This window comes from Anabrus simplex, chromosome 1 (genome assembly GCF_040414725.1).
Source record: "Anabrus simplex isolate iqAnaSimp1 chromosome 1, ASM4041472v1, whole genome shotgun sequence".
NCBI lineage: Eukaryota > Metazoa > Arthropoda > Insecta > Orthoptera > Tettigoniidae > Anabrus > Anabrus simplex.
Genome location: NC_090265.1, coordinates 319,380,768 through 319,524,946, shown reverse-complemented (window position 1 = coordinate 319,524,946; position 144,179 = coordinate 319,380,768). Strand labels below are relative to the sequence as shown.

General features: G+C 38.6%; 1 protein-coding gene across 3 annotated transcripts; it reads right to left on the bottom strand.

Moving 5' to 3' along the window:
* Nucleotides 1–38,634: 38,634 nt before the first annotated feature.
* On the bottom strand, nt 38,635–143,265 carry LOC136856747 (fatty acyl-CoA reductase 1). Of its 3 annotated transcripts, none has more exons than XM_067134834.2 (9): nt 143,178–143,265; nt 136,145–136,369; nt 120,246–120,494; nt 80,119–80,264; nt 77,900–78,009; nt 72,507–72,699; nt 65,648–65,887; nt 60,145–60,402; nt 38,635–38,784 (listed from the first exon to the last, which is right to left on the bottom strand). In XM_067134834.2, exons 2-9 carry the CDS (start codon nt 136,358–136,360, stop codon nt 38,703–38,705), a joined length of 1,494 nt encoding a protein of 497 aa, XP_066990935.2. In that variant the 5' UTR covers nt 136,361–136,369; nt 143,178–143,265; the 3' UTR covers nt 38,635–38,702. The 3 variants fall into 3 exon arrangements, with proteins under 3 accessions (XP_066990935.2, XP_068081053.1, XP_066990936.2); XM_068224952.1 differs by lacking the exon at nt 143,178–143,265 and adding an exon at nt 143,047–143,149; XM_067134835.2 differs by lacking the exon at nt 143,178–143,265 and adding an exon at nt 141,347–141,480.
* Between the last annotated feature and the right edge of the window lie 914 nt (nt 143,266–144,179).

Genomic DNA, 144,179 nt, shown 5'->3' with positions numbered 1-144,179 from the left:
GGACATTACGCTCTTTGAAAAACTAAATAACATTAGCATTAATATGTATGGCGTAGACAAAAAGTCTGTAGTACGACCTCTGCATTATACAAGTGATAAGAAAGGCACACATGTTAACTTTATACAGAAAATAGTGAGAATAGTCACTTTTGTTGGATTAAAATTTTGAGTAGACATGTTGGTAGTTATCAAAACATGATGGAAAAATGTGGCTATGTGATGGATGTTTGCAGTATTTTAACAGTGAAGATCAGTTAACAAACCATTCTAAAAATGACTGCAACCATGTATGTACAGATATACCCACCACAGACAATAATGTCTTGAAATTTACAAATTATAACAAGCAGCTGTGGGTGCCTTTTGTCATCTACGCAGACTTTGAAGCCATCCTCAAACCATTTAACACACGCGCGCCTAATCCAGACATCTCTTTCACTAATACTGCACACATGTATGTCCCGTATAGCTTCGCGCATTATATCAAGTGTAGTTATGATAGTTCGCTTAACAAGTTAGAGCTGTATAGAGGGCCTGATGCTGATGAAGTATTTTTAGAAAGACTTGAAAGTGATGTAGTGCGTCTTAGCCGTATTCTAAATACTAACATTGTTATGAAACCACTGACTGAAATTCAGTTACAAGAACAAAATGTAGTATCTCTGATGGTGAATTTTCAGAAAATGACTCTAAAGTTTACGATCTTGACGACTTAACTGGCTTGTGCAGATGTCCAGCACATAATATCTGCAATCTTAAGTACATAGTTCCTAAATTCATTCCTGTAATTTTGCATAACTTATCTGGTTACTACCCACATTTTATTATTACAGAATTTGGAGCTTCAGATGGAAAATAGATCTAATTCTTCAGAACAAAGAGCGGTATATTACATTTACAAAATGCGTAAAAGTAGATGAAAAGCATACTATAAAACTGAGATTTCTTGACTCGTTTCGCTTTTTTATTTATTTATTTATTCACGAAGCACAAGATACAGCTACACTGAGCAAATTTCACTTGCACTGTCAACAGACTATTTAACAAACGTAAACTTTCATAATAAAATATAACAAACATAAGAAAATATAACAAGATCAGGTACACATCCTACTAATAGCTGTCCAAATCGAAAACCATGAGAATGTCCATGTTCATAGCCAAGTCGTCGTGGGTCAAGATGGCGGTATAATCCCTTCACATCAACTTATCTAAGATACTATTTACACACCTCTCGAATACACTTTTATTTTATGGCCAGTAGCCTTGATAAACGTTCATGTAATTTGCAACCAGAATAATTTACAGAAATTCGATTGGTTTTTCCTGAAGAAAATCAGTTTAATTTAATTCGGCCTAAAAGTGTGTTCTATTATGAATATATAGACTGCTTAGAACGTCTCGTAGAACTCTCCTTACCATTAAAACAATCATTTTACGGCTCGCTGAATTCAGCTGAAATTAGTAACGAAGGCTATTTACATGTACAACGTATCTGGGAGCAGTTCCACATTCAAACGCTAGGCGAATACTCTGATGTATATTTAAAAACAGGCGCACTTTTGTTAGCCGATGCTTTTGAAAATCTTCGCTGTATTTGCAAGAAAACCTACAGCCTTGACCCTTGCCAGTATTTTACAGCGTTTGGGTTAAGTTGCGATACCATGTTAAAATACACGCAAGTGAATTGGGAACTGCTAACAAATATCGATATGGTGCAGTTCATAAAATCATCTATTCGAGGTGGCTTAAGTCAGTGTAGTGGGCGGTATTCTAAGGCAAATAATAAGCACATGCCGAGTTTTGGCTCTAGTCAACTATCTCAGTATATTGTTCATCTTGATGCTAACAATCAGTATGTGTGGGCAATGAGCCAGCATCTACCATTAAATAGCTTCCGCTGGCTACCGCAGTGCGAGATTCACGATTTACAGCTGCACACCCTAGACGATGAAGCTAATGCAGGGTATATCCTTGAAGTCGGCTGCATTATACTCAAGAGTTACACACTTGTCATAATGACTTACCGTTCTGCCCTGAAAATATGAAGTCTCCGTACATCACATCAACAACAAACGTGCTAATCGAAAATTTGCATGACATATTTAAGTATTACATGTGATAAAATTCATTTTTGAGTCCGTATTGAAAATATTTGTATTAAATAACACTGTATGTTTTATTATTCATCCACCTATTCAATACAATACAATTTTTAAAATTAGGACATTGTCCTTATCATAATTGTTAACATGAAATTAATATATTAGATGGTACATGTTTCGCCTATCAATAGTAGGCATCATCAGCCACATTTTTCACCTTAGGATAGATCAGGTACTTGATTGGAAATAATTTATGAATGCTGTTAAAAACTATGTCGTTTAAAATGTATTGGAGATTGTTAAACAACTATTACAATATAAAATGTAGTATGCTGTTACTTGACAATATTTGTGATAATATTGGAGTCGAAAAACATAACAATTATTTGAGGATTATGACATATTAAAAGATATTACAATAAAGATAAAAATCATAAAACACATTCCATTTAGTTGTCAGATGGCGTATTGTTAAAAACTTATGGAAAGTTGAGCAATGGTAATGGTCGTTGGTTCTTGAAGTTAATAAATATTGATTTTCATTTATTTGCTTATAAATGTTGAAGAATTTTCATATGGCCTGGTTCCTTTTGAGATAATATTAGTTGGAAATGTTGGTGCCGTAGGTTATATCGAAGTCTTTCTAGACGTCATTAGACCAACTTCTTTGATGTGGTAAGAGTTTGTGATGGGTGTGGCTCTTTGCTGTTGGGCGTGTTGAGGTGAGCGTATTAGTTTGAAGGGAACGTTGTTGTCATTCGGTGGTTAGCCAAAGGTATGATGAATTCTGTAATTAAAGAGTTAATTTGACTCCTGGAATCGCGAGGATCGGTTCCTACGACTCCGCGATCGCACTCAATCTCGCATGCGAGGAATCGGTTCCCGATGACTTCACCAGTGTATGTTAGGCGGACTCACTCGAGTTAGTCTTCCGTATATAAGTGGGGCAAATTCGAACGTGCAATATTTACTATTTATTTTGTATACAGTGAAATGTCTTATTCGTTGTCACGAATGAATTATGACATATAATAATGAAATAACCATTTATCCTGGTAGTCTTGAAATCACATTACACATTTCGCCACTGGGTGTAGCAATCGACATTGTTATTTATGCTTAGACTGTATTTTTCTAATGTGGTTTTCAAACATTGCTAGTATAAACGTATAAAGTCTGTGGAATTAAATCACATTTTAATAAGTACACAACATGTTTCGTAGCATACCTGTCTTCCGTTACATTTAATTTGCAATGAACATTTCGTGCTACTGTCCGACTCATTGGCTGGATGGTCAGCGTTGAGGTCTTCGGTTCAGAGGGTACCGAGATCGATTCCCGGCCGGGTGGGGATTTTAATCCCCTCTGATTAGTTATTTTGGCACGAGGACTGGGTGTTTGTGTTTGTCCCAACATTTTCCTCTTCATATTTAGACAACACACTATACTACCAAACAACCAAGCAACCCCGAAACACGCAACATAAGGGTTGGCGTCAGGAAGGGCATCCGGTTGTAAAACCGGGCCAAATCAACACGTGCTATTCAGTTCGCGCCCACGACCCCACAGATGTGGGAAAACGAAGGAGGAGAAGAAGAAATTTTATACTACTGCTAAATATTATTATGACAAACTGTCAGAATTACTATTTTTGTTTTGCTTGCTTGTTGTTTTTAGGGGCCTAACATCGAAGGTCATCGGCCCAATATTTTTATTTTTTCATCACAGCTTAACATTAGTTAAGGTTGTCTCTTTAGTACAATTGTATTTTTTTAAATAGTAGTGTTATTATGTCATAATCCCCATACAAGTTTTGATTTGTTTACAATCCATGCAATTCGATTAGTTTCAAACAGAGAATCATATTTTCTGATCAAATTACAGTCGCATTAGAGTATATAACTCCAGGATGCTACAATGAGAGCAGGCATAGCTTGTAAAGTGACCTGGTTATACCAAAACGAACTCACAGTTTTTACAGAACACATTCGTGCTGCACGTGTTTATGCATCTGCATCATAGATGGTGCTACTAGTTCCTCGCAATCGATTCCGGAATGGGGTACCCGATTCCCCAGGCATATGGAATCGACTCTTCGCGAATCCAGTCGCAACCCATCACTATAACTGGCAGTCGCCGAGCTCTTACTACGGGTGTTGTATTTGTGAAGTCTTGGTGGAGGGGGCTGAACTTGAGAAGGCGTGGCTGAGGGCCCATTCGCTGCGCGTGAGGAGGAGTTGTCGGCAGTGGGAGGAGGGGAGGGTAGTGGTGTGTGTGTTGGATTGGTGGGCGTGTTTACCGATTTGGTACTAAATATTTTGCAAAAATTATTCAGAAAGAATGGTTTTTGTAATAGAATTGGAATCTGTTCATAAAGAGGAATTTTATTATCTATTACGTCATTTAAGTTCGTGTCTTTGTTAAACTGTTGATCTAAGAAGATATATAAGTTTTCGTATTCTGTCACGAGCTTACCTTTTTCAATTCTTTTTAAAATTTGTAAATCCTGATCTATTGTAGTAAATTTGTGACCTGTTTCTTTCATGTTGTTACTCATCGCCGAGAACTTATTATGTATTTGGGCGTTATAATGTTCTGCATATCTAGTTGAAAAGCAGCGGCCAGTTTGGCCAACATAAGAAAAAATACATACTGGGCATTTGAGTCTATATATACCCGAGCTTGAATATTTATTATTGGTTGAATTGACAGAGTTAAGATTAAAAAATAAATTTCAATTTGTATTCTGCGTTGTGTAAGCGATTTTTACCTCATGTTTTCTTAAAGGATCGGTGATTTGATGGATTTTTGGGCTGGTAAATGTGCATTTGTTGAGTTTTACTGGAGAAAGGTTTGTGGTTAATTTTAGTCTGACTTTATTAATGATTTTGTTGATCATATCTAGATTGAACCCGTTGAATCTGGCTATTTCTTTTATGAAATCTAATTAATTTTTTAGATTATTCGGTGAAAGAGGGATTTTTAATGCTCTGTGTACTAAACTGTAATAAGTGGCTTGTTTTGGGGAATTTGGGTGCAAAGATTCGTTTTTTATAGTTATTGGAGTAAATGAAGGCTTGCGGTAAATTTGCAAATCAAAGTTGTTCATAACTCGCGTGATTTTGATGTCTACAAAATTGATTGAATTGTTGTTTTCGTTTTCGATTGTGAACTTTATATTATCGTCTAAAGTATTTAGAAACGTTAGGATGTTATCACTATTGTTAAGTTGTTTATCAATAATTGCTAATGTGTCGTCGACATAACTGGCGAATGCCAGTTACTCTAAAACTCTCAACGTAAGCTAACATCTCAGCGGTCGAAGGGGCAAGTGTCAACACTCTTCATTTAACTACCACTATTCAGCCCCTTAATTCCAATTCTTGTTATTAATTAAATTTTCAAATTAACTATTTAATTACAGAATTCATCATAACTTTGGCTAACCACCGAATGACAACAACGTTCCCTTCCAACTAATACGCTCATCTCAACACGTCCAACAGCAAAGAGTCATACCCATCACAAACTCTTACCAAAATCAAAGAAGATGGTCTAATGTCTCCTACAGAGACATCAATATAGCCTACGGCACCAACATTTCCAACTAATATTATCTCAAAAGGAACCAGGCCATATGAAAATTCTTCAACATTTATAAGCAAATAAATGAAAATCAATATTTATTAACTTCAAGAACCAACGACCATTACCATTGCTCAACTCTCCATAAGTTTTTAACAATACGCCATCTGACAACTAAATGGAATGTGTTTTCTGATTTTTTTTCTTTATTGTAATATCTTTTAATATGTCATAATCCTCAAATAATTGTTATGTTTTTCGACTCCAATATTATCACAAATATTGTCAAGTAACAGCATACTACATTTTATATTGTAATAGTTGTTTAACAATCTCCAATACATTTTAAACGACATAGTTTTTGACAGCATTCATAAATTATTTCCAATCAGGTACGTGATCTATCCTAAGGTGAAAAATGTGGCTGATGATGCCTACTATTGATAGGCAAAACATGTACCATTTAATATATTAATTTCATGTTAACAATTTTGATAAGGACAATGTCCTAATTTTAAAAATTGTATTGTATTGAATAGGTGGATGAATAATAAAACATACAAGTTTTATTTAATACAAATTTATGTATATCATTCATTATCGGAATTTAAAACTGTGTTTGCAGCATGGTTTGAAGTTAACAAAAATTCATCGCGTAGTGGAATTCCCTCAGTCACCGTGGCTAAAACCATATATCGATCTCAACAACGATTTAAGAACAAATGCAGTTAACAAGTTTCAAAATTATTTCTATAAGCTCATGAATAACAGTGTGTTTGGTAAGACAATGGATAATGTTGACAAGCCCGTTGATGTAAAAGTGATTACAAACTGGGAAAATATTCAGCAAAAATTTGGTGCTAACAATTTAATTAGTAAACCTAATTTCCAAAGCTGTACTATTATATACGGAAATTTAGTCATTATAGAGATGAATCGTGTTAAGGTTAAGTACGACAAATCTACCTACGTTGGCTTTGCTTTACTTGAATTAGCTAAAACACTGATGTATGAATTCCATTATGATTATATGATGAAAAAGTACGCTGATAATGTAAAATTACTCTACACGGATACCGATTCATTTACTTACCAAATCAAAACTGATGACTATTACAATGATATAAAGCCAGACTTAGGTAGGTTTGATACTAGTAACTATCCTCAAAATAATGTTTATAATCTGCCACTAGTCAACAAAAACGTTTTAGGTAAAATGAAAGACGAATGTGCTGGAAATATCGCAGATTCATTGCAGGTATTAAATCTAAATCATATTCCATAATGCCCTTAAGTGAACCACAAATAAAGAGATTGAAATGTATTAAAAAGAATGTAGTTCGGAATGAGTTAAGTTTACAAAATTATGAAAATTGTATACTTAATAATCCACCTATTTTACATAAGCAAATGGCTGTTATTAGAAGTAAGAAGCATCAGTTGTACACTCATTAATTAATAAAGTAGCGCTTAAGACTGTAAAAGGTTTGTCTCATTCCAAATTCTACCATCACTCTAGCCTGGGGGTATAGTAGCATTGATAGATACTACTTCACATAAGGCAGTTAATCCTGGTGTGTGTGTGTGTGTGTGTGTGTGTGTGTGTGTGAATAATCTTTGTAAATATTACGCTAGAGCTATGTACTTTGTAATAAACGCTAATTTTAAGCGTTCTTACTTTACAGATGACAGTATATATCTTAGTATTTAATTCACAATTTTGTAAATATTCTGTATATATATTGTATAAAAGGTCCGTAAAGATAGGAAGCTAGTGCTACCATACTTTGTAGTAAACGCATTTTATTGCTGTATTACAGTTGTTATATATGATAAACTAAAACATTATTGATTTATTTCTTTGTTCCAATAAGCCTATCCCTTTAACCACAACTCCTATTACCTCAATTTAATTTCTACTTTCATCAACGAACATATGTACAGCTATGCAGAAATAATTTTTTCACTGTGCTACAGGTAAGTATTATTCCATGCAGAAGTTTTAAAAGATTAGCCTAGCATCAAATCCGTGCCTGTTAGATTACGCTAGCACTCTTACCAATAATCGGGTTGGCAGTTAGGTCAAGCTATCACTCTTGGGCATCACACTTAAGTCTGAAGAGTCCTTATAAGGTTAAGTCTAGTATCGAATCCAGAACCTGTAAGGTAAAGCTTGGAGTCGATTCGGGCCTGTTAGGTTAAGCTTGTACTCAGGAGGAGGAGGAGAAGGTAGTCCTACGCTCCTAAGTCTATGAGGAGAAGGAAGAGGACGAGGAATAGGAGGAATCACTTCGCAGTCGCTTAGCTTCGAGCCCCAAAGATGCTTCCCAATGTTATGAGGTTAAGCTTGGAGACGAATCCGTACCTGTTAACTTAAGTTTGCACTTAGGAGGAGGAGGAGTATATAGTCATACGCTACTAAGTCTATGAGGAGGAGGAGCCGTTTTGCCCTTTTGCCGTTTTTCCAGGCAAATGACGAGGAGGAGGTAGTCCTACGCTGCTAAGTCTATGAGGAGGAGGATCCCTTTTGCCCTTTTATCAGGCAAATGAGGAGGAGGAGGTAGTCATATGCTGCTAAGTCTATGAGGGGGAGGAACCCTTTTGCCCTTTTGTCAGGAAAATGAGGAGGAGGAAGAGGAGGAAGAGAAGGAGGTAGCCATACGCTACTAAGTCTATGAGGAGGAGGAAGATCCATTTTGCCCTTTTACCAGGCAAATGAGGAGGAGGAGGTAGTCATATGCTGCTAAGTCCATGAGGAGGCAAATGACGAGGAGGAGGTAGTCCTACGCTACTAAGTCTATGAGGAGGAGGATCCCTTTTGCCCTTTTACCAGGCCAATGAGGAGGAGGAGGTAGTCCTACGCTACTGAGTCTATGAGGAGGAGGAGGATCCCTTTTGCCCTTTTACCAGGCAAATGAGGAGGCAGTCATACGCTGCTAAGTCCATGAGGAGGAAGAGGATCCCTTTTGCCCTTTTGCCAGGCAAATGAGGAGGAGGAAGAGTCGGAATAGGAGGAGGTAGTCATACGCTTTTGCCCTTTTGCCAGGCAAATGAGGAGGAAGAGGAGGAGGTAGTCATACGCTACTAAGTCTATGAGGAGGAGGAGGATCCCTTTTGCCCTTTTACCAGGCAAATGAGGAGGAGGTAGTCATACGCTGCTAAGTCCATGAGGAGGCAAATGACGGGAAGGAGGTAGTCCTACGCTACTAAGTCTATGAGGAGGAGGAAGAGGTATTGTATTTGTTTGGAACGACGCTGACGCAATTTATCTGTAGAATATGGGTATAAATATGAATATCCTGTGTTTTGGGGGATAAAATTGCAACTATAGTCCTGAGACGCGTAGATACATTTAGAGACCAATAAATAGAATAGCAAGCCTTTTGCTCTTTTGCCAGGCAAATGAAGAGGAGGTAGTTATACGCTGCTAAGTCCATGAGGAGGAGGTAGTCATACGCTACTAAGTCTATGAGGAGGAGGAGCCCTTTTGCACTTTTGCCAGGCAAATGAGGAGGAGAAGGAGGTAGTCATACGCTACTAAATCCGTGAGGTGGAGGAGGAGGAGGAGGAGAAGGAGGAGGAGGAGGAGGAATGACTCTACAGTCGCTTAGCTTCGTATCTCAAAGATTCTTCCCAATATTACGCCCCCTATGAATAAAGCATATGTATTACATCGTTCACCATCTTCGTAGTCCCGTGCCGCTATCTTGTGCTAAGCTCAGCTCCAAGCCCCCTGAGGCTGCCTTCCAACGTTACACCCCTATGAATAAAGCATATGTATTACGCCTTATACCATATCCCTAGTCCTATGTGCAGCCGTCATCTTGTACCAAGCTCAGCTCCAAAAGCCCCTAAACCATGTCTCATCTCGCCTAGTTAGGTTAAGCCTGTTATCGAATCTCAAACTTGAGTCTGTAAAGCCCTTGTAAAGTTAAGCCTGGCGTTAAATGCGTGCCCGTTAGGTTAAGCTATTACTCTTGACTATAATCACGTTAGCAGTTGGGTACAGCTTGCACTTTTTGGCATAGAATTTGGGACTTAGGCCTTTAAGCCTAGGAATGAATCCGGGGTCTGTGAGGTTAAGCCTGAACACGTAGCCAGTGTAAGGTCATGCAAGGTTAAGAGTACGCTCTTAGTCAAATAAGGTTACGAGCACGCTCTTAGCTAACAGCCCGCAACGCGCTGTGACGTCAATCACCGAATCAGGCCTCGACCAGGGGCTACCGGATTTTGGATGTGGCCGAACTGTAAAAAAAACACAATTCATGACCTATAGAAGGTCGGTGAATATAACTAACACAAGAGCTAGCAATCAGTAAAGATTTCGAACTGGAATTGCGTCGTCCGAGGTTTTCCTACTCCTACAGAGTCGTCCAGGGAAGGTGTTTGGGTACGAGCGCGTGCATGGTCCAATTAGCCCTCAATTAGGGATTTATTTGATACTCTGTATTGGTTTGGAACGACGCTGACGCAATTTCTCTGTAGAATATGAGTATAAATATTAATATCCTGTGTTTTGGGGGATAAAATTGCAACTATAGTCCTGAGATACGTAGATACATTTAGAGACCAACAAATAGAATAGCAATCGTTGTAGTATCATTATGTCGGACTCAGATACAACTTTACGACGGTGTCCCACATGAGGGTTAGGGTGGGGCTGGGGGAGAATTTATGTTTAGAAGGTCAAATTGTTTCCTGGTCTTGAAAGTATTCTAAATGTATGACTAATAGTTATTCATTCACTTAGTGCCCCTGAATCCGAAAATGACCTAGTTAAGTTTCCGTGTTTTGATCTCATCAGTAAGTACTGTACATGGCAATCTACGTAAGATGCATCCGTTCCCATCTTGACATTTTTCGATAAACTCTGGTACCCGTAGTAAACTTCTAGTAGTTTATGACAGCTCTTGGGTCAGGCTCAGTAGCTTAGACGGTAGAAGCTTTGGCCTTCTGAGCTTAACTTGGCGGGTTTGATTGCGCCTCAGCCCGGTGGTATCCGGATGTGCTCAAACAAGCTAGCCACTTGCCAGAAGATTTACTGGCAATAAAAGGAACTCCTGTGGGACACGATTCTGGCACCTTGGCGTCTCCGTAAAAGTAGTTAGAGGGGCGTAAAATCAACAATAGTATTGAAATATTCTGCTCTTGCGATATTGATCCTAGCCAAATGTTTTTGTTGATGAATGTAAGTACTGACCTGCATTCCTTTCGATATCTTTGCAGAACAATGATGAGTGTTTTGATCTCCTGGTTTCACGATTGTGGGTTAGAACCCGACAGCGGTTGTGGAAGATAGTGCAGCGTGTGCCAAGTTGTAATATACAGCTAAAGAGAAGCGGACAATGACGTGAGCCCACATGTGCGATTTTAAGATATACGTTTTCTATTTCTGTACAACATTTATCTTCATTTTCTAAAAGAGCAATGGACTGACCAATATCACTGCTAGTTCTGAATTTACTTTCGCTGAATTTAAGTCTTTGGGAAGTGTATTAAGTGTCAATGCGTTCCTGTTATTGGAGAAATCGTCTTGGCACTCGAAATATAGGTCAAAACTTACATTCAGAAGACGAAATAATAGAAACTGAGAAATTCTCACATTTTCTACCCCATATAACTTCATCCCTGAGAGTTGTAGGGCAACCGTTGTGGTACCATTATGTAGGACTCAGAGACAGCTTTCTAACAGTACCCCACATGGAGTGGAGGAAAAGTTTATAATTAGACAGTTAAATCGTTGATTTGTCTTGTAACCTGTCAAAATGTTTATTGCAGAACAGCTCCGCTCATATGAGCGATTCGCTCTGTGCAGTAGCTTGAAACATACTGAACCATTAGAAATCAGTGGTTCGCGTCGCATCCCCCCCCCCGCGGACTGAGGACGTCAGCGCGAATCATGTAGTAGAAGGACTGACTGATATATATGCAATTTACATGTGGATAAAGGAATCTGCTTATTCTTGAGGAGTAATTGCCACGGACCCGAGAACAAAATTTCATGACGCTCACTTTTCGAACATGAGTTGTAAGTCGCTGTCACGCATACCGTAAGTAAAATAATAAATGGTATTCGAACTGTTATCTATAATTATAAAAGGAAGTGTTTGTCTGTGTGTGCGCGATGCCCAGCAAAATCTACAGCACGTAGAGATCTGAAATTTTGAACATAGGTAGATGGAAAGGGGACCGAATGCACCTCGAAGCCGGAATTTTCATATTCGCTTTCGTTGGTGAGTTATGAACGAAAAACCATCGGAAAACATGCATAGGGATATGGTAATCCAACGTGCTGTCATCAAGATTAAATGCATAGAGTCGCTGTGGCTAGGCAACGTATATAAGATAGGTAGAGAACACAATATTCAAGGAGCCATTTTACGTCCAGGGCGTAGGAAACCGTTTTTGGTGTGAGGGCATATGGCTCTGTTGATGGTGATTCGTCCGTCGGATCGGGACGTAAAGTCTCGAGCTATTCGAGAGGAGTGGGCTATGTGCCGGCGCCGGTCGCAAAAATTCGCTACAAAGATGCATCTCACTTCATATCCAAACCCCGTAGAGAAAGGGGACAAGGGTTGAACACTTATACATTTAGAGGAAACATATATGACACAAGATAGACGATAATAATAAGGTAAGGGTTATTCTGCCCGAAGGCAGGTCCGAACCTCCGTAGAGGTGTTCCTGAGCAGGAGTTTACGTGCGGTAGGGTGGCCAGTTCATTTCCGCTCCTCCATTCCCTTACCCCCCACCAACAGCGCGTGGCAACCCATCCAACTCCTGACCACGCCCAATGTTGCTTAACTTCGGAGATCTCACGGGATCCGGTGTTTCAACACGGCTACGGCCGTTGGCTAGACGATAATAATAAACAAGGAATAATACATAAATCAGTCAGGATGCCATTGTAAGTCCGTGGAATAGGAAGCCATTTTCCTTCAATCTATGATGTCTGTCTGTCTATCTGTTTGTGTTCATGTGTGCGATGCCCAGCCAAATCCATGGCAAACAAAGATCTAAAATATTTGTCAAAGGTGGGCATAGGTTTTCACCTAAGACGAATGGCTGTGTCTGAGAGCAATTCTTGCACCAATACATGAAGCTTTCAACGTCATCAACAAGCAACACTCACAAGAATTATCTGTTTTCCTATAAATTGAAAAGTCTATCGACACGACATGTCATACAGATGAGGCTGTCAACTACAGGACAGAGATTTTGAACAATTTGGAGTCAGCTGCGGTACCCTCGAACATCTTGGGGTGGACGATTGTGGCACTGATTATCCTTCTCAGGAATATGAGTCCTTCCCTCAGGAATGAACACGGCTCTGAAACTGATGACGAATATTATTGAAGCCACCATCATAACTGAGCATGCCGCAGGCGAAGTAGTATTCCTCGGACTGTAAGTCCATTGAGTAGGAAGCCATTTTCGGACCGCGACACGAGGAGCCATCAGCCCGTAATATTAGGAAGCGTTTGTGCGTATGTATGCGAAGCCCAGTCAAATCTATGACACACAGAGATCTGAAATTTCGACATAGGACAATCGCTTAAAGTTGTAGGACTCCATCTTCGAAAACGGTACTTTTGCCATTGTCAACTGTACGTGGATTGTTCAAGAGTTCGAAAGGCAAACACAATACAGTATACATCTTACCTCCAAATGGGAGGACATTAATATATTTTATTCCGAAGCTCTAAGGAAACAATATATTTTGTATTATATAACATGGTGAAAAATGAAATGTCGTATGGCTTTTAGTGCCGGGATATCCCAGGACGGGTTCGGCTCGCCAGGTGCAGGTCTTTCTATTTGACTCCCGTAGGCGACCTGCGCGTCGTGATGAGGATGAAATGATGATGAAGACAACATATATACGCAGCCCCCATGCCATTGGAATTAACCCATTAAGATTAAAATCCCCGACCCGGCCGGGAATCGAACCCGGGACCCTCTAAACCGAAGGCCATTACGCTGACCGCTCAGCCAACGAGTCGGACATATAACATGGTCTTTAACATGGTTTTAATATTATTTGTACCATCCATCAACCCGGTATCTTAAGCACTGAAAGTGACAATACAATAAAAATAAAATAATGTATTTCATGCATTTTACGTCAAAAAGATGTGAGTTAATAAATATAATGCTTTAATGTGCTTTTAAATAAAGAGTTTAGAAACATCTAACGGTTGAATTACTAAACGCGGGCAAAGCCGCGGGCACATTCCAGTTATATATAAAGGTAGGTATGAGAATAGAAATAGACAAGAATTAATGATGCACTTCCAGGAACGATATAAACATAAAACTTTGTGGCAGAGGAACGGATACCCCCAAAATCCCTAGAAAATTTCAAAACTTCCCTAGGTCTGGGCCGGAGGCCTCAAAATTTGGAATAAGGAGCGAAACAGTCTGGCCCCGCGGTGTAGGGGGCAACGCGTCCGCCTGTCACCCGGCGGCCCAGGGTTCGATTCACGGCCGGATCAGGGTTGTAATGATTAATATCCCTGGCCTGGGGGACTGGGTGTTTGTAACGTCCTTAATCTTCTTTCTCTCACACACAATATTCCACACTGCCGCCATTCCAATTACACGCAGATTCATATAATATGGTGCCAGTAGGGGCAAAACATCCACATGGGTCGACGCCCCGAACAAATAGCATTCTTTTAAAAGGAGCGAAACAGATATATGTTCAAACTTAAAAAAAAATTCCACCCAGAAGGAAACATTTCGTTTTTTCTCAAAGCGATGACATATAATTTTTGTGACCGTAAAAGTTCCCTTAATGTCCAAATTAGGTTGTACTATTAAATTCTGAGTACAGTAAATGTTGAAGGAAGTTTTAGAGATGTCCGCTTCTCTGGTGTAGTGGTTAGGATGATTAACTGCCAGTTGGCCCTGCGCGTAGAGGCGCGCGGCTGTGAGCTTGCATCCGGGAGACCGTGGGTTCGAGCCCCACTGTCGGCAGCCCTGAAGATGGTTTTCCGTGGTTTCCCATTTTCACACCGGGCAAATGCTGGGGCTGTATCTTAATTAAGGCCACGGCCGCTTCCTTCCAACTCCTAGGCCTTTCCTATCCCATCGTCGTCATAAGACCTATCTGTGTCGGTGCGACGTAAAGCAACTAGCAAAAAAAAAAAATTAACTGCCATCCCTGGAGGTCCGGCCCTGCAACGAAAGTGGTACGAGGGCTGGAACGTGGTTCACTCATCCTCGGGAGGTTAAGTGAGTAAAGGCGGTTCGATTCCCAGCTCAGCCGTTCTCGAAGTGGTTTTCTGTGGTTTCCCACTTCTCCTTCAGGAAAATTCCTGGGTGGTAAAGCCCCTGTTCAGCATAGCAGATTAGGCTACCTGGGCGAGATACCGGTCATCCCCCACAGTTGTATCTCCCCGACCCCAAGTCTCACGCTCCAGGACACTGCCCTTGAGGCGGTAGAGGTGGGATCCCTCGCTGAGTCCGAGGGAAAAATCAACCCTGGAGGGTAAAAATATTAAGAAAGAAAGAAAGAAAGAAAGAAAGAAAGAAAGAAAGAAAGAAAGAAGGAAAAGTGTTAGAGATGCTAAGAAATAATAATAATAATAATAATAATAATAATAATAATAATAATAATAATAATAATAATAATAGGACCTATCTGTACAGGGGAAATCTCTACAATAAGGAAATCTCATGACATTTTTAATTAAGGTATAGCCCCAGTATTTGCCTGGGGTTAAAATGGGAAACAACGGGAAACCATCGTTAGGGCTGCCGACAGTGGGGCTTGAGCCCACTGTCTCGTGAATGCAAGCTTACAGCAGAGCAACCCTAATCGCACGGCCAAATCGTTCGGTAAATATCTTACATGATGTACGATACTCAAATGCTGTGTAGAGATACGCTAAACAGTCATCCACAAGTACACCGAGCAGCAGCAGTAGCTGCTTATCGATGCAGCCATCCTGAAGTGAAGAACGTCAACGTTAATGGGGTTATAATACCCCATGCCATCGTTTCGATCATCGGTGAAGGGGCCTGCTTCTTCAGATTGCTTTCTTATCTGGTGAACGATACTCAAGTGCTGTGTAGAGTGAAACGCAAAACAAGTCGTAATCCACGCTGACAAAAAGCCCGCCAACACCACAACAGCCAAGGAAGTAGGACCGCGTTCATTGGAATCGCAGAAAGATGCCTGCCTCATGTTCACATCTTTCTTTGGATGAAGAAAATATTTCTACCAATATGATTGATCAAGTCCGCCTCTGTGGTGTAGTGGTTAGCGTGATTAGCTGCCACCCCCGGAGGCCCGGGTTCGATTCCCGGCTCTGCCACGAAATTTGAAAAGTGGTACGAGGGCTGGAACGGGGTCCACTCAGCCTCGGGAGGTCAACTGAGTAGAGGTGGGTTCGATTCCCACCTCAGCCATCCTGGAAGTGGTTTTCCGTGGTTTCCCACTTCTCCTCCAGGCGAATGCCGGGATGGTACCTAACTTAAGGCCACGGCCGCTTCCTTCCTTCTTCCTTGTCTGTCCCATCCAATCTTCCCATCCCTCCACAAGGCCCCTGTTCAGCATAGCAGGTGAGGCCGCCTGGGCGAGGTACTGGTCATACTCCCCAGTTGTATCCCCCGACCAAGAGTCTGAAGCTCCAGGACACTGCCCTTGAGGCGGTAGAGGTGGGATCCCTCGCTAAGTCCGAGGGAAAAACCGAACCTGGAGGGTAAACAGATGATGATGATGATGATGATGATGATGATGATGATTGATCAATATTCGTGTGCTCTGAAATTCTAGATTCTACTCGAGATCCACTTCTATATGATATCGTCAAGTTCAGATTGTAGAAGGCGGTTTTATGCCAAATTTCAAAGTGAAAACTCAAGTTTATTATTTACATGGAATATTGCTGGAAGATTCAGAAGAGAAAGCTCAGTTTTTACATATTTATTTTGGCGATGAAGATGAAAAAGAAGCGTGTCTGAGGTTTTCTAATTAATTGTTTACTTATTTATTAGCTGAGGCACCTGAGCTAAAGCTCACTGTGGTGCAGTTCATTATAATACAGGGTGTTTATAAAGCAAATTAATACACTCCCGTAATATAAGTTTGTTACATCAAATTAGTTAATAATAATTATGGTTACATGAATAGAGCTATGAACTACATAACACACATAAGTTACGTTAGTATCTTCTTCGCCGAGCTCGATATCTGCAGTCGCTTAAGTGCGGCCAGTATCCAGTAATCGGGAGATAGTGGGTTCGAGCCCTGAAGATGGTTTTCCGTGGTTTCCCATTTTCACACCAGACAGTTGCCGGAGTTGTATACCTACCTTAATTAACACGGCCGCTTCCTTCCAATTCCTAGGCCTTCCCTATCCCATCGTCGCCGTAAGGCATGTCTGTGTCGGTGCGACGTAAAGCAAATAGCAAAAACTTTTAAAAATAGCGGCAGAGTAACAAGACTGTGTGCGAGGTCTCTTGAATTTCGGTAATCCGCGAGCAAAACCCGCTTTCCAGTTCTTCTTCAAAGGGCTAAATAGTAGCGGGACAAACTGGTGCTTGCGTGTGACGAATGAAACAGTTGTGGAATTCATTAGTATATGTGTGATTTGTGTTATTGTGTCTTGTTGGTGAAGGCATGGGAAATCAAAAACAGAACAAAAACAAGATGGAGAACTCACCAACACCATTGCCAAACCGAAACCAGAGCTGCGTAGCGGGGAAAAGAGTAACGAAGATTCAAGGAAAAATTACTGATCCTCAGGAGGCTGATTCATCTGACCCAACCAAAGAGGTAATTCAAGTTATGAGTAGCTCTAAGATGGCCTGTTGGAACGTCTAGTTGAAAACGTGATTGCTAGGTTAACTGACTATCGACTTTAACAATAAAATCTTTACTGATCTAAAGGCAGAACTTTTTAAAAAAAAATTAATTTATTGGCTTTAGGTGCCAGACCAAACAGCCAGCTAGATATACATTAGATAACAAAGCATATACATTAAATATACACTTAGAATACATATACACCTATGAATCTTCCATAGTATTATAATGGTATTACTTTCCGAGCCCGTACAGAATGCGCACACACACATACGAAGAGAAAACAAACAAACAAAAGAACAAATTGGGACACTGCAACTGTAGTATGTTTACGTAGTTTTTCTGAAATAGTATCACAACAAACTTTATAATCTTAAATCGGTGTCTTTTAAGAATAAGGCGATTGCATTATACGCTTCTGGTTGTTGGGATGATAAAATGCACTGGATGTTGAGTGGTAGTTGGAAGTTCAATGAAAGTAAAGTTGTTATAAATGTTTCCTGCTGTACATTATAAAGATGGCACGAGAAGAAGATGTGGTTGAGGTCAGCGATTGCTTGGCGGTCACAGGAACAGTAGGGCGAGTTTAGGACTCCTATCCGATAGAGATGATTTGCAAAACTGCCGTGGTTGAACCTCATGCGAATAAGAGAAGTGATGTATCGGCGACAAGCATTCCATTTGGAGAACCAAGGTGAGTGAGGAGGGTATGGTTGGACTGCAGCGTATTGTTTTCCCCGTTGCCCTTTTGTAATATACCATTCTTCTTCAATTTGCGTCCAGGAACGCTGCTTGATACGTGGCACGTAGTCTCGAATAGACACTGGTGAATCTAACCGTTCGCCCAAATGCGTTGCTGCTCTAGCGAGCCGGTCAACATACTCGTTGTGTTTGATACCTTTATGACTAGGTATCCAAAGAAAGTGTACAGCAATATTGAGGCGAGTAAGTTGTCGAATTCTCTGAATGATCTGAATTTGATGAACCGTTAGTTTGTATGTAGCAGGTGACTGTAAAGTCTTCAAGACACTGAGAGAGTCAGTAATTATAAGAACTGCAGAAGGTTTAACTCTTAAACTGTATGCTAGAGCTTCGGAAATAGCGACAGCTTTTGCTGTAAAAATAGACCAGTTATTTGGTAAAGTGAATAAACGAGATTCTTCAGTTGCGGGACAGTAAAAAGCGCATCCCACTGCAGGTGGTGAGGGTATTTTTGAGCCATCAGTGAAGATTTGAAGAGCATTGGGCCACTGTCTTTGAGTATATTCCACAAAGTAAGACTGAACTGTGGTTAGAGGAAGTAAGTCTGTTGTAAAAAGATGTATTGGAACAGAAAACAATAAGTAGGAGTACGGAATCTCAAAAGCAAGGCAAGACTTGTGGGGTGTTGACGATGGAAGTATGGGGCGTAGAAACTGAAGACTGTTCAGAAGGCATATATTTTTCATCCATTTTCGGTGTCCGTGTTCTCTCATAACTGTTTCTAAATCATCCAGACTGCTGCAGATTGGTGGTTCATTGTTGTACATCCTGGATAATACAAATTTGTCTGCTAAATATTGTCGACGTACAGCAAGAGGAGGTTCGACGCACTCTAGTAACAACGCATTTGTTGGGGTCGAAGCCATTGCTCCAATGCAGGTTCTGACACAGCTATATTGTATTCTGTCCAGCTTGCGCAAAGCGATTTTGCTTCCGTTATGATAAAACATACTCCCATAATCCATTTTGGATCGGATCAAACTGCGATATAGGAGAAGGAGAACACAGGGATCAGCCCCTCACCATGTTCGGGTGAGAGCACGAAGAATATTCATAGATCTTTCCAGTTTTGGTGTAAGCTCAGATATATGTGGCGACCATGTCAGTCGAGTGTCATATGTTAGACCTAAAAACCTTGCCTGAGGTTTGACTCTGATGTTGTATGGACCCAAGTTTAAGGTTAAGGGTAGGACTCTCAGGTATTTTCGCGTAAATATCACTACTTGAGACTTGGAAGGCGATAGGGATAAATTATTTTCAAGGAGCCAATGGTCTAATTGATATACAGCTAAAGCCATGTGTGCTTCTACAGTCTGGAGAGAGCTTGCACTAGTATATACACACACATCGTCAGCATATTGTAATATTTTAATCCTGGGTGAAAATATGGTCTCTAGATCACTGGTGTAAATGGTGTAGAGCAGGGGACTAAGCACAGCACCTTGAGGCAGACCTTGTGAGACTTTCCGTGGGCCAAGTAGTTTGTCATAATAACGCACATATATCCATCTGGTGTGTAGAAGATTGTAAATGCCCTTGATGAGCGGATGAGGAAGGACGAGGTCCATCAATTTAGATAATAATCTTGAGATATCAACATTGTCATATGCAGCAGAAATATCCAGAAAAAGGGCAAGCATATAACTGTTCGAAGCAAATGTCTTATATATGTCCGTAGTGAGCAGTGCATGACTATCATAGGTACTTCTTCCTTTTCGAAAACCATTCTGAGTTCGTGGTAGAAGATTGTGAAATTCTAGCCACCATTCGAGTCGAAGTTTAATCATACGCTCGAGGGTTTTCAGTATACATGAAGACAAGGCGATAGGACGGCAAGCGTTCGGATCCTCTGGTTCCTTTCCGAATTTGAAGATGGGTATCACAATCTGTTAGCCAGGATAATGGAAATTCTCCTTGAGACCATATTTCGTTTATGATCCTAAGCAGCCACTGTAGAGCATGGATTGATAAATGGGCCAGCATCGGGTAACAAATATTATCAAAACCTGGTGCAGTACTGGAGGACTGTTTTATTGCATTTTGCAGCTCAGCCAATGTGAAGGGAGAGCATAAAAAATGAGTACTCGGGTTCGTGTTGAACTGAAGGGGTTGAGAATCAACAAACGGTGGAGCTATTTTGTCAAAGAATCCCTCTATACAGGCTGGTGAGATCGTATGGAATCGTGGACTATGATCTTTGTGGCGGAAGGCTTTGATTTTGTTCCAGACGTCGGAGATGTTGGCATTCCTATCTAATGATGCACAGAATTCCTTCCAGCTGTGTCTTTTCCTTTCTTTAAAAAATCTCCTTACTTGAGCTGTAGTGTGCAGACATTGCTGGTACCTCTCAAAAGTGGGTTGTTCCCGGTATTGCCGAAGCGCTGTCCGTCGTCGTGCAACAGCTCGAGAGCAGTCTGGGGTCCACCAGACAGCTGGTTTTCCCGTGTGTATAGATCCAACTTTCTTCAGGGGAATCGAATCGGATGCAGCTTTCTCCATAACGGAGATATAGAGGTTGTAGCTGACACCACTAGGATTTTGCAGTGGAAGGCGTAATATCTCTTCATCCATATTGGCTGTAAATACTGGCCAATTTGCTTTAGAGCAGTTCCATTTTCCTGTTGACACTTTCTGCTGATGAGGTGGAGGAGAAGTCTCTATTGTGATCAAAATGGGAAAGTGGTTGGAACCCCCAGAATCAGTAAGGACGGACCAGTTGGTGGACAAGGATAAAGAGGGGTTGGCAATAGTGAGGTCAACTGCCGATTTATGCCGATTCGGTGAAGGAACCAATGTAGGGGAATGATCATTCAGGATGACTAAATTATAATGTTCGACCATATTGACTATATCATTGCCGTAGCGATCGGTGGTTGGACAACCCCATGCTGTGGAGTGAGCGTTGAAGTCTCCACAGATGATCTGTGGGGGAGGAAGTTGCGACATGATTTCTTGCCAAATATCCAAGGTGACTGCTGTTCTCGGTGGGCAATATCCAGATGCTATCGTAAGAGTTCTAGAAGGTAGTTGTATACTAGCTGCAATCAGTTGAAATGGCGATGGTACACAACGTTGGATAGTTAGCTGTCTGTAAGATAATGTCGTGTGTACCAGAATAGCAACGCCACCATATCCATCATCACGGTCTTCCCTTAAAATGGTATAGTTGCGAAAATGTATATATCTTTGAGGTTTGAACCATGTTTCTGACAGAACAACAACGTGAGGGTTTATATTGTGAAGTGTATTATCTAGACTCTCTTTGTTTGAAATAGCCGATCGTGCATTCCATTGAAGAATTTTAAATGTCATTATGAGCTTGGAAAATCTGTCGCAGAATATACTTGATCGCCATGGGTTGTAGAGAGTCAGATGGTTGGGACGAAAATAGTTGGATCAGTAAGGTAAGTAGCCATGTCCCAGATAGTGCGATTATGGATGCATTTTGGCTTTGAATCTCACGCTGTAGAACACCTCTGTTCGAGATCACCGACCGGCCGTTCCACTGTAAGATTTTAAAGGCCATTTTCAGAGGCGAAAATATTGGTAATCATGTCGCGGATTGTTGTTGGATGAATATTGCTGGATGCTGAAGATTGGAGCTGACCTACGATGAGCATAATAATATTGAATATATGCTCAATGAGTTGTTCCTTGTTTTGAGCAGGATTTGATGTTACGCAATGGGGTTGGGGAGGGTAGGGATTGTGAGTAATCGGAGTAACAGGTAAATGTGGAGGAATATAGGCCAGTTGAGAAATTGGTGGGAAATGGGGTTTGAAAGGTTGTAAGTACCGGACGTCTTGACGAGTTTACAGGAACTGAAATTTTACGCTGAGAGGCGAGTGGATGGTCGAGTTGTTGGTTAAATGTTGAAATGGGAGAGATCTGTTGTGTGATATTCTATGGGGTATCTTCCTTCATTGGTGGCTCTGCTGTAAAACTTGGTGTCAAGGGCTCATGTTGTTTTGGAAAGTTTCTTGCTGTTGACATGTTAGAGGTTGCAGAAATATTAGGTAGCGGGGGAAATTCCACCTGATTTTGATAATTAACTGGTGGGCGTGCCGCTGAGTCCGCGCACGCTCTGTTGTTATAAATATCAAGCGCAGCCACTTGAGAGATATTGTTAAATGCCATAAGTTCCCGAACAGAAATCCACTTTTTATATTCTGTGCAGTTTTTATCAGTGGAGAGATGAGCTCCTTTGCAGTGAACACAACAGGGAGTAATTAAATCTGAACACTGACTAATATCGTGAGGCCCTGAGCAACGGCTACAGCGTTGAGCACTTCGGCATTGCAGGCTAGAGTGATTGAATCTGAGGCATCGTTCACATAATCGTACAGACATCACAAATGGTTGCACTGGGCACCTAGTTCCGAGTAAGTGTATATATGCTGGCAGTTGTTGTGCACGAAAAGTTAACAGAAAAACTGGGATAGGCCTTCTCTCCCCGCGAATAACCTTACTGAAGCGCTTTACACGAACAACTGGTAACGGGGTTTGTATCTCCCGTAATATTTCATCTTCACTAAGTGAGGGGTCGACATTTTTAATTAAACCTTGTCTTTGAATAACACTAGACGGAATGTAAGCTTCTAGTTTTTGTTTACGAAAAAATTCTGTTTCCACTAGTTGATTCGCCACCGCTCCTGAAGTGGTTTCAACTCGAAGTCTGTTTCGCCCTATGGGTTTTATGTCCAGGATGTTTTGACGGCTAACGACCAGCTCGTTAAATAAAAGCCTACCAAGCGCCATTGGATGGAGACTACCTAAGTCTTTGTTTACACTTTCAACGATAACAACGAAAGGGCCATGATCATTGGGATTGTATCTATTTTCGCTACTATTGCGATATATAACTCTTTGATTAGTGTTGGGTTGATTTACAGATGAGGATAAAGTATTTATTTCTACCACATCTGCACCATTAGAACTATTCGTGGTATGAGTTGAACCGGAACTGTTTGTGACATCAAGGATCATGTCAGACTCCTCAGTAGGACGGGGTTCACTTCCACTAGGACGCATTTTTTTTGCACTGGGGATTGAATTCACTTAAAAATTCAGTCAGAATTACCTGATTTGTTGGCTGGTTGTGCTGATGCAATGGATACTGGTACCTGACCTCTTTGAAGTAATGCGGCAGATGCTCCTTGCATCTCTGTTGAGTAGGTGTTGACAGGTTGTTGAGTCGACAGAAGTTGATGTGGATTCGGAGGAATTTTAGCATTTAAAGTAAAGTCTGGAATCATCGATGGAGAGTTGCTGTAGCATGCTTGTAAGGCAGCGTTAATTACCTGACCCGTGTCAGGAGGATCGTTCATGATGCACTCACATAAACACAAACAAAAGGAATTTTCAAGCTGCTGTTATTCTATTTACTGCAGTTGAGATGATAGTAATTCCTCAAATTCGCGTAACTTCTGCTTTCCCGTGAAAATGGATTAATATTCTTCAAGCTTTCTATTATTTCGTTTGCAGAAAATTAAACTTCTCTCTTCTACCAAGGCAGAACTTAGTCAAAGAGATCAAACGATTCGTGAGTTGCAACAACAATTAGACGTGCTGAATTCCAACTCACACGAAGAGGTTGAATCAATCAATATATGAGACGGAACAACGTGGAAATCCATGGTGTGCCGGAAGTACCTAATGAAGATATTTATAGCATTATCAGTAGCATAGGTTCGGTGATCGTATCTGACGTGAATAAAAATGATATTGACGTCGCACATAGGTTACCGTCCAGAAAACCGGCGTTACTGAGGCCGATAGTTGTGAAGTTTGTGAATAGATAGAAGAGGGCCGAATTGTTCAGCGCCAAGAAAAGAAGTCCACGAATTTCATCTCGAGCTATTGGTATAAATGCTTCGGACCAGCCGATCTATATAAACGAACAGTTAACTCCCAAAGCAAAGGGACTCTTGAAGAGGGCAAAGGACCTTAGAACAAGAGGATTTAAGTACTATACGCGAACCTTTTCTTGAACCCTGAGCTCCCTAGTGCTGAATCGGTAGACCTCGGTTATCTTCGACATCCATATTGGCAACCTTTGAAACACACTATGAATCGCTTATTCATGGGATCTTACCTTTGGCCCCAAACAATCAAACTCTATCCAGAAAAAGTACACATGATTTTATCTAAAAATGATGTTTCTTCTATGCAGTTTTCTGAACTACTTTTACAGATCGGAGGTGGAAACTACTCTGATTTTGAAGGTAATATTACAATATCTATAAGTCTTCTTTAAGAGACCTCATAGCCAAAACATATCCCGACATCTCAAATATCAGGGAGAAATCTTCTGGATTGGCTGTGCGAGAGAGTGATCTTAACACCAAAAAATAACGCATTTGATGAGGCCAATGATATATTACCGTATTTACTCGTGTAATTTCTCCCTATTTTTAATTTTTTCAGACCTCAAAAACGGGGAGAGAAAATTATACGAATCAGTGTTCAAATGTGCCCCACTGTAAGTACACATGTTTATGAAGCAAAATATAACAAAAAAATTCCTACTGATTAGATTGATTTTTTGTAGGACTGAGGAAAACGATGGTTCGTACGTACATTAAGAAGAGAAACAAACCGAATATACCGGAGGAGGTTATAGGGGAGCCTGTAAGAGCTGTCATGGAGAAAAGTCTTTCGTTGAGGGAGGCTGCTTCAAAATATGGAATGACTCACGCTGCATTGTACTACAGAGTTAAAAAGGAGAAGAATGACCTAAACTAATCTCGTGTGTTTTCTTCGCGGTACGCAAGTCGGCAAGTGTTCAGTGAAAATTAAGAGCTAATGCTACAAGATTACATTGTTAAGTGCTCTAAAGTTAGTTACGGAATGACATGCAAATCCGTCAGTTCGCGTACGATTATGCTAGGAAATCAGGCTGTAAATATCCAACTACCTGGGATGAAAACAATATTGCAGGAATTGACTGGGTACAGGGATTTATGAAGCGACATTAGAAACTTGCTCTTCGTAAGCCTGAAAATACAAGTCTCGCCAGACTCAGTGCGTTCAACAAACGAAATGTAATGAAATTTTATGACAATTATGAGCACGCACTTAAATTGGTACCGATCAGTGCGGACAGAGTCTTGAATCTCGATGAAACGGGGGTATCTACAGTTGTACAGTCTCCAAATGTTGTTGCACAGGTGGGGGTAAAGCAGGTTGGGCAAGTAGTTTCTGGAGAGCGTCGGACAATAATAACAGTTTGTATGATAATCAGTGCTGTAGGTAATAGTTTACCACCTGTTTTCGTCTTTCCAAGCACGAGACTTGCTGACTCACTGATGTTTGGTGCACCACCTGGAAATTTGAGCCTAGTCAATAGTCCTAGAAGTAGCTGGCTGACGGGACCGTTGTTTTTAATGGTACTGGAGCATGTCAAGAAAATGACTAGGTGTTCGAAGGAAGACCCTATCATTTTGTCAATGGATAATAACGAGTCCCATTGCACTCTACATTCTATTCTGTATGCCCGAGGGCATGGTAACGTTTTCGTCATTTTCCCCTGCACTGCACACACCGGCTACAGCCACTAGATGTAGGAGTCAGGGGGCCATTGAAAGGAAAGCCAGTAGGCGTAGGTGTTCCAGGCGTGGTAGCAGAAGGGACAGAGTTCTCTGAAACAGTGACTTCTACGCTGGTAACGCATGACGGCTCGAAATCCTCATCACTGAAATCAAGCCTAGAAAAAGGTCATATTCCTGTCTTAGAAAAAGCAGCAGTTATGTTCTTCACAGTGAAGGAAGCTTGAAATGAAACATTCGTTAATGCTGCTAAGTCATGAATTGTTATAGTTTTACCAGGATTAGCAGTCATCCAGTCGTGCTTGCGATTCGAAGAGAAAGGTTGTTCCTTTTCATAAACCGACAAAGTCACCCTCAGCTTGCTTTAAAATCAGGAATTTTCAAGGTTTTTGCTACTCGTTCAGCCTTTAACTGGAGCATTTCGTTCGAAGCTGAAAAGCCATCATTTCTCAATTGATTTATGTAAGAAACAACTTCTTTTTCAATATCTTGATGCTTCCCGGATTTTCGGTTTTTGGTCCCGGAAATGATTAAGTTGTTTTCTTGGTAGACTGTGATTCTTCTTTCTGCTTCAACCGGTAACGCATGTATGATGGTGCCACGGAAATTTCACGAAATGCAGCACGATTGCCATTATTTTCGGCAAATTCTATTACAGACAATTTAAATTGTGCGTCGTAACTAGTGTTTTTCTTTCCCACCACGTCACTAAAACTACACTTCGCACAACAATTCAAACGTAAGAGTACTGATGAAAGCGATTACTGTATGCGTTCGAGTTACAGCTGATAACAAGAGCGAGTTATGGCTAGCAGTCACAAGTGTGTTCTGGCTCCGGCGTTGGAATGTTGGTTGAGTAATCAGTCACATCATCCTCCCCTAGCATGGGAAACATGAACTGGAATTTCCGAACTATACTCCGCACGGCCTTACTTCTAAATTAAAGTTTCGCAAAACAAATGAGCATCGCCTTTCCTCTGTTTCCAGCGCGCTGCGCCCGCGAGAGGAGCTGATGCAATACGAGCGCTGTAAACAGCCCTTGTAAAATGTAATACCGTACTCAGAAAAACTAATGAATATGGATTGAAAACAAATTCATAAAAACTACACTTAATAACAACATCTGACACTAATAAGAGAATATATTGTTAAGAATAAAAGAGAATGAAGAAATAACACATCACTCTCCACTAATGGCTGGCACAGGAAGGAGGTTATGACCTACAAAGGGAACACTCCACTGATCTTAGAGTCACTAGAACCCCCAACAATTTGTGAAAAACACACTTATTACTGAAGGAAAATGCAAAAGATCGCGAACCGTACCGAATATCATACACGCTGAGGGAGATAGGTTAACCACGTGGTGAATGTAAATATTAGAGTTGGCAACTAGGTTTCGAGATCGTGCTCTGCCGCTATAAATCGATATGAATGGTAGATTGGGATTGGTTGGATGTCTATGCTTCAGCGCATAACCACCAGCCAGAGCCAAAATCTTACAAAACGTCAATTTAGAAGTAGAGCCGTGCAGAGTTCCCGATTTCCTTACATCAGCATGGATCACGAAGACGAGATAAGTCTGTGGTTCGCAACTAATCGAAACCATAGATAAAACGAGAGAGGGAAAACATGCGATTATTTTTTTCCAATTTTTCGTTCTAAAACTCAGGGTAGGGATAAATTACTCCAGTAAATACGGTATTCAATTCATTTGGAAGAGAAAACATGCCGACAATAAACAACACAAGGTAAATATACATTAATCACACCTGCAAATAAAACACACTCAAATATGCACTGAAGTTGATAGAGGCGCCAGGATTCTATATCAACATACACAGGCTCCGAAGATTGCATGTCTCAAGACACAGCACTATCGTATATCTCGGCACGGCAAGTGACATCAGCTGGTAAGCAACAAACATTTAAATGACTGGGGCTAGCGGTCGGCAGTTCATGGAAATAACGGTACCTATTGTAAATACTATCACTACTAGTAAAGGTCGGCTCATCGCCTATGGCTGACTCGGGGATTTTTTACCTGCGGGATAATAACTGGTCGGGGCCTAGCCGACTTCCTTGCTTCTGCACAATGGCACAAAATTCTCTCCGACAAAAGTGTAACACAGCCCACACATTCATGCGCATAATCACAGGCTGGCTTGTCAATACATATAAATCTGGGCTTCCAGAAAAACTCTATGGCTTCATAGCCTCTCTTATCATTTAAGCCCGTCAACATCTCACGGCAACTATAGCCTCTCACATAAAAGATCCTTGGTTCGAGAAAAGTTACATTCATAAACTTGCCTTCCACCAAAGTTGAAGACCCTTTATTGCATTCAACGGTGAATATAACTCTACGTATAACTCCTTGCAGCTGAAAAATTCATGCTTCATGCATAGAAAACATCTTGATCTTATGCTGCAACTAGTCTACTCTGTACAATCTCGCGACGCTGAAGGCGCGCAGCCCATTTGGTACTAAGAAGAGTCTGCCCAACATCTCTATCAAAATTAACTCATACAGGAATCAAATACAATTAAAAAAGCACACACCTATATCTAACACATTCTACCCCTTGTTCTCATCTAATTGACATATAAAGCGGGCGAGTTGGCCGTGCGCGTAGAGGCGCGTGGCTGTGAGCTTGCATCCGGGAGATAGTAGGTTTGAATCCCACTATCGGCAGCCCTGAAAATGGTTTTCCGTGGTTTCCCATTTTCACACCAGGCAAATGCTGGGGCTGTACCTTAATTAAGGCCACGGCCGCTTCCTTCCAACTCATAGGCCTTTCCTATCCCATCGTTGTCATAAGACCTATCTGTGTCGGCGCGACGTAAAGCCCCTAGCAAAAAAAAATTGACATATAAACTCTTAGCTCGGGGCTTAAACATGCATGCAGCCCTTAACGTATTTAATTTTACCTAAATTGAACGAATCAAAAGCCGCACTGGCTTACATTTAACAATTAATTAACTGACTTGAGAAAAACCAATACTAGTGTATGAATATTACTTCACATGCTTATAGAACATACGGACTTAACTTAGCAGCCATCTCTCCACCAGCGACCGGCGAATCACATGACCGCTATGACATGCGTGCCTAGCCCATGGTAACAGCGCTCAGCACGGGGTTGATGGTCCTCGCCTCAAGTCCTGGATACACCATTGTTGTCGTCTGCTTGATCTTGGAATAGTTTGGAATGGTGATTTGCTTCAGAACATCTACTTCACCGCTTAGCGTGATCGTACACAAGATTTCAACCGTGGAGTTAGACTACCATTGACAATATCCTCCGCGCAAATTTTAGTCCCAATCTGTGCGGCACTAATTATGGGATCTAGCCCGGTTGAAATCAGTCCTTGACAGCGGTTATATTTACACGGTTCGCACACGTCACTACCGCGGTCTGCGTATGCGTTATAAATGCTTATGCTACTTATTTCGTTCCTAGCCCTTGTGAGCTAACTCACAGCGATTAAATAGTTGTCTTACAACAGTTTCACAAATAAATGTATGATTGGAAATCAAAACCCCCTTATAGTTATTGTCCCCTTCTCCGGGGTCGCTCAGTCGGCGGAGCGAGAGTCCCAAAAGGGTGGACCGTTCGCAGGGCCGATTATGCTATTAAGGGACAACTTCATAGAATTTATATTTTCAGGACCCTTGGTGACTGGATAGGTGACACAATATAAATGAAAATCAGGGCAAAATAACAACAATGTTTATTAAAAACATAATGGAAACTCAGTCTGGACAAATGCATGAAAGAAAAAAAAAATTATTAAATACAATGTGATTTTTGCAATAAAAGGAATATCTCAATCTTTAATGGCTTGTGAATAAATGAATACGACTGTAAGTCCTCGCATGCTTCTGGAGTTAGGTTCCATTGCTTCTCCAATGAAACTCCACCTAAGATTTTACTCTGTAACATCGAATGAATCACTAAATTAGCAAAGCTGTCATTTCCCGTTATAACTCATGTTTAGTCATTTACAGGTAAAATAATTTCATACATTTTGAAGAACAATTACTATTAACTCAGCATTTACTTGTTCAAGAAAATTCCTTGAACATTCATTTCACTCTACCCGTGAAAAATCCTCTAACTCATTTTGTCATCATAAAATTCCTTTACAATTTCATTTTAGTGTTGGGAAATATTTTTACAAATTCTTCACTTTAGCGTTTGGAAATATTTTTACAATTTCTTTGGCATAACTCCCTCTCTCTCGTAGACTACGCTTGACTGTATTCTTTCCTTACTCTATTTAACCTTTCTAAATTACCTAGCATTTCATGGATGGATAGAGCATCGTGTGATCCTACACGGAATCAACAACAACAACAACAATGCATCACAGTCACAAAAAAAATATACAAGATAAGTTTCCTTGGAATGATAAAAGTAAATGACACCAAATAACCCAATTCTACCAACTGGTTATAAGTACATTTTTATCACACAATGAATCTGTAATATTTATTATTATTATTATTATCCAGTCATTTATCTCGTCTTCCTCTTGGGTTTTATTGAAGATCCTTATAATCATCTGACCAGAATAAAACTCGCTCATGACTATAGTTATGATGATACAGAAAGCCAAATTTCTCTCTCGAAGAATAACCATCACCATCATCAGTGATAAGAGCTCAAGAGCCTCGAAAACATCTAATAACGATTAAGTCGTGTATTATTCATATCAGTGGTTGAGCCAGAAATAGACCTATTATAGTCCCTAAATCCGTACATCCTCATAAATCATTATCGCCATAATCATTCATTACAATCACTGTGACTCATAATACCGTTTAGGCCCGACATGCACCCTAGTAGTCCCATGTCGTCCATTAATGGCGAACTCCATTATCACAATGACCATACAAGTTGAATCTCAACAACTTTTACATTATCCGACCTTTACTATTTTGATCATTATTATTATTACTATTATCCTATAATGGCTCCTAGATCGTTCTCTCGAAGAATATTTCTAACATTCGTCGTTCACTTTCCCTTCTACCATCAATCACTACACATGACTAACAGGGTTTTAAAACTACGATTTAATTATAGTTTACTCCTACATTTAATCATATCTTCATTTACTATTTTTATGAGTTTAATTTACTCTTATTATTATTATTATTATTATGATTGTTAGTAGACCTTACTCCCTTAAATCACTTTCGAAGATCATAATCATTCACTCTTGTCAACTCGAGAACAACTGGGATTATTCATCATCACGTCCAAAAATAAAATTATCATTATTCCAAGAAAATGCAAAGATAGAACAATATTGAAATTACAAATCAACGAAGTAAGGAATGCTCTCCCATCACCATTACATACAAAATTACTAAGGAAACTACTTTACTCTACGCAAGAATACAATCTAGTCATCTACTAAAAGAGAAGAAATTTTACAAGGGTACTCATATTTCCGGTGAAAATCCTTGGCGTCGGGATGCTGCTTCAGGCGACAACGTCTCTTGCCTCATCTATGGTGGTTTACGGATGTACAAAGTCATCGCGTTGGCGTGCACTCTGGAATTTAGTTCCTCATGACTGTAGCTATATTCAGCGTCTTCTTTTTACTCCAGCAAAGTCCCAGAAAATCTCTCGATTTCCCTCTTGATCGCCGCATGTCGACAACTTGGTTTCCTCGGAGATAGCTGAAACTAAAATATTCTATTAGCACAGGGATCCACACTAGCTATAACTCACTAAGTTATGTACAACACTTAACTTGGCGCAACGATGTACTTTAGGTCCATTATTACTATAAGCTTCGTCTTCTGAACACATTCATTAAGTTACGATACGCCTTAGGCTGACAAATAATAGGGTTGACTATTATGATGATTAAATAAAGGTTAGATTTCCTCTCGCCTATCCACTTGAGATCGTGATTTCCTTTCATAATGTCCAATGGAACATTCCTAAAGCTTCTATGGCAAGAATCGGCTTTAATGAGCACGCTGACTGTCTGCGGTTTAACATTTTCCACCCGGGAGAATGTACAACTGTAATAAGCTCGCTGGATACTGCGTTGAGCTAACAATGAATTACACTGGCATTCAAGTAATGTAATGATCGTGCCCTACAAGGATTACACTAGTATTCACGTCGTCTGAACATATTCTTCTTTCCCGTAGAGAATACACGGTTCGACTTCTCGTAAGAAACAACTGTCCGACGTGCTCTTGAAAAACTGTTCTGGCCGTCGTCTCGTAAAATTTTTCTTGAACTGTTCTGACGTTCTTACCCAAGAACTTCCTTCGACTTAGTTCCAGAACAATCCTAATATTTCCAGCACTTTCCTCAATTTCTATTGGCTGGTAATCGACCTGCGCCATAGCTCGTCCTTGACCGCTACGAGTGGATTTTATGAGAACATTTCTCCTCCCCTTTGTCGTCTGCCGGTGTCATGACGTAACTGCGCTCTGGTCGCCCTCGATCAGCTGTTGACCTAGTTTCGGCCGGCTCGCTCTCGCACAACTGTGTCACAGCTGGTACACGCGCACTCGTAAGCAATGCTCCGTAATAAATATTCCCAGCTTTCTCAAATTAACTGAGGTACCATTTAGACGGGTACATTATAATACGAAATATTCTGGCATACAACCAGATCACCATAGACAATGCGACCTGCAAAACAAAGGAAATCACCCAAACTAATGGAGTGCCGCAAGGCGACCCCCTCAGCCCCATATTATTCAATATTGCCACTGCGGATGTAACAACAGCAATCAGAGAAAGAGAGAAGGATGCAGTGATCTACATATATGCAGATGACATGGTCCTAGGATCAACAAAGAAGCAAGGGCTCCAACATGCCTTCTCAGCGCTGCTAAATGGGCAGGAAATAACAGTCTGGAAATAAACTGAACAAAAACTCAACAGATAGTTTTTCGGAAAGGTGGGCGAAATGCAGCAAAGGACAACGTAGAATATGAAGACGACAAAGTGGAAAAAGTAAATTCATTCAAATACCTGGGAATATCCTTATAGACTACTGGGACGTTCAGACTACACATGAAATACAACGCAGTTGCAGCCATGAAAGCCATGTACGACATCAACAATTTACAGCAGTTATCCTTAAAAACAGCTATGTGCCTTAGCGACACAAAGATCCTACCAGTTACTCACCTTTGGAATCCATTTGATATGGAACAGGCTAACAAAGAAAGACCTAGCCACCATTGAAGGAGTTAAAGCAAAATTCCTAAAAACCATAATGGGCACCTCAAAATACACACGTTTCCGCCTAACATACAAACTAGCACGGGAACCCTTCCTTATTGAATAACTGAGGATAAAATTACTATTACCATCCACCAATAATGTAGAAGCACACCTAGCAGAGAGACGGAAGAAGAGAGAAGAAATTCCGCTAGTGTTCTACAGCACAGATGCCATGTTGAATCGAAATTGGACGAACGCCAACCAGAAGCTAAGATATATGATAATAAAGCTAGCAGTGCACGGGTACCACCATAAAATATGTAAAAAAAAGCCTTATCACGATCCGAATAAAAACTGAGTGTGCTCGTTGTGTGATCAGTTCTGTGACATATATCATATCACAAGATGTAAAAACAACGACAAATCTCTATGTGATTATAGCAAAGACTAAAATGGTCAATAATCTATGTAATGCACATTCGTGCGCTTTTCTAATAATAATAATAATAATAATAATAATAATAATAATAATAATAATAATAATAATAATAAATGCATCTAATAAGTTCACGAATAATGCCACGCCACGCTTGGCGCTTTGGCGTTTCAGAAGAATCAAGTGAGAACTGACTATCATTGATGACTGACTATCACTGACGACTGAGAATCACAGAGCCCTGAGAATCAATGAGTTTCTAACACGAATGAGAGTCAATGAGAGAATGAAAACGCTTCCGCCTTGAAGCAATCTTTATAGCCTTAAGAGGAGGCCGGGCTCGCCTAATAGTGTTCTACTTTGTGAAGGCCTACCAGATGTCAACAGTTCCCCGTGCAAGTACGCACTTCTCTCAATTGAGCACAAGTAAATAACTGTGTTCTTAATTATGTGTGGAGTCAGATCTATGGAATTTAGCTTGGTGGCAGATTTATTGATTTAAATTCAGGTGATTCCAGCCCTGGGAAAGAGAGGTTCGTCAACCTGTGATCACGGCTTGCAGCTCAATTCAAACTTGAGGAATTAATTCTTTCCGGACCAATACGGAGTTCTCATGGCCTATGGCACGGCCATCAAGGGTTCCTGCTTTCACTCAGTGCGACTCTATGTCGCGCTAAATAAAATTATGCCACAGTGTTCTAATAAATAAATTGAGGCATATTACTATATGGCTCACTATATGCATGCGTTTTGCATGTGTACAATGCAGTTCTTAATCATGTGACAAAGATCCAGCATATTTTCATTCTAAAGAAATAAACAAGGAATATGATAAAGTAAGAATGTTCTTATACTAGACTCAGACACCTGTCAGTATAATTCACTGCTCTATTGAACAAGATGCTTTCAGAGGTTTTAGAAGACATGTTCTTGTTAATTCTTCCTCACAGCACTTCACAACATTCATGATGACATCCTTCTTCATGCTACATATCATGACATTGCATTGTTCTGGACACCTTATTCTTTATTTGTGTTTTACTGCATCTTTTTCAATTACGCTATAGAATATTCAGTTTTGTAAAGTGTATGTACCAAAAATTAAGATTACAATAAACAATACCCTCCTCTGGATCTATGGTTTCTGAGATTATGGGAGATGGGTGTTATATTATCTTATCTTGTCTACTGGGCTTTGCTGGCAACACCTACTGTTTACACTGCACTATGACTTCTAGTGTGGGCTATAACAAATTTGTTGCTTCCATTCACTTGTCTCACTCTCATCCTTGGCTTTGACAACATGAAAGTGACTGAGGCATAAGTGATGCTAGTAATGCCATTCTTTATGCAGACACCTCCTGTTATGAATGGTACGAAAATGTTGCTCGTAGGGTCAGTTGGTGTGGGCATTTCAGTGGGCTTGGCAAACGGATAAGTAATCGCAACTTCTGGCTCAGTGAGGAAAGCAACGGGAAACTACCTCGCTCCTCATTTACCTAGTATGCCTCTTCAGTGATGGGTCACCTATGACATCTGATGGCGGTGCTGTAGAGGTCCAAACAAGCCTCTGGGCTGTGCTCTCAACATACATACATCTATATATATAAAATAAGAGTTTTGTCTGTACATTGCTCAGAATTTGAAAGGAATGGTATTTCTAAATCGGTCATGTCCACAGTAACAAGGAAATGCACTTTTTACTTTTCCGTAATTTCTGTCTGTCTGTATGTATGTACAGTACATGGATCACTAGAAAACGGCCAAAGAGAATTTAATGAGAATCGGTATGTCGAAGAATAAGTCGCTAAAATCTAAGCCATAAGTTATTTTATTCACGCTCATAGAAATGGTAGTTTAGAGGAACGCCTAAAATTTAATTTTCACATATTTATGTTATTAGTGGCCCTATCTTGATAAAAATCGGTATGCAAAAATCTGGGAATAAGTCGCTACAATCTAGGCTATAAATAATTTTATTCACTCTGAGTGAAATGGTAGTTTAGGGGAAGGGCGAAAATTTTTAATCATAAATATTCATTGAAAACTGGCATACAAAGTCGGAGAATGAACGGCTACATTCTAGGATATAAATAAATTTATTCACGCTGAATGAAATGGTAGTTTAGAGGAAGGCATAACATTTAATTCTCAAATATTTATATTATTAGTTGTCGTAATACTACATAACTAAAGGTATATAGAATAACATTTCCGACCATTTATGTCTTATACATTCTTACCGTACCGGCTATGATAACACAGATATTCATGAATTTGTATTTTTGTTGCTAAGTCCATACCGGTATCGACGCCGAGCCACGAGAAAATGGGTTAACAGAATTTAATGAAATACGGTATATAGAGTCGGGGAATAAGAAACTACAGTCTAAGCTATAAACAATTTTATTCACCCTGGATGCAATTAGGGGAAGGCACAAAAATTAATTTTAAATACGGTACCTATGTTTTTGGTCCTACCGGAAAGTAGGCTACTACATAACAAAAGTTGCAGAGAATACAATTTCCGATCACTCATGTTTTATTCAGTTTTACCGTACCGACTATGATGAGTGGTATTTCAGAGTCGGGAGAAAACTATAATTATGTGAAGGCCTACAATATCGAAAGCGCATAACATTGATTAACAATAACATTTCATTGACCATTGTTTGTTGTGATGTTATTTGTCTCTAATGCTGCCTCTCAACTCCGATAGATGGGATTACTGCTGCGTACCGAGTATAATAGCCTGACTGTATATTGGCGGGAAATAGCCGGGTAGTTAGAAAACTTTAGCATGCCATTCCTCCGGTTCATATATTTCCTGATACTGCTGGTACGTAACACACTGGTTCTTCGTAGTATTCCAGTTATTGGATCCCTACTCTGACGCGCTGTGTTGAATGAGCAGTGTGCATACTTAAGGCAGAGGCTGGCTTAGTAGTATTAGTAGTAGCAGTAGTAGTACCGGTACCGGGTAGTAGTAGTAGTAGTAGTAGTAGTAGTAGTAGTAGTAGTATGGCCTGGTCTAGAATAACAATTCAGGCCTATTCCAAATTACAGCACCGCAATTCACTAAATAACTCAAAATTCGACCCTGAAAACAGCCGTTTCTTAAGAAAAGCTTCTTCCCCTTCACTTCTATTAAATTCTATATTCATTTTATTCGAAATTATCAGTGAAGAGGTTGTTTCTCCTCTGGCTTGGAAGACAAATTTGGCTGCAAGTCAGATAGATTTTCCGCCGCCAGTGTAGTGAATTGATATTTTCCGACTCATCGGGTACTCCTAGGAAACAGATTAGTAAAAGGGCATAGTTTTAGTCCTGGGAGTCCCCACTATTCGACCCTCTCCCCGCCGAAAAAAGGACGAAGAGTTTTCGCGAATCACGGCTGTCTGCGGCTTGGTCATTCCAGCTCTGGAACTTTGGACTGTTAGATCGGCAGTGTAGTCCTGTTCGTTAAAAGTGAGAAAATGTGTGGTGTTTAATTTGATCGAGTATTTCATATGAAAGCATTGCTTTTAATCGCGCCATTCCTAATGACGTCATTTCAGTTGAGCAAAACCACTAAGACAGTCTTTCTGAGGATGTAAAAAGGCAGGTGGTGAGTGAGTGTCTACCATTATAATGAAAACTCCCCAACCTGATTGTGACTGATGGTATGCAAGCGGGTCTACCATTACAGTGAAAATTCCGTAACTCAGTCTTCATATGAGGAAAGACGTTTGGTGACTTCCCCGTCGCGTTTCTAGGGTAACGTTAAGAGCTATGCAATTTAATACAATCTTGCTCACAACATATACACTAGAATTCTGTAGCGAAGCAAGGGTACATACGTACATACATACATAGCCTACATACATAGCCTACATACATACATACATACATACATACATACATACATACATACATATACATACACAGTGGCGGCTGGTGCAGAAAATCAGTTGTGTGCTGAAACTCATCCCCACTCCAAAAAATAAAAATATTTAGAAACATACCGGTATGTGGTTTTCAAGAGGCTCTCCACTGAGTTTTCCACACTGAACAAACACGCAAACAACCCCAACACATACACACATTCCTCATAAAAAGCTATAAAACTATATAATTAAACACACAATAACACATGCAATGGCAAAATATTCACGATCTCAAACACTTGGTGTGAGCGCGCTAAAACAGAACTTCCCAATGTTACCAACATCATTGAAATAAAACCAGCAACGTCGTAATGCAAAATTATATGTTATGTTTTTATAGTGTCATTTATAAACTAGACATATTAATTAAAGAAAATCACAATATCATGTCCTTATTTTGACAACATAAAAAGTACAATTTTTATAGTTCATCAATTTACAAATGTGACTATGGAATAGGCAAGTTGGTAGTATTCTATCCTCTTTGGTGTTAAAAGACCTGGTGCGAACAGCTCTATAGTATTTCGTTTTCCCGTTTGCTTTGAGCGATCCTCTCTTAAATACTACCGCTGAGTCAAGAGGGTGCCAGCTGCCACGTTCTCATATCGTTCGTAATGCAAGTGTGCCTAGTGCAAGTGCTGCCTATCTGTGGTCGAACGAAGAATTGCTGTGAAGTGATGTTTTGGCTGTTGTTTCCACAGCCTGTCGGAACCGATCGGAACACATTCTCTTTGTATCGGAAAAGTTCGGCAGAGTTCCTGGTTTCTGTGAACTGTGATCGCACAGCACCCGGCGTGGAGCGCACCAGTAGTTACGTGGTTGTGAGGGGAGTTGAATAATGTCCTATTCTTTGGCTGACATCTTTTTCAATGCACTGTACAGTACAGTATTTGATTGTAGATAATATTTTTAAACTAATTTAATTTTCCCAATCGGCAATGTGCTGCAGCACTTCAGCACATAAGGTACGGCCGCCCCTGCACATACATATATACATATATCTTATGTACATTGCCTTGTTTTCCTGTGAAGAGGTGGTTAATCATCAGCAACATCTTTTGTTAATGTTTGTTCAATAAAGAAACAAAGGAAGAGGTGAACTTTCAAATGTTTTCCGTGAACGGTGCTGTGGAGCATGAACACAGCATCATCTTGCTGCTATCTTCACATCTCTCCCTGTTGTAGCAGGGATCAAGTTTCCTGACACAGGCAGTACTGAGAAACACAAAGAAATGAAATATGCCAAGTCAGTGAGAATATTTTATTGTAAATTTGTAAATATAGTTTTAAATGACAAGCATTGTTTATTCAAAGATCAGGCAGCCAGGTGAGAAACTGCATACCAGAGAGGAAGCAAGAACATCAGACTGCAGAGACCATAGTGAAGTAGAGCCATCCTGTAAAATGAAAGCTTATGTAAGTAAGGTAATTGTTGAATAATGCATCAGAAAATGTTAAATGGCAGAAAACTTCTGCAGAGAGCACAAAATGAGAACCATTCTTATTATGAGTGAAAAAAGGGCTTACTTAATGCTTTTACAATTGGTATCTCACTACAAGGGTATTAAATTTTAAGGGGAAAGTGAGCTAGACTAGAAAATAAAGCAAATCTCAATTAACTCCTGAAGAACTCGCAAAGGTTTCCAACTATGTGGAGAGTATTGGGTGCATTCCGTGTCGGAAGAGCCTACTAAATTACTTTCTTCAGTGGATGGAAGTTTAGGTTAATGCTGAATAACTGCTACCAATCAATACTGATCTGCATTTAGGGCAGTCGCCCAGGTGGCAGATTCCCTATCTGTTGCTTTCCTAGCCTTCTCCGAAATGATTTCAAAGAAATTGGAAATTTATTGAACATCTCCCTTGGTAAGTTATTCCAATCCCTAACTCCCCTTCCTATAAATGAATATTTGCCCCAGTTTGTCCTCTTGAATTCCAACTTTATCTTCATATCGTGATCTTTCCTACTTTTATAAACGCCATTCAAACCTATTCGTCTACTAATGTCATTCCACGCCATCTCTCCGCTGACAGCTCGGAACATACCACTTAGTCGAGCAGCTCTTCTTCTTTCTCTCAATTCTTCCCAACCCAAACATTGCAACAGTTTTGTAACGCTACTCATTTGTCGGAAATCACCCAGAACAAATCGAGCTGCTTTTCTTTGGATTTTTCCAGTTCTTGAATCAGGTAATCCTGGTGAGGGTCCCATACACTGGAACCATACTCTAGTTGGGGTCTTACCAGAGACTTATATGCACTCTCCTTTACATCCTTACTACAACCCCTAAACACCCTCATAACCATGTGTAGAGATCGGTACCCTTTATTTACAATCCCATTTATGTGATTACCCCAGTGAAGATCTTTCCTTATATTAACACCTAGATACTTACAATGATCCCCAAAAGGAACTTTCACCCCATCAACGCAGTAATTAAAACTGAGAGGACTTCTCCTATTTGTGAAACTCACAACCTGACTTTTAGCCCCATTTATCAACATACCATTGCCTGCTGTCCATCTCACAACATTTTCGAGGTCACGTTGCAGTTGCTCACAATCTTGTAACTTATTTATCACTCTATAGAGAATAACATCATCCGCAAAAAGCCTTACCTCCGATTCCACTCCTTTACTCATATCATTTATATATATAAGAAAACATAAAGGTCCGATAACACTGCCCTGAGGAACTCCCCTCTCAACTATTACAGGGTCAGACAAAGCTTCACCTACTCTAACTCTCTGAGATCTATTTTCTAGAAATATAGCAACCCATTCAGTCACTCTTTTGTCTAGTCCAATTGCACTCATTTTTGCCAGTAGTCTCCCATGATCCACTCTATCAAATGCTTTAGACATGTCAATCGCGATACAGTCCATTTGACCTCCAGAATCCAAGATATCTGCTATAGCTTGCTGGAATCCTACAAGTTGAGCTTCAGTGGAATAACCTTTCCTAAAACCGAATTGCCTTCTATCAAACCGGTTATTAATTTCACAAACATGTCTAATATAATCAGAAAGAATGCCTTCCCAAAGCTTACATACAATGCATGTCAAACTTACTGGCCTGTAATTTTCAGCTTTATGTCTATCACCCTTTCCTTTATACACAGGGGCTACTATAGCAACTCTCCATTCATCTGGTATAGCTCCTTCGACCAAACAATAATCAAATAAGTACTTCAGATATGGTACTACATTCCAACCCATTGTCTTTAGTATATCCCCAGAAATCTGATCAATTCCAGCCGCTTTTCTAGTTTTCAACTTTTGTATCTTATTGTAAATGTCATTGTTATCATATGTAAATTGTATTACTTCTTTGGCCTTAGTCTCTTCCTCTATCTCGACATTATCCTTGTAACCAACAATCTTTACATACTGCTGACTGAATACTTCTGCCTTTTGAAGATCCTCACATACACACTCCCCTTGTTCATTAATTATTCCTGGAATGTCCTTCTTGGAACCTGTTTCTGCCTTAAAGTACCTATACATACCCTTCCATTTTTCACTAAAATTTGTATGACTGCCAATTATGCTTGCCATCATGTTATCCTTAGCTGCCTTCTTTGCTAGATTCAATTTTCTAGTAAGTTCCTTCAATTTCTCCTTACTTCCACAGCCATTTCTAACTCTATTTCTTTCCAGTCTGCACCTCCTTCTTAGTCTCTTTATTTCTATATTATAATAAGGTGGGTCTTTACCATTCCTTACCACCCTTAAAGGTACAAACCTGTTTTCGCATTCCTCAACAATTTCTTTAAACCCATCCCAGAGTCTGTTTACATTTTTATTTACCATTTTCCACCGATCATAGTTACTTTTTAGAAACTGCCTCATACCTGCTTTATCAGCCATATGGTACTGCCTAACAGTCCTACTTTTAAGACCTTCCTTTCTATCACATTTATTTTTAACTACCACAAAAACAGCTTCATGATCACTAATACCATCTATTACTTCAGTTTCCCTATAGAGCTCATTTGGTTTTATCAGCACCACATCCAGGATATTTTTCCCTCTGGTTGGTTCCATCACTTTCTGAATCAGCTGTCCTTCCCATATTAACTTATTTGCCATTTGTTGGTCATGCTTCCTGTCGTTCGCATTTCCTTCCCAATTTACATCTGGCAAATTCAGATCTCCCGCTACAATCACATTTCTTTCCATGTCGTTTCCCATATAGCTGACTATCCTATCAAATAATTCCGAATCTGCATCAGTGCTACCCTTTCCCGATCTGTACACTCCAAATATATCAAGTTGCCTATTATCTTTAGAAATGAGCCTTACACCTAGAATTTCATGTGTCTCATCTTTAACTTTTTCGTAGCTTACAAATTCTTCTTTCACCAGAATGAAAACTCCCCCTCCCACCTTTCCTATCCTATCTCTACGATACACACTCCAGTGCCGTGAGAAAATTTCTGCATCCATTATATCATTTCTCAGCCATGATTCAACTCCTATTACAATATCTGGTAAATATATATCTATTAAATTACTTAATTCTATTCCTTTCTTTACAATACTTCTACAGTTCAGCACTAACAATTTTATGTCATCCTTACTTGATTTCCAGTTCCCTGTTCCCTTATCACCGCTCCCTAGGCCATCCCATTTCCCTGAATGTACCTCCCTATTACCCTTCCAAACAAATTTCCTAACTTATACGTACCACTGTGGTTTAAATGAAGGCCATCCGAGCGCAGATCCCTATCTCCTACCCACCCATTAGGATCTAGAAATTTCACTCCCAGTTTCCCACATACCCACTCCATAGTCTCATTTAAATCCCCAATCACCCTCCAGTCAGTATCCCTCCTACACAGTATTCCACTAATAACAATCTCCGCTTTCTTAAACTTCACCCGTGCTGCATTTACCAGATCCCACACATCTCCAACTATGTTGGTACTTATATCAGCTTGCCTTACGTTGTTGGTACCAACGTGAAACACTACCACCTTCTCCTTCCCCTCCTCCCTCTCTTCTACTTTCCTCAACATCTGCCTCAACCTAATTCCTGGATAACATTCTACCCTGGTTCCCTTTCCTCCACACACTTTCCCCACGTGTCTAACGATGGAATCCCCCATGAAAAGAGCCTCAACCCTACCCACCTCATTTGATCCCCTCCCCTCCTGGTCAGCCCTATCTTTCCTGATAGCTGCAGAAGCTACTTCCTCCTTCCTTTTCTCCTTCCCATGACCCTGTTCCACCTGTCTTTTCCTATCCTCTACTCTACAAAATATGTACTTCATACTTAGCGATTATAATAACCCTTGAACACTAATTATAAAGTCAAGGTTGCAAATTAAAATTCAATGATTTTTACATCAACAATATGCATATTATGGATACGGTATCCATAATCTTCTGTCTAAATAAGGGAAGTGATCAATGGAAAGAAGATAGACACAGAAGAGGAGGAGAGAAAATATCAAGATGGATACAGGTGGCAAAAGCTAGGAACACAGGAAAGTACATAAGAAGAAAAGGAGCTAGGAACACAGGAAAGCACATAAGAAGAAAAGGAGCCCAACGATCCATTATAACCAAAGTGTCTTCCTATGAAATCCCTTAATCTTCCAGTTGAATTATCAATGGTTTTCGATCGCTAAAATTTTGAAACAGAATCACACACCACTGCAATACTTGATCAGTTGTTCATATCTATCAACCACTAATTTCCAGTCTGTGTAGTTTCTGTTCCTGTCTGGTTAGCATGTTTGTTGACTGTGTGTTAGTCAGGGAATCTAATACTTTGTCCCTATGTTTTATCATAAAATAAAATGGACAGAAATACTTATCAGGTTCTCAAAAGAGAAAGCATTAGGTGGAGCTGAAGAAAGAAACAGTATGGCAGGAAGATGCATTAAACAAATTTGTAAAGAGAACGCTAGATGACAACGTGGCTGTGGTGCCTGTGATTGAACAATGAGTACCAAGAATACAGCAAACAAGTGTAGAGTACTAAGACCCCAACAATGGAGTGTAGCAAAAATCCATCAATTATTGTTCTAAATAAGAACAATTTATAGTTAGAAGTTAGTGCAGGAAATTCAACACAAGTTATCAAGGTAAACTGTTTACCACTATAGAATATGAAAGTGGTTGTTTCTGAAACTAGAAAGTAGTAGACTTAACTTCATCTTCAGTGCTGTGAAAATGGTTAGGGCGTGTGCATTTGCAGAGTTTCATTCACCCAGACGTGCCATTGGGGCACATTAGTTGGATTGCCATGCCCCTCCAAGACCCAAAAGCTGGTTCTATTCCTGTTATTTTTAGATCTGCAGCCGTGAAAGCCCTTTTTTTTTTTTTTTTTTGCTATTGTGTCTCCATGGGGAGTACACATATTTTGGAAATAGAGAATTCTCCCTTAGCAGGCTAGCAATTCCTATTTGCTAACATGGCAGGATTGTGCAGTTGATCTGCCACTGCTAAACAGAGTCTTAGATGGACATGCCAAACCAACTGTGAGTCCAAATAGCAGGTCTGGGCAAAAATGGAAAAATGCACACTGCCTAACCAACCAAAAGCTGGTTCTAGTCCTTTTTTGGAATTGTTCCTCCATGGGGAGTACCTACACATAGTTTAAAAACCTTTAGTAGGTAGTAATCCCTCTTTGTTAACATGGCTGGACTTTGCAGCTGGTCTGCCACTGCTAAGCAGAGTCTTCACGGAGCATGCCAATCCAACTAATGAGCCCAAATGGCATGTTTGGGCAAAACTCAGCAGATGCACATGGGCTAACCACCCAAAATCTAGTTCCATTCCTGTGATTTTTAGTGTAGAGGTTGTTTCTGCAGTATTAATAAAGATATCTGGATGGTGTCAGTGTGATTCATCTACAAAAATCCTCTTTCTCATTCACTGGTGCTCAATGTGTTTGAAAGAGGAAGCAATCTATCTGGCAGTTTATCTTCTTTAAGATGCTCACGAAAACCTAGAACAGCCACTCTTTCATTTACTCAAAGCTTTGGTACCAACTTTCTAATGTCTGCTTCCCTGAGGGTGACTTGCCTTTTTGTCTTCTCTGGCCAGTAAGGAGAGTCTAAAACTTTAGCAAAATCAGGCAAATCAATTTCTGTTGCCTCCAGAGATCATTTTCTAAGGCCCTGATAAAAGGTGCCAGCTGGCTCAAATTCCTTGTGAGCTGATTGATTACTGCAGAAGGATTACATTTAATTTTGTCTTGATATGTTACCCCAAGGTACCATATTGTGTTGTTGTTGTTGTTGTTGTGTTGTACCTTATGGCTTGCCCGGATTCCAACCCATCAGCTTTCTTGCATTCCATTATAGTTGTTTCATCTGGTGAAATGCATTCAATTGTATTCCTATCCAGAGTTGTGAGAGCAGAGGTGATCAGCTGACCTTTGCATATCAATATGGTCTTATGTTTCACAGTATTTATTTCGAAGTTGTTACCAGATCTGTAAGATATTCAGCTGCTGCTTTGTTCTTGCACAAAATATCCAAATCATCATTAAAAGGAAGCGCCGTCACATTCAATACAATAAAAGAAAGCATCACAATGAAGGTAATTGTTCTCAAGTTCTTCCTATTTTCAGGAGCTGCAAATCTGATGTTGTTACACAGTCCTGCAGTACCTTTCACTTGTTTTGGAGAAGCATATTATATTACACATAGTTTGTCCACACAACTCACAAATCTGTTCACTGTAGCCGTACTACTTATTGTATCATTAATGGATAATTTTAAGTGATGATTGGCACAGTGCCACACAATAACATTTAGAAATCTATCTGGTAGTAATTTACTAACACCACTACATGCACCAAACATCACAAGTGACAGACAGAAGGTAAACCTTTATATAGTCCTCTGACATTTTAAGGCTTTCAAGTAAACAGAAAATCCGTTTGGCAGTTACATCATTACTTTCTATCAAATCAAGGAAAAGGTTCCCCAGAACAGACAACTCAGGTAATACCAAAGGAATACAAACTATTATTAAAGCATTTTTGATAATTAAAGTGATTAAAATGTTGATGATAAAGGAAATTTTGTTTTAGCAATTGAGAATTTGATTGACTACAATTTTCCTAGTTTCATTGCAAATGTGGTTAAGGTACACCGGGGTAAGTGTAAATTTGGGGGAAGTGGAACCCATGGCTATTGTCGCATGGAGAATATATATGAAGTGGCGTTACTTGCGAGAATTTCATCTTGCTACTTTTGATAACATGCGGGAATTGCTACATACCCAAAACTCTCGGCAGTAAAGCTGTAATACACTACTCTTTGGATGTGCGTCATTTACACTCCTAGTGCGAGCTAGTGCGACATATGGTTTTACGATTGCTACGGCAAGAAGTGTAGAGATTTTTTTTAAGGTTAAACCAGTAAGTATGATTTAAATAATATCTTAACATGCTGTAATAGTGTAGTAGATGAAATTTGGGTACTATGAGTGAAATAAGTATAAGTTCCTCTTGCCCCAGATTAAATTGTCACTGGGGTAAGTGCAACCCATTAGGTTCCACTTCCCCCATCAAGTTAGTAATCAAACTACTTGTTCCATTTGTTCCAGAAATGGTGCGTACATACGTTCGTAAAACTCAACCTCCATCATATTCCAAGGATGATCTGAAGATTGCTGTGAGCTTAGTTAAAAGTGGACAATTAACATTATATAGGGCTGCAAAAACATACAAAATACCTAAACCAACATTATTTAAACATGTCAAAGGACAAAGAGGTGTTAAAAGTGTGACTATGGGTAGACCTACTGCTATCCCTTATGAAGAAGAGAAGATAATTGCTGATGGTATCAAAACAATGGAGAAGTGGGGTTTTGGTCTCTCAAAAAGAGAAGTTTTAGACACCATAGGACGCTATGTAAATGAAAATAATATTGTGACCCCGTTCAAGAATGGAGTACCAGGTGACGATTATTTCAGCAGGTTCAAGAAGACATTTAATCTGAGCCAGAAGAAACCTCAAAGTGTAGAAGTAGCTAGAAAAAGAAGTATGGACCCTTTTGTCATTTCAACCTATTTTAAACTCCTGAAAGAAGTCACCGATGGCGTTCCTCCGTCGCAGATTTATAACACCGACGAAACCAGTTTCTGTTTGGACCCAAATAGAATCAAGGTCGTAGGTGAAAAAGGAACTGCTGCCCATAGAGTAACAAGTGGTCCCGGGAAAGAAAATATCACAGTGTTAATGGGAGGAAATGCTGCTGGAGGGAAACTGCCACCACTAATTGTATTCAAGGGGAAGAATGTATGGGACTCATGGATTGCAAAAGAAGGAGAAGAGTATCCTGGCATGACTTATGCAGCTACGAAAAATGGATGGATGGAAACTAACACATTCAATAACTTCTTTGAGAACAATTTCTTAAAGAATATTCCCTCTGAAAGACCAGTAATTTTGATCTATGATGGCCATAGTTCACACCTTGGTATCTCTCTTGTTCAAAGAGCTAAACAAGAGAATGTAGTGATATTGAAGTTACCACCACACACAAGCCATGTTCTCCAGCCAATGGACCTAAGTGTATTCAAGCCCTTGAAATTAAAGTGGGACAAAGAACTCATTAAGTGGCAACGAAAAAATTATGGTTATAAGTTACCAAAATCAACGTTTGCATCCATCATATCAAGAATTTGGTCAGAACTAGATCCTACTATTCTACGGAGTGGATTTGAAAAGGCTGGGGTATTTCCATATTCCAGTGCAGTAATCCCGGAAGAAAGTTATGAACCGCAAGTCTATAGGAGATGGTTAGGTTTGCAGCAAGGTCAAAGTAATGTAACGCATCAGTCATCAACAATTACCCTTGCAGAAGTTCTTCCATCTTTGACATCAGAAGTGTCATGTGAAGAAATTCCCCAAGCTCTGCCATTATCAGTATCTAATGAAAAAACTCCCCCAGCTCGGCCATCAACATCGGATTCAAATGATATTGCTTTCCCAGTATCAACATCAAGCACACAAAGGGTCTCATTTGAAGAGTTGCTTCTAGAGCAAGTAAAACAAGCAGCAAGAGTCACTCATGGAAGAAAAAGAATCTGTGGAGGGGCAGAAGTTATCACGTCAGAGGAGGCATTTCTAAAGCTGAAAGAAAGTGAAAGGATAAAGTCTGAAAAGCAAGTGAAAAAACCCAAAAAGACAACAGTGAATCATGAGGAAAGTAGTGACGAAGATAATGCTGAAGAATGCACAAATGACTTGGACGATTTTGAACTGGAAGACGAAATCAAAGAAATAGATGATGAACATAACTTCACAAATGTAATGCAGAGAGATTTATCAACAGCGCAGGTGGGTGATTGGATTCTTACAAAATTTTGTCATAAGAAAAAAATCAAAATGTATGTTGGACAGCTGACAGAAAAGGAGCCATGTCTGGAAGTGAAATTTGCTCGGAGAATTCGCTCAACATCAACATTTCATTGGCCCAACATTGAGGACAAGAGTATAATTCAACCTGAGGAAATTTTTTTATATCTACCACCTCCAGCATTTGAGAAGCGAGGCACATTCAAATTTGATATCTCATTTGATTCTTATAATGTTGGTTAAATATATGAAATGTATGAAAATTAAGGAGAAATTACATTTCTACTAGTATTGTATGTCACATTGAATTATTTCCACTTACCCCAATGATATTTCTGTGATATATGGTACATTAACAGGCCTTAGGTTCCACTTTCCCCAAGCATCGGGGCAAGTGTAAACGCTGACCAAGATTTATGTTTTGCGTTCCAGAATGGAAACCATTAAAATATGTCTGCATTTTAATTCATCTGAACTTAGAGCATCCTTTTCTGAACCAGTATATAGAATGTTAATAAAATTGAATGGCAAATCAATGTACACTTGCAAATAGAATGTCAACTATATAAATATGCGGTTCCACTTACCCCGGTTTATTAATGCAGGCATTGGTGGAGTGAAGAATGCAATCCTTATCTACACCATTAAGCTCCTGAAGTTTTTTTAAACTTTAAAGTTGTTGAGTGATTGTTTTTCTTGCCATTTATAAGCAGTCTAAACTTAGCAGTAACTTCTTTTACAAGAGACAGTGCATTCAAACACACTTTTCTCAAAGCTTCCTGTTCAGTTGTTGTTTAATTTTCAAAGCTTCTCTGTGGGCTGCACTTTCTGTATGGTCATAAATCTTTTTCCTCAACAACATTAATTTTTTATGACCTTCTTAAAAAGTACTGATTTTACGACTGGCTCACTCTGAAGAACTTCTCACTCCCATCTGTTTTTCTGGTCCTAAACTTGTAACATCTTGGCAAACTTTACAACCTAGCAGTTTATTTTTTGCGTAAAACAACTTGTTTCCTCAAAAGAATAATTTTTCTTAGTTAATGTCCAACAATCACGGGTCTATCATCGTCAGAACTGTTTCCCCCTTGAACTGAAATACCAGTACCTACTTCGGCACTTGCAACGTTTTCTTTACATTCACTTGATTCACTGTTTGCAGGATCAGGAGATACTTCAAAAGTGGGAAATATTGTATGCGAGGATAGAATTGGCAATTATGGTTTAGGTGAGAGAAATGATCGCGGGGGACAGGTTTCTTCAATTTTGTCAACAGGACAGCTTTGTTGCAACAAAAACTTTACAAAAGTTACCAGTACACCGGGAAATCAAATGCTAAAATTGAGTCAATGATTGCGAGGAATCAGATAGATTACTTAACATGGTGGTGATGTTTCATTGGATCATATTCCCTTTGTCACTAAAATTAAGCTGAAATTAAAAATGTGTTAGTCCTAAACTTGATACTGCAAAACTCCAAGATGCAAACATGGAGAGAAAAATACTGAATGACCTCAGTGAGCAGCTATCCAACCAGAACAAAATTCTGAAAGACATTGCAGGGGCAGTTGGAATTCATTCAAAATATTTGTAGTAGATACAGGAAATCATCATCTAATTCAAGACAAATGGGTTAGAATATACACATGGATGATGGACAAAATCCTTGGATTTGATAGACCAATGGAGGCTGGTAAAAAGAAACAACAACTGGGAAAAATATAAACAACTCCAGACCAAAATATGTCAGATGATCAGAAGAGCAAATATTAAATGGCTGGATAGCCAGTGTAAGGACATAGAAGAATGTGAATCTAAGCATGACACTTTGAACATGCAAAAAAAGATTAAAAGAAGATGCAGAGTTACAGGTTAGGATGACAAATGGACTCTTATACAAGAATCAAGGGAAGGTCATCATAAAATAAAGGAAGTATGAACAGCAGCAAAGTCTATGAGACTGACCTTTTCCATGATAATAGAGGACCATATCATTCTGTTTGTGATACAGATGAAGCACCATTAATAACTTGCCAGGTCACTGAGGTCAGTGCACTCAAAAACTAAAAAAGAACAGAAAAGCACCTGGACCTGATGGTATACCTATAGAAATATAAAAAATTCTTTAAAAAGACCAATCATTGGATATCCTGATACAGTTATTCCATCTAGCATACACCAATGGATTGATCCCTTGTGAATGGTTGACATTAATTTCATCCCTATTCCAATAGACCTGGATGGTAGACACATCCAAATTATTGTACAACAGGTGATTGTTTGGTCCGCCCTGTCAATATATTATTAATATTTGAATAATTTATACGTACATGTTTTGGGAGCCTTAACTCCCTTCGTTAGCGTATTTACATCAAAATCTACCTTATCCAAGTCTCAAGATACAACATCTCATCACATTAACATTGAGCATTTTCCTGTTTAACCTCAACACTAGTCACTATATGTACACTTTACTGCTTTATGTATAATAATGCTGGTTGTAACCCAACACGTAAGACATGGAACATATTTAGAAACACTCTTGAATCATCCGCTCATTCCTCCTATCCTTTACACTCTTACAATGTGTATCATCACCCTGGATGGATCCATTAGCTGAGTCAGCCACTGATAAAATGTACCTTGTCACTGCTTGTATTGTTGCTGCCACTAGGAATCTACCATTTTAATGTCCAGTTTGACATCCTTTGAAGTTAATATCCTTATAGGTTGCATTGATATGTTCGTCATTGTATACATATTAAACATTTTAGCCATGTATGTGCCATCAGGGCAGAAGATGTTTGCTCAATTGTTGCAGGACCAGGCTTTCTGAATCAGAGCGGAACAAACCTCCCGTTATGTTTCGGCAAATGCTCCTCTAGTAATATTGATAAAGCGGAGGAAACCTATCCGCTCGCCGGCCAGCCATTAACGGAAAGTATACTCAAGTATACAAACAATCACCAGTTGTACATTATTATTATGAGTCAGTACGGACCAATTAATGACCGACATGGTCAAGTTTGTTGACCTAAATTATTGCCACCCTACATTAGAATGAGATCGCATCAGTCAAGCTTGATAACACCAATACCTGTGCTATTCAAATAAAGTAAGGAATTAGGTAAGTCTGTGTTCTATCTGCATTCTTCTTCAATATCTGCTCTGAAAAGGTATTTTCTGAAGCAGTAGAAGGAAAGAAAGGAGGGCACCATTGTTAATGGAACCACATTAAATGATCTGTGATATCCAGGTGATACTGTTCTACTTGCAACAGGTGCTGTTGATCTACAAACATTATTTAACTGTGCAATCAAACACAGAGTTGCAGCAGGTCTGCATTTAAACACAAAAAAAGACCAAAATAATGGTCACAATCAAACATATCAAACCAGTTAACTAGACAATAGTTGGTACATCACTGGAGCAAGTCAAACACTTTAAGTATCTTGGCTGCGTACTTGATCACAGCTGAAAAAAATGTTGAACAAGCAAGAACTGCATTCAAGAGAATGAGTAAAATTCTCTGAACAGAAACAGCGAGTGGTGGCAGGGGTCTTTTGTGACATACCAAGAGACGGCAGCAGAGCGACACTTAAACTTAAAGACCTTGGCTGCCACATACCTCTTCCCACATTCCTTGCCTTTTGTCTGAGGTCAGTGGCGATGTAGAGAAGGTTGTTCATTCTTAGAAGGAGGGATTAATGTCATGCGGTGCATTTAAGTGTCTCGTTATACCCCACGCCCCCAGTCCCATACATCCGAAGTAAACCAGCAGCAGTGTTGAATGTAGCCAGTGAGCTATTTGTGTAATCAAGTATTAGGCATGGCTGTTATCTCTATTACAGTCTGTGGAAGAGGAAGAAGTTTTAATAAGAGTGAAGATGAATTAGAAGTAGTAGACTCTAACAGTGATATGGGACAGAGCGCTAATGAAGAAGTAGTAAATATTCGTGATGATGATTTACCTCTTTCTCAAGGTTTTGGACCATAACAGGAAAGCATAGTGTTACAAAATGGGAAAAAATCCTCCTCCTAAAAACTCGTGTACGGTACTCAAATCCACAACACTGTCACATCACTTCACATCACTTATTATTATTTACCACAAATCATACAGATTATATGGATGGTCTAGTAAAAAAGGGCAAGCCCCATGTACATTAGTTGCTTCACAGAGCTACTAAGCTACTGGGTGTGAAACTTGTAGCAATAAGTGCATCATCACCCAAAGAAGCTTGGAGCATATTTTCACAAATGATAATATGTTGCAACTCATTGTAAACTGTACGAACCTGGAAAATGAAAGAGTCAGAGGAAATTATACTTGTAAACGAATTACTTATCAGATATGGATTGTCATGAAGAGGATAATTATTTATGGTAGCGTAATTATTTTGAAAGGACCCCTCCCCACCACCCAGGGACATACTACAGGAATAGCATTACATAGTTAGCAGAATTGAAGCCTGCCACCTGAATTCAGTGAGATAAGGTGTTTAATAAAGATTATTCCTGTTCATGACAATTTCTTACTTATATAATATTCAAATGCTTTGAAGCCAATTAGTATTGGATATGTACCTTTATTTTCTATAAAATGTCATGCTATTGAGTTAATAAACTTAATGCATAAATATATGATACATAAAATCAGTAATTATGTTATTAGAGCAAGTTCAATCATAGTAGTTAGAAAGTGCCCCACACCACCTCTTACGTTGCATCAATGAGCGCCACCTGTCCAGGTTTAATCTCTGCCTCTGTTTACTATGATAATATGTATTCTCTGTCTTAATTTATAGTGCCGAGACCTGGACCTAACAGAGAACATCACCAGAAAACTTTGATCCTTCTGGATGAGGAGCTACCAACACCTGCTCTGATTATCATGGGTTGATGGAATACGTAACACTGAAGTTATCCAACACCTGAACAAAGAGCTAGAGGTCATGCACAACATCAAAAAGAAGAAACTAGAGTACTTTGGCAATATCTCCCGAAATGATAAGTATAGATTCCTTCATCTTATATTACGAGGTAAAATTGAAGAAAGGAGAAGCAAAGGAAGAACAAAATATCTTGGCCCCAGAATTTATGAGAATGGTATGGATTCAGTACTTCTACTCAGTCTTAAGTAAGCAGTGTGAGCAGATATGCTGAGTGAGTGCAGAAGGATGCGGATTACGTTGGAGCTGTATCGAGTGAGGATAGGAAGTTGGCAGTGATGGAGGGAGAAGAGAAAAGAAATGTGTAAGAAGATAAAGGGAGAGACAATAGGGAAAATAGCAGGGCTGCTGGTGGCAGTAGTGATGATGGTAGTGCTGCTAATAATAAGGGGTGTGGAGGTAAAGCCAGGGCCTGGTCCAGTGGGCGCCCTTGGGTGGGAAGAAATTGAGATGATAAAAGACGTGGTAAGGGAGGCGTGTCAAACAAAACAAATAAAGGAAATGATATGGGATCAATTTAAGGAGTTAAAGGACTTAAGGCAGTGCATTATGAAGGAAGTGGAAGGGATAAAGGAAAAATTATAGAGTAACAAGGAGGAGATGGAAAAAATACAAAAAAAAAAAGAGGGCAGTTGTTAAATGGGGAATGGCTAAACTGAAAAGAGAAGTAGCATATGGAATCCAGGAATGAAGGAAGATAAATATTTTTTTATATGGAGTACAAGAAGCTGTGAAAAAAGATAAAGTGATGCTAGTATGGTGGTTGAGATGATACAGATCAAAATGAAGATGAATGTTAGTGAAGTGGATATTGGGTGAGGTTCAGAGTGTGGGAAAAGTGATAGGGAAAGATGGTAGGCCAATTAAAATTATGGTATTATCTACCCTGATGGCAGACATTGTTCTAAGGAATGCAGGGAACCTAAAAGAAGAGAAGGTCTGGATGAAGCAGGATATAGGCAGTGAAGCTAATAGAGACTTAACAGTACTAAGAAGACGTATGGGGAGAACGAGGCAACAGGGGCTGAGAGCATACATCAAAGGCTAATAGCTGGTGGTTGGGAATGGTAAATGGTCAAGAGAGCAGTCGGTATATAAGTTGCAGGAAATGGACAAAAACTATCAACAGACTGAAATAAATGTGGCAACGGAAGGTGAAAGAAAAGACAAGAAGGGGGTCTGCTAGTGACGAAGGGGCAAAGGCTGAAGGTGATGTGAGGGGAGTAAAGTCCAGTGTAGTGTAAGGAGAGACAGTATAGAAGACCAGGAGGATGATGAAGTGGCTGAACTAGGGAACTAGAGAACTAGAGCGATTAGAGGAGACGGCAGCAGAGCGACACTGGGAAGAGTTATGGTGGAGGGGGAAGAGAGAAGAGGAAGAGAGGTAATGAACATGGGTAGAAGTTTAAGTCTAAAGGATTTGTGGGGGAAGGAAAGCAACAGGCAGGAGGAGAGGTGGGGGAAAGTACACTGACTGACAGAGCAAATGCAACACCAAGGAGGAGTGGTTTGAAAGGGATGAAAGTTGGGGAAAAAACAGAGTCGGCATGGAAGAATAATTGATGTTTATTTCAAACCGATATGCAGGTTACACAATGCGCATGGCATCGACTCAGTAGGATGTAGGACCACCGCGAGCGGCGATGCACGCAGAAACATGTCGAGGTACAGAGTCAATAAGAGTGCGGATGGTGTCCTGAGGGATGGTTCTCCATTCTCTGTCAACCATTTGCCACAGTTGGTCGTTCGTACGAGGCTGGGGCAGAGTTTGCAAACGGCGTCCAATGAGATCCCACACGTGTTCAATTGGTGAGAGATCCGGAGAGTACGCTGGCCACGGAAGCATCTGTACACCTTGTAGAGCCTGTTGGGAGATGCGAGCAGTGTGTGGGCGGGCATTATCCTGCTGAAACAGAGCATTGGGCAGCCCCTGAAGGTACGGGGGTACGGGAGTGCCACCGGCCGCAGCACATGCTGCACGTAGCGGTGGGCATTTAACGTGCCTTGAATACGCACTAGAGGTGACGTGGAATCATACGCAATAGCGCCCCAAACCATGATGCCGCGTTGTCTAGCGGTAGGGCGCTCCACAGTTACTGCCGGATTTGACCTTTCTCCACGCCGACGCCACACTCGTCTGCGGTGACTATCACTGACAGAACAGAAGCGTGACTCATCGGAGAACACGACGTTCCGCCATTCCTTCATCCAAGTCGCTCTAGCCCGGCGCCATGCCAGGCGTGCACGTCTATGCTGTGGAGTCAATGGTAGTCTTCTGAGCGGACGCCGGGAGTGCAGGCCTCCTTCAACCGATCGACGGGAAATTGTTCTGGTCGATATTGGAACAGCCAGGGTGTCTTGCACATGCTGAAGAATGGCGGTTGACGTGGCGTGCGGGGCTGCCACCGCTTGGCGGCGGATGCGCCGATCCTCGCGTGCTGACGTCACTCGGGCTGCGCCTGGACCCCTCGCACGTGCCACATGTCCCTGCGCCAACCATCTTCGCCACAGGCGCTGCACCGTGGACACATCCCTACGGGTATCGGCTGCGATTTGACGAAGCGACCAACCTGCCCTTCTCAGCCCGATCACCATACCCCTCGTAAAGTTGTCTGTCTGCTGGAAATGCCTCCGTTGACGGCGGCCTGGCATTCTTAGCTATACACGTGTCCTGTGGCACACGACAACACGTTCTACAATGACTGTCGGCTGAGAAATCACGGCACGAAGTGGGCCATTCGCCAACGCCGTGTCCCATTTATCGTTCGCTACGTGCGCAGCACAGCGGCGCATTTCACATCATGAGCATACCTCAGTGACGTCAGTCTACCCTGCAATTGGCATAAAGTTCTGACCACTCCTTCTTGGTGTTGCATTTGCTCTGTCAGTCAGTGTATATTAAGACGTCCAAAAAGGAACAGAGCAGTGAGGAAAGAGAGGAATGAGGACAACTAGAAGCAAAATGACTAATGCAGCTGATTTAACATTAAGAAGTTCATTCTTCAGGTTCCTTATTGAATCAAGATTCACAATAGAGAAATGGGAAAGTTAATATCCACCTTTTCAATACAATATATTACGTGAAGGTTTACATTTTAACTAAAATACTAAGGTGTACACCTTATTAAAAACAATTTTTTATCGCACTGACTGTCAGCTTATATATGTATATACGTTTTAATTATATTCATGTTTATATTCAATACTATTAATGTAATGTTACTGTAGGAGTCACGATTAATGTAATATATCTTTGTATAGTTGTCCTGGCTGATGATCACATCAAACATTGTCGAAACCGGTACCAAATGTAAATAAACGTGATGTTTTAAATGTAAACATTCACGTAATATATTGTATTGAAAAGGTGGATATTAACTTTCCCATTTCTCTATTGTAATACAGCTGATGGAAATTAAAATAAGGGAGGGAAAGAGGAGACAATAGAGGGCAGCCAATAACTAGAGAATATTGAAGGAGTAGTAAGTAAGCTGGGCAATGAAGAAGTAAGTAAGATGGTGGAGGTTTCAATATAGTGGCCCACCTCGAGGCATGGCTCGAAGAAGGGAAAATTTTTACGTGGAAACGATTCGTGGTAAGGAATACTATGAGAAAGAAACAGGGGAGGAGGGGTAAGAAATCAGGGGGTATATCGTTATTAGTAAAGGAGGAGATAAGTGATCTAATCGCAGAAATAGATAATAAGATGGAAGAGGTGATGTGGATTAGATTTATGATAGATGGGAGAGAGACGAAGAAGGTGTCTTTAGGTTTTGTATACAATCATCCAGGGGGTCGATATATGTGAATGTATTTTTGAAGGGTTGATGAAGGAAATAAGTATGATTATCAAGAAGTACAAAGTGGATGGGTTCATTTTGTTAGAGGATTGGAATGCAAGAATAAGGAGCTCAAGCCTAGAGTATAGCAAAGAGGGGAAAGGATTAAAGATGGGACAGAGAAGGAGTCAAGATAAAGGGAGAAATGGCTTCGGGCAGAGGTTGTTAGAACTATGTGAGGCGGGTAACTTGTACATTCTGCATGGCTGGTGGAAGGGAGACAGGGAAGAAAATGTGACATATATTATGAAAGAGGAAGGAAGTGTTACAGATATGGTAATTAGTTAGGAAGATATGTTAGGTAGAATAAGGAAGCTTGAGGTTGTTGATTGGGTAGAATCACACCATTTCTCAGTATATGCAATAGTGCATAGGTGAAGGAAAGTAGAGGGTATTAGGAAGAGGGGGAAGGAGAAATGTCAGAGAGTTCCTATGTACAAATGGACAGAGGAGGGCAAATTGAAGTTAAATAACTAGTACTTTGAAGATGAAGAATATTATTAGGATAGAGCTCAATGCTGCTTTAGAGTGTAATAATATTGATAGGGCTTTAGAGATACAGGAATATCCTATTAGGAGAGTTGTGGTTGCAAAAAGCATGTAGAAGGAATATTAGAGAAGAGAGAGAGGGTTGCTACATTAAAGCATGTAAGGAGAAGAGGAAACTAGTGATGAGAGCTGTAGGTGAGTACAGGAATTATGTTGGGAGGTATTTAGTTTTACAGGTTAAAGAAAGAATTTAAGAAAATATTACTAGAGAGGAAAAAGACATGGAAAAAAGTGCAAATGGAAGCAATAAACAGGGAGTGTAACCTTGTTGGACTCTCTGAGCAAGGTGTACATGGCTATTTTAGCTAACAGGTTGAGGAAGTCAGCGGAAGAATATTCTATTTTATCAATGTACCAGAGTGGCTTTAGGAAAGGGACGATGACGACAGATATTTTAATGATTATTAGAACAATAATAGATAAATATGTGAGAAGAGAAAAGAAGGTACCAAAGTGTTTATAGCAGCTATAAACTTTCAGAAGGCATTTGATACAGTGAGCAGAGTGGCTTTGTTTAAAAGACTGGGGAGGGTAGTGATTGGAGAAAAGATGAGAAGAATGATCAAAGGCATATACAAAAAAGTCTATTGTAGCATTAGGGTAGAGAAAGGGGTGGTTAGTGGATTGATTGAATCGAAAGTTGGTCTGAAACAAGGGTGTAAATTATCACCAATTCTTTTTCTGTTGTTTATTAATGACGTATTAGTTGGCCACGGGGAGGGAAAATTGACCTGTCCAGTTGTAGGGGTTCAAGAAATCCCAGGGTTGATTTTTGGTGATGATGTAATATTGTTGACGTTGACAGCTGGGGGCCTGCAAAGAAGTTTGAATAACGTTTGTAATTTTGCGAAGAAATGGTCATTCAAGAAAGGAAAGGTAACAAAAGGAAACCTAGGAAAAAATGGATAATAAATGGGGAGGAAACAGAGCTGGTAGATAAACTGGAGTATCTGGGCCTGATGATTAGTAGAAATGGTAGTTGGGTAGAACAAATTGGGCATGCCAAATGGAAAGAGTCAGCAGTGCTCTCAGTAATACAGTTATTGGAAAATAAATTTTGGGGCATAGATTATGGTATACCTACAAAGAATGGTGTTTAACACAGTGGTGAAGTGTTGAATGTTGTATGGAGCAGAGATTTGGGGTGTGCAAAAAGAGAGTGGGGAATTGGAACAGATAGGGAGTAAGTTCAGCAAGACTGTGATGGCGTTACCTCTTTGGTCCAATAGTACAAATGCAAGTGATATGTATAAAGAGTTTATCAAGATAGACATTTTACAGTAAAAAGGGTGCTTAATTACTGGTATAGATTGAGAAAAGGTGAAGGGGGTCTAAATCTGCAGTTATACCAGTATCAGAAAAAGAGCAATTATGGTGATTATTTGGTACATAAGATGAAAAATGTTTTAGAAAGGCAGGGCTTAGGGGATTATTATGAGATGGAATTGGAGAGGAGGAATGGTATATACTGTAGATATGTGATAAAGGAGACAAGAGACATTGTAGAACAAGTGCTCATGGCCGAATGCAGAAAGAGAGCAATCCTAAATATGCTTATGAGGATAAATCAAGTATTGAATGTGAAAGTGGTTGATGTGAAGAGGTCAGAGAGAAGAGGCTTAATCTGGTGAATGTTGGCAATATACCAGACACGAATAGGGGCTGGACTAAGTTAAATGTTAATACAGTTTGTGTATTATGTGGTGGTAAAAGAGAGGATTTTCATTTACTGACAGTGTGCAAAGAAACATTTGAAAACAGAGTTATATTTATGTCAGAGAAGCTAAATTTTAAAAATATTAAATTGGTTAGTGAAAGAATGGAATTGTGCTGGTAATTTATGTAAGTTTTGGGATAGAATGAAAATGAAATAGCGTATGACTTTTAGTGCCGGGAGTGTCCGAGGACAAGTTCGGCTCGCCAGATGCAGGTCTTTTGATTTGACATCCGTGGGCGACCTGCGCGTCGTGATGAGGATGAAATGATGATGAAGACGACACATACGCCCAGTCCCCGTGCCAGCGAAATTAACCAATGATGGTTAAAATTCCTGACCCTGCCGGGAATTGAACCCGGGACCCCTGTGACCAAAGGCCAGCACGCTAACCATTTAGCCATGGAGCCGGACTTTGGGATAGAATTAGGATTTGATGTGCAGCTGTAATAAAAGCAAACACTCAAAAATGTCAAGTGATTAGAGATCAGGAACTAGGTAGTGTGTGATTCTGTTACGTAAGCAAAACATATATGATGACATAAGAACTAGAACACTCAAGTCAGTGCAGGTAAAGGAGTATTTCCCCACTACTGACTAACCATGGGTGGGGAAGGAGAGAGGTGTGAGCGCACGTGTTCGTGAGGTGAGGTGACCTGACCTAACTCGTGAGGTGGTTATGGTAGGTTGGGAGTGATAAGATAGGCTGCCCCACTGGTGGATATCCGAGGTGGGGAGGGAGGAACATCTCTCTACTCGGCATCCTTGGGGAGAAGTAAAGAAGTTTGCTCTGGCTACAGCATTTCCATGGCTAAAGCAGTTATAATGAGTGATGCACAGGTGGCCACACACTCAGTAAGAAGCACCTTTAGATGCAGCTAACCTTCTATTTGTAATTTTGTTCTGTTGTTATTTTTATTTTCTCCAAATAGATCTGTTAGGCTTTTTACTGCCGTTAGGTATTTTATTGGACAGATCTGGAGAAAATAAAGCTTATTCATTCATCATTCATTCATTCATTCATTCAGTATTCCTACTCTCTTCTGACTTGCTGAGAACAAGAGTCAAATTGCCCTGATGACAACCAACATCTATTGAGGATATGGTACAAGAAGAAGAAAAAAGAAGGAGAAGAAGCAACTTCATAACACAGTAAACCTGCAAAATATTGTGAGTGATAGTCATGATGTTAATCATTATAATGTTTTTCCACAACATTCTAGATTTGTCCTTCTATGCTAAACATTGCACTTGCCCTTTTCATCACCATAAACATAAACAGAGTACTTGTAAGCTTCTTCCATTAAAATATTGCATATTCCAATGTGTTCCACTGAGGTATTTAAATCAGGCAGTTTGAAACAAACTGTCTTACCTCTTGAGGTGCCGTCGAGCTGCTGGCAAGGACTCACTGCCTTCCTTGAGAAGGTATAAACGACAACCAATTGTAGCATCCCTGAAGAATTCAACCTCGTCTAAATTCTCCTCCATAAATTGAAAATCTTGTTCATCTTCAGGTCGAATGAACTTACTCAGTTCTATTATTTGATGATTTTCAAATTTCCAGTCATTACATGTAAAGTAGGTGAGACACAAGATTGCATTGAAAATACGTCTCTGGATTTTCAATAACCTGGGAACAAAAGGTAGATGAACACATTAATTGTTCAGCATTGTGAACTATTAATAATTACATATACATACACTTATTAATGTGGGTTCCAGATCATAAAGAACTGTCAATAAAAAATTATGATGGATTGAGGGTATGTCCATTTATTTTTACTGTGATGAAGAGCAAAGTATCAAATGTGTACACTGACATGCAGACATTCATAGAATATCTGAGGAATTCATATTCAAACATTTCTACTTCCTGATTTCTTCAGGAAAGAGAAAAAACATTACTTTTGAGAAAATGACACTCTATCGCAACAATGTCTTTCTCATGTTGTTTCAGTGAAATAAATGTCATTATGTTATGTTTGCTAAGCAAGAAGAATATAGCACTTGCTAAGTAATTGTAATTAAGTTACATTTTGTAAATGCCAGGATTTGCTTTTGAATTAGATCAAGGACTCTATGGAGATACTTATTTGCTGAAATTTTCAGGTAAACATAAGGCAAATATTTTAGAGCAAATTCTATAGTGCATTCCAGTTTTATTTTTCATTTAATTAAATATGAAAGAAATTTTATGCAGATTAGTGTACCATATTATTATTATTATTATTATTATTATTATTATTATTATTATTATTTTATTCAGCTAATTAAAACTGATTTAGCCTCAGTTTCTTGTTTGCTGGGTATTTGAATTTAGGTAGTACTTATTTCCAGATTAAGTTGAACTACAGAAATACATCATAAAGATTGTGTGTGTGTATATTTTGTCATAATATTCTATGATTAAACTTTTATAGAAATCTGCTATTTCATGATCATTAAGGCATATTTCTAATCAGTAGATTGCATGCCAAATGTCCGGATTATTCCAAACTCTCCACGGTGTCCATATGAAGTAAGAACACATGACCCTATTGGTGGTGATTTGTCCATCAGATGGGGACGATTACTTGACAGGAGTACACTGTGTGTCAACATTGGGTTTCATCCTCTCCTTACCTCATTATTATTATCATCATCATAATCATTACCTTCATCGCACACCCAGACACACAGGTTACATATGTTCATCAAATACAAAGACCTGCACCAGGCGAGCCAAACATGCCCTCAGACACTTCCGGCACTAAAGGCCATACGTTCAATAAATGTGTGCAGAAAACCTGGATTTACTTCCAACCCTCTCTGCAGTGTTCATATGATGCTGTTGATAGTGATTTGTCTATCAGATGGGGATGTTAAGCCTTGAGCAGACCCCTTATACTTAAGTGAATGTCTCAAATAAATGATGACTTAAAATACAAATTTCTGAAAAATCTTTAAAAAGCTTCCCTTATATACTGTATTCCAAACAGGAAGAAATAGGGCTATATGAATTTCCATAGCTTACATGTAAAATCTTTCAGGTGTTACATTCTGATTAGGTTAAAATTATGTATGCAGGTGCTGAGCTACTGTACATTCCAAAAGGGAAAACCACTGTTTATTTAATGTTTAAGGTGTGAAAATATGCATGGGAATATGCCGTGCAATAGTTTGTGGGTGAGGTAATAATAATGGCGTGTGGCCTCCGAAGAGGCCTGGTGCAGGTCTTTCCAGTTGATGCAGTATAGGTGACCTGCACTTCTATGAGGATGGGGCCCTACCTATGATGAACTCTAATGATGAAGATGGCACACACACCCAGCCCCCGAGCCATTGGTATTAACTATGAACCAGCCGGGAATCGAACCCAGGGCCCTCTGGACCGAAGGCCAGCATGCTAAACATTTATGTGGCTGAGTTAAACAATGAGTATTGATGTCTGCCCTCCTGAGGAAGCTGGAAAGCAAAAATGAGCTTGTTGGAGACTGAGAAGAAATGGATGCAGAAGAACTGCAATTGATAAAGAAAAAGCCAATCTATCTGAAGTCAGCAGTATATGAAGATGTGGAGATTGTCTTCGTCCTTTTTTATTTTCTCTCCTATTTCTATTTTTATATTTCTCCCTCTGCCCGCACTGACCTGTCGTCGTGTTTTTCCTGTTATGTGCTCCTTCCAGTGTTCCTCTCTTTCTGTGATGACATGATTTGCACTTGTGTTCCTTTCCACTACTCTTTATCTTTTATCTCTTCCCTTTTCATATAGCAATTGAGGCTTTCGTGGCCGGCATTACAAATCATGTCTGTGTTTTCCTGGCTTGTAGGAGCATGTGATGGTTCAAACGCTTCAGCAGTAATAGAGATAATCACTGGCAGTTTGGTTCTACAAGTAGAGAACCTCGAAATGTTTCTTTACATACCTAATAGCTAATGCGCATCATTAGTGGTACGACAGACACTGAATCTGTATTACACTCTCCCCCCTCCCCAGTCAGTATGCTTATTGTTGTGACCCAATATCAAAAGCGATCTGTCAGTCTCATGAAAGCATCTGTGCCATTTCCTGATTGATATGATATCAATATAGTCACTTAGTCGCAGTTGATATTCCAGCTGAAAACAACATTATACAATCCTAACAGACAGCTACAGGGATGCATGTTGTGTTGCACAGCCACCTGAGCTGTCTTACCTCCAAAGAAGAGAGATGGATGAGACACTTAACATGAAGACCAGCTGTGTGTTGGGATGCTTACTTAATTACAAATTTACATTTTAAATGCATTTTTCACATTTAAATGCAGCATTTGAGCAGCAATTGCAAATGCTACACCTGCAATGCAACAAAACACTTGCAGAGAGGTGGAATACTGTTTCAACGTCTGTCGTGCCACTAACGGTGCACATATTATCATTTATGATTTATGGATAAAGGAAAATTGAAAAAATGATACGTCAGCACTGGAAGAAGGAGCAACAGATGCCCCTCTTCAGATGCTGATCTGTCATTGTGTTTATCATTTTATGTATTCCTGTAATGTTCCTATCTTTCTAAATATTGATTTATTATTTATTTGTTCCTAACCATTAATTTTGTTGACAAAGTATACATATACCTTCAAGCATCAACTAGCCAGCAAATTTCTATGATATTGGGCTTCAATCTTTCTGTCTGCTTGTACTTGAGGGCTTGGACATTTTCAGCTGATCACTTTTTGTGTCATGAAATGTACTATACAATGACCTATAAATCTCTCTGTCTAAACAAACAAGCAAAAAAAAAAAAAAAAAAAAGAACACATGCTGCTGTTCAAATGCAATGGGACCTCCTTCTTCTTCTGATTATTATTATTATTATTTTATAATTGGTTTTATGTTGCACCGACACAGATAGGTCTTATGGTGATGATGGGACAGAAAAGGCCTAGGAATTGGAAGAAAGCGGCTGTGACCTGAATTAAGGTACAGCCCTGTTGTTATTATTATTATTATTATTATTATTATTATTATTATTATTATTATTATTATTATTTACATGGCATAACTCAGTCTATAAAGGCTACTGTTCTGCCAAACTATGTCTTATAATGTACATACAGATTAACACACACTGTAATACTAAACAGTACACATTATCGGAAGGAAAAAGCCCAAAATAAAGAAAGTACAGCTAAAGACTCTGTAGAACCCCAATTATCCAGCTCAAATGGGACTGAGTCTGATCCAGATGAACGAAAAGCCTGATAATCCAGAAAATTTGTTAATGACATAAATAATACAGTTTATGTACAATTTATTGCACATCTGATATATTTTTACAATATAATTAACACTGCAAATCAGAAGACTTATCTAGATTTAACAATAAATGTAATTTAACAATAAAAACATACAGTACAAATTCAACTTCCTTTAGAAGGGGACCTCTTGCCTACTTGAATGGAACATCTGCATTGACAAAAACCTATTGATTCCAAAGGGTTTTCCTGAAAGGAAATCATTTTTTGTTTCAACATAAATTTGGATTCACTTATCCATGCCTATTTTTCATACACAAGCACAACAAAGTAGTACAGTAGATCCCCGTTTATCCGAAATAAAGGGGGCAGAGCCACTTCGGTTGACACGTTTTTTCGGATGACACATGGTAAATAATTCTGGAAGTTAAATGTCGAAATGAAAATGCATAAACTCTGTTAAGCAAAGGTGCATACTGTATATTAACATTAAAATGTTTACATAATGTCACTCATTGTATAAAGTCAGTGATTTCTTCCGAATTTTCTTGGTGCAGCGCTGTTGTGCAGCTATGTCGCGCCACCGTTTAATCAACAATACATCAGCTGGTGTAGGTTCATTGTTTTGTTCAATAAAGCACAAAGCAATCTTAAATAATGAAACATTTTTCGTTACTACTGAACTGAATACTGTATACAGTGATTTTATTACAGTACTGTAATTAAAGTGTGTGGAACTGTATTTTAATAAAAATTCAAAATCAATCTTACCTCCAATGCGTTAAATCCATCATCTAATGTAACTCAATTCAGAGTCGTCTGCATAATCTTCATGACGAATAATACAGTAATAATAATTATTTTGATGATGATAATAATAATAATAATAATAATAATAATAATAATAATAATAATAATAATAATAATAATAATAATAATAATAATAATAATTCCTGCTTGTTCAAGAAAAAAATGTATCATGGAATGAACTGGAGGACAAGAAACTGTTTTGTTTTATGCTACAAGTGCATTCTTGCATAAGTCATAATATAAAAATAGGGTTTGCCTACTAGCTCTCAGCACATATAGCAAGAGAATTACTAATATCGACGGCGAAGAACGAGAGGGTAAAAACAAAATATAAAATACAATTTTGCTAGAGCATTTTGGTTAAGCCGGGTTCCAGTTAAGCAAAGTTCGGTTAAGCGGGGTTCAGCTGTACTTTTCAAATAACTGTCTTAATTCAAGAGTATTTCATCGAGAAAACAAAAATCTGTAATTCTAAATAATTCATTTTAATTATAACTGAAAACCATTTCAGAATGTTTCAGAGTATTTTGGAATAATAATGATTATAGAATCAAAGAATTTTTGGTTTGTTTATTAAATCATTTTAAAATTTGAAAGAATATTCATCTTAGATTTCAAATTATTACTTTTTTAAGTGTGAGTTTTGCAGAGAAATATCATCTGCATAATGAGTCCAGACAAACCAGATATCTGAATTAACAAGATCTGGATAAATAGAGTTCTACTCTAATGTGAAAATGACTGCTTTCTGACTTGTTTCTTAATATACTGACTAAGTATTAATAAAAGAATTCTCGTAAATATTTTTCTGGACTATTTTTTCAATTCTTAGTTTGTTACTTACCCAGTTGGTTTGCCGTTCAGTTTCAATATTCCATCAACGAGAACTGCGGGTATAATGTGCGTCAGTACAAACATGAAGTAAAAGATCAGAATGTTCTGAGTAGAAATACACCAGGGATAGTACAGAATATTATTAAATGGTACTTCATCTTTTATATTTGTTCCAATATTTATTACCTCCCCCTGGGTGATCCGCTTCACATCACATGCAGAACAATGGTATACTGGTAAAGAGTTGCTTCTAGAAAATCAACAAATAAAATACTGGATGAGGCAGTGAAAGTAATAAAATATCCAATACATTTATACAGTAGCGGCGATTGGGAATTAAAAGTGGGGGGGGCAAAATATGTACAGACAACAAAAAGTACATGGGTTAGTGGGATATAGCGGGCGGGGGAGGGGGGGAGGGAGATGACGTGGTGTATGCATGTAATCTGAAAAAAAAACCCTCCAAAGTGGGAATTACTTAAGCTCTCTGAGCTAATTTCCACAGAGAGGTAAATGTTTTACCAACTTAAGTGTGGCAATAATTTGAGATTCTGATTCAATAATAGACTATGCAATAAAAATTTCACCAAAGGAACAATATATACATCTATTACAATTAAATAGAAGTACGGCGTGATTATGCAATTAAAATCATTTAGTATTTGACTAGGCCTATACACTAAGAAACTAATAGACAGTAAAGAGACTGCTAGACGGACGAATGTGCGCGGCAAGTCGGTGAATCATACCTCAGTGTCCAAGATCTTGGCAAAAAATTATACCCCTGGTACCGTTTCTCACAGCATATGCCAAGTCCCCACTACTTGCTGTGGCACTATGCAAATAAGTTAGCCGCGACGAGCGACATTTTGTGCGTATTTCCGCTAATAATTAACTAAAATTAAGTAAAGAATTAGCTGATAAGAAAACAGGTCTTGTACAAAGTGCTTTCATAAAAAAATTACTCCTATATTCCTAGTTTTAGACGGCTAAAATGGAATAATTTTTTCTCTCAAAGGGGAGGCAACTGCCCCCCCTCGCCCCTCTTTGTCATCACTACTGCATTTAAATGCGATAGGTGGAACAGAATCTTACTTCTCAATAAATCTACTGATCAGAAACTCTATAATAAACCGTATGACAACATGTTACACTAAGCAATATTTCCTGTATAAGATATTCTTCATTGCAAGACTTCTGATGAGGAAATCTCAGTGTAACTTCTTTACATTTTCCAACAGCTTTTGGATGTGTAATATACTAATCAAGTAAAAGTTACAGTCTATCCTGACAAAGCAGTCCTTATTAATCTTCATTCTAACTGCTGCTTGCTGGAATTCCAAGACTTAATCACTCTGTTAGGTGTAACAATCTCCCTCTTTTCTGTTGGGGGTCATGAAAAGCATCACTAAATCATGCCAGGCATAATTGGAAATCAAACCAAATTTCCACTGAATTCAAGGTAATGTAATCAAGATAACTTGTCCTTTTGAATGCTTGGATATTGACATCAAAGGTTCTCTCTCCTACCAAGAGGGTTTCCTAGGTGTACTTCCACCTAAAACAATAATTAGCACCACCACCACCCTCTCCTTCCAACATCTCAAAACTGGTACCTCACAACAGTTGATGAATATTTAAGATTTCTTTTTGCTTATACACAGTATATTAAGTCAAGGTATGTATATCTCGACTGTGACTGCTTGCCTTCAAGAAATGTTAACAGTATTTGCTGTCCCAATATAGGCCTACCTTCAATCAGAGAGAGGCACATACTTCGTTTTTCAGGTACGTAGGGTGTATCTAACTGGATTGGAAATTGCTTATAAACACAGTTTGTATTGTTGGGAAGTAATTGAATAATGATAATCAAATTACTCATAACAAATACTTCCTCAATAATTTTTATTTGTAACCATTCCTTTTTGCCAAGTGTAATAATTTTTCCATGTAAATTTCTTGAAATAAAATTAATATTTGTTACATTCTACTAATCAATATACATTCCATCGAGATTTTGGCAATATTGGAGCCTCAGCACTCGCAAGGCTGTAGGCCTTGTGTTTATACCAAGAGTATAAACTGTAAAGCCATGGGTGTAGGGATGTTGTAATACCACATTTAATACAATATTTTGGCTTCAATACTCTAGTCATAAAATATAATGATGCTCCAATAAACTCTTCTTCTTTTCCCATTTCAAACTTCCTGGGTCTGTTCGTGAAGCAAGGACATCCATCACTGCCTGTCTCTCCATCTCTCCTTTCCTTTCTTGGGTACATCTTCTAATTCTCCTCCTCTCTTCTCTATGCACTCCCTCATGGTACCTACCCATATCTTTCAGGGTCATCCACTTGGCCTCTTTCCAGTTAATTTTTCTGCAAATGCCTTTTATGACATTTTATTCTCTCCCATGCACCAATATCAGAAACCAATATTGATACCAACATCATCATTCAATATTATCAGTATTGCACAGGAAGTTTCAAACTTGGAGACAATGAAAGAGCAGTAACGAACTGATGATTAATAAAACAAGCAAAACTCTTAATATTATACTTGTATTAATTCTGTAAACATTATGAACAGTAGAATACTAACATTATAGTAAAAATATAAATAAACTAACTCAGCAAAAAATACCCATACTTCATAGACTCATAGTTGAAGATGTCACTGACTTCTGTTTGTGCCCAAAGTTAATGTGTAAGCTGTCATTTTTAAGTCTCTGGTAACAAAATGAATCTTGTCAACAACTCTGTGAACTAATTTTCAATGACCGCCTAGCACACTACGTCAGTGGTCAATCTACCTGGGCAAAAGCCCAGCTATACAATGCGCTGGAACACATGCTTTGATACAAAAAGCATAATTTCCTGGAGCACCTACTTTTAAAAACTCAATTAAAGCTTACCGTATTTGTCTACTAATGTCATTACAACCATCTCCTTACTGACAGCTCAAAATATACCAGTTAATCAAGCAGCTCATCTCCTTACTCCCAAGTCTTACCCAACTCAAAGTTTCCAACAGTTGTGTGACACCACACGTTTATTGTAATCACCCAGAACAAATAATTGTGCTGCTTTTCTTTAGTTCTTTTTACAGTTCTTGAATCAAGTAATCCTGGTAAGGGTCTCATACAATGGAACCATACTCTAATTGTGGTCTTACCAGTGGCTTATTTGCCCTCTCCTTTACACCAATACTACAATCACTAATTATTCTCATAACCATATGAAAAGATACAATCCCCTTTATGTGATTACCCCAATGAAGATCTTTCCTTATATTAACACATAGGTACTTACAGTGATCCCCATGAGGTACTTTTACCCCATCAACACAATAATTAAAACTGAGGGGATCTTTCCTCTTCGTGAAACTTACAACCTGACTTTCCACCTCCATTTATCATCATATCACGCTCCGCTGTCCGTCTTACATTATAGTCGAGATCATTTTGCAGTCGCTCACAATCCTGTATTTATTATATTACTCTATAATAATAATAATAATAATAATAATAATAATAATAATAATAATAATAATAATAATAATAATAATACTTTATTAATGGTAATACCATTTTACATAACAGTAGAGAAGAATAAACAAAACAAAACACACTAAAAAGAAAGTTCAATGGAGTATAAGTAGAAAAATATGTACAGATATACACACAGGTTATATTACAAGTAATCACAGGAAAGTAATGGTCAATTCTGGAGATTACATAAGTGATTTCTAAATTTTGGCAATGAGCAGTTAAATATATCAATATCCACTTTGTTTAGAGATCTTGACATTCGTTCAATTGGCCCATTGAATGCGTAGTTAGTTCTATGCCAATTTGTAGACAATATATTCTTGAACCTTGTGCATCTGTCTGGTACATGTACGTTAATTTTTGCAAGGAGTTGTGGACAATTCACTAAGGAATGAAGCAATTTAAAAATGAAGAGTGTACCCAATAATTCACGGCATTGTGACAGGCTATGAAGATTTAAGGACTGTTGTAGGGATGTATAATCAATATTATCATATGAGAATCCTGCTCTAAATGAATATAAATGAAGAAATTTATGTTGTACTGAATCTAATCTATGGATAGAGGTCTGATGAGAAGGGTTCCAAACAGATGTACAGTATTCTAGTATAGGGCGTACCATAGATACATATAGCAATCGATAGGTAGCTAAGTTTGAAAATTCTCTAGAATATCTAGTAATGTAACTCAATCTTTGAAATGCTTTCTTACAAATATTTTCAATATGTTCATTAAACGATAGGTTATAACAGAATAAAACACCAAGGTCATTAACTTGTGAAACATGAGTTTTTTATTACTAAATTTGTACTGAAATGATATTTTCTTCTTGTTTTAAAAAAAACAATATTATTTTACATTTCTCATGATTAAGTTTCGATCCATTTTGAATACAGTACTTTTCCAGATGATGCAAATCTTCTTGAAGTTTTAAACAATCAAGTGGACAATTCATTTGCATAAAAATATTTTCATCGTCAGCAAACAAAAGCAATTCAGAATTCTTAAGTATATTTTTAATGTCATTTATGTAGAGAGTAAAAAGTAAGGGCGCAAGGTGAGACCCTTGAGGAACATCATCTGCAAAAAGCCTTATGTGTGATTCCAGTTCTTTACACGTACTATAATTTATATATATATAGGAGAAAACATAAAGGTTCAATACTACTGCCAAATGAAATATCCCTCTCAATCAATACAAAATGAGATAATGCTTCACCAATCTAAATATGTTCTCTAGAAAATTATCCATCCATTCAATTCCTCTTTTGTCTAGTCTAATAGCCCACATTTTCATCAGTAGTTTACCATCGTCTACCCTATCAAAAGTCTTAGATAGGTTATTATCAATACTGAAACCATATGCAACAGCTTAGAGCACGGGCAGTCCGTAGCAAAAAACTTATTTGCACTTGCAGGAGCTGATCTGCAGGAAATACAGGTGAACACATAGTTCGGCCATGGCACGCTGATCACGTGACTTGTCAGCCGTGAAGTATGATGTGTTATGTGTTAATCACTGGGCCAAGCAACGATTGCAATCGCCTGCAATAATGGTTGGTATTGCAGAGCCTAAGTGTTCAAGGATCTTAACAATACATTCAATCACTTCTTCAACTGTAAATTTAGGCCAGTAAATTTCAATACTGTACTTCATTAGTATTAATCATCTCCTCTACCTGGACATTACCCATATATCCATGAATATTTACATGCTGCTGACTGAATATTTCTGCCTTCTGTAAATTGTCACATATACACATATACACATATGCACTCCCCTTGTTTACATTTCTAATTGCAGCCATAGAATTACATACAATGTGGGCTATAACACAGTCTTGTTCAAAATAGCCTTTGTCCTTCTTGGAATCTGTTTCTGCCTATAAAGTACCTATACATATCCTTCCTTTTTTATTTACACTAAAATTCTTGTAACTGCCAACTGTGCCTGCCATCATGTTATACTTAACTGACATTTTTACTAAATTGGATTTTCTAGTAAGTTTTTCAATTTGTTCTGGGTGATTTCCGACAAAAGAGTAGTGTTACAAAAATGTTGCAAAGTTTGGGTTGGGAAGAATTGAGAGAAAGAAGAAGAGCTGCTCGACTAAGTGGTATGTTCCGAGCTGTCAGCGGAGAGATGGCGTGGAATCACATTAGTAGACGAATAAGTTTGAGTGGCATTTATAAAAGTAGGAAAGATCATAATATGAAGATAATGTTGGAATTCAAGAGGACAAATTGGGGCAAATATTCATTTATAGGAAGGGGAGTTAGGGATTGGAATAACTTACCAAGGGAGACATTCAATAAATTTCCAATTTCTTTGAAATCATTTAGGAAAAGGCTAGGAAAGCAACAGATAGGGAATCTGCCACCTGGGCAACTGCCCTAAATGCAGATCAGTATTCATTCATTCATTCATTCATTAATTCATCTCTCCTTACTTCCACAACTAGCCTATTCCTAACTCTGAGTCTTCACCAATCAATCACCACTGATATGCATTTAAGGCAGATGCCTAGGTGGCAGACTGCATATCACCTGTTTACCTAGTCTTTTCTTAAACGATTTCAAAGAAGTTAGAAATCTATCAAATATCTCCCGTGGTAAATTATCCTGATCCCCAACTCCTCTTCCTAAGAATGAATATTTGTCCAAATTTGTCCTCTTGAATTCCAACTTTATCTTCATATTATGATCTTTTCTACTTTTAAAAACACTACTCAACTTCACTGATCAAATTCTTTGAATTCTATTTTCTTCAAATTTAGTATCCATTCTGTTGCTCTTTTGTAATGTTATATCTGCTGCACTGCTTTTCTCATATTTTGCATAAGCAACTTTCATTTGGGTCATGATATTTTGGGTTACTACACATTTTATGGTGAAAGCCATGAATGGTCAGTCTTGTGAATAAGTGTTTTAATTCTTGGTTTTCCTTTTCCCATTTTCTCTCTCTCATGTAAAAATCTGACCATATTTCATTTCTTTTCTCCCTCCTGATGTCTAATACGTAGTTTCTGTTCCACTTTTACTGATGGAAGGCATAACCTTATTTATAGCTCTTCAATAAAGAAAGGTTCCTTTGCCAATTCATAGATGAGACGATATGGGGCTGTGATACCCTGACTCCTAGAATCTTTTCGAGAAATCTAGATTTTATTTTTTCTAAGCATTTGAGGTCTGAAAAATGTAATCCCTCCCAGATTAGTTCTAACCCATAGGTGTTACTGTATTATAGATATATTTTCTGTAATAGTTCAGTTTTTCAATCTTTGAAATCAACATTTCTGGTTTGATACTGAGTACTTACCGATGATGAGCTTCATACCAACCAGCTGTTATCAAAGCTTTACAGGCTATGTCCACGGGTATGTAATCAAGGCGAGCTGAGTCTTTGCAAAGTGTCACATGTACAACCCCTTTTCCAGCACCCACAAAAAGTCCTAAGGGTCCATTGAAGTTGTCAATCCAGCCAGGCACAGGTTCTCGAGCTGATGAGATTACTGCATAGAAAAGAAAAATTTAAGGACCAACTAAAATGATCAAAGATTTTTAAAAATAATCGTTAGGGTCAGACAATACAAAAATTATACAAATGTTCATTACAGACAGCTAATGTCCATCATAACAGTCCCTTGAGCAAAAACATATCATTTCCAAAGATGAAGATGACACTGAATACCATCAGCCATGTTGGTTGCATCAATGTGTAACTCTTGTCACATGCAACATCTTCTCCTGTTTCAGAATGAGGTCAAAGTTACATCTCTGAGATCTAGTGAATAGGAAGGGTGTTCTAAGACTTCTCACCCCAATGCTTTACTCACTTACTTGTTGGACCACTGACTGAGTTGTGTGTTGGTACTTGGTAATCAGTGCACACAGATAATGGTGGCTTTTGGTACCAGTTTCCACAGTGTTTCTAATGTAGTATAACACCATTGCCATGACATAAAACAACCAATGTATCAATATCTTTGACGTATTAGTGTTAAGGATATTAGAAATATGCAGAAATTCATTTGAAGTTAATATTATATTTCTCTATCAACATTTTCAGCTTTATATCTGAGCATCAGAGACTTTTATGAATTATCAGCCCTTATATTTTAAAGAGAATGAATTATCAGCCCTTATATTTTAAAGAGAATTTAGTCTGTTATGCTGTGCTTACTGTAGTGTCTGAAATACTATGCATATTTTTACTTGAATAATGCTCAGGCTGAGACAAAAGCATCAATAAACCTGAGAAAGACATCATCCCATGATTTACTTGGAGCTGAAATGGGTAAATGATAAAAGGTTTCATTCGACAGAAGGATTTTAATATACTTTTCATTGTATGTCAAGGCTGATTGTGACACTGAGCTATCTCGATCGAAGGATCTCCAAGCAGCAGATTAACTAGTAGTTAATTGGACATTTCCTTCCCATAGATTTAGCATATCTAGGGGAATAATATATTTGGTTAAGACTCATTAACTAAATATTTTGTAATATGATAAATGACTTAACTCAGACAGTACAGGATTTTTATACATATTGAATTGTGAAACTGAGAAGAGCCTGTCTTGCAATAATAAAACAACTTAGGGTAAGTTCCTGCCTTGAAATCAACAGAAAAAGATACTCAATTGGCTGCACATACTCAGGTTCCATCCAAGATATTGAAAAGAATTCTATTTCAAAACCATACTTAATCCTCCGATGACCCAGCTCAATAACTGCAGTGCGGCCAGTATCCAGTATTTGGAAGATAGTGGGTTCGAACCCCAGTGTCGGCAGTCCTAAAGATGGTTTTCCATGGTTTCCCATTTTCACACCAGGCAAATGCTGGGGCTGTACCTTAATTAAGGCCACGGTTGCTTCCTTCCCACCTCTAACTCTTTCTTGTCCTATCGTCGCCATAAGACCTATCACTGTTGGTGCGACGAAAAGGAACTTGTAGAAAAGAAAAAAATCCTCTGATGGCCACACTCAGTGCGGCAAATACGGTTGTTTTCCACTTTGCTGATTAATGTAGTTATTTCCTGCCTTTGGAATCAAGGTATGCCATTTTCATTATACCACCACTAGGTTTCAACTCTATTGATCGCTTATCTGCCTCATGTCAGTCATCTATGGGCTGTGGAAGTTGAGAGGTACTGTGACGCTGCACTGACTGAAGCGCATTCTTGCTCCTGTAACAGTTTCTTTCGCACTTGGTGTAGGACGTGTTCGCTCTGTGCGTGCTTGTTTTATAGTTCATGCAGCTCATCCATTGTGATGTAAATGTTATTTGTATAACTCTTCTTGCTGTAAATGTTACAATATTAATTTTCACATCAGCAAATATGTTTCAGATCGATTTAATTACTGCAAATTTAGGGAATTCCTTTTTTGTTTGCTAATTGCTTAACGTCGCACCGACATAGATAGGTCTTATGGCGACGATGGGACAGGAAAGGCCTAGGAATGGGAAGGAAGCTGCCATGGCCTTAATTAAAGTACAACCCCAGCATTTGCCTAGTGTGAAAACGGGAAACCACAGAAAACCATCTTCAGGGCTGCCGACAGTGGGGTTTGAACTCACTATCTCCCGGATGCGAGCTCACCGCATGGCCAACTTGCCCGGTCGAATTGTTTCTTGATCTAAACAAACATTCAGAAGTTATTACTTATCTATTTCTTTTGAGAGAGCTGAAAGATTGGCAGCCATGAAGGATATTAAATCAATCAATCAATCAATCAATCAATCAATCAATCAATCAATCAATCAATCAATCTTGATCTGCATTTAAATCAGTTGCGCAAGGGGCAGATTCCCTGTCTGTTGCTTTCCTAGCCTTTTCTTAGAAAATTTCAAAGAAATTGGAAATTTATTGAACATCTCTCCTGGTAAGTTATTCCAATCCCTAACTCCCTCCCTATAAACGAATATTTGCCCCAATTTATCTTCTTGAATTCCAACTTTATCTTCATATTGTGATCTTTCCTACTTTTAAAGACACCACTCAAACTTATTCATCTATTAATGTCATTCCACGCCATCTCTTCACTGACAGCTCAGAACATACCACTTGGTTGAGCAGCTCATCCCCCTTTTCCCAAGTCTTCCCAGCCCAAAATTTGCAACATTTTTGTAATGCTACGCTTTTGTCAGGAATCACCCAGTACAAATCAAGATGCTTTTCATAGGATTTGAAGCTGGCAATGTATCTTCATGAAAATGGTCTCACATTTTCATTTTCAAAACTAGTCACTTCTGAAGATTCCTTGATCATTCCCAAAAATATGCATTTAAGTGATACTTGTGGGTGCCGCAGTCTGTGTGATGTGTGCCTGTCCGTATTATTTCTGGAGGGTTAACAAGGTTGTTTTTCTATACATAAGAAAGACAAAGACATATAGGACATAACATGAAAGTGTTAATAATTGCCACACAAGATTGTAGTGGCTCAGTGGAGGTTTATACCCATAATTCATTTGCAGTATAACCTATCAGAAATAAACTTACTGCAAGCTTGCCTGAATCTTCCAATAAATATATCCTACTACCAACTCATACAGGATGTTCCAAAAAATGTTTGCCCAAAAAGAGTTTAGATGATTGTAGGGACCTAAGGGAATTACATAAAAAAGGATTGCATGGTTCTGCATCCTTTTCCCTAGGAATTAAACATTCTCCATGTGGGGCATAGTACTTTCTTATGTTGGGGAATGATAATTCTGTGTCCACTGCATGTCATTGCTACCAATGTTCTATCTACTGGAACTGCTCTATGGGTCAGTCATTCATCTGTGTTTGCGATACATTGTTGTTGACATGGAGCAATGTACTTGGTCAGAGAAGGTAGACATGCATCTCGTATACGACAGAGCCTGGTCATTTGGCTCAGCATCATTACAGTAGATTGTTTCTCTCTGACGTCGAGACTATCATAGATTCAGTTTCTTAGATCAACTTCAAGAAAGGGATGTATTCCTGGTAAGAAGTAAAAATATAATATACTGGAGTATTCTGGTTTTGCACTGTATTATCACATCTGAAGTTACTTTAATGTATAATCATCTGTGTGAATACTGTTATGTTTGCCCCATTTTACAGACAAACATACACAACAGAGGAAGTCGTTGGGATGCACGTACTGTGCACCTCGAGCAGACAAATTAGTTCAACCAGTACACAAAACATTGTGAGGAAACTGACTGCTTGTAGGAATTCAACTGTTTGGGAAGTTCTCCATGAAATTCAATACCATCCATTCTGTAGGCAACGGAACATGATGACTATCCTGTTTGTGTAGGCTTCACTCAGAGGTTTTTGCAGTGCACATTACTAAAAATGATTTTGCATGAGTTGAGAAAACACACACACCACCATTACATGTGGTAATCAATACAAATTCTCTGTTAGTATGTGGACAGGTATTATTGGAAACTACTTGATCAGATCCAATCTAGTACCTATCGCTTGGACAGTAGAGTGTACAGGATATTTCTTGAGGAAACCCACCCTGAACTACTATAAAATATGCATCTCACAATAAGACCTTGAATGTGGTTTCAGTCCAATGGAGCCCCAGCTCAATACTCTCTACTGGTTCATCAGCACCACAATGTCCAGCTCCATGGCTAAATGGTTAGCGTGCTGGCCTTTGGTCACAGGGGTCCTGGGTTCCATTCCCGGAAGGGTCGGGAATTTTAACCATAATTGGTTAATTCCGCTGACAATGGGGCTGGGTGTATGTGTCGTCTTCATCATCATTTCATCCTCATCTCGACACGTAGGTCGCCTATGGGTGTCAAATCAAAAGACCTGCATCTGGCGAGCCAAACTTGTCCTCGGACACTCCCAGCACTAAAAGCCATACGCCATTTCATTAGTACCACAATGCTACATTCCAGAACAGGTGTATAGTTTGAGAAGGACCTGTTGCCAGCACATTCATACCCAGTCTCCTGGATGCAAAACCATGTAACTATTTTTTAATGTCATTCCTTCAGGTCCCTACTATCATCTAAACTGTTTTTGGGCAAACATTTTTGTTTGTTGTTTAAAGGGGCCCAACATCTAAGGTCATTGGCCCGGCAAACACTTTTGGAACATCTTGTATGAAGTCCAGAATGGTAGTAGTAGGATACTTTTTATTGGAAGACTCAGGCAAGCTTGCAGTAAGTTTATTTCTGATAGGTTCTACTGAGAATGAATTATGGGTGTAAACCTCCACTGAGCCGCTACACTCTTGTGAGGTAATTCATGTAAGTCTTTCCCTTTCTTATGTTTAGAAAAACAATCTTATTAATTTAGGTTTTAAAATAGAATGCTTTTCAATATTTCTAAGAGAACCTGAGTACATACAGGTAATTGAGCATCTTTTCCTGCTAATCTCAGAGCAGGAACTTTCCATAAGTTGTTTTGTGATTGCCAGGCAGGCTCTTCTCAGGTTCACATTTCAGTATGTATAAAAATCCTGTACTGTCTGAGATAGTCATTTCTCATATTGCAAAATATTATTTTAGTTTATGAGACTTAAGCAAGATATTATTCTTCTGTCATCCACATTGTTGTGAGCAAACCAGTTCGGAACCCTTCGTATAAACCTACATTCTGCATGGAAATGTATATGATTGTAATTGATAGGTAGGGAGATATGTAAGTAAGTCTCATGTCATTGAAAATATGTACTATAAACTATAAATATCATAATCAAATTAACTTACCAATTGATGGGCGGATGATGGTAACTGGGAGCTTTTCTCGATGATCGTTAATAATGTGTTCTGCCAGTGCCTTGGCAAATGTGTAAGTATTAGGTTGGTAACCCATAAGCCTGTGAAATAAAGAAATTAGTTTTAGCTTATATACTGCAGATTAAAATACGAGGGTCGAGTCATAAGTCATGGCAACTAATTTTTTTCTGGAAACGTACGGTATGTACTTTTGTATGATGCCACTAGATGGTGTATATAAACATTTTGATGATGATGATGCTTGTTGTTTAAAGGGGTCTAACATCTAATGTCATCGGCCTTGAATCATTTTTACAAAAACAGGACTGGGCAGTGTTTTGTGAGAATAAAAAATATTTTTAAAATTGTTGTACCATTGTTCCTACAGGAGTAAGAGGAATAACCAGAGCTGTTCGCAATTGTTTCATTTTGGAAGGGCTTGGAAAATTTTTACTGCATTTGCCATTCTCCATAAGTAGCAAACTGCTTTCACTACACATGCCATGGATCATGTGTTTTGCTACAAAGGCATGTAAAGCTGGGAAGAGCTCTAATTGTGGAAGTTCTGCAGATACAATCCAGTCTATTGTTTTGGGCAGTTTTGATTAGTCTTCATCTTTTAAAATGAGGAAGACATGGACATATGGAAGGCCCCTTTCCCAAAATTCAGTTACATGAAGTTTCATAACTTTGTGTCCAAAAATACGCTTTTTGGTTACATCATCCATCAACTCTTTTAATTGTAATACCCTTGCAATTAAATCTGGATGATTTTCTACTGATTGTCCATTAAAGTTTTCTGTAATTTGTTCCCACTTGGGGTTGCAAACCATAGTCACAAAGAGGCCTGGTTTGCCATTTTGCCATATTGTCATTGCATCCTAATAGTTATGTGTCATACTTCTATGACTACCTTGAAACGACGAGGGGGTAGGATTTTCCAGGAAATGGTTGTGCATCTTGTCCAGTATTTGTAATATGATCCATTAGACCTACTGTATATATTTATCAATTCAAAGATTTGGTTGATTTTGCCTAACATAGTTGAGTCTTAAATAATAAATTTAATTTTTGATCCGTATTGACAATTAATAACAAATTGTCCGACTACTTGGCTGAAGGTCAGCCTTGAGGCCTTCGGTTCAGAAGGTTCTGGGTTGGATTCCCAGCCAGTTCGGGGATTTTAATTGCATATGATTAATTCCTCTGGCTCGGGGAATGGTTGTTTGTGTTTGTCCCAACACTCTCCTATTCATATTCAGACAACACACTACACTACCAACCACCACAGAAACACACAGTAGTGATTACATCACTCCACATATGGTTGGCATTGACAATCACAAGTTCAAGTGAGAAAGAGTCCACATATACAATACATTTAATTATGTAATTATGTTCTATTTATTAATGAGACTAGTTTCAACCTCTATATTGTGAGGCCATCCTCAGCCATAACATAAGACCATGATTAGAACAATATTCTGAGTTTATGTTGTCATAAAATTTGAAAGTAATAAATCATGCATTTATACGTTGGATTCTCAAGATGTTGATATTGATGAAGTGATTATTGAAGAGTTAAAATGAGGCTTATTGTGATGGTTGAGTCCCTCATTATAAACTGATTGAATTAATTAATAAAAACATACATGAACATTGGACCAATACATCTAAAAATGATGGAGAACACATTAAAAACTTGAATTTCTGTCAAATAATCATTCTGAAATTAAAACATTGCCCTTACATTCGATACTTCCTGATTCAGGTCTTGAGATAATATCATTTAAACAGTGTAATTATAAAAAGTGGTGTGAGTAGAAGCGAGTCAGTTCACTGATTGTTAAAAATCTATTAAATAATGCACATGTTTCATCATATCTAGTGGCTGGTAACAAAGGCAACGAATATTCTGTTGAAGTCTCTTATAGAATTAGCTATCACATTGCTAAGCAAGGTAAAAACCATACAATTGCTGAGCTGAAGATTTGATAGCTCCATGTATAAAAGATGCTGTAAAGTGTATTGGGATAGGACTATGTTCACAAAATTGACAACGTTCTGTTTACAGATAACACAGTTTTATGAAGCATTAAAAACATGTCAGAAAACATTGAAGAAATAGTAACACAAAAATGAGAAAGCAGCCAATTTTTTTCTACTCAAGTTGATGAAGGAACAGATTTACAAAAGTAAGTCCAACTTACTTTCGTGTGAGGATACGAAGCTGAAATGGGTCACATGTCTCAACCATCTCAATCACAGTCCGCCAATCAGCAGGTGCTTCATATAGGTGTTCATGCACAATTTTATCTTTTGTGTTGCAGTAGGAAGTAGACACATGCACTAATATCTGTAAGCACATACAACAATATTAATTTACTGAGCCTGCTTCTGTGATCCAGGGTTTAACATAGTAGCATCCTGTCCTGGGGACATGGGTTTGATTTCTGTCACTGTAATAAATTTGAAGCTGGTTTCAGGAGTAGCATGGGGTGATTTATCCTCAGGTAAGATAACAGAGTTGAGAAAAGGGATACAATTCCCACTCTCCAAAATCATAAAAGTGATTTTAGAGAGTTATTTCCGATCAGCTCCAAGCAAATACCAATATAGTACATAACATACGGATTACAGCTGCTCCATTCCCTAGCCTAACCTTAATTATGAGAAATATATGCCCCAGGAGGGACATGACACAGAAACAAGTTATAAGAAACATAGGGTTTCAATTGAACTGCACACAAGATACCAGTACAAATATGTCAAAAATTCATCACTGATGTGACTGTTGTAGACAGGGACATATCATGTGCTTTATGTATCAGGTGTACATCTGGTGCTTTTGTCCTAGCACCACATAGCCAAAACACATCTTACACCTTGTTAACAATAACTTTTATTTTAACACAATGTCTGATCTACAGCTTTGAACAAGGAAAAAGTTATGGTACATGGTATAATACAGTACTATACACTCATATCTGTTACAGGGTGCTCAAACTGTTGTCCCTGGGTACCATGTAAAATTGTCATTGGGTACCACATAGCACTGTCCATTTCAAAGCTTCAGACCAAAACATTTTGTTTAATAAAGGGTATTGCTAATGAGGTGTGTTTTGGTTATTTGGTACTAACTAGGATAATGGCACCAGATGTGTTATAGGCACACTATCCTTGTTAACAACACTATCCTTTGATAACAACAAGCGACAAGGTTACCAGAGTAATGAAACCTGTTTCCTCCTCATTACACCAATAAGTTGTGTTCATTTGTCTCATTCTCTGATAGCAGTGAGGCAGTAGCATACTGATGTTTGCTTATCCATTCCACATTGAGTCAGAGCTACAATATTTCAGAGTCATTGAGGAACTTATAGCAATGTTTGTAAAAACTAATGCTTATAGTCCATCATGTTCATTTAGATTTCTGACTAACAGCTGCATGATTACAAGAATGTATAAGGAAACGTAGCAACAAATATACTTCGGAACTTGGTCAGTGACACAAACTTGGATTACTTGATGTGCGACTCATTAATGAGGATAGTATGTGAGTAATATAAGCATGTAAAGTGCACAATGTGTTGATGTAATCATGTCAGTGGTGGAACATCAGCATACATCTGCCATTATCTTGTGAACAGTTCAATTTGACTCAGTGCTCACTGAGGCATTTTTGCATCTCCTGTCATGTACATTACACCATTTCAGCTTGTGCTATTGCTTCCGACATAACTATATATATGAACACAAAGCCTCTGTGGCTTGGGCAGCAGCACGCTGCCTCTCACTGCTGGATACCGTGGTTTAAATCCCGGTCACTCCATGTGAGATTTGTACTGGACAAAGCGGAGTCAGGACAGGTTTTCCTTCGGGTACTCCGGTTTTCCCTGGCATCTTTCATTCCAGCAACACTCTCCATTTGTCATTTATCATTGCCCCAGAGGAGTGCGACAGGCTTCAGTAGCCGGCACATTTCCTATCCTCGCTGCTAGATGGGGGCTTCACACAGACACACTTATGACAGTCACTGCATTTTGTTGGGCAAATGCACATTATATCTGAAATTTCATTATATTCATAAGGGCAGATATTGTACATTACAGTAGAATCTCGTTTACCCAGGTCAACTGGGACCAGGGCCGATCCGAGTTAACAAAAATCCAGGTTATCTAGAGAATAACAGGAAAATGCTAAAAAAACATGTACATCACTGAAATATTTTTAATGGAGTTTAGAAATTATTATCGGCACACTTTCACCTAAAAACACATAGTGTGTACTTTAATATCCTATGTATTTGCACTGTTCAACATATAGCTACAAACTAGTCGGTAGTAAAAAAGGCAGTGAGCTTATATGTCTCAGTTTAGTGTGTTGCTTACGAGCAGCGCGATCTCGCATCCGCTTTAACATTAGAAGTTCATTTGGCAATGTTTCGGCTTGACTCTCGAAATACACCATCAATTTCTCAATGTTTGCTACTGCTTCTGCATGGGTCATAACCACAGCTGGTTCATCAACACTGTCTGAACCTAAATCCTCTTCAGTAACACTGCATGATGCAATAATGTCTTCCACTGTAATCGGTTTATAACCTCCGTCATTATCGATTTGCAACAATTGTCAATGTCTTCTTCATCAACATCGAAACAGCCATCGATATTTTTTAAAATGTCTATAAAATCTTCTTCCACACTTATTTTTTCTTAATCTTCTTTTCTGGCAAGTCACACACATCAGGTCCAACTTTTTCCATGACTTCATCAAAGTTTCTCTTCCAACCTGATCCCAAGCTTCCGCAATAATATAAATAACAGTCTTTATGTTAAAAAGATTTCAGCACCTCTACCACACCATGCTCTGCTTCGTTCTCTACCAGTTGACTTACCATTTGCCTTTTGTTCACTTTATAAAATATTTTCTAGAACTCCTTGGCCCATCAGTTGAACAAGAGAAGTTACATTAGGTAATAAAAACATCACTGAAATATCATCTTTGACTAGTTCATTGACAGATGGATGCGAAGGTGCATTGTCAATCAGCAAAACCGCCTTGTTGGGAAGGCCACATTTCGTCAAATATCTTTTTACTGACGGCACAAAATACTGGAAAAACCATTGTTTGAAAATATCACTAACCATCCAAGCACTTTTTTGTGAGCTGTGAACGAGAAGCAATTAATCTTGTTTCACATTTTTCAATGCACAGGATTTTTAGACTTCCCTATTATAAGGAGAGAAAGTTTGTGCTTTTCTGACGCATTACTGCAAGCCATTATGGTGAGGCAGTCTTTCTCTTTTTAATACCCTTTCGCTGAATATTCTACTTTTGAAGCTAGTGTTTTACTCGGCAACATCCAGTAACCCGGATCCATCAGCATTGTAAACTTGATCTGCCGTCAATTCTTTCCTTTTAATAAAGTCTTCAAATTATTTTTTAAATATTTCTGCTGCTTCAACATCACCTGACAAGCTTTCCCCAGTGATTGTGAGTTGATGCACTCCATGCCGTTTCTTCAATCTGTCCAACCATCCCTGGCTAGCTGTAAAACTTGGATCTCCACGGGGCAAACTCAATGCTTTCTGTTGGATGTTGGGTCCAGAAATCGCCAAACCACATTCTCTTTCAGCACAAAACCAGGCAAACAATGCTTCATCCAGAGTTTCTAGTTTAGCAGTTTTTGCTTTACACTGATTATGCAAACTGTCCTTAGAAATCATCTTGAAACAAAAGTCTTCAATGTGTTTTCTGTTCTTTTTCCAATCAGATGCGGTCGATGTTCCTACTTCAAACTCAGCAGCAATGTTCTTTAACAATTCTCCCCTATCAACTCTCTTTTCCATAGTCACAATGTTTTTACATTTCATCGCTATCGCGGACAACGAGCAAATGAAACAGCACAACGGTACTGTACCTCAACCGTGACACTAGGAAAACTCACAAACACTACCGGATTGTAGCGCAACTGACGAACGTTGTTTCTTAGTCAATGTCAAGTGCAAAATGCGGGTGGGGGAAGGAGAGGGTTGAGTCACCAGTCTGCTGGGTAGCAACAGCAGGTGGGGTGAGTGCAATGAACTTGCCCACTGGTAGGAGAATTCGAGTAATGTACCTACTGAGAATAGCAATTTATCGTCTGTAAAACAAGTCTTCATTTACTATGCTAAACAACATTTTAAAAATTCAGAACTGGTCCGGGTTATACGGACATCCGGGTTATCCGGATATCCAGGTTAAAGAGGTCCGGATTAAAGAGGTTTTACTGTGTATGCTGTTAATTAAAATCCTTTAAATTAGTTATTTGTTGCTGGGAATCAGGCCGGGAAAGAAACACCACAGCAATCAAATTTGCCTATGCATATGCTTTATATTTTAGTAGGGTGTTATAATATGTATAGGTTATAAATAAAATTATAGTTCTGACTGTATACTTCACATTTTTGCATCATATATTGTTCTTTATCTTGGACTGGATAGACAAAAGTTGAAAGTAGGTTTAGTTCAATTTTTATGTCTGTCTGTCTGTTTCTTATAACATTTATAACATCGCGGAAAAAAGACTCAACAGAATTTCTCTAAATTTGTTATTTAAGTTCAGGGTTAACTGGGTTGTGCACAAGAGCTTTTGGAATTGCCACGAGGATATCCATGAAATGAAATGAAGTGTCGTATGGCTTTTAGTGCCGGGATATCCCAGAACGGGTTTGGCTCGCCAGGTGCAGGTCTTTCTATTTGACACCCGTAGGTGACTTGCGTGTCATGATGAGGATGAAATGATGATGAAGACAACACATACACCCAGCCCCCGTGCCATTGGAATTAACCAATTAAGGTTAAAATCCCCGACCCGGCCGGGAGTCGAACCCGGGACCATCTGAACCGAAGGCCAGTACGCTGACCGTTCAGCCAACGAGTCGGACAGGATTTCCATTATTGTTCAGTTGGCATTTAGCATTGAATGCATTCTGTTTGTTTCAATATTCTCTGTGTAAGACTTACATGCTTTGTTCATTATGAGTGATACTGAGGGCCAGCATCCTGCATGTAGCACATTACTTGGCAGAAATAATGCTGGTGTACGTGCAGGTCGAATAGACATTAGAAAGCAAAGCAAAATCATTGTAGCAAATGTTTTCAAGAATCTTGCCGATAATGAAGAAGCCAGGAGGAACGAAACGTTGCTCAAGTATAAAAATCGATGGCAGAGGCTTGTGGTATTTCTGAGAAGTTGGTACAACAAATCAGTAGTACCTTAATTTCAGCTGAGTCTCAAGATGTGTATGCTGTTTTCGATTCACCAAGGTGGTGGTGGTGGTGATTATTGTTTTAAGAGGAAGTACAACTAGGCAACCATCCTCTATATAACACTAATCAGAGGGAAAATATGGAAGGGGTCCGACACTTCGAAAAATGAAGGTATTGGCCAAAGAAAGACAAGGGCCACGAAGGGTATGAAAATGAAAGATACCTTAGCCCTCGCAAACCTAATAGCATCGGGGTCAGAAAAAAACAAGAGTTGATCAAGAGAGGTCGGGTAGGATAGATGAAAGTGAGGAGCCTGGCACAAGTAAGTGGAAGCAATGTCAGGACTCAGCTGAGGGCCCCGTGGTCTCCAACCCACGCTCCAAAGTTCAGAGCCCCTGGGGCCCCTTTTAGTCGCCTCTTACGACAGGCAGGGAATACCGTGGGTGTTATTCTACCACCCCCACCCACAGGGGGACGATCCACCAAGGAAGGAATATAAATGGAAACACAAATGCACTGAACTGGATGAATTTAATAAAGAAGTAGCTCAGAGGACTGTTGTAAGCTAGGGGGGTTACTTGGAGTTAGAAACCCCCCCCCCGCCCGATGGAAATTTTACAAGAAGAAAATAAACAGAAACTGACAATAAACTAAATAAACATTCAGAGACGTAATTGTAGAACCAACAGATCTGTCGAATATATTTTCTAAGAAGCCTCGAAAGTTGGATTTTAGATTGTAAATTGAACACACCATTCCCTGTAAAAGTGTTGAACTTGATTGTATTGTTCTTGTTCTGTATTTTGTAGTGTTCTGCAATCTGAATATCAACATTATTCACTAGTATCAGTGTCCTTATAATGGTAAGTCTTGCATGCATGCACGCACAAGCACCTTCATTGTGTTCGATCATCATTTTGTAACTACAAGCCTCCCCCACCATCAGCCAATCCTGGCTATGCTACTGCCTGCAGCTGGAAATATATGGGTCAATCTCTATCATAAAATTAACATTCAGGTTTAGAAACATACATTCTTCACCTTCTAAAAGTGCTTGGTTTTAAGTTTAGAAAGTGCAACAATGGACAGAAACTTCTAATGGAACATTAGGTGTACAGCTTACTTGGACAAAACATACATTATTCAGAATCATACCAATATATATATCTGGTATGACTCCAGAGGGAACGGTTGTCTGAAAGTACCCACTGGTCAAGGTAGTCGGCTCATCATAGCATATGCTGATTCTGTACGTACAGGTTTTGTACCAAGAGCAAAACTTATCTTCCGTGAATGAGAGAGTTTTTTTTATCAGATTATCATGCAGAAATAAATGTTGAGGTTTACAAGGACTGGTTAGTTCATATGTTGCTTTCATTGGGAGAAGGATCTATTATTGTGATGGATAATGCCAGCTATCATTTCATCCAAGCAGACAAGCCTCCATGTTTAAATTGGCATAAAGAAGGTATTATGGAGTGGTTACGTAAGTAAGACATTGCATTTTCTCCTGCTGAAACTAGAGATGAGCTTTTGTGTAAAGGAGAGATCTGCATTGCCAGGAAGAATATGAATTGGTTAGACTGGAAAATTAAATAAGGGCATCAAGTAGTGCACCTGCCACTGTAACAATGACGGTACAATCTGATCGAGCAGGTATGGACCCAGGAAGTTGCAAGGAAGAACACGACCTTCAGACTTGATGGTGTCAAGCAGCTTACACATGAAGCCCCAGACAGGTTTACACAAAAAAATGGAGAAAATATCAATCAATCAATCCTGATCTGCATTTAGGGCAGTTGCCCAGGTGGCAGATTCTCTCTCTCTCTTGTTTTCCTGGCCTTTTCTTAAATGATTGCAAAGAAATTGGAAATTTATTGAACATCTCTCTCGGTAAGTTATTCCAATCACTAACTCCTCTTCATATAAATTAATATATAAGACAATCTGAAGCTTTACATAAAAGTGATTTTGCTAAGCTGTGCACAAAAGACAACAATGGAGTCTATTATCATACACTTGAGTGAGAGCAGTGACAATGAGCTTGAGTGCAACGAATACAGGGATGAATAATGATGCACAAAGCAAGGCACTACTATGATGGATCCCATTCTGGTATTTTATACCTTTATGACAGTTGCAATTCATGAATGCTTTGTGGAATTCAGTTGCTTTTAATATTTGTTGTGTGCCCTTTTTGTTTCATGTGTTTGTTGTTTTTAACTAACTCAAACTTAACTAACTCAAATGGCCAAAAGATACTTTTCTGAGATTGGTTTGCAGTTAAATTCAGAGAAATGTCAATCAGTAGTTACCGGTATTGACAATGGACCACTATGCACAAATATATTCAGTTGGATGGAATGAATATTAAAAGTATCTGAAGAGAGCAACCAATTAAACAATTCGGAGTTAATGTTTCTGAGGGACTGAAGTTTGATCCTAATCTATAATGCAGAACCTAGCTGACAAAATTCAATTTTTTTTTTTGGTCAAGTTGCTTACTCAAGTCAGTACAAAAACTAATACGGTAGTTCTTCATAATTATATTTTGCTAATGTTGATACTCCCATTTCAAAATGCTCAGTTAATCAGAAGTGCATACAGTATGTACATACATACATCATCATTATAGACCGTAATGCCCTTCCGTGTTCAGTCTGCAAGCCACTGTGAACGTACTAAACATTGCCACAATCCTCTATTTGCAACTAGTGCTGTGGCCTCATTTAGTTTTACACTTCTTATCTTCAAATCAGTAGAAACTGAGGCTAACCATCATTGTTTTGATCTCCCTCTACCTCTCTTGTCCTCCCTAACAGTCCATTATACTCCTAGGTAACCTATCCTCCTCCATTTGCCTCACATGACCCCACTACCAAAGCCGGTTTATGCATACAGCTTCATCCATCGAGTTCATTCCTAAAGTAGTTTTTATCTCCTCATTCTGAGTACCTTCCTCTCATTGTTCCCATCTGTTTGTACTAGTAATCATTCTCGCTACGTTCATGTCTGTTACTTCTAACTTACAAATAAGATATCCTGAGTCCACCTAGATTTCATTCCCGTAAAGTAAAGCTGGTCTGAAAACAGACCGATGTAAAGATAGTTTCATCCGGGAGCTGACTTCCTTCTTACATAATACTGTTGATCACAACTGCGAACTCACTGCATTAGCTTTACTGCTCCTTAATTCAATCTCACTTACTATATTACCATCCTGCGAGAACACACATCCTAAATACTTGAAATTATCTACCTGTTTCAGCTTTGTATCACCAATCTGGCATGCAGTTCTCTTGGATTTCTTACCTACTGACATCAATATAGTTCTGCAAAGGCTAATTTTCATACCATACTCATTGCACCTATTTTCAAGTTCCAAGTTATTAGACTGCAGGCTTTCAGTCAACCTGCCATTAAGACCAGGTTGTCAGCATAGGCCAGACTGCTTGCTACATTTCCACCTAACTGAATCCCTCCCTGCCACTTTATACCTTGCAGCAGAAGATCCATGTAAACTACAAACAACAAAGGTGAAAGAGTACAGCCTTGTCTAACCCCTGTAATCATTATAAAATATCAAAGCCATTTCTTATTAACAGTGCTGATGTAGTTATTTTATTATTATTATTATTATTATTATTATTATTATTATTATTATTATTATTATTATTATTATTATTATTATTATTATTATTATTATTATTACCATCCTGGGAGAACACACATCCTAAATACTTGAAATCAATAAAAACTCCAACCACCCAGGAACTCACAAACAAGCAGCTTACAACAGCTATATTAATACATTATTAAAACTTCCCCTGAGCAATGAAAACAAACTGAAAGAAATTAGAATAATAAAACAAATTGCTAAAGCAAATGGCTACAACCCAGAAATGATAGACAATATTATACGTAAGAAAAAAATGGAAAAAAAAAACCATGGGAAAAGAAAGAAAATCTCTGAACATAATAAATTTGTAACATTTACGTATTTTGGAAACCAAGTTTTTAAAATCGTGAATATATTTAAGAAATTTTAACTTAAAACAGCATTTAGAACCAGATATAAAATATCAGAACATACAGTATATATAATGCACATAGTATCAATTAAAAAGATATATATACCAGTTCGGGAGTATACAGGCTCACTTGTGACGACTATAAAATGTTTTATATAGGAAGAACTGGGCGAACCTTAAATCAAAGATATCAAGAACATTTCAAGGCAATAAAGTACAACAGATATTCAGCTCTTGCAGAACACATTTACAACAATAACCACAGCTTTTTAGGGATCAAAAAGGATATGAAATTAATTTTTAAGGATAACTATGGATTTGAATTAAATACACGTGAAAACATTGAGATATTTTTGGTGCAGACAAGGGATCCAGATAAAAATTTTAATGAAATAGTCGCAAGAAACATTTTGTTTACAATCTTGAGTTGACGTAACATCACGTGCTTCCACCATAACCTTGAGGTGATGTAACATCATGTGTTTGCAGCGCATTTCCGTACTTAAAGTTGAACGTTTGTTAGTACTCGACCAACAGCCTGAGCACGAGGAAAAGCCAGCCCTTCCTGTGGTATGTCCATACCTTTTACAACAAAACTGTAAGTTTATATGTGTTATTTTCATACTTTTACACTTGCTTTTACTTTTTCGTATTTTACACCTGATGTCAACAGGGCTACATTTTAAACCCATTTTAACTAATTTGGATGACACACTCATCTTGTTGCCTGGTATACTAATCAATGAGATACTTTGATAGTTGTTGCAATCCTTCCTGTTCCCTTGCTTATGGATAGGTACAATTACTGCTTTTGTCCAATCTGAAGGTACCTTACCAACACTCCATGCTAATCTTATTAGGTACTCTATGAAGCCATTTCATCCCTACCTTCCCACTATACTTCACCATTTCAGGTGTAATTTCATCTATTCCTGTTACTTTATGACAATGTAGTTTCTTTACCACCTTTTCCACCTCCTCAAGCACAATTTCACCAACATCATTTTCCTCGTCCCCATGAGCTCAATTGTTCGGGACACCACCAGGAAGATTTCATTTTACGTTGAGAAGATTTTCAAAATATTCCCTCCACCTGTCCAGTGATTCCCTGGGATCTATTATGAGTTCACCTGAATTACCCAAAACACTGTTCATTTCCTTTTCCCTCCCTTCCTAAGATTCTTTATTACTGTCCAGAAAGGTTTCCCTGCTGCTTGACCTAGCCTTTCCAGGTTATTACCAAAATCTTCCTACAACTTCTTTTTGGATTCAACAACTATTTGTTTCACTCTGTATCTTTCATCTATGTACAATTCTCTGTCTGCATCTGCGCTTGTTTGGAGCCATTTCTGATAAGCCTTCTTTTTACGTTTACAAGCTGCTCTCACTTCATCATTCTACCAAGATGTTTGCTTTTTCCCATCTTTACACACAGTTGTTCCCAGGCATTCCCTTGTTTCTACTATGGTATCCCTGTATGCCACCCATTCTCTTCCTATATCCTGAACCTGCCTCATGTCCACTGTTCGGAATTTCACACTAATCATATCCATGTACTTCTGTCTAATTTCCTCATCCTGGAGATTGTCCATCCTATTCATTTGCAGACAGATTTCACTTTCCCTATCTTAGGCCTGGAGATACTTAGTTCACTACAGGTCAGACAGTGGTCTGTATCCTCAAAAAACCCCTGGAAAATCCGTACATTCATAAAAGATTTCCTGAATTTGAAGTCGGTTAAGATATAGTCTATTATGGATCTGGTACCCCTAGCCTCCCATGTGTAGCAGTGAGTAGTCTTATGATGAAAAGAATGTATTCGTAACTGCTAAATCCATACTAGCACAGAAGTCCAGCACACACTTTCCATGCCTATTAGCTTTCATACCTTCCCCACATTTACCAATCACCCTTTAGTATCCTTTAGTTTGAATTCCAACTCTTGCATTGAAATCGCCCATCAGCACTATCCTATCATTGCTGTTGACCTTGACTATGATGTCACTCAAAGAGACTAACATGGAGATGCAGGTTGGAAAGAAATACAGTTAGAAATGGCTGCAGAAGTAAGGAGATTTTTTTTTTTTCCATTTGCTTTACGTTGCACAGACACAGATAGGTCTTAATGGTGACGATAGGACAGGAAAGGGCTAGGAGTGGTTAGGAAGTGGCTGTGGCCTTAATTAAGGTACAGCCCCAGCATTTGCCTGATGTGAAAATGGGAAACCATGTAAAACCATCTTCACGGCTGCTGACAGTGAGGTTCAAATCCACTATCTCCTGAATACTGGATACTGGCTGCACTTAAGCAACTGCAGCTATCAAGCTTGGTGTAAGGAGAAATTGAAGGAACTTACTAAGAAATTAATTCTAGCAAAGAAGTCAGCTAAGGATAACATGATGGCAAGCATAACTGGCAGTTATACAAATTTAGTGAAAAATGGAAGGATATGTATAGGTACTTTAAGGGCAGAAACAGGTTCCAAGAAGCACATTCCAGGAATCATTAATGAACAATGGAGTGTATGCAATTTTTTTTTTTTTTTTTTGCATGATGCTTTACGTTTCACCGACACAGATAGGTCTTATTGCGACGATCAGACAGGAAAGTGCTAGTAGCTGGAATGAAGCGGCTGTGGCCTTAATTAAGGTACAGCCCCAGCATTTGCCTGGTGTGAAAATAGGAAACACGGAAAACCATCTTCAGGGCTGCCGACAGTGGGGTTCGAACCCACTCTCTCCTGAATACTGGATACTGGCCGCACTTAAGCAACTGCAGCTATTGAGCTCGGTGTGTGTACGTATGCAAAGATCTTCAAAAGGCAGAAGTATTCAGTCAGCAGTAAGTAAAGATTGTTGGTTACAAGGATAATGTCCAGATAGGGAAGGTGACTAATACTAAAGAAGTATTAAAATTTACCTATGATAACAATGATATTTACAGTAAGATACATAAGTTGACAACTAGAAAGGCAGCTGGAATTGATAAGGCTTCAGGGGATATAGAGTTGGGATAGGGTACAATATCTGAAGTACTTATTTGATTATTATTTGCATGAATGAGCTATACCAAATGAATGGAGAGTTGCTATAGTAGCCCCTGTGTATAAAGGAAAGGGTGATAGACATAAAGATGAAAATTACAGGCCAGTCAGTTCGATATACATTGCATGTAAGCTTTTGGAAAGCATTCTTTCTGATTATATCAGACATGTTTGCAAAATTAATAAATGATTCAGCAGAAGGCAGTTTGGGTTTAGGAAAGGCTATTCCACAGAAGCTCAACTTGTAGAATTCCAGCAAGATGTAGCAGGAGGTCAAATGGACTCTATCGTGATTGACCTATCTAAGGCATTTGATAGGATAGATCATGGGAGACTCCTTGCAAAAATGAGTCCACTTGGACTAGAAAAATGTGACTGAATTGTGTGGCTATATTTCTATCAAATACTGTAAATTTCAGAGAATTAGAGTAGGTGAAGCTTTATCTGACCCTGTAATAATTAAGAGGGGAATTCCTCAAAGCAATGTTATTGGACCTTTATGTTTTCTTATATATATGATATGGGTAAAGAAGTGGAATCAGAGATAAGGCTTTTTGTAGATGATGTTATTCTTTATAGAGTAATAAATAAGTTACAAGATTGTGAGAAACTGCAAAATGACCTCGTTAATGTTGTGAGATGGACAGTAGGCAATGGCATGAGGATAAATGGGGTATAAAAGTCAGGTTCTGAGTTTCACAAATAGGAAAAGTCCTCTTAGTTTTAATTACTGAGTTGATGGGGTGAAAGTTCCTTTAGGGAATCATTGTAATTACCTAGGTGATAATATAAGGAAAGATATTCATTGGGGAAATCACATAAATATGATTGTAAATAAAGGGTACAGATCTCTGCACATGGTTAAGAGTGTATATAGGGGTTGTATTAATATGTAAAGGAGAGAGCATATAAGTCTCTAGTAAGCTGCCTTTGTGGGTCCGTGGTAGAGTGTCGGCCTCCGGATCCCAAGATAGCGGGTTCAAACCCGGCAGAGGTAGTCAGATTTTTGAAGGGCGGAAAAAAGTCCATTCGACACTCCATGTCGTACGATGTCGGCATGTAAAAGATCTCTGGTGATACATTTGGTATTTTTTTTTTTTTGCTAGGGGCTTTACGTCGCACCGACACAGATAGGTCTTATGGCGACGATGGGATAGGAAAGGCATAGGAGTTGGAAGGAAGCGGCCGTGGCCTTAATTAAGGTACAGCCCCAGCATTTGCCTGGTGTGAAAATGGGAAACCACGGAAAACCATTTTCAGGGCTGTCGATATTGGGATTCGAACCTACTATCTCCCGGATGCAAGCTCACAGCCGCGCGCCTCTACACGCACGGCCAACTCGCCCGGTCCACACATTTGGTATTTACCCAACAAAATTAATTAAATCTCAGCCATAGACGCCCAAGAGAGATCTGGTTTACTCTAGGTCTACTAGATGGCAGACAGAGTAAACCGGAACGTCGAAATTGACGAGCAGACAGCCAGATGGCGTCAAATCGAAATGTCTGCAAACGGTAGCTGAGGCCATACGATTATTATTATTATTATTATTATTATTATTATTATTATTATTATTATTATTATTATTTTAGTCTCTAGTAAGACCCCAACTAGAGTATGGTTCCAGTGTATGTGACCCTCACCGGGATTACATGATTCAAGAACTGAAAAAATCCAAAGAAAAGCAGCTCGATTTATTCTGGGTGATTTCTGACAAAAGAGTAGTGTTACAAAAATGTTGCAAAGTATGGGCTGGGAAGACTTGGGAGAAAGGAGATGAGCTACTCGACTAAGTGGTATGTAACAGTTACAATCTCTTTTTTTTATATCCACCTTATTGAATACATAAAAATATTTATTGTCTCTAAAAGGACATTCATCATAATACACAATTCTTATTATGTATTGAATAGGGTGGATATAAAGTTAAAAATTTCATTGTTCCGTATTGAAGAATATTACAGTTAAAATTGAAATAATTGATAAAGAGATTCAACCTATTCAATACAAAATAATAAGAAATGTAGTGAATTACATTCCCATTTAATAATAAGTAGAAATGGTACCAGTTTCGACCCTAGTCCAGGTCATCATCAGCCGATTAAAACATGAAAAACAATGCATAGGAGAAGGAAATAAAGGATCAAGTACACTCCGGATCAGTAGAGGAAGCGATATAAAAATGAACAGGGGTAGACACTTTTATTTCCTTTTCCTATGCATTGTTTTTCATGTTTTAATCGCCTGATGACGACCTGGACTAGGGTCGAAACCGGTACCATTTCTACTTATTATTAAATGGGAATGTAATTCACAACATTTCTTATTCTTTTGTATTGAATAGGTTGAATCTCTTTATCAATTATTTCAATTTTAACTGTGGATATAAAATCAAAAAATGTAACTATTATTAGTAAGTTCAATATGGGCAAAAAAACATGAAATTGGTCTTATGCAATAAGTGGTATGTTCCGAGCTGTCAGTGGAGAGATGGCGTGGAATCACATCAGTAGACGAATAAGTTTGAGTGGTGTATTTAAATGTAAGAAAGATCACAATATGAAGATAAATTTGAAATTCAAGTGGACAAACTGGGGCAAATATTTGTTTATAGGAAGGGGAGTTATGGATTGCCGGCCCCGTGGTGTAGGGGTAGCGTGCCTCCCTCTTACCCGGAGGTCCCAGGTTTGATTTCCGGCCAGGTCAGGGATTTTTACCTGGACCTGAAGGCTGTTTCGAGGTCCACTCAGCCTACGTGATTAGAATTGAGGAGCTATCTGACGGTGAGATAGTGAACAACAGACTCAAAAAATCTAGTTACATTATCTGAGTTGCACTGGAATGTATGGCTTCCTTCTTAACAAAACAAAAAAAACAAAACAAAAAAAAAACATCTCCAGAGTGGCAAGATGCTATCAAGATGACAGCAAATGGAATACTTGGACGAGTTCTTCCAGGCAGAGCCCAGGATGGATCCTGTTGTGCACACTGCAGTGAGTTGCATGTTTTCTGGGATTTTGTCATTATGGAGAATTTGTAAGGAATGATCATCATCACTCAGTCAGGAAGGTAGTATAATGGATGGATTAAAAGAATTTGGTTTGGAGGTGCATGAGGAAGTTCATTGTCTCGCTACAGAAGGTTGTGTGCATCGACTGGACATTACTGCCACTGACAGAAAGAAAGGGTTTGCTGTTGTAATTGATCAAACAGTTAGGATTGAAGACAATGTTGAACTGCCATATAGAGTTAATCTAGAGAAGAAAAGTATACACAGGTGCACAATTCCCTACCTGAAAGTAAAATACAGAGTCAATGGAAGTATCAAAGTTGTATGATTAATGACAGGTGCCAGAGGAAGTGGTGGTGGTGGTGATTATTGTTTCAAGAGGAAGTACAACCATGCAACCATCCTCTGCCAGAGCAACTATTCCAAAATTTATAGTGGATACCATTAAACTATGAAAATTTTAATCTAGATTTAATATTAGATATAGTTACAACTGCACTGAAAGGGTCAATATCATTAATGTGAAGCCACTTACACTGGCATTGGTGTGGAATTAATGCTGAAGTGTATACTGTCACTTTATGTAATTTATTATCATACTTTGCAAATTTGATAGCGACTAACATGATAAGAAATCTTGATGAAGAGTGGAATGCATTTAAAACAACAATATTTGATTTACTGTGCTATAGAGGTACTGTATGTGGTAAAACAAAAGGTAAAGTCAAGGAGAAAGAAACAAGTTGGTGGAATTGTACCAAAGGACGATAAAAAATAGGAAGACTGGAACAGGAATACAAGAATAAGAAACTCCAGGTAAAAAGAGTAGTGAAAAAAGAAAAGGAGAAGAGCTGGGAACTGTTCACCCAAAGAATTGAGGATGATAGTAAAAGAAATCAGAAAATGTTATAAAATTTACTGAAAAGTAAAAAATCACATAGGGAAGAAATTAAAGCTATTGAAACATAGGATGGGATCATTGTCAGAAATATGGTAGGAATCAGAGAAGAGATGAAGAGTTATTTTGAATAATTATTGAATGGGGAATGTAAACAAGAACAGGTTACCAAAGTCACTAAGGAATTACAGAAGAAACAACCTCCAATTACTTGGAAAGAAACAGAAAATGCCCTGAAGAAAATGAAAAGTGGGAAGTCAGTGGGAGCAGATGAACTAACAGCAGACATGATTAAGGCAGCTGGAAACCCTGGAATAAAGTGGCTACATTGAACGCTGGGAATAATATGGAAAGAGAACAAGTTACCAGATGACTGGAAAAAAGGAATTATAATACCACTGTTCAAAAAAGGAAGAAGAGGGAAGTGCACCAATTATAGAACCATTACATTTTTGTCACATTGCCGTAAGATAACTGAGAAGGTTATCGAACAGTGACTGAGAGAAATAATGGAAGACCAATTTGAATAGGAACAACATTGGATCTAGAAGAAATAGAGGAATCACATACCTACCTAATATTTTCACTGAGGCAGATAATGGAAAAGTTTTGGGAAAAAGGGAAAGACTTGATAATAGTGTTTTTGGATGTGGAAAAAGCATATGACATGGTAGAGAGAGGAAAAGTATGGGAATGTTTAGAAAAATGTAACATCCCAGAAGCACTAATTTAAAAAGTTCATATGTTGCATGATGGTTGTGAAAGTAGTGTGCAAGTAGAAGATGGAAGATCTCAGTGGTTTAAAACAAGAAGAGGTGTCCAACAAGAGAGTTCTCTTTCCCCATTGCTCTTCATTTCACTCATGGATGTATTGCCATTTTGGGAGAAACTGAGAGAGATGTTCAGAGGAGATTGGATCTTTGGAACACCAAGTTTAAAGAATATAAGTTAATTGTGAGCAAGAGCAAATAGTGGTAATGAAAGTTAGGAGGACAAATATGCCTTGTAAGCTCACCCTCGAGGAAGAGAAAATTGAATGTATGAACACCTTTAAATACCTGGAGAGTACAATATCAAATGATGGAAGTGCCAAGAATGAAGTGTTGAACAGGATGCAAAAAAGGATCGAACTTCTTCCATCAAGTATGGAACATAGTATGGGACAAGGGAGTTCCTCAGCGGGCAAAAAAAAAAAAAAAAATGTTTAACTTCTTACAAAATTGTACAAAAGTATTTTAACCATCCTAGTCAATACTATTTGAAAAAAAATATAGTATTGCACAAAACTATTTTGTAGGAAGTTCAACCATCAATACGGATTTAACATGAGATTCATAGTGTGTAGAGACCATGTTTAAGACTTATCTCTTGCCCATCGTGACATATAGTCTGGAGAGTTGCATCATACATAAAAAAGAAGTCAGTCAACTGCAAGCTTGTGATATGAATTTCCTGAGATCAGCTGTACAGAAAACAAGGAAGGACAGAATCAGGAACGATCAGATGCGAAGAGACCAGCAGGTCAGCCTGACCACGGAAGAAAGGCTTAGTGTTGCAAGGTTGAAGTAGTTAGGACATGTTAAGCGGATGCAGGCGACTCAAACTCCAGGGAAGTATTTTGAACAGATAGTTCTGGGGTGAAGACCAATTGGATGCCCTAGAAAAAGGTTGTTAGACCAGATAAGAGAAGACCTAAAGAAGAGAGGAGAAACATGGGATGCCCTAGAAAGAGAAGAACCCTACCAAGGTCATAATAAACAGAGGCACATCATTCTAAAACATTCTACCCAGCTTGCTGGAAGGAATTCATGATGATGATGGTGATGAATGTGGTCTGGGAAATGAACAGCAAAGAAGTACAAGAACAACTTGATGCACTGAAGAAGAAAACTGAAAACTATGGAATGAAAATCAGTGCAGAGAAAAGCAAGACCATGGTGATATAAAGAGGAGAAAGACTAGTGAAAAACATTGTGAAAATTGGTGGTCAAACCCTTGATATTGTTGACAGTTTCAAATACCTAGCGAGTGAATTAATGCAGAATTCAAGGAGATTAGCAAGAGGGTGCAACAGGGCAATGCATTCTACCAGAGTGTAATAAAACTTGTCTGGAATAAGGAAGTACCCAAGAACTCATCATCATCATCAATGTCCCACTCCAGTCGCCCGGGTGTGGTTTACCCAAGAACTATAAAGAGATAATGTACAACATTTATTATGCACCCGTACTGACTTATGTGGTTGAGACCTGGGCATTGACAAGTAGGGAGGAGAGTAGAATTCAAGCCAGCAAAATTAAATACATAAGAAGTGTGATAAGAAAGACTGAGAAACAAAGTTGTGAGAAAGGAGGTCGGAGTGGAAAACTTAAATGAGATAACTGATAGGAGTAAACTAAGATGGTCTGGATATGTAAAGAGGATGGAGAAGAAAAGAATACCAAAACAGATGATGTAGATAAAGTTTGTGGGAAAGAGAACAAGATGGATCGATTCAATAAAGAGAGGTGCAAGAAGAAGAAACCTGGACTGGGCTAAAATATTGGAGGAAGAATGATGGAAGGAGAGAGGAAGGTGAAGAAGTGCCATACTCACTCCAACCCAGTAGGAGCTGCATAAGGGGAAAGAATGATAGTGATGATGATGGTAGTGATGATGATAGCGGCACAACAAAATTAAGGGGGCCAGAAAGGGAAATGCCATATTTTTGTTAATATTAGCTGTATTGAGAAAATGTACATTAAAAAAGTTGTGTAATACATCATTTCCAATCTTTTACGTTCCATGCATTGGTGAGAAATAATTTATTAAATGATGGAAATATTCTTAATTATTACATTTTCACAAACTTCCTCTATTTTCGTACCCACAAACAAGCATACTTACGGAGTTTTTAGAAACCATCTGAAAGTTATTTTCCTAAGTTATTGCTTGACTGTAAATATATCATTTTGGCATATGAAAACAGTTTTGCAGAATATGTAATAGGATAAACATAATGATAAGTCAATGTGGGAAGAGGGAACAATAGAAAGCAGAAACAAAAAAGAACACAAAAGCCCAGAAGGTCAAGGACAATCTCCTCATCTTTAAACACTGCTGTCTTCACATACATTTCTTTTTTATACAATTTGTTTTCCGTCGCACCGACACAGATAGGTCTTACGGTGATGATGGGAAGGAAAGGCTTGGGAGTGGGAAGGAAGCAGCCGTGGCCTTAATTAAGATACAGCCCCAGCATTTGCCTGCTGTGAAAATAGGAAACCACAGAAAACCGTCTTCAGTGCTGCTGACAGTGGGGCTCGAACACACTATCTCCTGGATGAAAGCTCACAATTGTGCACCCCTAACCGCACGGATGACTCGCCCAGTACATACATTCATCTCATCAGTCGTAGTTCTTCTCATCCCCTGACAAGCTTGTTTGTGTCTGCTACACAGCATCATCACGAGGGCAGGCTTCAATACTCATTGAAGGAATATTTCAACAGATCTTCAATCTTGATGTGGGAGGTGAAGGATAATGGAAAAGCCAGATAAATACAAGAAAATGGAGGAGACAAAGATAAAGATGAAAAAAGGTGATGCTATATTATAGTATCTCTTAACATAAATACTTTAAATCAATGTAAAATTTTTGGGTGACTAAACACTTTCTTCAGTATTGGTAAAGCTTTTGGATGCAGGGCTGAATGCCATCATTTGCAACCTCCTGCAAATGTCCCTTGCAATGCTATTTTTACATCATTTACTGATGCAAATCAATGTTCCTTCAGTTTTCTTTTTGTCCTTAGAAAGAGGTAAAAGTCATGAGGGGCTAAATCAGGTGAACAGATGTGATGCTGAAACACAGAAGTTTTATGTTTGGTGAGAAACTGTGAGACAAGTATGGAGTAGGTTGGTGAATCTGCCATAGTGAGTTAGAATCTTGTTGATCGTTGCCCAAGTATTTTGGCTTGTGACATTCTGGTGGGGCACTGAACACTATTAATTGCCACCTGACTTGAATCAGTTTGAGGTTATTGTCTGGTTGTCCTAAAAGGTGGATGTCTGAAGCGTAGCCTGCTGGTTACATCATCATGTCTACATGGACTGTTATTTGAATGAGCACTTTTCCACTAAAGATGTGGTGGTGGGTAGAGGTCTGCAAACTATCCAGTTTGTTCGCTCACGCTCATTCGACCCTCGTTTCGGTTGATGTTGAGCGGGTTGACTAGGAGCATGTTGCATAGTTGTACTTCCTCTTAAAAAAAATCACCACCACCAGTTTCTCTGGCAACTGTCATTAATCCTTAATACTTCCATTAACACTGCATTTTCTTCCACCAGGCGAGTTGGCTGTGCGCGTAGAGGCGCGCGGCTGTGAGCTTGCATCCGGGAGATAGGGGGTTCGAATCCCACTGTCGGCAGCCCTGAAGATCGTTTTCCGTGGTTTCCTATTTTCACACCAGGCAAATGCTGGGGCTGTACCTTAATTAAGGCCACGGCCACTTCCTTCCAACTCCTAGGCCATTCCTATCCCATCATCGCCATAAGACCTATCTGTGTCGGTGCAACGTAAAGCCCCTAGCAAAAAAAAAAAAAACCACTGTATTTTACTTTCAGATGGGGAACTGTGCTCCTGTATATACTTTTATTCTCTAGATTAACTCTATATGGCAGCTAAACATTGTCCTCAAACCTAACTGTTTGATCAATTACAACAGCACACCCTTTCTTTCTGTCACTTGCAGAAATGTCCAGTCGATGCACACAACCTTCAGCAGTGAGACAATGAACTTGCTCATGCATCTTCAAAACAGATTCCTTTAATCCATCCATTATTCTGCCTTCCTGACTGAGTGATGATGAACATTCTTTAGAAATTTTCTGTGATGACATAATCCCAGAAAACATGCCAGGGTTTCAAACTCATTGCAGTGTACACAACAGAATCCATCCTGGGCTCTGCCTGGAAGAACTCGTTCAAATATTCCATTTGCTGTCATCTTGATAGCATCTTGACACTCTGAACATGCTTTGTTGTTTGTTAAGAAGGAAGCCATAGGCTCCAGTGCCAACTCAGATAACTCCTCACCTATAACACTATAACATATAAAACACTATTAAACAAAGAATGATATTAAAAAAGTGTGACTTGAGAGAACTTGATGATGTTCTTTCAAGATCAAAACATGTTCTTTGTTTAATAGTGTTTGGGGTTGGTTTTATTTTGCTTTTGTAGAGAATGATTCGAGAGTGTCATACTGTGTCTGGATTAAGCGATCTCGTTTGGTCATTGATCAGGTTGGTGAACTGAAATTTCTTTCAATTGCCACAGTGGAGGCTGAGAAGACAATATTTTCTTCACTAACAGAGTAAGTCTTGGATATTCTATGCCGTTATTTCTCCACCATGCAATTGGACCGTCATCAGAAAGGTGATTCTTTAATAAATATGTAAACATCAACTTTATATTCAAAGACGGTTTCTCATCTGTAACGTCATGTTATTCAGAAAAAGTAAAATAAATAAAAGAAGACTGTGTTTGGCAGTGCTGACAGTTGTCTGATATGCTGTCAACTCTTCCATCGTGAATTTGTCTTGGAAAACACGTCTAAGCACTGTTTTTAGACAGTGCACGATGTACAGATACTGTTGGTAAAGCTCAAGAGCTTTAACAATATACGCTCCTTTATCAGTCACAAAGAATTCAGATATATTCTTGGGTCTGACAGCTTCTCTTCTGTCTCCTCCCATTTTTGTGCACCTGTTTTTGCCTTGTCAATCATTTGGGCATGATTTTTAAGCTACCAGTCTTCATCAATAAAGTGAACGGTAATAGTAAGGTAATGTATTTCCTTGTACGGATCCATCCACAAACATAAACAAGGACCACTCTCTGCAGCTCAAACAATTTAAGGAAACATTTTAGCTTGTCTGACTGCAAATAGGGAATGCGGACCTCTAATAGTGGAATATGGCTATAACAGGTAACCAGAAAGTTGGTGTAGATATAATTATCCCTGATATGATACATATTATGCCTTTGCTGGCGAGATGTAGTGTTTACAGTGCACTATGTCTTCTGGTATGGGCTATATCAAATTTGTTACTTTCATTGACCTGTCTCAGTCTCATCCTTGACTTTGACAATATGAAAGTGACTGAGGTATGAGTGATGCTAGTAATACCATTCCTGATGCAGTCAGTCCCTGTTACAAATGGTATGAACATATCGCTCATAGGGTCGGTTGGTGCATGCATTTCAGTGGGCTTGGCAGACTGATATGTAATAGCAACGGCTGGCTCGGTGAGGAAAGCAACGGGAAACTACCTCACTCCTCATTTCCCTAGTACGCCTCTTCAGTGACGCCTAGGCTATTTATGACAGCTGTTGGCGGAGTTGCAGAGGATCAAACCAGCCTTCGGGCTGAATACCCAATATACATAACATGATACATATTATATCTGCATGGCAACTAGTTTAGTATGTCTTCTACTGGGTGAGTTGGCCATGTGGTTAGGGATGTGTGGCTGTGAGCTTGCATCCGGGAGATAGTGAGTTCGAATCCCACTGTCGGTAGCCCTGAAGATGGTTTTCCATGGTTTCCCATTTTCACACCAGGCAAATGCTGGGGCTGTACCTTAAGTAAGGCCACGGCCAACTCCTAGGCCTTTCCTATCCCGTCGTTGTCATAAGACCTGTCTGTGTCGGTGCGACGTAAAGCCACTAGCAAAAGAAAGAAAGAAAAAAAAAATGTCTTCTGTTTATCCATACCAGTAAGCAGTATTCCACAGCAGATAAAATAAGGCCATAAGCTGAAGTTCATTACCTCAAGTAATACCACATAATTTTTGCAGTACTGATACTACTGTATGTTATTCCTTGATCACAGTTTGGCTACATTTTTCTGAAGATGTTTGCTAAAGGATAGCATTCTATGAAGAACAATTTCCTGGTATTTCAGAAGAAAAACATCCAAATACAGCTACTTGTTTACTGTTTTTTCACTCAGGAATTAATTCTGAATGGGCAATTTCCTAAAAATAAAATACAACATTTTGACCCTCTTTAGAACTGTGATGCCTCTTAACACTTTTGACCTGATATCATAGAGTCACTGTACTCTCCCTTTAGCATTATGAAGGTCTTTTGAAGATATTTTTTCCTAAACATATTGCACATTGCTTTTGAACATGCCTTTTACTTTACAGCACAAACACGACTTATAATAGAAGGAAGTATCTATTGTCTATACATTCCCCTGTTTGTCTATTTGCTGGCAAAATCACATAGGGAGAAGACTTTAACTACCTGCTTGTGGTTTACTGGATGCACACAAGTGGCAGATCATGCTAAAATTTAACTGTGTGATATAATTTAAAAGTAAGAAACTGAATTAACATAAAGTAAACCCACAAAAATAAGCAAGTAATGTATACAATAAAACCTTCATTAACCGAAACCTCATTAATAAAATACCATCTAACTGAAATGATCAGCTGCTTGTTTTAAAGTACCGGTATAATATATCTACTCACTTCTTAGAAGAACATTTTCCCTTTTCTTTTCCAAAGAAAAGAAAAGATCAAAGACCATGATGATGGGTCACTTACCTACCCAGTGTCTAATAACATAGGTCTGGTTAGTGTTTGCTGGACTCTTAATAATGGTCCATTGTAACACTGTTTGAATTAATCTGTTAGTGTCTTGCATAGTCATTAAATTTACTGTATTTGCAAGGGTCCCTTTAATATCATAGCCAACGGTAGATTTAATGCATTAAGTGTTTTTGCTCTCAGTGTATTTAGAACATTAATTTATCTAAAACTGAGATCATTTTCACAAAAAGGTTTTACTTTTTTCAGACAAATTCATTCTTTGTTGAACAATGTAATGACTGCAAGAAGTTGCAAAAAATGAATGCTGTGAAAAGCTCCAGAAAAATCTCAGATTTTGGTTTAAAAAAAAATCACAGTACAGTAGTAATGTACTTGAAAATAATAATTTGTTTACTGGTACTGGTACATACTGATTTGACATATAGATTCTGTAAAGCAGTATTAGCGTAGGGTACTGAATCCAAAATCCGAATCTTGCAACATCGATACTTCCAAAATATCTGCTACTTACACCGGTTTATTTTCCATTGTAAATTCCAATATAAGGCATGATTACTGCTCCAAAATCAGTGATGTAGACCATGTAGAGCCACGTACAAAAGAAGAAATCTCCGCAGCAAAATGTCGAATTGCAGTAGATACCGCTTCTGGTCCTATCATGTCTTAGTACATGTCATCAGGGACGACACGGTATGCAAAATCATAGCAATCATTGCGACTTGAGTGCTTTCAACAGGCAAAATAACCCAGAATCTGAAGAGTGCTAGAATCGTGTTGATACATAAGAAAGGCAATGTCGAATGTCTGTCAAACTGGAGACCGGTAACGATCTGTTCAGTAATTAGACGTGTTATTGAAAGGGTATTAGTGTGTCATTAATGTAAGAAAGACCACAAGACTTTGTAGCAGCAGTCAAAGGGATGCTTCACTCATTCTATTACCTCGAAAGAAACATAAACAGCTACTCAAGATTTGGATAGAAGCCCCCCTCCCTTTTAACTACAACTACATTATTACAATCTGCTACCAATGGATATCCAAGTCGCAATAAACAAGAACTAATTATTCTAATACTTTCACTGATCAAATCACCAAACTGCAGCAAACCTCAAAAATTCTAGAAGCTGGTCTCCAACGGTTCCAAGATTTTAATTTTTAGAATATCATTTCGATTCAAATTACACATGGAATCAAATCATAGTTGTTTTTAAATAATTGCATTGGAGATCACAATTATTAACCAAATTCTCAGTATCGGAAGTTACTGTGTTCCAGAAATCTATGGATTTTAGAAAAATGGCTCCTATATTTTAACCTTCAGTTTATATTTATGACTCAAATTTAAAGCCTTATTACAGTTCATTCAATCAACCACAGCATTGTGAAAACAATTTCAGTCAAATTTTCAAATTGTAGTTACTATGTTTCGGACGTCAATGTATTTTAGAATTAAGGGTTACTCCAATTCAACATTGTAATTGTGAAAACAATTTTAACCAAATTTTTAAATTGTAGTTGCTATGTTTTGGATGTCAATGTATTTTAGAATTAAGGGTTACTTCAATTCAACATTGTAATTCATATTGTCATACTTTTAATGTGTACATAATTCCTATGTTTTTTACATATTATTACTAACATGGATTTATACTCAAGCAAAATATTTGTAAAAACAATCCAAATATGACAGGTCTTAACCTTGAGACAATTATGTAGGCTGAAGATGCTTGTAAATAAAGCGAAACATGTCCCTGTAATTTCGTGTTGTAGTATTATGAACTAGCAACACAAAACCAATTTGTATTGAATAGGTGGATTAAAATAATCACTATATTGTAAGCATTTATAGCAAATTTCAATACGGGTCTAATCATGAGATTAGTTACATGTAAGAACTAAGAAGTCGTGAAATGGCAACTTGGTGCTCTTAGCCTCAGAAGGGGATCGGTGTAGAGTTGTATAAAGAGTACAGTCCAGCCAATAATTGGATTAGGCATCTTGTAGCGAATGGTGAGAGGCAATCAAGATAACATCAAATGTTTCTGCAGTACAAACTATTCCGGGCAAAACTTAGGACGGAAACCTCTGTCGCAGATGCGTCAGAGAGAAAGAAACACTGGCTCATGTTCTGGGTTCTTGCCCCTATGGCGAAGTACTGAGGAACTCATGTCACCACAAGATAAGATCACTGATTGCAGAAGAACTTCGTAGCAAAAACTTCCGTGTACATGAAGAAGTCCACGGTTTGTCTATGACAGGGAGTACAAGATGAATCGACATAATTACCTTTTAAGATAACAACAAGAAAGGCTTCATTATCAATCTGACAATCTGATTCGAGCATCATGTCGGCCAGTCTACTGAAGTTTACCTTGAAAAGCAAAACATTTACGTGCCCACCATACCGTTCTACAAAAATAAATACCAGCTGAATGTAATAGAGATTATCGGCCTAATGGTTGGTGCTCATGGCACAATACCTGCCTTGTTCATAGAATTCTGGAAAAAGTTTGACCTGCCAATGAACAGCATTGAAAGAATAGTTACCACCACCATACATGGATCTGTATACATCCTGAAATCTTATGTGTTCAGACTTCCATAATTTAAAAAGTCCGTATCACCGCTACATTTCTGTATGGTAAAACATTTTGTATCCTGATATGCTTTACTTTGTCCATTGTGGCAACCTGTAATTACGGTAAGTCATTGATTCGTTCAATAAATATATATAATTTGAATATTGTCAACCAAAAAAATTAGCCTATTTCAATGTACACTACAATATGAGTAATTTTCTGACTTTTAATGCCAAAAATGACCATATATTTATCATCTAAAATTTTGGTTATCCAAAATTGTGTAACCTCCCTTTATAGTTGTTAACAGAGGTTTTACTGTAGTCATTTACTGATGAAAACTGAAGTCCATATGTCACTGTTTTCTGCTGCAGAACTTGTTGATGACTTCAGAATTGAATTATGGTTAATATTCTCAACAATCTGGTAATTCTACAGTGTGTCTTATACACTGGCGTAGCCAAGGGGGGGGGCCCAGTGGGGCCGGGCCCCCCCCCCAAAATGTATCCCGAAACTAGAGCGAGGATCAGCCGTTGTTTTACGAATGGCACGAACAACTTAAAAACTTACGCCGAAATGTTAAATTAACGTAGCGACAAAGAATCTACTAGCTAGGCTCAATAGGACCATACATAATTCTCCATATTTGTACTGCTTGAATGAAAGGAAAACAAGATTGTGATGCACAGGGATATTTCCCTGTAGAGGCCTCAGTATTGGGAATGTAACAGTGTGTTGAAAAATGTCAAGACATGAGGAAAGGGGCAATTAGCAAGGGATTACTCAGTAAGGGGCCGGAACGTGACCACCGAGATAACGGGGGCCACAGCCAGAGACAGTTGCAAGCTTACACCATCGTGTCAACTTTTGCACATTGGTTCCCGGAAACAACAATGTCCTAGGGATCCTTGGGTTGTACCGTGGTTGAGAGATGTGCAGTGTTTAAGTGGCAGCGTTGGGAGTACTGTGACAGGATTGTGGGCTGCACTTAGTTCCTCATTTTGTGCCATATAAGTAACTTTCTTTGAAGAGGGACCGTTATTTCACTGAGAAGGCAAAACTATGTGCATCCTCGGTAAGTTATGAATTTTTTTAAAAAAAATTCTAACAGTAGCAAGACAATTGCGGATGCGTGCCTAAGTTCGATAGGTAGGCCTATATATTGTATCAAATGCTCGGGAACTGATTGGAACCTCAAATGGCACCATCAAAACTATTTTGTAATTGGCGGAATAGCAGTCGATGCATCAAACATTTTGAAAATGGGAAGTCACGTTCTATTGATACGGATTCTACTTAAAACACTAGATCCCGCCCCTTACCTTTCTTTATACTTTTGAGCCATAACCGCATCATTTATGGTGGTGCATTTTGAGTATCCAACCATTCTTCGGGCTTACCTTGTACCTTAAATGGTGAGTGGATGCAGTGGCGTACCCACAAAATAATTTCAGGCCAGTAGCATGGATACAACTTTTCCTTGGAAAGGGTTGTGAAAAGATTTTCGTAATTTTTATTTAGAAATTGCTTTACATCACACCGTAGGTCTTATGGCGACGATGGGAAAGGAAAGGGCTAAGAGTGGGAAGGAAGCGGCCGTGGCCTTAATTAAGGTACAGCCCCAGCATTTGCCCGCTGTGAAAATGGGAAACCACAGAAAACGATCTTTAGGGCTGCTGACAGTGGGGTTTGAACCCACTATCTCCCGGATGCATGCACACAGCTGTGCGGCCCTAACCGCACGGCCAACTCGCCCGTTGGAAATGAAAAGAAAGCCGATCCTACTGAGTGCTGTGACGGATCGTCAGTAGATATTGATGGTTTTGATTGTTACCATGTACAATCATAGCTTCTGTACTCTTAACATAAACCACCTGCATTATTGAAACTTTTCATAAAATTGGTAATATCGTTCTTCGTTTGTGAGGAAGTAGAATCTTAATTTGTCTTCTTATAAAAAGGAACCACTTTGGTACTACACCCGGTGAAGGTGACTACCTTCCAGGTCATACATATTTCGATTACGGGAGATTCAATGCCTACTCTACTGCACCAAAAACAAGGCTGTATCTTCCCCATCCCATGCCTATCTTAACTCTGTCAGTGCCGAGAATCGAATGCAGGATGCCTTAAGTCAAATTCTAAAATAAAGAAACCTAAAAGTAACCAGCCGGCCCCGCAGTGTAGGCGTAGCGTGCCTGCCTCTTACTGGAGGCCCCGGGTTCCATTCCCGGCCAGGTGAGGGATTTTTATCTGGATCTGTGGGCTGGTTCGAGATACACTCAGCCCACGTGTTTATAATCGAGGAGCTAGCTGACGGTGAGATGGTGGCCCTGGTCTAGAAAGCCAACAATAACGGCGGAGGGGATTCGTCATGCTGACCACACGACATCTCATAATCTGCAGGTCTCCGGGCTGAACAGCGGTCGCTTGGTAGGCGATGGCCCTTCGGGGCTGTTACGCCATGGAGTTTGGTTTGGAAAAGTGAACAGAGAAGGAAGCGACACCCCTGCAAGGCTCTTTATCTTCCAGCTAGTTCTTCTGTCCGGCCTCGTGCGTTTAGGACAGTTGGAAAACGTACGCCGTAATAAATGCTCCTCATAAAAACTTTGTAAAAATACTAACTGCATCTATTTATAACAATGATCATAAACGCCTCCTTTTCATGTGGTTCAGTTGGTTGAGTCGCTGTCCTTCTGAGTCCGAGTTAGCAGGTTCAAATCCTGTCTTGGTTCGGTGGCACTTAAAACGGTGTTGAAATGTCAACAGCTCCATGTCGTTGGTTTCTAGCACGTTAATAAAAATTATACATATGAATATTAGCGTCACAAAACTGTAACTTTATACTACAGTACTATATTCTCTATCCCAGGTTTGCGAGGGAAAGTAATTAATAATTTGCTTTACGTCGCACCGACACAGATAGGTCTTATGGTGACGGTGGGATAGGAAAAGCCTAGGAGTGGGAAGGAAGTGGCCATGGCCTTAATAATTAAGGTACAGCCCCAGAATTTGCTTCGTGTGAAAATGGGGAAACAAGAGAAACCATTTTCAGGGCTGCCGACAGTGGAGTTCGAATCAACTATCTCCCGGATGCAAGCTCACAGCTGCGTGGCCCTAACAGCAAGCGAAACTAATAGGACAAGGTAAAACCTACCTAGCATATGTTGTGATGTGTATCTTTCTTTACCAACTAACAAAATATCTATACCCATACGCTTTACATTCTATATTTATTATTTTATTTGTTTGTTTATTTATTAGTGCCTTCTGTACAGAAGCGAAGGGCTCCAGGCCCTCTCGTACACTTAACCACATACTAATCAGAATATTAAATAAAATACTGAGATACTTAAAATAATTAAAACTACATAAATTAATAGAATTGAAAATAAATTTAAATAAATGACTAAATTAATATTAAAACTAATTAATATTAAAAACTCTTTAAAATGACTAATCCTCAGGCACGCACACATTCATACCTCAACCATTCAGTCAGCTGTCCTCAGCAGGTAGTCTCGGCAGGTGACCTTAAATCGTGATTTTTAAAAAGCTAGTTTCTCTGACAGGGTATTCCATAATCTAGCGACAGTCACCACAAATGATCTATTAATTTTATTTGTGCAGTGCAGTGGAATAGAAAGAATGAATCTAGAACGTGTATTAAGTCGTGAAATGATGATAAAAATATGAATTTAGAAGAAATATACAGTGGCTGACTTTCAGCTACTACTATAAACACCATCGTTGAAGTGTGTAGCTGCCGACGTTTATCAGACATCAACCATGAGACAGCCTGATAGTATGGGGTGATATGAACATCGTACCCGATATTGTAAATAAATCGCAGGCAGGAATTAAATGCTTGTTGAAGTTTAAGGGTTTCTTCTCTCATCATGTCAACTAAAACAACGTCACAATAATCAAGAATAGGCAGAATGAGTGTCTGTATTAGTTTGGCCTGTAGCTCAAATGGAAATACATCCGTCTGCCGTTTAAGAGGATGAAGAACTCCAAAAATCTTTTTACGTATTTCTTTCCTGTGATCAGACCAATCAACTGTTTCATTCATTATTACGCTGAGATTTTAAACCGTTTTACAGTAGGGAATAATGTTACCATTCAGTAGGATAGGCGGGATTTCGACATTGTTTGAGCAACTCGGTAATTTTCGTGATCCAATTATGATTGCCTGAGATTTTGTGCAGTTTATTATAAGAGAGTTTTGTTGTGCATATACACTGAGTCATCGGAGGTCATTGTTAATATCTTGTCTTGCAGTGCCAATATGTTTGAAGATCGTCAGCATAGAGGTGGTGTGTGTTATTTCCTGTCACAGATGGTATGTCATTGATATAAATACATAAAATTAGGGGCCCTGGAATACTACCCTGTGGGGCAACATTAAATTTCATTTTCCATTTAGAGGCCTTGTATTTTACTGTTACATGCTGTTGACGGTTACTCAAATAAGCACTAAAAACCTTAAGCACAGCCAGGTCAAAATTTAGCAGTTCCATTTTCTTTATCATTGTCGGAATTACTATAGTGTCAAAGGCACTGCTGAAGTCAAGAAGGATAAGTATAGTGAGCAGTCGTTTGTCCATAGCGTTTCTATTGTCTTCAATAACCTTCAAAAATGCCGTTGTGGTACGGTCACCCTTCTTAAATCCAGATTGCAAAGGGTCCAAAAGAGCATTTTTATTTAGGTATTCCAGAACTTGCTCGTATACTAAACGTTCAAAGGCTTTAGAAAGCGCAGGGAATATGGACATGGGACGATAGTCAGAGGGTGATTGTGGGTCTAAACTGTTAGGTGCCGGTATAATATTGGCTGTTTTCCAGACAGGAGGGAAAGTTCCGTATAGTAAACAGTCAGTTATGTGTAAACCAAACCAAACCCCACGGCACTTAAAGCCCTTGAAAGGGCCTCGGCCTGCCCAGCGACCGCTGCTCAGCCTAAAGGCCTGCAGGTTACGAGGGCTCGTGTGGTCAGCACGACGCATCCTTTCGGCTGTTATTCTGGGCTTTCGAGACCGAGGCTACGATCTCACCGTCAGATAGCTCCTCAATTCTAATCACGTAGGCTGAGTAGACCTCGAACCAGCCCTCAGGTCGAGAGAAAAGTCACTGACCTGGCCGGGAATCGAACCCGGGACCTCCGGGCGAGAGGCAGGCACGCTGCCCCTACACCACGGGGCCGGCTATTATGTATAAAAGTAATAGAAATATCATCTGCACCTGTAGTCTTTGATTTAATCTAGTACAAAGCCTTTTTAATCTGATTTTCTGTGACACTGTGAAATATGAAAGGTGGATTGGCTGGAGGGGAGGGCAGTGAGTCGGTGCAGTTAATTGGGGTAGGTTGAATATTTATTCTACTAAAGTAATCATTCAGTTCCTCAAGTGGAATGTCAGGAGTTGTCTGTCTCTATTGATGGTTTCCTATTCCCAGAGCTCTAAGTTGGTCCCATGCGGGATTAGAATTTATGTTTTTGGCTAAATTACTGAAATACATACATTTTTTATTTCTGATTAACTGCTTTGTGTGATTACTTAAGATGCGGTAAGATTCGAAGTCTGTGTATCTAGGGTTTGTTTATAATGCCAAAATAACGAGTCACAGTGGGCCATCATTCTCTTGGCTTCATCATCTAGCCATGGACAAGATGTGTGTGTGTGTGTGTGTTCTTTGCCGCATTATTTGTAGAAAATGTCACTTCATTATTGCTTATCACATAGCCATTATTATGATAACATTACCGTATTTATTCTAAACCAGAATATTGCATCTTTACTCAAACTGTTTATTCTTGCATTCATTTCACTTGTACTCGGAATAACCGAGCTCGATAGCTGCAGTCGCTTAAGTGCAGCCAGTATCCAGCATTCGGGAGATAGTAGGTTTGAACCCCTCTGTCGGCAGCCCTGAAGATGGTTTTTCGTGGTTTCCCATTTTCACACCAGGCAAATGCTGGGGCTGTACCTTAATTAAGGCCACGGCCGCTTCCTTCCCACTCCTATCCCTCTCCTCTTCCATCGCCACCATTAGACCTATCTGTGTCGGTGCGACATAAAGCAACTTGCACACACACAAAAAAAAAGTACTCGGAATATATGAAATGCTGCAGTTATGTTGGGATGGGAGTAATAGGTAGCCGGGGGGAGGGAGAATTTCTTCCAAGGAAGTCCAGACACCCCAGGAGTTTTAACGAATGTACTTTTATTAAGCTTTTGATATATAATGTATATTAATATTAGCTTCTGGAGTCCTACTCATTGGCTGAATGATCAGTGTTGAGGCCTTCGGTTCAGAGGGTCCCAGGTTGGATTCCCGGCTGGGTCGGTGATTTTAATCGCGTCTGATTAATTCTACTGGCTCTGGGATGGGGTGTTTGTCCCAACAATTTCCTCTTCATATTCAGACAACATACTACACTACCAACCACCAAAGAACGACACAACAGTGATTACATCCCTCCATATAGGGTTGGCGTCGGGAAGGACACCCGGGCGTAAAACAGGGCCAAATCCACATGTGCGACCCAGTTCGCACCCGTGACCCCTCAGATGTGGGGAAAAGTGGGGGAAGAAGAAGAAGACGATTACTATTAGCTTCCTGAATCCGCCACTCTTACTTGGATCCAAGGACACTCATTTCCTTTTTAGGTATTCTACACCACCTAAATTCTGGAAGTTTGGACACCTATCAAAATAAAATTCTGGATGAATGGGCCCCCCCCAAACTGAAATCCTGGCTACGCAACTGGTCTTATAAATTGCTCATCAGGATGAAATGAAGTAGTGGTACAGCTCTTTCAGTGTTTCTGATGTCTGGTGTTTGATATAAAACTGAAAGCTCTGTCTTCAATCTATGTTTCTCTAGCAAGCTGTAAGCCTGGATAGCAACATTTTCTCTCTAATGAAAATTAATTGAATACTCCTTAACATGAGAAGAATCCAGTGTTGCTGTATCTGTGAGGAGTCATATTTGTTGAGCAGTGGCGCACTAAGCAACCCACAATGTTTTGGTTGCAAGTCTGGTAGCATTATGTGTGATTTTTCAATATACAGGTGTTAGGGGTATACATGCAGATATTTCTTGTGGCAATAGAGAACGATGTGACAAACCACTATATATCAAACTTTTAGTAATCTTCGGAAGTTATTTTTGAGACAAAGGGGTACAATGTTTTTAGAATAGGTAATACGCCGAGTTCTTGTGAATCAAGAGCTTTCCTTTGATAACAGGCAAGTTACATGCCATCCGTGCCAAACTGGTTTCTGTTTCTGTTTAAGAGCAAATGTACTACTGTAACAGCTGAACGCTACCAATGCAATGCCACGAGATGTTACGTAACATACTTAAAAACTGGTTTTGGGTTTAAGAGCAACTGAACTACATTAACTACAATAACAGCTGAAGGCTGCTAATAGGGTATGCCATGTTATGTAACATTCTTGCCAGACTGGTTTTGTGGTTGTTAGTAGTTTGTTTCCATCTTAGGGGCTTCAGACATCCCTGGTCATCAGTTTCGGACCCTGGAGATGTATTGAATTATCAGCGTAAATACTGGTTCTTTTGCTGTTACGTTCTTTAGGGGATTGGGATATCCGTGGTCATCAGCCTCGTGGTCTATCGAGTATGGAAATTACCTGAAAACCTATGTCAATATGGGAACTGTACGAGCCTGTGATATAATTATTGGAGCATAAAGTTCGGATAGGCACGCCGGGATGTGAAATAGGCTACGATGCCCATTGTGAATTGCGTAAAGGTAGAAGAAAGAGGCAAAATTGTGTTGACGTGTGTGTAAACAAAGTTCTTTACGTCAAAGAAAGCATGCATAGGACAGGATGTCCAATGACTAGTATTGGAATTGAATTTTCGAAGCACATCAAACGTTTTGTTTCAAACGAATAATGGACATGTTATACAACTAAATAAATTAAATGTACCTACATTTCATGCTTACTGCCGGACTGAGTAGCAGATTCAAACCTGGCCCAGTCCGGTGGTATTTTAAGGTGCTGAAATACATCAGCCTTGTGTTGGTAGATTTACTGGCACGTAAAAGAGAACTCCTCCGGGATTAAATTCCGGCACCTCAGCGTCTCCAAAATCCGTAAAAGTAGTTAGTGGGATGTAAAGCAAATATTATTATTATTATTATTATTATTATTATTATTATTATTATTATTATTATTATTATTATTATTATTATTATTGACTACTCACCAATAATGTCTGCCCAGAAAATACTTCTCATTGTTTATAATTATGGATCTCAACAGTTGTATTATGTCCTAAATATGATAACATTTTAAAATTGGCTTTACGTCGCACAGACACAGATAGGACTTAGGGTGATGATGGGACAGAAGAGGGATAGAAGTGGGAATGAAGCGGTCATTGCCTTAATAAAGGTACACCCCCAGCATTTTCCTGGTGTGAAAATGGGAAACCACGGAAAACCATCTTCAGGGCTGCCGACAGTGGAGATCGAATCCACTATCACCCAAATGCAAGTTCACAGCTGCATGCCCCTAACCGCACCACAACCAACTTACTCTAAGCTCTAATGCTGGGCTGAGTAACTCGGACGATAGTGTTGGTCTTCTGATCCCAACTTGACAGGTTTGATGGCAGCTCAGTTCAGTGGTGTTTGAAGGTGCTCAAATGTGCCAGTCTCGTGTCTGTAGATTTACTTGCATTTAAAAAATCCTTTGGTACAAAATTCTGGCACCTTGGCATCTCCGAAAACCGTGAAAATTAGTTAGTGGAATGTAAAGACATTATTATTATATTTATTGTTATTATTAGTAGTAGTAGTAGCAGTGGTAGTAGTAGTAACATTATTATTATGGAAGCTCTAATTAAACGAGTCAATTACAGTCATCATTTTACCTATTGTTCCTTACTGTCCAGTAATAAGCCTTCTAATACAAATAACCGGCGGCACTTCCATAGTAGCTCTTTATCCTTTGACCAATGTTCACGCATGGATGCAACTATGGGTTTTGAAATTTGTCTCATAAATATCAATTTCACTGAATACTTATAGCAATTTTTTTTTCAGTGTCCATCGTCCTTTCATTGACCTGAAAATATTATGAACATAGCATAGACACCTCGACACCTCATATTGTCTATTGTCAGAAATTCATCGTAGACTGTCACAATAACAGCACAGAAATGTTGCGCCTATTTTTCATTGACTCATTAACAATTTCCCTTCATAATTGTAAGCTTGGATCATTGAGTAATGCCATTGACGTCTTATAAATCACACACAACTGCACAACACTTGATTCTCATATATGTACTGGTACGAATCTTCGACGTCACGTGCTGTACATAAACGAGCACAAAATAACACTTGGCGGCAACATGAGAAGGTACACAAGTGGATACTTTTGTAAGGATTATGTGTACTTTTCACACAGAGTACCCTAGATGGGTTTTCGAGTACAGCAAGTGGCCTGGCACGTGAGTCAGCCTCCCCTACTTGCAAAGCGGTAAGGGGAAGTGCACTACAACATGTGTTGGCTTGCCTTAAGAAACAGGTTCAACAACCCCTATACTCTGCTATTGTATCTCCACTACATGAGGACAGAATGACATAACAGGCATATCCTACTACGGCCATTCAAAACACATTAGGTCCTGAAATATTTGTCTCAGTTATGGGAAAACTAATAGGACAAGGTAAAAAGTACATACCAGTAGCATATATTGTGAGATGTATTTTTCTTTGCCGACTAGCAAAATATCTGCACGTATACCCCTAACACTCTGTATATGAATACACAGTATGTTTATACACAGTCAAATTAAACTTTCTGTATTAGGTCATATTCAATACATATAGCACACATTGAATAGTTGTTAAGTGCCAGGCTGAGTGGCTCAGGCGGTTGAGGCGCTGGCCTTCTGACCTCAACTTGGCAGGTTCGATTCTGGCTCAGTCCGGTGGTAGTTGGAGGTGCTCAAATTCATCAGCCTTGTGTTGGTAGATTTACTGGCATGTAAAACAACTCCTGCAGGACTAAATTCTGGCACCTCGGCATCACCGAAAACTGCAAAGTAGTTAGGTTGACATAAAGCAAATAACATTATTATTATTATTATTATTATTATTATTATTATTATTATTATTATTATTATTATTATTATTAGATGTTAAGTACAGAACAAAAATGGCCACCCAGACACCAGTGGGATCCAAACTGACAACCTCCCAATTTTGCTTCGGTTGCTCTATCCATTTGAGCTATGGTGGCCTAGATAACTCAATATTTTTTTGGGAGGTTGTGGGTTTGGATCTCATTGGTGTTTGGTTGGCCATTTTTGTTCTATACCTAACACCTCTTCGATATGTACTACTATATGTACTGAAAATATGAACATAACCTAATATATTGAAAGTTTATTGCAAGTATAATGCAGTCATGAAAATTCAATATCCATTGACTTGGCCCATAATGGGTAGCTTGCACGCACTCTACAGTGTGATGGCAGTAGTGTCAGACCTGTATCTTACAGCCTTTCCAACAGAAGAAATATGACCTAGGCCATCATAGCTCAATTGGATAGAACAACCAACATGAAATCAGGAGGTTGTGGGTTCAGATGCTACTGGTGTCCACTTGGCCATTTTTGTTCTATACTTAATATCTCTTCAATATGTACTGAGCACGACCTAATACATTGAAAGTGTATTTCGAGTACAATGCGGTCAATTCAATATTAATTTATATGCAGTGTTTATACTCCTGAATTCTAGGGATTGTGTGCATTAGTGGTGGCTGCTTCTTATATGCTAATATGCTATAGCATACTGGTAATTCTGTGTATTGCTTTTGTTTGGGTCATCAGTCCATAAACTGGTTTGATGCAGCGATCCATGCCACCCTTTTCTGTGCTTACCTGTTCATTTCTATGTAACTATTACCGGTAACATTAGCATTGCACTTAAAATATGTCTCCTCTAATGTGTTTGTCATATTCATGCCTTGGTTTGCCTCTAGTGCTTTTACTGTCTACACTTCCCTCAAAAATTAGTTAGAAAAGAAGTCCTGAGAGTCCTAAGATATGTCCTAACATTCTGTCTCTTCTTCTGGTAAAATTCTGCCATATCGTTCTCCTCTCACCAATTCAATTCAGTATCACTTCATTCATGCTTTGATCTACCCATCTCACCTTCAGCATTCTTCTGTAACACCACATTTCAAAAGCTTCTATTCTCTTTCTTTCTGGTCTAGTTATTGTCAGTGTTTCAATTCCATACAATGCTGTACTCCAAACGAAAATCTTTAAAGACCTCTTTCTAATACCTATATCAGTGTCCAAAGAGAGCAATTTTCTTTTCTAAAGATGGACCTTTCTTGCTTGTGCTAAGTTTGCATTTCATGTCCTTGTTACTTCTGCCATCATTAGTTATTTTACTACCCAAGTTACAATATTCATCTACTTTCTTTAAGTCTTCATTTCCTAATCTAATATTTCCTGCATCACCTGACCTCGCTTGACTACACAACATTTCCTTTGTTTTGAATTTATTTATTTTCATCTTGTACTCCTACAACTCCAAAACTGTGCCCATACCATTCAGCAATTTCTCCAGATCTTCTCCAGACTCAGATAACAATAACACTGGAAAATCTCAGAGTTTTGATTTCCTCTCCTTGGATTGTGATTCCCTTTTCAAATTCCTCTTTGATTTTCTTTACTGCCTGTTCTATATAAACATTAAAAAGGAGGGGGGTACAAATATCATTCCTGCCTCACTCCTTCCTGGATTGTTGCTTCTTTTTTCATAGCCTTCATTCTTATCAATGCAGACTGAATTTTTTACAGATTGAAGGTAATCCTTCCTTCTTGATTTTTGATCCCCATCATATTCAAAATCTGAAATAGCTTGGCCCTATCAACATTTTGAGCAAGAACAAAATGTTGTTCTCTTCGTTTCAGTAAGCAGTGAAGTATGATGATGCTATTTCCTTGTGAACCAAAACTAAGCCAGTAGTTCAGAGATTTCCATCAGTTTCTTTTATAACATGAAGCATATAAGAATGAAAATTACATTTTGGTCGATTAGACAAAATTACTAGTGTGCTACAGCTTATTATCAGATAAGAAGCAGCCATGACTGGTGCACACAGTCCCAGAAAATTACGATCATACTTCATAATAATGAACGCAGTTGAATAACACTATGTAGCTCTGAACAAATTTGTTAGTCCATATATAAATACACATTAACACGTTAGGAACCTCCAAAGTAATCACAGAGACAATGGCTTCTTGCCAACAATAAGGAAGGTGGCAAATATCATCAGCTGCTTCCTTCCTTATAAGTCTTGCCATCTCGTGCCCCTCTGCTTTGAGAAAGTCTTTGCATATACAGAGGTACTACCCGTGCAGAGCAGCTTTCAACTAGAGGAGCAAATTACAGTCACAAGATAAAAGATGGTGGGTACTTGGGTACTTCCCACTTCCAGCATTATCCATGAAGAGCAGCTTTCAGTTTGAGGATGAACTTATAAGGCAAAAGATCCAGTGAATACAGTAGGTGTTCAAGTACCTTCCCCCTTCATAAATAGTTCTTTGCAGCATTTGTCATGTAGGCCATAGCATTACCATGCAGGACGATCAAGTTTTGAAATAATTTGGGCTACTAACCCAAACTGCACTCAGTATACGATTATGCAGCATCATACCATTTGTCCTAGAGACAGAAAATGATCCTCTGGATCTTGCTGACATCCCCTGGATGTCATATGACCAAATGACCATCAGTTTCACATAGATGGATTTTACCAGATCTTGTCCATTTGCAGTGATCCTTGATGGTATCATTCAGTTGACTGATATTTCATCTTGGTATGGAAAAGTAAGATCCCCTAATGTTTCTACAAGTTCTATGTGCCATTCCTTTGTGTTCCTACCATTGAGCAAGCATTCATTAACATGCATTGCAAATCCAATCACGACTTAGAGAGTTTGTTTTGCACAGAAAACTTGCATTGCAAAAATGACAAAGTTACTTCCTCTCTCCACATTTGCATCTAAAGTTCAGCTTTGAAAGCATTTCTGTTTACAGTATTCCTTACATGCACACATACTTTATTATGCAGCTTTACGTCATATAAGGACATAATTAGGAACAAAGGAATAAATACTGGTATCCTTCATTGAATGCTAATTTCTCTTATTTGCCAATACTTTCAACACATTGCTTTGCCTAACAGAATCTCACATAATTAACATAGCAGAAACACATACCAGTAAGCAATTTTCACAATATTTATTTGGATGTCAACCTACCCATTCATACAAACTGCAATACCAATTGGAAATTGCCTCCTGATGAAGCTGGGAAGTAGAAAAGAGCATAGTGAGGCTGACAAGAACTGAGGTTTATGAGGAGAGAGTTTATCTACTTGAAGAAGTAGTGACTGTCCTTGTATTCTTGTGTTGTCACTTACTCTTTCTGTTGCACCCTCCCTCTTCCAATGCTAACTTACCATTGTGTTTATCTCATTATGTACTCTTATTCATATTCCTATCTTCATATACAATACTTGATATGTTGCTTGTTTGAGCTCTCCTTTTCCTGTGTTTATCCAGATATTATTTTATCCTACAGGACTTAAGGTTTATCAAGAGAGAGATGATGCCTGCCCTCCTTATGAAACTAGAAAGCACAAAAGGACACTTTGGGTTCAGAGAAGAATTGGTCCCTCTTCCAGTGTTGATCTGTTGTGTTTATCCTACTGTGTGTTCTTATTTATCTTTCTGTATGTGAACTGATTTCCATTATCCATATTCCAATGCAAGAAGTTCAATAGTCCAGCATGAAACTGTCACCAATTTAGAACTAATTAATGTAACTCCATGAATAACAAACCTTGAGCTGTTTCATTCCGCTGGCAAGTTGTACAACCTCTCTGGTACCTCTCACGTTGATGAGAACAGCCTTCATGATGGGATCATCAAACCGAACACTGGCTGCCATATGAAATACAATAGACACTCGTTCTTGAAGCACTTGCCAGTCCTCTAGACTCAAACCCAAATTTAATTCAGAGACATCTCCTTGAACAGCTTTCAATTTATTCAGGGCTTCTGGTCGTTCCTTTTGCAGTTTGTCAAATAACTGTAATGCAAAATAATAATAATAATAATAATAATAATAATAATAATAATAATAATAATAACAATATGTAGGGGATCAGCAGAACACCAGTGGTTAGTTTTGAAACAAGGATCTTGGGTTGGAAGTTGATTGGTGAGACCACTGTGCAGTATTGAAGAAAAGTAAAAGTATACTAATTTGGTGTGATCAATCAATCAATCAATCAATCAATCAATCAATCAATCAATCAATCAATCAATCAATCAATCAATCAATCAATCAATACTGATCTGCATTTAGGACTGTGGTCCCAGTGATAGGTTCCCTATAAATTGTTTACCTAATCTTTTCTTAAACAATTTCAAAGAAGTTAATAATTTGTTAATTATTCCAGTCTATAATTCCTCTTCCTGTAAAGAAGTATTTGTCCCAATCTGTCCTCTTAAACTCCAACTTTATCTTTCTATTAGATCCTCCCTTCTTTTAAAACTCCCAGCCCAATGTTTGCAACACTTTCATCAGAAATCACCCAGAACAAATTGTGCTGCTTTCATTTGGATCTTTTCCAGGTCTCACATAAATGAATCCTGGTAAGAGTCACATACTAGAACCATACTCTATTTGGGGTCTTACCAGCAACTTATACACTCTCTTTGCATCCTTACTACTACCCCTAAATACCTTCATAAGTTATAACCATATGAAGAGATCTGTAAATGTTATTTACAACATTGTTAATGCGATTAGCCCAATGAAGATCTTTCATTACCTTAACCCCTACATACACAACCCAGTAATTAAAACTGGGAGGACTTTTCTACTTGGTGAAACTTACAACCTGACTTTTCACCCCATTTACCATCACATCTATGGTCCATCTCTCAACTCATCAAGTTCTTTTAGCAGTCATTCATAATCCTGTAACTTATTAATTACTCTATACAGTATAGTCTGCAAAAAGCCTTATCTAGTGATTCCAGCTCTTTGCTCATATTATTTATACATATAAGAAGACGTAAAGGTCCAATAATAACGCCTTGCAGAACCCTTCGCAATCACTACAGGATTAGATAATGCTTCACCTACTCTAATTCTCAGAGTTCTATTTCCTAGATATTTAGCCACCCATTAAATCACTATTTTGTCTAGTTTAATAGCCCCTCAATTTCATCAGTACTCTCCCATGACCTACCCTATCATAAGCCTTGTGTAAATCAATAGCAATACAGTCTGTTTGACCTATTTCACCTCCTGAGTATAAAATATCTGCTATATCTTGCTGGAATCCAGCAAGTATAGCCTCGTTGGAAAAACCTTTTCTTAACCCAAACTGCCATCAAACCAGTCAACAACTTAGCAAACGTATCCGGTGGCATAGATATGACTTTTCCTTGGTGAAGGGGGATGATGATGAAGATGATGACACTCATGATGATGACAATGATGATAATAAAACACATTTTAAATGGATGAATGTAGCAAAAGACACTCAAACTTCTCTTCTACTTTATATATGACCTATCAGTGGATAACAAAGTTACACTGCAGCATTTAAGTGAAGGAAAGTATATAGTGAGAAGACAGTAACACAGGCATCCTAAGTGTGACTCACTGTTTCACAAGTGAGTTAAATTTTTACCAGTAATCTGTTTAGTGAATTAATTTGGTCACAAACTTCAACAATATAGCTAAACACAAGTGCACAATTCTATCATTTTCACCAATAATAAATAGAAAAGGCTTGATATTCAATCACTTAACATGAGTTACAAATATACAAAGTAAAAGACTTTCTTTTCAAACCATAAGAAGTCATAAAATCAATTCGATTCATCTTTCCTAAGTAAGTTTATCTATCACTTCAGCAGCTTACAGAGGAATGTCCTTACCAATAGACAACATGTCAAGGCCATTTAATCCTGTCAGAGAGGATGAATTTTGTAAAGAGGTCATTATCCTTTACTGAGATGAAAAGGATCTTTCTGCTGTAGATGCTGAAACTGGCAATGTGCACAATATTTGCAGTAGTTTTGAAATGTTGGGATAAATTTCAGGTTTACAATGCTGAAAAACCTTAATTGCAGTTCTGGAAACTAAATTCTTCATGGGAAATCAATGGGTCAATAAGTGAAATGTAAATGTGACCATTGGAAAAAAGTAGTATATAGACTACATTCTGAAACAAAATATCATACAGACAACTTAGCAACTAGAGATCATTTTTTCTTAAAGGTGATGAATGAGACATCATCCATCAATAAATAAATAAATAAATAAATCAATCAATCAATCAATCAATCAATCAATCAATCAATCAATCAATCAATCAATCAATCAATACTGATCTGTATTTAGGGCAGCCGCCCAGGTGGCAGATTCCCTGTCTGTTGTTTTCTAGCCCTTTCTTAAACGATTTCAAAGAAACTGGATATTTATTGAACATCCTCCTTGGTAAGTTATTCCAATACCTAACTACCCCTTCCTATAAACTAATATTTGCCACAATTTGTCCTCTTGAATTCCATCTTTATCTTCATATTGTGATCTTTCCTAATTTTAAAGACACCACTCAAACTTATTCATCTGGTAATGTCATTCCACATCATCTCTCCGCTGACAGCTCGGAACATACCACTTATTATGGTCCGTTATTGGACATTATAAATTTTCCAGCTAACTCATTCTTGGTTGCCTGCGTTTTGCCCTCGTGTGCTAAGTTAGGCTCGTCAGTTGGGACTTAGCACACCACCCAAGACGCAAGGCTAGTGCATACCGTGGAGGCCACTGCATAGGCCACTTGAAGCCACCAGCAGTGCCAATGCACTATGAGAGCTATGTCTCATTTTCAAAAATTGATGCCTGCCTGGCCATCAAATGATGTAGATGTTGATTCCCATAGGGAACCTAAAATATTTGTCCCGAATGAGTAAATTTATAATACCAATATAATGGTCCGTTATTGGACATTATAAATTTTCCAGCTAACTCATTCTTGGTTGCCTGCGTTTCGCCCTCGTGTGCTAAGTTAGGCTCGTCAGTTGGGACTTAGCACACCACCCAAGACGCAAGGCTAGTGCATACTGTGGAGGCCACTGCATAGGCCACTTGAAGCCACCAGCAGTGCCAATGCACTATGAGAGCTATGTCTCATTTTCAAAAATTGATGCCTGCCTGGCCATCAAATGATGTAGATGTTGATTCCCATAGGGAACCTAAAATATTTGTCCCGAATGAGTAAATTTATAATACCAATATAATGGTCCGTTATTGGACATTATAAATTTTCCAGCTAACTCATTCTTGGTTGCCTGCGTTTCGCCCTCGTGTGCTAAGTTAGGCTCGTCAGTTGGGACTTAGCACACCACCCAAGACGCAAGGCTAGTGCATTCCCTATGGGAATCAACATCTACATCATTTGATGGCCAGGCAGGCATCAATTTTTGAAAATGAGACATAGCTCTCATAGTGCATTGGCACTGCTGGTGGCTTCAAGTGGCCTATGCAGTGGCCTCCACGGTATGCACTAGCCTTGCGTCTTGGGTGGTGTGCTAAGTCCCAACTGACGAGCCTAACTTAGCACACGAGGGCGAAACGCAGGCAACCAAGAATGATTTAGCTGGAAAATTTATAATGTCCAATAACGGTCCATTATATTGGTATTATAAATTTACTCATTCGGGACAAATATTTTAGGTTCCCTATGGGAATCAGCATCTACATACCACTTATTCAAGCAGCTCATCTTCTTTCTCTCAAGTCTTCTCAGCCCAAACTTTACAACATTTTTTGTAATGCTACTCTTTCGTCGGAAATCACCCAGAACAAATCGAGCTGCTTTTCTTTGGATTTTTCCCAATTCATGAATCAAGTGATCCTGGTGAGGGTCCCATACACTGGAACAATACTCTAGTTGGGGTCTTACCAGAGACTTATATGGCCTCTCCTTTACATCCTTCCTACAACCCCTAAACACCCTGATAACCATGTGCAGAGATATGTAACCTTTATTTACAATCCCATTATGTGATTACCCCAATGAAGATCTTTCCTTATATTAACACCTAGATACTTACAATGATCTGCAAAAGGAACTTTCACCCCATCAACAGAGTAATTAAAACTGAAAACTCACAACCTGACTTTTTACCCCATTTATCATCATGCCATTGCCTGCTGTCCATCTCACAACATTATCGAGGTCACGTTGCAGTTGCTCACAATCTTGTAACTTATTTATTACTCTATACAGAATAACATCATCTGCAAAAAGCCTTATCTCTGATTCCACTTCTTTACTCATATCATTTATATACAATATAAGAAAATACAAAGGTCTAAGGATAGTGCCTTGAGGAATTCCCCTCTTAATTATCACAGGGTCAGGTAACGCCTCACCTACTCTAATTCTCTGAGATCTATTTTCTAGAAATATAGCAACCCATTCAGTCACTCTTTTGTCTAATCTAACTGCACTCATTTTTGCCGGTAGTCTCCCATGATCCACGCTATCAAATGCTTTAGACAGGTCAATTGCGATAGAGTCCATTTGACCTCCTGAATCCAAAATATCTGCTATATCTTGGTGGAATCCTACTACTTGAGTTTCAGTGGAATAACCTTTCCTAAACCCAAACTGCCTTCTATCAAACCAGTTATTAATTTTGCAAACATTTCTAATATAATCAGAAAGAATGTCTTTCCAAAGCTTACATGCAATGCATGTCAAACTTACTGGCCTGTAATTTTCAGCTCATTAACAAAATAGATCAAGACAGGTCAAAGAAAGTAAAAAGTAACAGAAGAAACCTAGAACAATATTCTAAAGTGTTATATTATGTCATATGGAACTAGAAAAGAAATATACACACAGACACTCAGAAATGCTCATGGCTCATGGAAGATAATAACCACCTACACCAAGAATGTCACAAAGAGCATTACTGCAAACAATGAATCAACAATCGGGTAAGGGTGAGTCGGACTGTGGTCCTTGTCAGTGAAAAGCAAGGAGGCTATTTCTGTTATAGCTGTGGAAAACAAGTTCAGAAATAAGCACACTTAACAGTAAACAGGGAAGGAAGAGGTGTGACAACCCAGGAGGGGTGCTTAACTCTCAGCTACCTCCTCTGTCCCATCTCATACACTTTAGGACAATTACAGCAGAACATTAATTTATGTCTCAGTAAATTCTTCTCATATAAAACCTTCATAAAAATAATAATAAAAATAAAATAATAAAGGTATCTATTTCTAATCATTAGTACAAGTGTCTAATAGGGGATATATCCCCCTCATCTATACCACTGAACATATCAATATAATCATAAAGTATACTTTCCCAGAGCTTACAATCAACACTTGTCAAGCTGATTTTCCTGTAACTCTTTATTCTTTAAGCCCCATTTTAAGAATACTTGACAATCAGCCATCCACAGAACTCAACAATAATTTTAATCTCTTCAAATCAAGATCAAGTCAAAATTCCTTTCTAAAAGTGTTTTTTATATAAGTGTACTCTTGTAAGAACAGTTACAAGCAAGATGTTAAGTTTTATTCACTCAGATGTTTTAATCATTGTATTTTAGACAGGATAGCTTAAGCATCAGCAGTACTCCTTAAAAACTCGTGGTTTAAGTTAGATTCAATTTTGATCTTAGTCCCAATACTGGATGAAACATGATCTGTGAATACAAGGATAATGAAATAATAATCAATGGATTATTTTGTGTACTGAACAGGTTGACACTCAAATTGTACTTGCTCATACATAATGAGTCAAAAACATCATCAAACACTCAATTCTTTAGATTTGAGTCAAGATCATCATCGAAGAAGGTGACGACATGTTGAGTCATATCGTAACGGGAGACAAAACATGGGCTTCGCATATCACGCCCAAATCAAAGTAACAGAGCAGGGAATGGAGACACACACATTCGCCTGTAAAGGTGAAGGCCAAACAGACTCTGTCCCAGCGCAAGATCACAATCAAGATCAAGAACTCTTGGTTAACAGAGCAGGCGGTAAGTATCTATGAAGAGAGTATTCAGCACTTAGTTGTAGGGTATGATAAGTGTTTAAACAAACTTGGCGGCTATGTTGAAAAATAGAGTAAGGTATGTAGAAACTGCAATTAAATGTGGTGTTTGAAAATTGTTGTTCATTGTGTAGTTATTATCACATGGCCCTTACTTAAAATACATGCCTAATAATAATAATAATAATAATAATAATAATAATAATAATAATAATAATAATAATACTGGACAAGTTGGCTGTGTTGCTAGGGGTGCACAGCTGTGAGCTTGCATCTGCAAGATAGTGAGTTCAAACCCCACCGTTTGCAGCCCTGAAGATGATTTTCTGTGGTTTCCCATCTTCACACCTGTATTTTAATTAAGGCCACGGCCGCTTCCTTCCCGCTCCTAAGCATTTTCTATCCTAATCAATCAATATTCTAAAGGCTAATGCCTTGTCAATGCAGCTAGTCTCTTCTTTCATTGGCTGTTCATTTCAGTTCCATGTAAATGTCACAATCTAACCTCTTCTTGATATGTCGTTCAAATACTTCACCCTAGGTCATCCTCTTCCTTTCTTTCTTAGCACTTTCGCTTCAAGAATGTTAGTCGTCATAAGACCTATCTGTGCCGGTGTGATGTAAAACAAATTATTTAAAAAAAAAATAATAATAATAATAATAATGTTATTGGCATTACGTCCTACTAACTACTTTAACGGTTTTCAGGGATGCCAAGGTGCAGGACTTTAGTGTCGCAGGAGTACTTTTATGTGTCAGTAAATCTACAAACATGAGGCTGACGTATTTGAGCACCTTCAAATATCACCTGACTGATCCAGGTCGAACCTGACAAGTTGGGGTCAGAAGGCCAGCACCTCAACCATCTCACAGTGTGAAATTTTAGAGAACTGGCTGGACAAAAAAAAAAAATAAATAAATAAATAAATAAATAAAATTGACAAACTTACTTCCTTTATAAAGAGCATCATATTAATTTCTTGACTAAACAAAGAAAACCTGACCACATAGCTTTTAAAGCTCTGTGTGGTATATCTTATCTCTACAGTTGTGTAAACATTGTGCCCCTTACTGATCCTTGCATCTTGCACTGTCAGTTGTCTGCAGTGTGTTCGGATGAATCAATGTAACTAGTGAATGTGTTAAGATATTTTTAATGTGAAAAGCGAATCTTGCAGAGGAAGGTCTCTACTTTTTAAACATATACAGCTAGATTGTTATTAATTGTACATTTCTTTATCATCTTTTTGATATGAAATTTTTTATTTCTTTCATCATTTTTTCATCCGAGTCCTTCAAATCATAAAGCTGAAGAACACATGCTACTATCTTCATTATGTGTTTTGGTTTAGTGGAATTTTTCCATAAGACAAAGAGATCTTTATCATTTTGTTGAAATATGAACTTTCTCCTTCTTTAACAAGGCCTATAAAAAACTATGTCTTTCCCTGCTTTGAATTTTATATATGTAATTGGTGTGCATTCATACTACACATATGCAAAATATTATGATTCAAAAAACAGTAGAGCTTACATTTTAAAATTAATATTCAGAAGCCGGTCCATCAATTTCAACACCAGTTCCATCAATTTCAAGATGACATCTCTTTGTCTTATGGAAAAATTCCACTAAACCAAAACACATAATGAAGATAGTAGCATGTGTTCTTCAGCTTTATGATTTGAAGGACTCGGATGAAAAAAATTATGAAAGAAATAAAAAATTTCGTATCGAAAATACGGGTAGCCTATATTTCATTAAAGTAATTTATAATATTAAGAATTTACTAAATTTAAAATATGTATTTTGTGACTAATTTGTCATTGTTTTAGCTTGAATTTTGTATGGATCATGGGGTTATTTCATTTTCAGTGAAACAAAAATATTTATTCTATAGCAAAATTAACAACAAAAAATATATTTTTGAAAGTGTCAATTTGAAATAACATTTTATGGTTTAATAAATTTTTTCCCGAATCAACAATAAATTTAAATAAATGAAGACTTGGTTGCAATTATTTTATTTTAGCACTGTAACTTATAACTAGAGTCTGTATAAATAGTCCCTTTATGATATCTTCATCTTTGAATCCATATTTCTATTTGATCTCTAATATTGCATGCATTTAATGGGAATACACTAAAGTGTCAGTTCATTGCATTCTATTCAGTAAGCTAAGAGGATTTTGTTCTCTGTCTCTACTTAGAGTTTTCCCTTTCATTCAATCTTCCCCTAATATAAAAAAAACTATTTTTTAGCAGGTAATGCACTATATTTAACATAAGTAACAGTAATTAGATCCTCTGTAATTATGAATGGAAATGGAATAAGTTTGTTTATACATTTGAAAATGTATTTTTGTCCAGTTAGAATGCTAACATTTCACACTATGTATCTGAGACACTCAGCTTGCCTATTTCTAGAATAATATCCCCAACATAAATTTTTACAAATCCCTCGTTGCAGAATAATTATCACATGGTTGCATGGAATATAAAGAAATGGAAAACTTTCTAGAAGTTACAGTCTCTTCAAGAACAATGTGAAAATTTTGATGTTAGCTTCATTCATAAATTCACAAATAAATTGTTCTGAACTACTGGAGAAATACAACATAGGCAAAGATATAAAGGATAATACAACATATACGGTATACTTCTGCTAGATACATGAGATTCAATCAGTCTTTTGAAGTTGACTGGCATATACGTAGGCGGTTTGAAAAGATCTCGGAATGTACTAGAATTAAGTATCTTACCTCGGTGGAACTGCTTTTATTTTTCAACGTAGTCTCACTGTAGACTAATGCATTTGGTCCAGTGATGTTCCAATGCCTTAATCCCATCTTGAAAATGAGATTCCTCCAGGCCTGCAAAATACCTCTCCGATTCGACTGTCAGTTCTTCCCTTGTAGAAAATCTCCGTCCACCGAGGAAAATTTTCAGTTTGGGGAATAGATGAAAGTCTGATGGTGCCAAATCAGGTGAATAAGGTGGATGTGGCAACAATTCGTACCCCAGTTCCTGAAGTTTTGCCATGGCAATAACACTTGTGTGCGGCAGAGCGTTGTCCTGATGAAAGATGACCTTTTTCCTTGCCAAACCAGGCCTTGTTTCGTGTATCTTTTCCTGTAGTTGGTCTAGGAGGTTTGCATAGTATTGCTCCATAATTGTTTGGCCAGTAGGAATCAGCAGAATGCCTTTTGCATCCCAGAAAACTGAGGCCATGACCTTTCTGGCCGAACGCACTGCCTTTGCTTTCTTTGGTGGTGGTGAAACAGCATGTTTCCACTGCTTTGACTGCTGTTTTGTCTCTGGGGTATAGTAGTGGACCCAAGTTTCATCTGTAGTCATAAACCGGCGCAAAAAATCTTGTTGGTTGCACTGAAAACGGGCCAGACTTTGTTTGGACATTTCCAAACTGGTGCGTTTATTGTCCAATGTCAAGAGCTGCGGCACCCATCTTGCGGATAATTTTTTCATACCCAATTCTTCGGTTAAAATATAATATACCCATTCAGAAGACATCCTACAGCTTCAGCAATCTCCCGCACATTCAGTCGACGATCCTCCATGACCATTTTATGCACTTTTGCGATAAATTCTGGGGTCGTAACACTTTTTGGCCGTCCACTACGCGGATCATCATCCAAGCTCTCCCGACCAAATTTAAACTCGCTGGTCCACTTGGCAACAGTTGAAAATGAAGGAGCAGAGTCCCCCAATGTGTTCTGAAAGTCGGCATGAATTTCCTTTGCTTTCATATCTTTCTTTACAAAGTATTTAATCACTGCTCGAATCTCAGTTTTCTCCATTGTCACAAATCACTACACGGGAACGACAGCAAAGAGTCGTCACTACCACACTCCTGCAGCTAGAGCACTGATGCACCACGTATTCACTCACAAAGTATGTGTGATTATTGTGCGGGAACCTCGTTGCTCTAGCACTGACATCTAGCGGTGATTCCGAGAACTTTTCAAACCGTCCTCGTAATCAATTATGGGTTCCACAGTCCAATGCAGAGAAAGATGACAAGTGTAAATAAATTAGATATTGGTATCGACAATTTTGACTTTTCATTACCGGGCAAGTTGGCCATGCGGTTAAAGGCGCGCGGCTGTTAGCTTGCATCCGGGTGATAGTGGGTTTGAATCCCACTGTTGGTAGCCCTGAAGATGGTTTTCCATGGTTTCCCACTTTCACACCAGGCTATACCTAAATTAACTTCGATCATATATCCAATAGATGGCTGATGACGTCACATTCTTGAAGCAAAGATCTCAATCAGCTGACTGGTGGGTAGTGCGAGAGTTTTGAACATTGTGTTATAGGCGAGAATAGTGATCAGCGTACTTAAAAGTGACTTTTAGCTACTGTTAATGAAGCGATGGTGCACTATTGCGTAGCGTATGGATGCAAGGAGACCTTCAAAAAAGGATCTGGCATTTCCTTTCACGGGTAAGTAAATATTTACGTAAATATGATGATGATGTAAGGGGTTTCATACAGTTGTTGTCAGGTGTCTGTAGAATACGTACGTTTATTGTATTGGTTACAGTTCCAGTTTCCCGGTTACAGCAATTTTGAATACTGTGCTTTTATTGATTTCAGTTTTCCTGCTGATGAGACAAGGAAAAAGCAATGGGTAGTTGCATTAAGAAGAGAGAATTTCATACCTGGAAAGCATTCAAGATTATGCTCTAAGCATTTTTCACCGGAATGTTTTGATAATGAAGCATTTGGTGTGGGAGTTAAACTGAAGCCAAATGCAGTACCAACAATTTTTAATTTTCCACCCCACCTTTTACCAGCTGAGAAGAGGAGAAAACCTCCTGTGAAGAGGAAACTTCAAGTGGATCCTGTTGCATCAACAAGTTGTGTGTGAGCAGATTTTTTTAAATTTATTATTTTCCATAGATTTATGCAGGAATGTGGCCTGTCATCCTTATGTGAAATATTTGTGTTTAAGATATTTAACATACTGTTCAACTGCAACATCTATTGCAGCATATTAGGTTACTATATTACACATAGGTAATACATTTTTGTTGTTGACCCGTATAATTTTCATATTTTTTCAGTGTTCCTCAGGAAGAGGAGAATGAGTCTCTTCCTAAAACAAAGGTGTTCAGAAAATCTTATGTTGGTGATTACACTGAGGAAATGGTAAAGTCACCAAGGAAAGCCCAGACCTTCATGCAGGTTGCCAGGGAAGTTATTCATAAATCCCATAAGAAGCTGAAATTGGAAAGGCAGAAGTATCGGCGAGCTATTAATCAGTTGCAGAATGGGAAAGCCTTAGTAAACCATCTGAAGGAGAAAATGATGATAACTGAAGATGCTGCTTGCACGCTTGAGGTAAGAAAACAACAGCTTAAATATTTTTTCGGTTTCCCTATATCCGCTAGCCTTTGGTGGTGCTATTTGAGGATCCAAACAGTCTCTGGGTTGATGACCTAACAGACAGACATACATACATAAAATTTGGAGCCTTTAGAAGTCTGTAATTTGTTTTTATTGTATCACAATCTCTGTTAAACAAATATTTCAAAAATAATGTAATACCATAAATTAACTTGTGAAAAAGCATAATGCACCTTTTAACTTCCATTGTTCCAGAAATGTCTTTCTCCTGCTGCTGCCCAACTTCTGATGCGAACAAAGGATGGTGATACAAGAGCAGAGTATCCTCCTGAACTACGCTGCTTTGCACTTACATTGAATTTCTATTCAAGTCGTGCATACAGCTACTTGAGGGATGTATTTCCTCATGGTTTGCCCCATCCAAGTACACTGCGGAAGTGGTATCAGTCGGTGGATGGTAAGCCAGGATTCAGTTCAGAGGCTGCAACTGCTCTCATTTCAAAAGGGAAGGAGATGGCTATCAGTGGAAAGCCCCTAGTGTGTGCACTGATGATGGATGAAATGTGCATCCGGAAGCACATTGAATTTGATGGAAAACAATATCTTGGTTATGTGAATTGTGGTACTGAAATCGAGGATCAGGATTTACCAGAAGCCAAGGAGGCTTTAGTGTTTATGGTGGTCTCACTAAATGGACACTGGAAAATTCCAGTGGGTTATTTTTTGATTAACGGTTTAAGTGGCTCGGAGAGAGCAAATCTAGTGATTGAGTGCCTTAAATTTTTAAATGACCTAAATGTAATTGTAGTGTCACTTACTTTTGATGGTGCTGCTTCTAATTTATCCATGGCCCGTTGTTTGGGAGCTTCTTTTGATGAAAATAATATGGTGAACTGGTTTGAAAATCCCTCAAATGATTCTAAAGTGTTTATTCTTCTAGATGCTTGCCATGCTATAAAATTAGTGAGGAATACTTTAGGAGCTAAGAGAACTTTTGCCAGGGGTGATAATGTCATAGATTGGAGGTACTTAGAAGAGTTAGAGAAACTTCAGAGTATCGAGGGCCTTCATCTAGGAACAAAACTTTCCAAAAGGCACATTCACTGGGAGAAGGAACCCATGAAAGTAAAGCTCGCCACACAAACATTCAGTGAAAGTGTTGCAAGTGCAATGACATATTGTGACAGAGACTTAAATCTTCCTCAGTTTCAAGGGTGTGAGGAGACTGTAAAATTTGTTAGGCTCATGAACAATATATTTGATATCTTGAACAGCCGTAATCTTTGTTCAAAGGGATGGCAGAAACCATTGAAAGCAGAGAATATCCACAGTACGAGGGCCTACATTCAGGAGGCTATTGAATATATACAATCACTGCAAGAGATGGATGGTGGTGTTTGTCTAGTGAAGTGCTCTAGGAAAACTGGTTTCATAGGTTTGATTGTGTGTCTAAAGTCTGTCTTAGGAGTGTATGACTCAATTTTGAACATGCCACAGCTGAAGATGCATTTTCTGCTCACCTACAAACTTAGTCAGGATCATCTGGAAGTATTTTTTAGTGCCATTAGGAGTCATGGTGGTCATAACAACAACCCCAAAGCTAGGCAGTTTGAAGCAGCATATAAAAGACTTTTGCTCCATATACAGATAGGTACTACAACCAGTGCCAATTGCTCTGCAGTTGACCCTACTGTTATTATGAATTGTAGAGACAGCAGTCAAATAACTGGTGATCCTATTCATCTGCCTGCCAACAGTACTGATGTACTTTTTGTTAGTCATGATCATGACTACATTCCACACCCAGCCAACCTGACACTGTATGTTGAGGATGTAGTGGAATATATAGCAGGTTTTGTTGTGAAAAGATTACAGAAAGCAGTTAAATGTGATGTTTGTAAGGCGGTTCTCCAAACAGCAGTTTCACATTCAGCACTCCTGAAGAGGAAAAACAGAGGTGGCCTTTCAATCCCATCAGTAGATGTGATATACCTCTGCAGGGAAGGTGAAAAGATGATGCGACAATTCCAGCACAAAATGACAAGGATGAAGGACCCTTTAAATGTACTTGTAATGGCAGTACTGAACCATGTTAAGAGAGAAGTGTTTGATGAAGTTCAGGAACATACATTTGCTTCTCCGCCCCTTGACAACCACATTCATCAGCTGAAGCGAGCAGTTTTGATGGAATACTTTAAAGTGAGGTTACACCATAAAGCACGGCTTGAAACAGAAAAACTTCACAGTGTGAGGGTACGAAGCTTTCACACAAAGACTGTTCTATTCAGGAACCAGTAATATAAGGTAGGCTGCTTTATAATATAATTATTGCATTTGTTATATAAACGTGTTAGAGTGTGTAGGCCTATATGAGGATTTCTATGCTTCCTATGACTGGAATATTTATATAGACTCAAGTTGCTAATGTAAGAGGATGCTGGTGTGGTATGCTAGTTTCACTGATTTGTATTAGTGTTCTACTTTTAGGCATATTCCCTCTAATCATTCTGTCTATGAGTCAGGTTGATTTTTATAGAAATTCATTCTTAAATTACTTTTATATTGGCATGTCTTGTTTCTGTATTTTTGGAACAACATTACTGAATGCTGCAGGATGTTTTCTTTTCTTCAGATGTGACCTCCTATTTATAGGCCTACTTCAAATGTGGCATGTGCATTAGTTTATGTTGGGCTTTAAACTAAGCTTAATTTAGTAGGTGGCAGTGGAGTGAAATTTTACCTGTGTAGCATTTTATGTATCCCTTTATTATTATTATTATTATTATTATTATTATTATTATTATTATTATTATTATTATTATTATTATGTTGTTGTTGAAGCAGCATATTACAACAGATCCCTGCTTCATAGGCATAAATAGGTACTACAACCAGTGCCAATTGATATGCAGTTGACCCTACTGTATTGTGAATTTTTATAACTTATGATAAGTGAATATTTCTTGTTATGGTACCTGTTTATCGTTTACCCTGGAGAGTTCATTTTTGTTGCCATCTGTTGGTGGTGTATGGTTCACTTAAGTGTGATACTTGTGTTATTTTCTTTCCATAATGGTCCTGTAGGCTATGTGTCACTCTTTGCATCTTGTGTTGTTGGGCATTGGTTTGAAGTAGGCCTATTTCAGTCAAAAGTATACCGAGCACGGTAAATACAGTATTTTAAAGTTGTTTTTGGAAGTTATGAAGTGTTTATTGTAGATGTCAGTCGCATTAATATTTCAAATTAGGCTACACTTCCTTACGGACAACTTTCAGAGGTTAGCTTTCAGCTATTAATCCCAATATGATGCGATAATTGGAAAAAATTACTTGTCTCTTACATTATAATAAATAATTAACATTAAACAATTAGTGTTACTCACGGGGATGTAATACTTGCAAAAAAAACGATCATAATGAGGGTGTATCCTATCGTAGCTCTCTTTTGGTTTTAAACATTTTCGTCGTAATTATGCATTTATGTCCACGGTTTTTATTGTAATTAACGCTTAACCACAATAGCTAAGCAGGGTACATATCATATTCCGATTTCGTCGCCTTTTCGAATGTCACTGTCCGACAATTTCCTTATATCCCCTCGGACTCTGCTTCGAACTACCCCCCAGTCAGCTGATCGAGATGTTGGCTTCAAGCCGCAACATGGACGAGGTGGCGCTAAGCGCACTCTATAGTATTAATGCTCTAAGTAAATTAAGGCCACAGCCATTTCCTTCAAACTCCTAGGCCTTTCCTATCCCATTGTTGCCATAAGACCTATCTGTATCGGTGCAACGTAAAGCCACTAGAAAAAAAATTCATTTTCTTTACTTATAAAAAATGCCAGAGAACATCTTGTACCAAATGCATAACCTTTAGTAAACTAGGCTTAATTGACTTACTGTAGCCTATTAAAAATTTCATTTGTTATTATTTATTGCAATACCAATTTCTCCTTTATCTCTCATGTAATGATTTCTTAATTATAAGAATGTAAGAAAGTTGAGAAATTGAAAGAATATGTATGTATGTATGTATGTAAGTTTGTTATTTCGATTCTTACCATATTGCAGCATGATTTTCTGCCTTGACTATAGTAGTAGTAGTAGTAGTAGTAGTAGAAGTAGCAGCAGTGCTCTTCATTCAAAGGTAATTCTTAGAAGTGCATGTGGTAACTTCCATATCTTAAGAAGATAACTGGACTCACAACAAATTTTAATTATCTCAAACCTTCTAGTGAAAATGAAAAATGAAAATGAAGAAACTCACAGGAACATCAGTTAGGGCATGGAGACGTTCCCGTATTTCCTTTCCTTTCTTGGGTCGTAAGAGCAGGTAAAGAGTATCTACTTCAGGACAGGAGCGGAGTATTTTCTCTACCAGCACTTTGCCCATAAATCCACTTGCCCCTGTGATAAACACACATTGCCCACTGAAAAAGTCAGGAACTGATGGCAGACTGGACCAGTCTCGAGTAGAATCCATAACAGTTGTCTGGAAATAAAGAGGATGCTTAATATAAAGGGTAATATAGCAATGACAAAAAATACATTGGTGGATCTTTAAAATATAACCTGTTTGAGTAGTAAAAAGATGCCTTTTATACTGAATAAGATATTCTCTAACAGGATGTTCTCTAGGCATCATCAGAGTTCATGAAATGATCGAAACTTGTACCACAAGCAATGAATGAAGTAGGGTCACTGCACAGATCACCAAAATATTCATTTCATCCAAATCAAAAGTGAACTCCTTCAGTATCACAAACCATTCAGGATGATCAGATGTACAACCACTCCTAAAGAATGCATATTAAATCAACATGTTAAACAAGGAGAGATCAAAGGAGCTTACTAGGAAACTGAATTTAGTGAAAAAATCAGCTGAGGATAACATGATGGCAAACATAATTGGCAGCCATAGGAATTAATGCTAAGAAAGAGAGAGATAGGAATTTTAGGGAGAAATAGAGGTATATGTGTAGATACTTTAAGGCAGAAACAGGAACCAGGAATGATATTCCAGGGATCATTAATGAACAAGGGGAGTGTATATGTGAGGACTTACAGGAGGCAAAAATATTCAATCAGGTGGATATAAGGATAATGACCTGACAGATGAGGCAAATAATACTAGTGAATTACTAGAATATACCTATGATAATAAAGACGTTTACAAAAATATTATAAAAGTTGAAAGCTGGCAGCTGGGATTGATAAGATTTCTGGGGATATATTACAGGCTAAGTGTTGGGATATAGTGTCATAACTGAAATACTTATTTGATTACAGTTTGCATGAAGGAGTAATATCAAATGAATGGAGAGTTGTCATAGCAGCCCCAGTGTACAAAGGAAAGGATGATAAACATAAAGCCAATAATTACAGGCTAGCTTGAAATGAGTTGCATGTAGGTTATGCAAAAGGATTTTTTCTGATTATAACAGACATGTTTGCAAGTCAAATAGACTGCATTGCTGCTGACCTATCCAAGGCTTTTCATAGTGTAGATCATGGGAGACTACTGATGAAAATGAGATCGGACTAAATGAAAGAGTGTTTTAATGGGTGCTGGCCCAGTGGTGTAGGGGTAGCGTGCCTGCCTCTTACCCGGAGGCCGCGGGTTCGATTCCTGGCCAGGTCAGGGATTTTTACCTGGACCTGAGGGCTGGTTCAAGGTCCACTCAGCCTACGTGATTAGAATTGAGGAGCTATCTGACGGTGAGATAGCGGCCCCAGTCTAGAAAGCCAAGAATAACGGCCAAGAGGATTTGTCGTGCAGACCACATGACACCTCGTAATCTGCAGGCCTACGGGCTGAGCAGCGGTTGCTTGGTAGGCCAAGCCCTTCAAGGGCTGTAGTGACATGTGGGGGGGGTTAATGGATGACTAAATTTCTAGAGAATAGAATTCAGAAAATTAGAGCAGGTGAAGCATTATTTAATCCTGTAGTGATTTGGGGTGGGGGGTTCCATAAGGCAGTATTATTGAAGTTTTATGTTTTCTTATATATACATATCAATTATGTGCTTAATGAACTATATACCAGTTTATAATAGGCACATCAAATTATATTTGGGGTTGTGTGTGAAAAGGGAGGAACCATTGTTGTGCAGATCATCATCATCATCATCATCATCATTATTGCAATAAATAAGACTAATTTTTTGTACTACTCAATAAAATAGAGAGGTGAGAAATGATGGAACACCCTATAGCAGGCCTAACTATGTCATTCTCACATCTCGCTGGCACCAGATAGAACCCTTGCATACTGTGTTCTGTTTTATGTCAAAGAGGGTGTGAATGGTGAATGACGTCAGAATGAAACCTTGTTTTGCATGTCCTGGCAAATGTTAGGGTGTTCTGGAGAACGTCAGAGAGTGTGGGTAATATTACACCCTCATGTAAGAAGATGTGAAGGCTGCTCATTAAAATTCTGCATGTAAATGGTCAATCGGTTTCCTTCTTTTGGAAGGGTGTCACATGCAAACTAGGGGTTAACTTGATATCCTAAGATGCGAGGTTAGCGCTGATATTCTGATCTTTGTTCTCACTCAGAGCACACGTGATTCGTTCAAGCTCTTGCCCTGAAGCAGGAGTTCCAGTCTGATGGGGATAAGGTAAATTTTATTTTCATTATCTACATATTAAAAGAATTTACTAAAAACATCTCGGCCAATCCGTACATCCATTCTACTGCAACAATTTGCTTCATTTTTGTTTTAAACTTTCTGGAATTACCTGCTGGTGAATTATGAGACATTGATAGGTCTCTTAAGTTCAGTAAGATTTGAGCAATCATAAAATCAAGGCATTAAAAATAACTCCAGTAATTGCAGGTGAGGGCCTCCACTAGCCCGCAATACATTCTGTGTTTAGTGGATTGCATACAATTAAGGTGCAATATCTTTACGTAAAGATATCGGCGAAGATAAGCGATTAGAGATAACAGCGACTATAGACAAACCTGCAATTTCAACCAAACTTATATACATAAGACTTGATACTATCTGGAGAGAAATGCCGTGGGAGTAAGATACTTGTAACACCCCTAGGGGTGGAGTAGGGAGGGAGTAAAAATATTTGAAAATGACCTATATTAGTTTTGGGGGTTGCTGGGATGAGTAGTGACACTCTGAATGACATTTAAGTCAAGTTCAGCCTCCATCAGCACGCAAGTCATAAGGGAAGAGAAAGAAAATGTCCAAAATGACAGGTATCAGTACTGAATTTATAGTTTTCAGATTCTCTAGGCTGATTGGTGACAGTTCCAATGGCAGTTGGAACCATATACTCCAGATCTATAGCACTATGTGTAAATGCATACAGTTATAATTTTACTTTTTAGTATTTGAAAGATCAATTACTTCCCAGGCAATTTGGGCTGCCACAAGTACAAAGTTCCACATGAAACAAAGTAATCTCAAAATAAAATCTCAAATTAAACACACAACAAAAACTGTAAAGCTTCTAAATAATTAGTAAAACCAAGCGAGTGGCTGCGTAGCTTTCAACTTACATTCGAAAGATTGTGGGTTCCAACCTCACTGTCGGCAGCTCAGAGGGTTTTTCATGGATTCCCATTTTCACACCAGGGGAATGCTGGGCTGTAACTTATTTAAGGCCACGGTCGCTTTCTTCGCACTCCTAACCCTTTCCTATTCCATCATCGCTATAAGACTCGGTGTGATGTAAAATATTTGTTTTTAAGTTTGTAAATTATCGGTCAATCTCACAATAAAGAAATCTACAAAAAAATACTTCACACATAATATATATATTTTTTTGCTTAGTGGCTTTACGTCGCACCGACACATACAGGTCTTATGGCGACGATGGGATAGGAAAGGGCTAGGAGTGGGAAGGAAGGGGCCATGGCCTTAATTAAGGTACAGCCTAGCATTTGCCTGGTGTGAAAATGGGAAACCACAGAAAACCATCTTCAGGGCTGCCAACAGTGGGATTTGAACCCATGATCTCCCAGATACTCACACATAATTAACAGGTAATACAAATCCTAAAAGTAAACATTCAAATAGTACCCGGACAGCACGTGGAGCAATTTCAAGTCAAGGCAGTTTATAATGAATGCTGCGGAGCAGCACGTGTCCTCTAGACATGTCTTAAATGAACTTGTTTCTCCTGCAGGAATTGTCTGAGGCAGTCTTGCATTTTCAGTGATTTAATATAGTTGAAATAGTGCTTTTCAGTGCTGTGATGCATTTTTATTTGGGAGCAGTCAACTTTACCATATAAATTGTAATATGAGAGTCATATCATTGTATTTTTCTTTGTTGCCTGTCTCGGTAGAATGGGGCTAGCCTACTGAACTCAAGAAATCTTCAATTCCAAAATAAGTTTACTGAATATGCTGCCGCCTCATGGTACGCATGGCCATGCCTTTGGAATCTCCTTGATGTCCGTTAGCTCACTTGTGTTTTCTAATTTGTTACTGTTTAACCCTAGTTCTGTCCGGCTCCATGGCTAAAAGTTTAGCGTGCTGGCCTTTGGTCACAGGGGTCCCGGGTTCGATTCCCAGCAGAGTCGGGAATTTTTAACCATAATCGGTTAATTTCGCCGGCATGGGGGCTGGGTGTATGTGTCGTCTTCATCATCATTTCATCCTCATCACAATGTGCAGGTCGCCTACAGGCGTTAAATCAAAAGACCTGCATCTGGCAAGCCGAGCTTGTCCTCGGACACTCCTGGCACTAAAAGCCATATGCTATTTCATTTTTCATTACCCTAGTTCTAAAATGACCGGGCAAGTTGGCCGTGCGCGTAGAGGCGCGCGGCTGTGAGCTTGCATCCGGGAGATAGTAGGTTCGAATCCCACTATCGGCAGCCCTGAAAATGGTTTTCCGTGGTTTCCCATTTTCACACCAGGCAAATGCTGGGGCTGTACCTTAATTAAGGCCATGGCCGCTTCCTTCCAACTCCTAGGCCTTTCCCATCCCATTGTCGCCATAAGACCTATCTGTGTCGGTGCGACGTAAAGCCCCTAGCAAAAAAAAAAAAAAAAAAAAAAAAAAAAAAAAAAAAAAAAAAAAAGTAGTTCTAAAATGGTATATTCCTTTGATATCAGCTTTAAAATTGTCGGCAGAACAACACTTGGGTTCTGAGGTCAGGAGTACAAACCCTTCCGTCCCTGCAAGCACAGCTGTCAATTTGGTTGCTTTCAGTTGTTTCTCAATGTAGCATCTTAATGTAATATTAATTGTTTAATAGTCCTAGACCGCAAGGGTCACCGTATTAGTGAGGAAGATGATGATTTCAGGTTAAAAACATAAATTACATCTTTAAGTCATTTTCTGAGTGCTGACAAACAGTGTAAATGTCTATTAATATGGTTAAGCTATGTGTTTCCTAAAATCATTTTGAAGGTTAGGATGTTATCTAAATGAACCTATGTTTAATAAATGATAATTTAAGGAACATGATTGCTCGAGCTCAAGAATTTAAACGTTACCTGTTTACGATCTCGCCGGGTTGTCCAGCATTCTTCTACACATCCTGTTCTTCATCTATTCATATTAGTTGTCATTGTTAAGCATATTTGTATATCTTTCCCTTGCGTGTGTCTATTATATTCCCTGGTACAAACTGAAATCATGATAAGACTTTTTGCAGTTGATGTTATAGTGTATTAAATAAGTTGTACGATTGTGAACATCTGCGAAAGAGACCTTTACATAGTTGTGAGATGGAGAGACACAGCACTATGATAGGAAATGGGATGTAAAGTCAGGTTGTATGTTTCACCAAGAGGAAAATTACCCTCAGTTTTAATTATTTGTTGAGGGGGTGAAAGTGCCTCATAGGGATCACTGTCAGTACCTGGGTGCTAATATAAGGAAAGAAAATTGAGGAAATCACAGCAATGAGATAAATAGTTACAGATCTCTTCACATGGTTATGCAGGTATTTAGGGGTAAGGGTGTAAAGGATGTGGCGTATAATTTGCTTCTAAGAGCCCAAATAGGGTATGATACCAGTTTATGTGACCTTTAGCAAGGTTACTTAATTTAAGAACTGGAAAAGGTCCAAAGGAAAGCAGCACATTTTGTTCTGGTTGTTTCCTAATAGAAGGACAATGTTATGAAAAGGTTGTAAACTTTGGGCTGGGAGGAGTTGGGAGTAAGGTGATGAACTGCTAGAGTAGAAAGTTTCGATCTTTTAGTGGAAAAACGGTGTGGAATGGCATTTTTAGATGAATAAGTTTGAAAGGAGTTTTTATAAGCAGGAAAGATCAAAATATCAAGGACAAACTGGGGCAAATACTTCTTTACAGAAAGAGGTTAGGATTGGATCAATTTACCTTGGGAGATATTTGACAGAGGTCCAACTCCTCTGAAATCATTTAAGAAAAGACTAGGTAAACAATTGATAGGGAATCTGCCACCAGGTCAACAGCAGATTAATGGTGAGTGATTTGATATGTTTCTCTAGGGCATCAAACTGAACCGATGATAATAAGTGATTTTCAATTCTTTTTACTTTTATGAGTGTATGTTAAGCTAGATTGTATCAAGTGCAAAGGATAACTTCAACACACTGTTGGTGAGGATATTGTCCACGGATGCATGGCACAGTACATGGTTCACAAATTTCTGCCGAGGTGATTAAAAACTTGGAAGTTAAGAACATGGAAGAATGGGATTGTGTGAGAACCAGAAGCAAATGAAAGCAATTATCAAGGAAAATCCCAATCAGATAGCATAAAAGATAACTGTTGGGTTGAGTATGTGCCATACAGCAGTTAGTAACCATCCATAGGCCATTAAGAAGATGAAATAACTCAACCATTGGGTGGAGCACGGACTTAATGAGTTAGGCAAAGATATCAAGGATAATTTAATTTAATTTAATAAACTTAATGAGTTACACGAGCAGCATGTCTAGAGATGTGCTCCTCCTCAGCCAGCAGGAGCACCACAACTTTGTTCCTTGATTATATAGAAACATGCAAATAAGTCAAATATGACAAATCCAGATGATCAGAACATTGGATTGATGTCAACAAACTACCTCAAAATGTGGCAAAATCTCCCATATGTTTACAGAAGACCATGAATACTAACTAGTGGACTATGTGAGTTGTATGCACCATGGACTTTCTATTGCACTGTTATAAATCTAATATTTCTCATTGCACACCCTGATACTTGCATGTTCAATAATTTGTCAAATTCATTTCAGTTCTTCATTTATCAATAAGACTATTTCATCTACATCGGACAAATATTTTTTTAGTATACCAAAGAGCAACATGCTAGTAATGTTATAATATCCGAGCATACCTCTCTATGTGAATGGCTGTAGACTGCTTCAAAGAACAATGACGTATATTCAAAATCTTATTTCCCTGGTCTCATGCTTGATAGAAACTCATTATCAATGACAATGGAATCACAAGACTAAGAGCATTAATATTAATGTTAGTGAACAATGGAGCAGAGTAACAAAATGAATAATGTAATTTAAGAGGAAATTTCTTATATGTTGTGACCCTTACTTCCTATAGCACTGCTGAGGACCTGTTGTACTCATGATGACCCTTACTTCCTATAGCACTGCTGAGGACCTGTTGTACTGTTATTCACTTTCAAAGCTTTCTCTATGTAGCTTGTATTTCTATAAGAGAGTTTTAATTTTCCTTCACCATTCTTCATAAAATGATGCTCTGTGTTTAATTACTTAATTTCAGTGGCTAAAGGACAGATTAATATCTTAAGAATGTGTTAGGATTTTTCTTTAAAATATAATAATCAGAATTGAGTTGTACGTCATTCTGAAAGCATTTTTTTAAAAATCATGTTTTAAATTTCCTGGTGTAAGTCAGATAGTACTATTTAGTGGGGTTCCTTGGCTGAATGGCCAATGTACTGGCCTTTGATTTAGAGGGCTACAGGTTTGAATCCTGGCTGGATGATGTATTTTAACCCTGTCTGCTTAATTTATTCAACTCAGGGGCTTGTCTTAACATACATTTTCAGTTGAATACAACACATCATACTACAAACTACCACAGAAACACATAATATTGAATGCATCCCTCCACATGGGGTTGGCATCGGGAAAGGCATCCATCCGTCTGTAAAAATCATTACTGTCAATGCCATGTAGTTGAGAAAAGGTCAGGAAGAATAACAATAAGAAGCAGACATGGAGGAAAATCTTTAAGGATGCTGTCTTGTTTGCTGATATCAGAAGCTAGAAGAGTATGTATATCAGTCCTATGTACCGAGTACCGAGTGTACCATATATACTGTATATGTGTGTAAAAAAATAATATTTTTTTG

Coding starts and splice junctions, on each gene's coding strand:
- LOC136856747 (XM_067134834.2), bottom strand. CDS start 136,360: ATGGATTCTACTCGAGACTGGTCCAGTCTGCCATCAGTTCCTGACTTT. Junction 120,495..136,144: donor ATGCCCTAACTGATGTTCCT/GTGAGTTTCTTC, acceptor TTTGCATTACAG/TTATTTGACAAACTGCAAAA. Junction 38,785..60,144: donor GCTCGACGGCACCTCAAGAG/GTAAGACAGTTT, acceptor TTCATTTTACAG/GATGGCTCTACTTCACTATG.